Here is a 144,179-nt window from a genome sequence, read left to right as displayed (position 1 = left end):
CCCCCTTAAATGCTAGTACATTCAGTGGTGGTGACGAATGTCTCCTCTAGTAGGGAAAGATAAGTAGAGATGCTCTCCCTGTGGCGGAGCATGAGCTATAAGGGAAAACTCTGCACCTTATTCTCAGTGGTGCTGTGAAAAGAAACAATCCATTAAAAAAAAAAAAAAAAAAATGTCTAAAATGAAAAGAAAAGTCATTGGTCCCGGTGCATGCACACTGAATATATTGTACTGAATATTCAAAATATTCAGTTAAGTCATATAATATAATAAAATGAATATGCTTCTTCTAATTTTCTTATCATTACCTTTAAAGATATGAGAAAATATTATATAACTCCGAAAATGGAGCAGAGAACAAACTGAAGCAAGATGATTCCAAAAAAACCTAGAAAGATACACACACTAAATAGAACAACAACTACACACTCATGTGTTCATTTTCTTCAGAATCACTCATTTTATAACTCAGATCATTCTTTTGATTGTCTAAACATGCATTTAGGGCACCATTTGCAAAGTCTAAGTTTCTTCATCTGAACAAGTTTAACCCATTGTCCTCTGCTGCTCCTGGTCTATGTTCAAAGAAAGCTGTGATGGAATCATCTTCAGACTCCTGGTCTAAAAGATGCAGGCCCCCTACCTGCAGATAGGTGATCACAATGCAAATCATTTTGTGAAAACATGTGGCCCCAGACTTGGGAGGGAGTGAAAAGAGGTAAGGACTTGAGGTATCTTTGCAGAATTCTGAGACCAGAGCCTTCACAAAAACAAGGTCACCAGGTAATTCCCACCAAGCACTCACCTCCCACCTCCCCTCCTCCAAGGGCACGGCACCAGGCCCTGGAGGACTGCACCCATGCAAGAAAGAGCACCCCCCCCAACCCCCAGGGAGTCAGGCTGGCCTGCTGTGTGTCTAGAAGTTCCCACTCGAAAGACTCTTTTCATGTCCCCACCTCAGACCTGCGTATTCATAATCTTTCAGAGTGGGACCGTGACCTGGAGGGCTTTGTATTCACGGAAATGGTTCAGCAAGAATCTTTAACCAAGTGGTTTCCATCTGGTTTCCCAACAAGATCACGTGACCAGTGTTAAGCAGTAACTTCACCAGTGCCCTCCCCACAGAGTTCTTTATGGGTCCTGTGGAGCATCAGTGTGGTTCGTAAGATGTGCTACAAGGGATTCTAAGGGGAGCCCCGGCTTAAGGACGTGGCTCCTGATCTATTTGAGAGAGCTGAGGCCAGGCTTCAGTCTGAGGAGAGGTTGGTCTGGCTGGATTTGGACCAGGGAAGTCAGTCAAGTCACATCGTCTGTGTGAGCAGAGGGTTAGGAGCTCTCTCTGAGGAGAGAACAATCAAGAAATTAGCTCACAGGCTGGTCTCCAGGTCGGAAATGATTGTTCCTGAATCTCTCCTGAGACAGAGGTCAGGAGAGGTCGGTCTTTTCAGGTTTTCAACGTCCTCTGTCTGTAGGTGCATTAGTTGCATGTTAAAGAGCTGTGTTGATGTCTTTGAAGGTATCTTCTCAATACGCAGGTGTGAGTTTGCTCCATAATGTCCCCAGACAAGATGCAGAGCAGGAAGAAGAAGACGAAATGGCAGCTTCTCAGGTAAATATCCTGTCCCAGGCCTGGGGCTGTGTCTGCTTTTCCTCAGGAAATGCCTGAGGTGAGAATCTGCAAACCTTTACTTCTCTACTTCAATTTTTCTGCCCGGGGTCTTTGCTATCAACTTACTTTTTCCTTTTCTTCTTATAATAGTGAAGACCAGCTCTTTAGACTACTGCTCCCTTGTGTCCCAGAGCCTTTTCTCCGTTTTCTGCATCCTGGCTTTCTGTGGAGCAGGATGAATTCTCAGCATGAATTCGTGACTTTCTGCTGGTGAAAATACTCCCTTTGTGAGAGATCAGCATGGGGAGTCACTGGTATCTGAGATTCCCACTGGGATGTAGTTCGATGTTGGGATCTTCAGAGAAGTCAGAGAAATGCCCTGAGGAATTTACGTCTGGATGCAATTCAGCTCATTAAAACAGGACTGAGAAAATGCCCTTATAAATATAGTCGACTCAGTGGTCCAGAATTTTTCAGACAAGTTTCAGAAATAAAAAGATAACTAGGAGACCCTGTCCTCTGTAATGCTAACACTTCCTAGTTAAGTGATAGTAGGATACTAAACAGGGGAACAGTATGATAAGGCAAAATGATAGGATACTGAAAGAGGAAGTCCCCAGGTCGGTAGGTGCCCAATATGGTACTGGAGATCAGAGGAGAAATAACTCCAGAAAGAATGAAGGGATGGAGTCAAAGCAAAAACAATACCCAGTTGTGGATGAGACTGGTGATAGAAGCAAGGTTCAATGTTGTAAAGAGCAATATTGCATAGGAACCTGGAATGTTAGGTCCATGAATCAAGGCAAATTGGAAGAGGTTAAACAGGAGATGGCAAGAGTGAACGTCGACGTTCTAGGAATCAGCGAAATTAAATGGACTGTGATGGGTGAGTTTCTATCAGATGACCATTATATCAACTACTGTGGGCAGGAATCCCTTAGAAGAAATGGAGTAGCCATCATGGTCAACAAGAGTCTGAAATGCAGTACTTGGATGCAATCTCAAAAACGATAGAATGATCTCTGTTCATTTCCAAGGCAAACCATTCAATATCACAGTAATCCAAGTTTGTGCCCCAAACAGTAACGATGAAGAAGCTGAAGTTGAATGTTTCTATGAAGACCTGCAAGACCTTTTAGAACAGCACCCAAGAAAGATGTCCTTTTCATTATAGGGGACTGGAATGCAAAAGAAGGAAGTCAAGAAATACCTGGAGTAACAGGCAAGTTTGAACTTGGGGTAGGGAATGAAACAGGGCAAAGGCTAACAGAGTTTTGCCAAGAGAATGCAGTGGTTATAGCAAACAGCCTCTTCCAACAACACAAGAGAAGATTCTACACATGGACATCATCAGATGATTAACACCAAAATCAGACTGATTATATTCCTTGCAGCCAATGATGGAGAAACTCTATACAGTCAGCAAAAACAAGACCAGGAGCTGACTGTTGCTCAGACCATGAACACCTTATTGCCAAATTCAGACTTAAATTGAAGAAAGTAGGGAAAACCACTAGACCATTCAGGTATGACCTAAATCAAATCCCTTATGATTATACAGTGAAAGTGAGAAATAGATTTAAGGGACTAGATCAGATAGACAGAGTGCCTGTTGAACTATGGGTGGAGGTTCGTGACACTGTACAGAAGACAGGGATCAAGACCATCCCCATGGAAAAGAAATGCAAAAAAGCAAAATGGCTGTCTGAGGAGGTCTTACAAATAGCTGTGAAAAGAAGCGAAGCCAAAAGCAAAGGAGAAAAGAAAATATATAAGCATCTGAATGTAGAGTTCCAAAGAAGAGCAAGGAGAGATAAGAAAGCCTTCCTCAGTAATCAATGCAAAGAAATAGAGGAAGACAACAGAATGGGAAAGACTAGAGATCTCTTCAAGAACATGAGAGATACCAAGGGAACATTTCATGCAAAGATGGGCTCGATAAAGGACAGAAATGGTATGGACCTAACAGAAGCAGAAGATATGAAGAAGAGGTGGCAAGAATACACAGGAGAACTGTACAAAAAAGACCTTCATCACCTAGATAATCACGATGATGTGATCACTTACCTAGAGCCAGATATCCTGGAATGTGATGTCACGTGTGCCTTAGAAAGCATCACTATGAACAAAGCTAGTGGAGCTGATGGCAATCTAGTTGAGCTATTTCAAATCCTGAAAGATGATGCCGTGAAAGTGCTGCACTCAATATGCCAGCAAATTTGGAAAACTCAGCAGTGACCACAGGACTGGAAAAGGTCAGTTATCATTCCAACTCCAAAGAAAAGCAATGCCTAAGAAGGTTCAAACTACCGCACAACTGCACTCATCTCACAGGATAGCAAAGTAATGCTCAAAATTCTCCAAGCCAGGCTTCAGCAATACATGAACGGTGAACTTCCAGATGTTCAATTTTCTTTTAGAAAAGGTAGACGAACCAGAGATCAAATAGCTAACACACGCTGGATCATCGAAAAAGCAAGAGAGTTCCAGAAAAACATGTATTTCTGCTTTAATGACTATGCCAAATCTTTTGACTGTGTGGATCACAATAAACTGTGGATAATTTTGAAAGAGATAGGAATACAAGACCACCTGACCTGCCTCTTGAGAAACTTATATGCAGGTCAGGAAGCAACAGTTAGGGCTGGACATGGAAGAACAGACTACTTCCAACAATCTCATCCTCTGTCCTCCCCTTCTCCTCCTGCCCTCAATCTTTCCAAGCATCAGGGTCTTTTCCAATGAGTCACTTCTTCGCATCAGGTGGCCAAAGTATTGGAGTTTCAGCTTCAACATCAGTCCTACCAATGAACACCCAGGACTGATCTCCGTTAGGATGGACTGCTTGGATATCCTAGCAGTCCAAGGGACTCTCAAGCGTCTTCTCCAACACCACAGTTCAAAAGCATCAATTTTTCTGTGCTCAGCTTTCTTTATAGTCCAACTCTCACATCCATACATGACCACTGGGAAAACCATAGCCTTGACGAGACGGACCTTTTTTGACAAATTAATGTCTCTGCTTTTTAATATGCTATCTAGGTTGATCATAAGTTTCCTTCCAAGTAGTAAGCGTATTTTCATTTCATGGCTGCAATCACCATCTGCACTGATTTGGGAGTCCAGATAAATCAAGTCAGCCACTGTTTCCACTGTTTTCCCATGTATATGCCGTGAAGTAATGGGACCAGAGGCCATGATCTTAGTTTTCTGGGTGTTGAGCTTTAAGCCAACTTTTTCCCTATCCTCTTTCACTTTCATCAAGAGGCTCTTTAGTTCTTCTTAACTTTCTGCCATAAGGATGGTGTACTCTGCATATCTGAGGTTATTGATATTTCATCTGGCAATCTTGACTCCAGCTTGTGCTTCCTCCTGCCCAGCATTTCTCATGATGTACTCTGCATATAAGTTAAATAAGCAGGGTGACGATATACAGCCTTGACGTACTCCTTTTCCTATTTGGAACTGGTCTGTTCCTCCATGTCCAGTTCTAACTGTTGTTTCCTGACCTGCATATAGGTTTCTCAAGAGGCAGGTCAGGTGATCTGGTATTCCAATCTCTTTCAGAATTTTCCATAGTTTATTGTGATCCACATAGTCAAAGGCTTTGCTATAGTCAATAAAGCAGAAATAGATGTTTTTCTGGAACTCTCTTGCTTTTTCAATGATTCAGCAGATGTTGGCAATTTGATAGTTGATTCCTTTGCCTTTTCTAAAGCCATCTTGAACATCTGGAAGTTCATGGTTCACATATTGTTGAAGCCTAGCTTGAAGAATTTTAACCATCAATTTACTAGCGTGTGAGATGAGTGCAATTGTGCAGTAGTTTGAGCATTCTTTGGCATTGCCTCTCTTTGGGATTGGAATGAAAACGCCTTTCCCAGTCCTGTGGCCTCTGATGAGTTTTCCAAATTTGGGTAATATTGAGCGCAGCACTTTCACAGCATCATCTTTTAGGATTTGAAATAGCTCAAGTGGAATTCCATCACCCCCACTAGCTTTGTTTGTAGTGATGCTTGCTAAGGGCCACTTCACATTGCAGGATGTCTGCCTCTAGGTGAGTGATCACACCACCGTGATTATCTGGGTCATGAAATCTATTTTGTACAGTTCTCCTGTGTATTCTTGCCACCTCTTCTTCATATCTTCTGCTTCTGTTAGGTCCATACCATTTCTGTCCTTTATGGAGCCCATCTTTGCTTGAAATGTTCCCTTGGTATCTCTGATTTTCTTGAAGAGATCTTTAGTCTTTCCCATTCTATTGTTTTCCTCAGTTTCTTTGCATTGATTACTGAGAAAGGCTTTCTTATCTCTCCTTGCTATTGCTTGGAACTCTGCATTCACATGGGTCTATCTTTCCTTTTCTCCTTTGCTTTTTGCTAGTTTTCTTTTCAAAGCTACTTGTAAGGCCTCCTCAGGCAGCCATTGTGCTTTTTTGCATTTCTTTTTCTTGGGGATGGTCTTGACTCCTGTCTCCTGTGCAATGTCACAAGCCTCTGTCCATAGTTCATCAGGCACTCTATCAGATCTAGTCCCTTAAATCTATTTCTCACTTCCACTGTATGGTCAGAAGGGATTTGATTTAGGTAATACCTGAATGGTCTTGATGAAAATGAAAGAGGAGAGTGAAAAAGTTGGCTTAAAGGTCAACCTTAAGAAAACTAATATCATTGCATCCAGCCCCATCACATCATGACACACAGATGGGAAAACGGTGGAAACAATGACTGAATTTATTTTTGTCGGCTGCAAAATCACTACAGATGGTGATTGCAGCCATGAAATTAAAAGACGCTTACTCCTTGGAAGGAAATATGACCAACCTAGACAGCACGTTAAAAAGCAGAGACATTACTTTATAAAAAAATGTCCGTCTGGTCAAGGCTATGGTTTTTCCAGTGGTCATGTATGGATGTGAGAGTTGGACTATAAGGAAAGCTGAGCACAGAATTGATGCTTGTGATCTGTGGTGTTGAAGAAGACTCTTGAGACTCCTTTGGATTGCAAGGAGATCCAAGCAGTCCATCCTAAAGGAGATCAGTCCTAGGTATTCATTGGAAGGACTGATGCTGGCTAAAACTCCAATACTCTGGCCACCTGATGTGAAGAGGTGACTCATTGGAAAAGACCCTTATGCTGGGAAAGATTGAGGGCAGGAGGAGAAGGGGAGGACAGAGGATGAGATGATTGGATGGCATCACTGACTCAATGGACATGGATTTGGGTGGACTCCGTGAGTTGTTGATGGACTGGGAGGCCTGGCGTGTTGCGGATTATGGGGTGGCAAAGAGTCGGACACGACTGAGTGACTGAACTGAACTGGACTGAATGGATTAGTGGTTTCCTCTTCTTTCTTGCATTTCAGTGTGAATTTGGAAATAAATAGTTCATGGGTACAGATACCAGGTCTTGGAGGGCCACACCCATCCTAGAAGGAGCCCCTCCCCAATCAATCAGACTGACATTCTTTGTTTCTAGAAGTTCCCGCCCTAAATGCTCCCTTCCTGAGGTCACAGGGGTGCTGAGCTGCAGCTCTTGGCTCTTGGACCTGGGTCTCCCTCTTACATTGTTTCAAAAACCCTCACAGGCTGGGTCAGGTAACCTGGTAGTTCTGTCTGTTATGTCTTGGGAATTGTACTGTGGCCTGCACTCTGTAAGGCAGAAAGAAAGGAGGAGAACTCGCAGGGGTGGTCTGCATAGAGAATGCAGGAAAGGTAAGCACCAAACAAAGGATGTGATTAGCATATCAGGTTAGTCTGGATTATCCGCTGCAGACCGGGAAGGAGAAAGTAACAAAGGAGCTCTGAAAACGGCCAAGGGAAACAAGAAAACTATTTCTTCTCGATCATTGCAGCAGTTGCAGATTCAAGAGTTGTGTGGATGCCTTTAAAGTTATTTACTTAACACCCAGATGTGAGTTTGTGATAAAAATCCCCAGAGGAGACACAGAGCTGGAGGAAGAAGAGGAGGAAATGGCAGCTTCTCAGGTAAATGTCCTGTCCCGGGTCTGGGGCTGTGTCTGCTTTTCCTCCTGAAATGCCTGGTCTGAACATCTGCAAACCTTCAATTCTCGGCTTCTAAGTTTTCTACATAGGGTGTTTGTTGCCAACTGCTTACTTTTTCCAGTTTTTCTTGTATTAGAGAAGACTGGCTCTTTAGACAGTTTCTTCCTTATGTCCCAGAGCCTGTTATCCAATGTATGTATCCTGGCTTTCTATAGAGCATGATGAAGTCTCAACATTGTTCTGTCAGTTTCAATGTTGAGCATATTCCCTTTGTGAAAGACCAACACGGGGAGGCACTGGTATAAGGGATTCCCAGTGGAATGCTGTTCTGTGTCGGGATCCTAGGGAAGTAGGGGAAATGCCATGATGAGTTCATATCTGGATGCAACTTCAGGTCTTTGGAATAGGAGCAAAAGGCAATGCCCTTGGAAATAGAATGGACTCAGTGGTTCAGATTTTTTTCACAAATAAAAAAAAAATGTAGTTGAGACTATCCTCTTCCTCTGTGTCAATAAGAAAGACTTACTAATTAAATGTACTAATTAAATGTGTCAGGTAGCAACTGACACGAGAGGTATATATGAAGTGAAATTTGCTTAAAACTAACATTTTTTAACGATAGATTCAGATCATGGTTTCCATAATATTGCCAAAATACCCATGCAGTGGTAATGCATTCTTCCATGTACTTGTAACCCCATGACTCTGATGGTCACTGGTTTAGGTACTTCTGTGAGATCCCCATGCAATGCAGCTCATGTATTTTCCTTTTGTCTTTAACAAGTGTCTTGGGGGAAAAAAAAGTGAGGGATGTGCCTAAACTATCACAGTTAATGGGGGAATCCCATATGCTCTTAAGTTTCTCTTTGCTTTGGAAGATGACTGTGTTTAGTAGAGATGCTGGGTTTGGGGGATTTTTGTCACGCCAGCCCAGGTCTGGTCATTTCCAGGTACACTCCATGCTCACATCACAGAGTCTCATCACATTTCTGTATTTTCCAAAATATTTATAAGAATCTTATTAGTGCTAATCTATGTTCAACTGTATTAAAATTTGAACTATAGCTCTTTGGAAATGATATAGATTTTCAGGAAATTGAAAAATTCAGAACCAGAGCTTTACTTTATGTTACATCATTCTGTATGTCTGTATTCTAGTTTCTTTAAAGAAATAAAAATAATATCACCCCATTATATTTATGTACATTTTTAATAAGTTAAAAATTTTTATCTTATTGACATGACAACTTTTCCCTATTAACTATTAATAAGTATATAGTCCCATTATAGTATATGTCTGTGTCCACAAACCTGTTAACATGATTTGATCGCTGTTTTTTTGATCTATTTTTTTTTAAGATTTCCGGAAGAAGGGAATAGGTACCTACTCTAGTATCCTTGCCTGGAGAATCCTATGGACAGAGGAGCTATTATTTCTGTTGCACATTCAAGATTCTGTAAAAACTGTCAGAAAGATATACAGTATATACTAAATAGTTAAAATGATTCTTGCTACAAGGTTACTATCCTATAAGACCTGTAAAACCTGTAAAAGACTTAAAGTTTAGATTTAAGTGTGAATTCTTCCCTACTGTTCTCCTTCATTGCTGTTCAGAATGGTCATTTGTGGAGCAGAATTTGCAACATTACTAGTTCAAATAAGCTTGGTGAAAATGTGGCACAATTTCTCCAGTCCAGAACTCTTGGATCAGAATCTGCTTCTTAAAAATGTTTCCTGGTTTTTGGTAGCCAATTTATCCTGGGTCACACGAGTACAACACTCAAAAATAAATATGCCAGTGTTGATCTGATTACATTATAATTTCTCTTCCACATCAGAATAGTTTCTTGTGAATCATATCCTCTTTTCTTGGGGTTAAAAATGTGGTAGAAAATGTTACTGTGTGATACCAGAAACTACACTAAATCAAAATGAGTTCTCTGAAATTACTGCTTTCGTTTAGGGTCAGGTTAGGAAGTCTTCTCTTGCCATATGACAGTCAGTCAGTCAGTCAGTTCAGTCATCAGTCCTGTCTGATTTTGCGATCTCAGTTGTGTCTGACTCTTTGTGACCCCAACGTACATGCATGTGTACTTTGTATTTCAGGGACGGCTGACATTCCAGGATGTGACCATAGACTTCACTCAAGAGGAGTGGGAATGCCTGGACCTTGGTCAGTGGGAATTGTACAGGGATGTGATGTTAGAGACCTACGGGAACCTGGCCTCCTTGGGTGAGGAGAACTGCCTTCCAGAATCCCTTTTCCACCACTGGGTTTGGTTCCTGCATTTCTAGAATGTCTCCTGGAATTTTCTGCTTCCACCAACACCTTCAGATCCCTGCTTTCTAGCAGGAAATGGGTATTTGTGAGTTTAGAAAGAAAGCCTTCATGGTGATTCAGTATGATTCTATCCTTTTTCTTCCGTGATGTAATCTGCCTCCTTCACTCTAGCGTGGTGCTGATTGAATCAGTTCCATGGTATTAAATAGTGACACCGTCCTCTTAAAATCACATTTACACTACTTACTTTAGCCTTGTAGTACTTGACCAGAATCTCAGGATCTGATTTTTATGTATTTGTTAGTATTGTAAGGGTGCTTTCAATAAAGTATTTTGGGAAATCATCCTCTAGGCTGTATTACATTCACCCGTGTGTTCTCTTCTCACCCAAATACATATTGGGTTGGAAACTTATGAATCTCTAGCAAAACAAATATTCCTTTCTCTGATGAACAGGTCTTGTGGTCTCTAAGCCGGACCTGGTCACCTTTCTGGAGCAAATGAAGACTCCCTGGGATGTAAGGAGAATGGACACAACAGCCAGATACCCAGGTAGGTGTGAATGGATGGAGCTGATGACTCGGGTGAGAGGTCCAAGGAGCAGTGAGGAAGTCAGCCTTTGTCCTGTGGCTTGGGAAGACGTGCTCCAGTGGAAATGATTTTGGAGAACTCTGGGTTCATTTCTGTTGCTGTCATAGATGGACATTGCCTGGCTCCTTCTGCCTCTCAATAATTCATGAATTCGGCTCCATGATTACTTTTCCCATTCACAGTGAGAATTCAAATTCTCTTCTTGGCTTGTGACAACTTGCATGAGTTGGCTGCTCTTTCATTTCTTGGTGGTCCTAGGAAAACTGCCATTGATGAATAAATACAAGATGCTCTTTTTAACGTTTGTTTCTACCTCTAGAAAGAGGTGTTTGAGTGGAATTGTAAACAAACTACCAATACTCTAGGAATATTGGAGACAGAATTTATTTTCTGATTTATATTTTCTAACATTGGAAGCTACAAATATGACCTTATACATTTTAAAATCATTTCAATGTATAAAGCAAAACCTCCATAAAATGAGAGAATGCAAATCTCTGAGTTACACCAATGTTTCACATTTCTTTATGTGAAATCATTTTAAATATCTGAAGTGTATTTGTGACAATTCCTCAATGGTAAAATACTTTAATGTATTCAATTAACTCAAAGATTTTTTAAATAAATTGGCAAAATAGTTTAGAACATTTCCCACCATATTTCTAATGGTTGTTTGAAACTATTAACATTTTAGATCATATAAAGTAGTCCTTTTAAGTCCTTTAAATCCTTATTGGATTTAAATATTTATTGTTTTACAATTTGTGCTCTTGTACAGCAAAGAGAATAAAGTATACATATAAATAGCCACTCTTTGTTAGATTTCCTTCCATTTGGGTCTCCGCAGGGAACTGAGTAGAGTTCTCTGTGATCCCAACACATTTTTTAAAATGTCACTTCTTATTTAATTGCTTAAGACTTTACTATCTTGTTTCTTATCAGCTGCCCCAGACTTTATTAATTTATCTCATTTGTTATCAGTTTCCAATAGCCCTTAGTTTCCAATTAGTTGTCTGTTGATATCATTTACGATTTTTAGATACAAACATCTAATAGAATGTGTTCCAATAGAACACAAGTGGTAAGAAGTGGGTTAAAGAATTGGAAGGCACCTAGCACTTCTGAAAATGTTTGGTGTCTCCATTTAAGACGACTTAGGGCAAAAGGTAATCATTAGACTGCGTGTCTCCGCTTCATTTAGTGGTTCTTGTAGCTTATTATTTTGCCCCTTCCTCTGCTCCATACTCCTTGTCCCCTGGTTTTATTACGTTTTCTGTGTGTGGTCTCTGCCCTGAAGGCTGCAGGATCCTAGTTCCTCTTGTTTCTTGTGCCTGCCCTTTAGGGGCTCAGTTTGATCCTGAGGTTTGTGCTCTGATCCCCTTGATGGGCACTTGATTGCTGTAACCGAGCCTGCCCTGGATATTGAGAAGAGCTTCCCCATCGCTCTGTGGCTATCACCGCCCTGTCTGTGGTGGGTCTGCGCCCTGGTTGGTGGAACAGAGCCCCCAGATCTGTTTCTTCACTGTGATCCTGATCTGTGGTGGAGGCAGGTGGGATTGGAGCACACCCCGGGAGAGAAGCCCCTGAGGATTGCTGCTCTGGGGATGTTTCCCTTCGGACGTGCTCTGTGCGTCACTTTCACCCATTGGGTGAGTCTCGTGTGACCCTGGTTGGCACTGATCTTGGCCCCACCTGGGTATGCCGGCACACGGCCCTGGGGTCTCTCGGATGTTGTTCTCCCCGGGTCACCAGCATAGATCCCCTGAACTCAGGGCCTAGGTCCTAGGTGCTGTGGTGCTGTGGGGGCAGCTCAGACTCTGGCCTGGCCCCGTCCCCTCGTATCCGAGCCCACAAAGTCTACAGTTGCTAAAGCCACACCTGCTGTGACCGGCGGAGTCCCCCTTGTCCTTCAGATGCTCTGCAGGGGCTGAGCTGACAAAGCTGGTTGCCTGTGTAAAAGCATGGTTAGTGCAGCTGCGAGCAGAGACCTCAGCTTTGCTTCCTTAACCCTGGGGCTCAGCTGTGCTTTCAGCTCCATCTGACCATGTGACCCACCCACTGGTGTCTGCTCCAGAGGCTGCCCCAGGGCACAGGGGTCTGCTGATGGGGGAGGAGGGGCATGGGGGAGGCCGTGGCTGGGCCTCAGTAGAGCCCACCTGGGTGGTGGTCCTCCCTACTGCCAGGGATGAGGGGCCAGCACGGGGGAGAGAGGCTGCGGTGGGGTTCTTCCCTTTGGGCCTCACTCAACAATGGCGCTCTGCACTTTGGTGGTGTAGGCTTCCTCCACAAGCGTCCCATTTGCAGAGATCCTCCCTCCCTTCCATCCCCTCAGGATGTCTCCTCATGGCCAACCGCAGTCCTCTGCCTGGGTCTGCTCCCCAAAGCCCACGTTCCAGCACCCAGCCCTTGTCTATAGTGGTGGACACCCTTGAGGTTGACACCCTCTCAGGCTGGGTGGGCAGGGCAGGGGTCAGCACCCCATCTGCAGCTCTCACTCCCCTCTGCCACATGCGGGTTGCCATGTTCTCTTCCACAGAGAATGAGGCTCTCCTTCTGTCCTAACTGGGCTCCCCCGGATGTGGACACCTCTTCTCTCTTCAGAACCCCCCAAGGTTACAGGTCCCATCCCAGTTCCTCTCCTCTTCCTTCTCCTCCTTCTTTTTTGGTCCTACCTGGCTCAGCAGGAATCTTTCTTGTCCTTTTAGGTGGTGTAGGTTCTTTGCTAGTGTTCAGAGGGGCCTCTGTGAGAATTCTTTCAATTCTGAGGTATTCTTGATGCATTTGTGGAGAGAGATGAACTCCAATCTGCCTAATCCTCTGGCATCTTGATCCTTGGGTCCCCATTTTCTCTAAATCTTCAAGGATATTCACTGAGGATAGTAGATAAGAAAGCTTCTCTTTGGTATCCTTCAGCTGTGTCTTTTCACAACACCCGTGATTTGATGTCAAAGAATCCAAGGTTTGAAAATTTAATCCGAAAAGCAAACCTAGGCCTGTATGAAAGAGCTCACCTCGGAAATGGATATTTAACCAAAGACTGGGGATATGCAAGGGTATGTGAAAGACTGAGAGGATGTTTATATGGACATAAAGAAATTGAGACCGTTTCACATACTGTGGACATGACTGCCAGAAGAAATGAACACTGGGAGTCAAATTGGGGTAAGCACCCGTTTCAGTCATCACCGTCTGCCGCGCAGTGTATCTTTGTAAGCAATGACTCACATCAGTTTTTGAAACACACACGTTCTCTGAGGGGAAATGTGGAAAATCTGGAAGGTCATCCAGTCTCTACTCCAAATGCTCGTTCAAACCACTCTGAACATAGACTTCGATTACACATACATTCAACCACGTCTGAAAAGGAGACGTTTACAAATAATGGGGAAAACTCACAATATAATCAACTTGAGGGGTCTGTGAGCTGCAGGTCATTATTCTTCCACCAACAGATAGGTTCTCTCCAATCCAAAACGTGTAATGTTGATAATAATGGAAGAGACTTAATTCAGCCATCACTGTTTGATACATATCGTGGTAGGGTTAATATTAAACAACTTTTCATGTGTAATAACACGAGTCAGGCCTTAAGTAGGAGCTCCAAAGCCAATAGTTCCCAGAGTATTTATGATGGAGCAAGAAACTGTTCATGCAATGACAGTGGATATAACATTGGACAAGACTCTGATCTTAGGAAACACCAGGCACCTCAATCTTCAGATAAGGATTCTAAAAGTAATACATGTAGGAATATCTTTTATCGGGCATCAGGTCTTTCACTAAATAAGAGTACACATACTGGAGAGAAGACTTACAATCGTAGTGAATATAATGTTTCTAATCAGTCTTCAGAACTTATTCAACAGGAGAGTATTCAGAATCCACAGAAAAACTACAAGTGTAAGAAATGTGAGAAAGTCTTTACTAATGCACTCAACCTACGTAAACATAGGGAAATTCCTACAGGATGGATCACTTTCAAATGTACAGAATGTGACAAAGCGTTTAATCAGAGTTCAAAACTTAGTCAACATCAACGAATCCATGTTGGCCAGAAGTCTTATAAATGTAAGGAATGTGGCGAAGGCTTTAGCCAGCACTCAAGTCTTACTCACCATCAGAGAGTCCATACCCAGGAGAAGTCTTTTAAATGTAAGGATTGTGGCAAAGCCTTTAAACAGTGCTCATGTCTTCATAAACATCAGGTAATTCATGCTGGAGACAAACCTTATAAATGTCAAGAATGTGGAAAAGCTTTCAGTCAATACGCAACTCGTAATAAACACCAGCGAATTCATAGTGACGAGAAGCCTTATAAATGTAAGGATTGTGGCAAAGGCTTTATTCAACGCAGAGGTCTTACTTGCCATCAGAGAATTCACACTGGAGAGAAACCATATAAATGTCAAGAATGTGGAAAAGCTTTCAGTCAATACGCAACTCGTAATAAACACCAGCGAATTCATACTGGAGAGAAGCCTTATAAATGTAAGGATTGTGGCAAAGACTTTAGCCAGGGCTCAGGCCTTATGTACCATCAGAGAGTTCATACTGGAGAGAAGCCTTATAAATGTAAGGATTGTGGCAAAGGCTTTAGCCGGCACTCAGGTCTTACTTGCCATCAGAGAATTCACACTGGAGAGAAACCTTATAAATGTCAAAAATGTGGAAAAGCTTTCACTCAGTGCTCTACTCTCACTCAACATCAGCGAATTCATACTGGAGAGAAGCCTTATACATGTAAGGATTGTGGCAAAGACTTTAGGCGCCGCGCTGGTCTTACTCGCCATCAGAGAATTCACACTGGAGAGAAAACTTATAAATGTAAAGAAGGTGGGAACGCTCAGTCACTATGCAACTCTTACTTAACAGCGAATTCATACTGAAGAGGAGCCTTATAAATGTAAGGATTGTGACATAGACTTTAATCCATCACATTGGTCTTACTTACCATCAGATGATTCATACTGAAGGAAATCTCATAAATGTAAGGAAGCCTGCAAAGGCTTTAATCAGAGCTCTCATCTCACTGGACATCAGAGAGCATGTCCTGGAGGGAAACCCTAGTAATGAAATAAGTGATGGAAGAGGTTTGTCCTGAACATACAGTTCAGGAAACGCAAGACTGTTTATATAAGAAAGATACAGAATGACGTAAAGAAAATATAAATAAGTATTTACAAAAAATCAAATCTAAATAAATATCAGGAAATGCATACTAGAAAGCATTTCATAAATCCTGTTTTCTGATGTTCCTCTTAGGGAAAAATATTGTAGATAGTGATTCATAGTTAAAATAGACAGAAAATTGATATGTTAGTATGGATCACAAGATGAAGAGGTGATGTTTAGCCATGTACAGTCACTAGCTATGTATGTTTGTTGATATTGACATGATTTGTGATTATTTGAAAACCAAAATGTATGTAACTGAATTCTCAAATTACTCCATGCCACACTTCATTTCTAGTGTGCATACAAAGTTATGTTTTTGATGGTTGCTACCTCAAAGATGAGAGCAGCCCTTCTATCTAGGAAGAAAGCATTTATAATTTTCTCCATTATAAGATTAAGGACACAGGAATGTAACATGTGCAGTGAACATCTAAATGGTGGTGTTTGTCATTCATGTCACACATCCCTGTAAGTCACCATGATGTAAGTGTTCAGGGAATAATTCCACAGATCAAAGTACATTTTCAATGTACATTTTCAATAGTTATGTCACTTGCTTTTGAAGTAAAGTACAAAGACAGTTCACTAAAATTTTGATGTATTTTATAATATCAACAAAAGTCATGAATATCAGTAGCCATGTTTCAGTTAAAGACATCTCTGCTACCCTAGAAATGTACGGAAAACCCTTCCCAGAAAAGTCATGTAATTAGTGTATGTCTTCTTAAATGATTAGCCTCCCTTTTGTAACCATAGAAATCACAGTTCTCAGATCATTGTATCAGAGGTAATATTATCATTGTTCATGCTTATAATCTGTATTTTAACCAAAGTTACATAGTGGAGTGTAAAAGGTTTTATTTTGTGTGTGATAAGCATACATGTTAATCAATAAAACTGAATGGTTTCTTGTGTAAATGTTGGTGTGTAATGAATGAAGTGTTAGCCTAGCAATTTAAGGTTTCAGGAAGGAATACCTAACGAGAAACTCTTCAGTAGCATAGAAGGGTGAAGTCTGTAACAATTAGTTTCCTTCCTGCCCTTAAGTTTCAAATCATTAGATCATGTATTTCCCATCATTTCTCCATTGTACTTTTCCCCCTCTCTGTAACCACAGGGACATTGTGATGGTTCTAATAAGAAGGATCATACAGAGTACTGTTGAGAGCTCCCCTGAACTGCTCCATGCTGTTGCTGCCTCAGCATCTGTCTGGGGAGCAGGCAGCCTGCAGATCCTTGAACTCACATCAGCCAATCCTGTGAGCACTTGCACCAGAAGACCCCCTTCCTTGAGAACAGCAGGCTTGCTGAACCCCAGGGCCTATTCACAGGCTCCCCTTCAGTGACACCCTCAGAGCTCACTAGAATCCTGCTCCTCTTGGTTTGAATGGACCCATCCACACTCAGCCTGGGGAGCCCACAGCACTTCGCCCAGGGCCTCTTATAAAAACCTGAACCCCAATTACTGCCTCTTTCTCTGCTCACTTCTATCCTTGACCTCACTCAGAGCTTGCTGTGAATTCTCTCAGGACCTAGAGTCATGAACTCACCTGCTTCAGTTGTCCTTTGTTCTTCTATTGAGCTAAGTAAGACTTTTCATGGGCTCATTTAAGCAAATGTAAATTTAACATTCATCACAAGAATACTTAAATGTCATGATGGTAAAATTCTGAACTAAGATTTGTAAAATCTAACCCTGTTTCTTAGCATGTTTTTGTAAGGCTTAAAGGGACTGTTTTCTCATGGCTATGACATGCACAATGCAATATATAAATATCTGAAAGTATATATGTTATATAATTTATATAGCATACATTGAACACAATAAATAAATATCTGAAAGTATAAACACTAGCAGTGAGAAATACAAGGAACATGTGAGTGTGTGTGTATTATTACACATTTACTTAAAGAATTGAGGAATGCTAGACCACAACTGCTCATTTCAGAGTTGAAGATGATTCACTAAAAACTGCAAATCTTATAAATTTGTCAACTAATCTATTCTGTCTACAATTCTGGGAATTCATTTCCTTAAATGTCAGGAGGTTACATTTTTTAAGGAACTTCCACACTGTCCTCCCAAGTGACTGCATCAGCTTACATTCCCTCCAGCCATTCAGGAGGTTCCCTGATCTCCAAGCCTCTTCCACGTTTATGACATTATTAGTGGGCTTTTTGCTATTCTGACTGGCATGAGGTGATAGGTCAATGTAGTTTTGTTCTGCATTTCTTACTATTTAGCGATGGTGAGCATCTTTCTTTTGTGTCTTGCCCATGGAAAAGAACAAGTTGCCCCACCCAGCCTCAGCACCTGTGGGGCACAGGCTTAGTCTCCCCACAGCACGTGGAGTATTCCTGGGCCAGGGATGATGCTCGAGGGCCCCACACTGTCAGGGGGATTCTTAAGCACAGGGTTATCAGCCTATTTGTTTATGTTTGAGATGTATATAAATTGGAATGTTTTCCTTTACAATGTTGTGTTAGATTCCGCTGGACAACTTCATCAATCACCATAGGTATATGTTTACCCACTCTCTCTTGAACCTCCCTCCCATGATCTCCGTCTCCCCCCTCTAGCCATCACAGAGCCCCGCGCTGAGCTCTCTGTGCTATGCAGCAGCTTCCCACTTGCTACCTATTTTATACATTGTGGTGAATATATGTTGAGGCTCTTCTCTCAATTGGGTCCCCTCTCATTCTCCCGCTGTGTCCACAGGTCTAATGTCTATATTTGTGAAAATATTGTATTAACATATATATATATATATATATATATATTATATATATATATATGTAATCTAGAAAATATTATTGATGATCCTATATAATGAGCAGGACTAGAGCTGGAGACATAAATATTAAGCATTTTTATATTAAGTTTTCAAGGTATAAAATACATGGACAATAATTCCATGCATTTTATTAAGTGAAAGGAGCCCATCTGAAAATGCTACAAGAAGTCGGATTTTTACAACATGGCATTGTGTTGTAGGTGAATGTTCTCATGTGCTCCATTGTGTCTGAGTCTTTGGGACCCAAAGGACTGTGCCTGCCAGGTTCCTCTGTCCGTGAGATTTCCCAGGAAAGAACACTGAGTGGGTGGCCATTTCTTCTTTCAAGGGATTTTGCAGGGGATCCTTACCCAAGGATTGAACCCACATCACCCGGGTCACCTGCGTTGGCAGGTGGATTCTTTACCACGGAGACACCTGAGAATCTAGTTGGAAATGTAGAAGAGATTAAAATGGTCAGTGGTTGCCAAGGGTTGCAAAGCAGGGGCTATGAATATCGTGAATTCAGGACCATGAAATCATTGTGTGAAATGTTTTAATGGACACAAGTTATTATACACTTTCCCAGACCCTAGAGTGAGCACCCCTAGAAGAGAAACATAAGGTGAAACTACAAACATTATTTCATGTCTTTCTAGATTCATCTCTGGTAACAAATGCAAACACTGGTGGGGAAATAAGTAGGAAGATTGTCCATGTATGGGAAAAATATGTATATGGGAAATCTCTGTACTTTAGTCTCAATTCTGCTGTGAAACTAAATCTTCTAAGATATTGGTACTGGTGCATGTACAGCGATCATTTTTAGAATATATACTATTAGAAAAAAGGATATGCTCCTACCTTAGTTTTTCCATAGGCAATTATCCTTTAAATATGTGAGAAAATAGGACTCTCCATAAAGAGCAGAGAACAAACTGTAGCAGATGATTCATAAAGCCTGGAAATACAAACATGAAGTAGAACAGCAACATTTTTCTGTGTTGAAAGTGAAGGTGAAGTCGCTCAGTCCATGTCTGATTCCTTGGGACTCCATGGACTGTAGCCCGCCAGGCTCCTCTGTCCATGGGATTTTTCCGGCAAGAATACTGGAGAGGGTTGCCGTTTTCTTCTCCAGGGGATCTTTCTGACACAGGGATCAAACTGGGGTCTCCCACATGCAGGCAGACTCTCCTGTCTGAGCCACCACAGAATCTGTTTCATGTGTTAATTTATGGGTAAGTTCACTTATGACTTCTTTCCTTGGTTGGTCACTGTATAGATTTTAGGGCATCATTTTCAAAAGCATAGGTCCCTGCACATACACACTGTTAACCCAACGTCCACTGCTGCCCCTGGTTTATTCTCAAAGAAAGCTGTGATGGAAACACCTCCCGGCTCCTGGTCTTGCTGTATGTAGCAGACCCCGCACCTGCAGAGAGGTGGTCACAGTGCAAATCGTGTAGTGAAATCTGTGTCCCCAGGATACAGAGGGGAGTAAGAAACAAACCAAAACTAAGGACTCAGGCCATCTTTCCTAGAATCCTGAGAGCAAAGCCTTGCAGGAACCCAGGGCCCCCAGGTGATTCCCACCAAACACTCACCCCTCCCCTCCCCTCCCCCAAGGGCACAGGCACAGGCCTTGCAGGGCCACACCCATCCGAGAAAGATCCCCTCCCCAGGGATCAGGCTGAGGTTCTTTGTTTCTAGAAGATTCCGCTCTCAACCCTTGCTCCAGAGCTCTGGGGCAGGCAGAGCTGAGGGCTCAAGCTCAGGGCTCCTGGAAGCAGGTCTTCCTGCTGCATTGTTTCAAAGACCCTCAGAGGCAGAGTCAGGTAGCCCAGAGGCAGAGTCAGGTAGCCCAGAAGTTGGGTCCCTTGTCTCTTGTCAATTGTTCTGTTAGGGAAAGCACACTGATTGAAACCACCAACCCTGGCCAGGCACCATAGTAACCATTTGCATGAGTTGTTTCATGACAAGAGATCCTGATAAGGAATATGGAACTAATAAGCCACTGCCAACCGGAAGAGTTCAGGAAAGGTCAAAAGGAAACACTGCGTGTCTGCCCACTTCCCAGAATCCCTCTAGCTAGCATCCCTCTTGGCTGAGCAATGGGTTCACCATCAGGAAAGACTCTGAATTAGAATGATTGGCCAAAGGCCACCCGGAAACTAATCCCATCAGCATAAAACCCAAGACTGCGAGCCACACGATAGAGCAGTTCTGCTGGGTTCCCTTACCTACTGCTCTCCCCCCGGGTGCCCTTTCCCAATAAAGTCTCTTGCTTTGTCAGCACATGTGTCTCCTCAGACAATTTTTTTCTGAGTGTTAGACAAGAGCCCAGTTTCGGGCCCTGGAAGGGGTCCCCATTCCTGCAACAGTTCTGGGGCTTGGTCTCTCTAATGTGAAAAGAAAGAGAACTCTCCGGGTGGTCTGCAAAGAGAGTGGGGAAAGTGAGCACCAAACCCATGATGTGATTAGCATATCAGCTTAATCTTGATTACCCACTACAGCTCTGGGACCTAGGAAGCCAGAAAAGGGCTCAGAAAAGGGAGAGAGAAAGAAGACGTTCTCTTCTTTTTCATGGCAGCTGTTGAAGGTGAAAGAGCTGTGTGGATGCCTTTAAAGGTATTTTCTCAGCCTGTATGCGAGTTTGGGACATAATATCCCCAAAGAAGACACAGAGCAGGAGGAAGAAGACGAGGAGATGGCAGCTTCTCAGGTGAACGTCCTGTCCCGGGTCGGGGGCTGTGTCTGCGTTTCCTCCTGAAAGGGCTGGGCTGAGAAGCTGCACACCTTTACTCTCTGACTGTAGTGTTTCTCTCTGGCGGTTTGTTGTTGTCAATGTCTTCTTTTTCCTTTATTTCTTATCATGGTGAAGACCGGCTCTTAGGCTGCTTCTCCCTTGTGTCCCACAGCCTTTTCTTCATTCTATCCTTGCTTTCTGTAGAGCATGATGAATTCTCAGGATGAATTAGTGACTTCCCTTTTTGAGAAATGAACACGGGGGGGTCACTGGTATCTGAGATTCCCATTGGAACATGCTCCATGTTGGCATCCTAGGGAAGTAGGGATATGCCGTGATGAGTTTACATGTAGATGCAATTCAGTTCTGTAGAACAGGAGTTTAAAAAAAAAAAAAAAAAATGCCCTTATAAATAGAATGGACTCAGCAGTCCAGAATTTCTCAGAAAATTTTTAAAAATAAAAAAAGTACCAGAGGCCATCCTATGTTTCAATAAGAAAAACTTACTATGACATGTACTATTAGGTTACAGATCATGGGAGGTATATATGCACTGCAAATTGCATGAAACTAATATTTTTCATAATAGATTGAGATCATGGTTTTCATAATATTGCCAAAATGCCTGGCAGGGATAATACATTTTTCCATGTACTTCTTAGCCCATGGCCTTGGATGTTCACTGGTTCAGGTGCTTCTGTGAGAATCCCATGCTATGAAATTCTTTTTTTTTTTCCTGCCTTCACAAAGGGGTATTGGAAACAAAAAGTGAGGGATATGGGCAACTGTCACATTTAGTGGGGAAACTCTGTATCATCTTGGTTTCTCTTTGCTTTGAACGATGAATACTGTTGGCTAAGACAGATACACAACTTGAGAATTGTGAGTTAAATTATATTTGGAGCACAATGAACACAGGAGCCCAGGAGACAGCACCTCAGGTAACTCTGAGAGACTGCTCCAAGAGGCGGTGGGGGAAGGTGGGTGTACAAGATTCAGTGCAGTCAAGCGCTAACTTGACAAAAAGCATTTCTGCCAGTCATGAGCAACTGATGTCACCGTTGAGTGATTTAGTGCTTTTCTAGATATGAAGGGGCTTCCCTGATGACTCAGATGCTAAATGCGGGAGACCTGGGTTTGATCCATAGGTTCAGAAGATCCCCTGGAGGAGGGCATGGCAACCCACTCTGGTATTCTTGCCTGGAGAATCCCCATAAACAGAGGAGCCTGGTGGGCTACAGTCCATGGGGTCACAAAGTGTTGGATACAACTGAGTGACTAAGCCCAGCACACACAGATATGAAGAGATGCAAGGATTGGAATCCTGAAATCAGTTCCTGCAAATAGCTAACTCTCTTCAGACGAGTTCCACCAGATTCCCTGGAGCACAGAGTGCTTGAATCCAACCTGAAGTCCCTCAGGGGAGGTTGAACATCAACAGTTTCAGCACCAGAAGGTTCATTCTTCACAGAGGCAGATGGCAAACGTCCTTGTTGTTGTTGTTCAGTTGCTGGCAATGTTCTTGGCGAGTGCCAGTTTGTCATTGACAATACTCATATGTGTTTACTAGAGATGCTGGGTTTTGGGAGTGGGGGTTTCCATCACTCAAGCCCAGGTCTGATCATTTCCAGTAAATCCATGCTCACATCACAGACAAAGTTTCATCCTCTTTCTGCATTTTCCAAAATGTTTACAAGAACCCTATTAGTGGTAATCTATGTTCAACTGTTCAGTTTTAAAATATAGCTAAATGGAAGCAATACAAACTGTCAGGAAATTCAAATATTCAGAACCAGAGGTCTGCTTTATTTTATATTGTTGTGTATGTCTGCATACTAGTCAATTTTTAATAATTAAAATAATGTCATCCTCAAATATTTATGTACATTTTTAGCCAGTTAAAAATGTTCCTGATTTCATTGACATGACACTTTTTCTCATTACTGAGTATATAGTCCCATTGTAGTATATCTCTAGATGCATAAACATGTTAACAAGATTATATCGATTTTTTTCTTGTTCTTCTTTATTAAGATCCCCTAGAGAAGGGAATGGCTACCCATTCCAGTATTCTTGCCTGGAGAATCCCATGGACAGAGGAGCCTGGCAGGCTACAGTCCTTGGGGTGCAAAGAATAGGACACGACTGAGTGACTAACACTTTTCTTGCTTTTAGTATTATTTAGGAATACAGAAATGTTGGTAAACTTTCCGTACAGTTGTCTCTGTATATTTGTCTGTGTTTTATTAAAGTCTAAAGTCCATAAACTGATGTAAAGTTTCAGCTCTGCCATTTAAAGAATGTTTGTTAAAATACTTTCGAAAGGACGCAACAGCAGCATAATTGATTTTAAATTATTTCTGTTGCACATTCAAGACTCTGAAAAACTGTCAGAAAGATATATAGTAGATGCTAAATAGATAAAATGATTCTTGCCACCAAGGTTTGTATCCTATGAGACCTATAAAATCTGTAGAACACTTAAAGATCAAAGTTAAGTATGAATTCTTTCCTTACTATTCTACTTCATAGCTGTTCAAAATGGTCATTCATGAAGGAGAATTGTCAACATTACTAGTTCGAATAAGCTTGTTAAAAATGTGGCACATTGGGCCCAGTCCAGAACTTTTGGATTGGAATGTGGTTTTTAAAAGTATTTCCGGTTTTCTTTTTTTGATAGTTTATCCTGTGTCACATAAGTACAACACTCAAAAATAAATATGCCAATATTTATTGTATAGTTCCTGATTATTTTATAATTCCTCTTCCAAGTCATAATAGTTCCTGCAGTAGTTCGTGGATCACATCTCATCCTCTTTCCTTGGGGTTAAAAATACAGCGAAAATATTACTGTGTAAAAATTATATTCTGTGTAATAGCAGGCACTCTCCTAAAGGAAAACCAATTCTCTGAACTTGCTGTTTCCATCATGGGTCACATTAGGAAGACTTCCCACGGCCACATGGCATCTATACTTTGTATTTCAGGGACAGTTGACATTCCGGGATGTGGCCATAGACTTCACTCAAGAGGAGTGGGAATGCCTGGGCCTCGGTCAGCGGGCATTTACACAGACGTGATGTTAGGGAACTATGGGAACCTGGCCTCCTTGGGTGAGGATAACTGCCTTCCAGAATCCCTTTTCTGTCCACTGGGTTTTGGTTCCTTTATTTCTAGACTCTCTTCTGAAATTTTCTGCTTCCCACAATAGTTTCAGATCTCTGCTCTCTAGGGGAAAATGGCTATCTGTGAGTTTAGAGAGAAGGGCTTCATGATGATTCATTATGCCTGTAACAGTCTTCTTCCTTGATGTAGTCTGCCTGCTTCATTCTAGGCTAGCGGTAATTGTATAAGTTCTGTGGTATTAAATGGTTGCACCCTCTCTTAATTTCACACTTACACACTTACTTTTGCCTTAGCGGTAGGTGACCAAAATCTCAGGATTTGATTGTCATGTATTTGTTAGTGTTGTAGAGGTGCTTTGAATAAAGTATTTGGGGAAATAATTTTCTAGGCTGTATTAACATTCTCCCATGCATTCTCGTCTCACCGGAATACATATAGGATTGGACACGGATGAATCTCTAAGAACACAAATATTCCTTTCTCTGATGAACAGGACTTGTAGTCTCTGGGCTGAATCTGGTCACCTTTCTGGAGCAACTGAACAATCCCAGGAGTATAAGGAGAGTGGAGACAGCAGCCATATACCAGGTAGGTATGAATGGATGGAGATGATGAGTCAGATGAGAGGTCCAAGGAGCAGTGAGGAAGTCATCCTTCCCCAGGTGGTTTTGGAAGACCTGCTTCAATGGGAATGATTTTGGAAAACCTGGGTTTGTGTCCACTGCTGTCATAGAAATGTATCACTTGCCTATTCTGTCTCTTAAATCATTCATAAATTCCTCTCCAGTGGTTACTTTTCTCCATCATAGTGTGAACTAAAAGTCTCCTCTTGGCTTGTTACAAACTGCATTCATTGGTTGTCCTTCCATTTCTTGGGGATCCTAGGAAAACTGTGTCCATTTCTGAGTAACTGTATGACAGCCCTTTTAAAGTTTCTACCTCTAGACAAAAATGTGTGATTGATGTGGTAGACAAACTGCTGAACTTCTAGGAAAACTGGGGACGGGTTTTGTTTTCTCATTTATGGCTTCCTATCCACTGGGAGCTAGAGATAGGACCTTCTAAATAAATTTCAAATCCAAGTAATTTTTTCACTGCAGGTTTCAAGCAAAACCTGTCAAAAATCAAAGAATGCACATCTCAGGTTTACTTCAAAGTTTCTCTTTTCCTTATATGAATTCATATTAAATATCTTAAGTGTATTTGGCCCCATTTTGAAATGCTAAGCTACTTTAATATATTCAATTACCTCACAGAATTTTAAAATAAATTGGCATAAAAGCTTAGCATATTTTCCACACATATTATTAATGGTTGATTCAAAGTATAAGAATTTCTAGATTATATAAAGGAAAAAAGTTTTAAAGTTCTAATTGGAATACCCCTGTTTTACAATGTTGTACTACTGTACACCGAAAAGAATCAATTATACCCGTCAGTTCATTCAGTCTCTCAGTCGTGTCCCATTCTTTGCAAACCCATTGACTGCAGCACACCAGGCTTCTCTGTCCATCACCAACACCTGGAGCCTGGTCAAACTCATGTCCATCAAGTCCGTGATGCATACAACCACCTCATCCTCTGTCGTCCCCTTCTCCTCGTGCCCTCAGTTTTTCCCAGCATCAGGGTGTTATCCAATGAGTCAGTGCTTTGCATGAGGTGGCCTAATTATTAGAGCCTCAGCATTAAGTCCTTCCAATGAGTGCTCAGGACTGATTTCCTTTAGGATGTAGTGGTGTGATCTCCTTGCAGTCCAAGGGACTCAAGAGTCTTCTCCAACACCTTAGTTCAAAAACATCAGGTTTTCAGGACTTAACTTTCTTTATGGTCCAAGTCACATCCATACATGACTACTGGAAAAACCATAGCTTTGACTAGACTAACATTTGTCAGCAAATTAACGTCTCTGCTTTTTAATATGCTGCCTAGGTTGCTCATAGTTTTCCTTCCAGGGAGCAAACATCTTTTAATTTTATGGCTGCAGTCACAATCTGCAGTGTTTTTGGAACCCCCCAAAATTAAGTCTGTCACTGTTTCCATTGTTTGTGCACCTCTTGGCCATGAAGTGATGGGACTGGATGCCATGATCTTGGTTTTTTCAATCCTGAGTTGAGGCCAGCTTTTCACTTGCCTCTTTCAGTTTCTTCAGGGGACTCTTCAGTTTCTCTTTGCTTTCTGCCCTTTGGATGGTGTCATCTGTATATCTGAGGTATTTGATATTTCTCTCTGCATCTTGATTCCAGCTTGTGCTTCTTCCAGCCCACCATTTAGCATGATGAAATGTCAAAAATGGAAGTGAAAGTTGCTCAGTCATGTCTGACTCTTTGCGGCCCCACAGACTATACCATCTACGGAATTCTCTAGGCCAGAATACTGGAGTGGGGAGCCTTTCCCGTCTCCAGGGAATCTTCCCAACCAAGGGCTCCTGCATGATGTACTCTGCATATGAGTTAAATAAGCAGGGTGATAATATACAATCTTGACATAATGCTTTCCCAATTTGGAACCAGTCCGTTATTCCATGTCTGGTTCTAACTCTCATTTCTTGACCTGCACACAGATTTCTCAGTTGATGGGTAAGGTGGTCTGGTATCCCCATCTCTTTAAGAATTTTAAGAATTTTTGCCAAAGAAACCAAGGATAGAAGATTTGTTTCCAGAAGCAAACCTAGAAATATATGAAAGATTTCATCTCAGAACTTTAATTTAATAAAACACTGGGAATATACAAGGGCATATAAAGACAGAAAATGTTTATAGGGACATAAAGAAATTGAGACAGTTACACATAATGCTAACAATAATGCAAAAAGAAAAGAGCAACATGAGTCAAATTGGGGAAGACACCAATTTCAGTCTTCAACATCTGCTGAGAAGTGTTAGTTTTTAAAAAAAGGTTTACATCAACTTTTGAAACATACGTGTTCTCTGAAAGAAATGTGATATATTTGGAACATGATTTAGTCTCCACTGCAAATACTCATTCAAACAATTCTGAATGTAGACTTCATTTAAGCATACATTCAAGCATGTCTGAATGTCTGAAATTTAAAAATGAGGGGCAAAACTCACAATATACTCAATTTGAGGGATCTGTGAGTCAGAAGTCATTATTTTTGTAGCAAATGATATTTTCTTTCCATTCCATGATGTATAATGTTGACGATAATGGAAGAGATGTAATCCAGCCAGCATTGCTCAATACATATCATGATATGGCTAATATGGAGCAACTTTCTATGTGTAATAAAATGAGTCAAGCCTTAAATAAGAGCTCCAGCCCCAACAATTACAAGAGTATTCATGATGGTGTGAGAAGGTATTCAAGCAATGAACCTGGGTGTGAGGTTGAAGGAGACTCACACTTTATGAAACATCAGGGACCTGAATCTTCACACAGGGATTCTAAAAGTAGTAAACGTAGAAATACCTTTTATCAGATATCAGGTCTTTCTCTGAAGAAGAGTATTCATCCTGGAGAGAAGACTTATAATTGTAGTCAATACTGTAAAGCTTCTAATCAGTCATCGGAACTTGTTCAACAGCGGACTATTCAGAATCCACAGAAAGAATACAAGTGTCAGATACGTGGGAAAGACTTTAGTAACTCGTCCAATCTAAGTAGACATAAGAAAGTTAGTATAGGAAGAAAACCTTTCAAATGTACACAATGTGGCAAAGCATTTATCTGTCACTCACTTCTTTTTTCTTTTTTTCTTTTTTTCTTTATTAGTTGGAGGCTAATTACTTCACAACATTTCAGTGGGTTTTGTCATACATTGACATCAATCAGCCATGGAGTTACATGTATTCCCCATCCCGATCCCCCCTCCCACCTCTCTCTCCACCTGATTCCTCTGGGTCTTCCCAGTGCACCAGGCCTGAGCACTTGTCTCATGCATCCCACCTGGGCTGGTGGTCTGTTTCACTATAGATAATATACATGATGTTCTTTTGAAACATCCCACTCTCACCTTCTCCCACAGAGTTCAAAAGTCTGTTCTGTACTTCTGTGTCTCTTTTTCTGTTTTGCATATAGGGTTATCATTACCATCATTCTAAATTCCATATATATGTGTTAGTATGCTGTACTGTTCTTTATCTTTCTGGCTTACTTCACTCTGTATAATGGGCTCCAGTTTCGTCCATCACATTAGAACTGATTCAAATGAATTCTTTTTAATGGCTGAGTAATATTCCATGGTGTATATGTAACACAGCTTCCTTATCCATTCATCTGCTGATGGACATCTAGGTTGCTTCCATGTCCTGGCTATTATAAACAGTGCTGCGATGAACATTGGGGTGCACGTGTCTCTTTCAGATCTGGTTTCCTCAGTGTGTATGCCCAGAAGTGGGATTGCTGGGTCATATGGCAGTTCTATTTCCAGTTTTTTAAGAAATCTCCACACTGTTTTCCATAGTGGCTGTACTAGTTTGCATTCCTACCAACAGTGTAAGAGGGTTCCCTTTTCTCCACACCCTCTCCAGCATTTATTGCTTGTAGACTTTTGGATAGCAGCCATCCTGACTGGCGTGTAATGGTACCTCATTGTGGTTTTGATTTGCATTTCTCTGATAATGAGTGATGTTGAGCATCTTTTCATGTGTTTGTTAGCCATCTGTATGTCTTCTTTGGAGAAATGTCTGTTTAGTTCTTTGGCCCATTTTTTGATTGGGTTATTTATTTTTCTGGAATTGAGCTGCAGGAGTTGCTTGTATATTTTTGAAATTAATCCTTTGTCTGCTTCTTCATTTGCTATTATTTTCTCCCAATCTGAGGGCTGTCTTTTCACCTTACTTATAGTTTCCTTTGTTGTGCAAAAGCTTTTAAGTTTCATTAGGCCCCATTTGTTTATTTTTGCTTTTATTTCCAATATTCTGGGAGGTGGGTCATAGAGGATCTTGCTGTGATTTATGTCGGAGATTGTTTTGCCTATGTTCTCCTCTAGGAGTTTTATAGTTTTTGGTCTTACATTTAGATCTTTAATCCATTTTGAGTTTATTTTTGTGTATGGTGTTAGAAAGTGTTCTAGTTTCATTCTTTTACAAGTGGTTGACCAGTTTTCCCAGCACCACTTGTTAAAGAGGTTGTCTTTTTTCCATTGTATATCCTTGCCTCCTTTGTCAAAGATAAGGTGTCCATAGGTTCGTGGATTTATCTCTGGGCTTTCTATTCTGTTCCATTGATCTGTATTTCTGTCTTTGTGCCAGTACCATACTGTCTTAATGACTGTGGCTTTGTAGTAGAGTCTGAAGTCAGGCAGGTTGATTCTTCCAGTTCCATCCTTCTTTCTTAAGATTACTTTGGCTATTCGAGGTTTTTTGTATTTCCATACAAATTGTGAAATTATTTGTTCTAGTTCTGTGAAAAATACCGTTGGTAGCTTGATAGGGATTGCATTGAATCTATAGATTGCTTTGGGTAGAATAGCCATTTTGACAATATTGATTCTTCCAATCCATGAACACTGTATGTTTCTCCATCTGTTTGTGTCCTCTTTGATTTCTTTCATCAGTGTTTTATAGTTTTCTATGTATAGGTCTTTTGTTTCTTTAGGTAGATATACTCCTAATTATTTTATTCTTTTTGTTGCAATGGTGAATGGTATTGTTTCCTTAATTTCTCTTTCTGTTTTTTCATTGTTAGTATATAGGAACGCAAGGGATTTCTGTGTGTTAATTTTATATCCTGCAACTTTACTATATTCGTTGATTAGCTCTAGTAATTTTCTGGAAGAGTCTTTAGGGTTTTCTATGTAGAGGATCATGTCATCTGCAAACAGAGAGAGTTTCACTTCTTCTTTTCCTATCTGGATTCCTTTTACTTCTTTTTCTGCTCTGATTGCTGTGGCCAAAACTTCCAACACTATGTTGAATAGTAGTGGTGAGAGTGGGCACCCTTGTCTTGTTCCTGATTTCAGGGGAAACGCTTTCAAGTTTTCACCATTGAGGGTGATGCTTGCTGTGGGTTTGTTATATATAGCTTTTATTATGTTGAGGTATGTTCCTTCTATTCCTGCTTTCTGGAGAGTTTTAATCATGAATGGATGTTGAAGTTTGTCAAAGGCTTTCTCTGCATCTATTGAGATAATCATATGGTTTTTATCTTTCAATTTGTTAATGTGGTGTATTACATTGATTAATTTGTGGATATTAAAGAATCCTTGCATTCCTGGGATAAAGCCCACTTGGTCATGGTGTATGATTTTTTTAATATGTTGTTGGATTCTGTTTGCTAGAATTTTGTTAAGGATTTTTGCATCTATGTTCATCAGTGATATTGGCCTGTAGTTTTCTTTTTTTGTGGCATCTTTGTCTGGTTTTGGAATTAGGGTGATGGTGGCCTCATAGAATGAGTTTGGAAGTTTACCTTCTCCTGCAATTTTCTGGAAGAGTTTGAGTAAGATAGGTGTTAGCTCTTCTCTAAATTTTTGGTAGAATTCAGCTGTGAAGCCATCTGGTCCTGGGCTTTTGTTTGCTGGAAGATTTTTGATTACAGTTTCTATTTCCTTGCTTGTGATGGGTCTGTTAAGATCTTCTATTTCTTCCTGGTTCAGTTTTGGAAAGTTATACTTTTGTAAGAATTTTTCCATTTCATCCAAGTTGTCCATTTTATTGGCATAGAGTTGCTGGTAGTAGTCTCTTATGATCCTTTGTATTTCAGTGTTGTCTGTTGTGATCTCTCCATTTTCATTTCTAATTTTGTTAATTTGGTTCTTCTCTCTTTGTTTCTCAATGAGTCTTGCTAATGGTTTGTCAATTTTGTTTATTTTTTCAAAAAACCAGCTTTTAGCTTTGTTGATTTTTGCTATGGTCTCTTTAGTTTCTTTTGCATTTATTTCTGCCATAATTTTTAAGATTTCTTTCCTTCTGCTAACCCTGGGGTCCTTCATTTCTTCCTTCTCTAATTGCTTTAGGTGTAGAGTTAGGTTATTTATTTGGCTTTTTTCTTATTTCTTGATGTAAGCCTGTAATGCTATGAACCTTCCCCTTAGCACTGCTTTTACAGTGTCCCATAGGTTTGGGGTTGTTGTGTTTTCATTTTCATTCATTTCTATACATATTTTGATTTCTTTTTTGATTTCTTCTATGATTTATTGGTTATTCAGAAGTGTGTTATTTAGCCTCCATATGTTTGAATTTTTAACAATTTTTTTCCTGTAATTGAGATCTAATCTTACTGCACTGTGGTCAGAAAAGATGACTGGAATGATTTCAGTTTTTTTGAATTTTCCAAGAGCAGATTTATGGCCCAGGATGTGATCTATTCTGGAGAAGGTTCCGTGTGCACTTGAGAAAAAGGTGAAGTTGATTGTTTTGGGGTGAAATGTCCTATAGATATCAATTAGGTCTAGCTGGTCCATTGTGTCATTTAAGGTTTGTGTTTCCTTGTTAATTTTCTGTTTAGTTGATCTATCCATAGCTGTGAGTGGGGTATTAAAGTCTCCCACTATTATTGTGTTACTATTAATTTCCTCTTTCATACTCGTTAGCGTTTGCCATACATATTGCGGTGCTCCTATGTTGGGTGCATATATATTTATAATTGTTATATCTTCTTCTTGGATTTGTCCTTTGATCATTATGTAGTGTCCTTCTTTGTCTCTTTTCACATCCCTTATTTGAAAGTCTATTTTATCTGATATGAGTATTGCGACTCCTGCTTTCTTTTGGTCTCCGTTTGCGTGTCACTCACTTCTTACTCAACATCAGATTACTCACACTGGAGAGAAATGTTATAAATGTACAGAATGTGCAAAGCCTTTGTTCCCAGTTCAAATCTTAGTAAACATCACCGAATTCATATGTGGGAGACGCATTATAAATGTATAGAATGTGGCAAGACCTTTATGAACAGTTCTGCTCTTGCTAGACATCAGCGAATTCATACTGGGGAGACCATATTAATGTACAGAATGTGGCAAAGGCTTTAAGCGGAACTCAACTCTTACTCTTCATCAGTGAATTCATAGTGCAGAGAAGCGTCATAAATGTAAAGGATGTGACAAAGCCTTTATCTCTTGCTCACAGCTGACTCGACATCAGCGAATTCATACTGTGGAGAGATCTTAATCATTGTGTGAGTGTGGCCAAGCCTTTATTTGGAGTTCAGCTTTAGCTGCACATCATCAAATCCATACTGCTGCTGCTGCTGCTGCTAAGTCGCTCCAGTCGTGTCTGACTCTGTGCGACCCCATAGACGGCAGCCCACCAGGCTCCCCCGTCCCTGGAATTCTCCAGGCAAGAACACTGCAGTGGGTTGCCATTTCCTTCTCCACTTCATGAAAGTGAAAAGTTAAGTTGCTCAGTCATGTCCGACTCTTAGCGACCCCATGGACTGCAGCCTACCAGGCTCCTCCATCCATGGGATTTTCCAGGCAAGAGTACTGGAGTGGGCTGTCATTGCCTTCTCCGCCAATCCATACTAGGGAGAAACGATACACATGTACAGAATGTGGCAAAGCCTTTAATCAGAAATCAGTTCTCACTACACAGCTGCGAGTTCATACTGGAGAGAAACCTTATAAATGTGCAGAATGTGGCAAAGGCTTTAGTCACAGCGGCTGTCTCTCTAAACAGCTGAGCGCACACACTGGAGAGAAACCCTAGTAATGGAACAAGTGATGGAAGGGGTTTGTCCTAAACATACATCAGAAAACACGAGCGTTTAATACAAGAAACCTATGGAGATGATGTAACAAATATGTAGAAAGGTATTTAATAAAAAATCAAATGTAAATAAACATAAGAGACTGCATATTAGAAAGTATTCCATCAATACTTCTTTTCTGAAGTTTCTCTGAAGGAGAATTACTGTAGGGAGTACTCCATAGTTAAAACTCACAGAAAATGGATATATTAGCATGGATCATGAGATGAAGACTGATGGTTAGAAAGTTAGAATGAATTATTAGCAATGTATGCTTGTTTATAATGACGTGATTTGAGATTATTTGAAATGAATGCAATACAACACTCAGATAATCCATACTATGCTTCGTTTCTAGTGTGTATGCAAACATAGGTTTTTAATGGTCTATGCTTCAAAGATTAACCTTTTTATATTGTGTTGCAACCATTTCTATCTCTACTCCATTAGAAGATGAAGGATACCAGAGTGTAAAATGGACAATGACCATCTAAGTGGAGGTGTTTGTCATTGATCTGAAATATCCCTGGAGGTTGCCATGATGTAAGTGCTCATGGGATCTTTTCATGTCTTAAAGTAAGACAGAAGTTGGTTATAAATTCTCAATAGTTATATCACTTGATTTGTAAGAACACAATCACATTTCACTATACTACTGATGGATCTTTATAATAAAAACACAAGTCATGAATGTTATATAACAATGTTGAAACAAAGACAGCTTCTGTGATCACCAAGAGATGTATTAGAATCCCTTCCTGGAAAAGCCACGTAATTAGTGTATATCATATTTCCTAAGTGTTTCCTAGGCTTTGTTTTGTAAGCCATAAAAATCAGAACCCTCACATCATTAGTTCAGAAAAATGAATATCTCTCTGTGTTTTTGATGTGTATTTATTTAATCATGGATCATACCATAGATTTATTTCAACTGTGTGAAATTAACGCATGACTGTTAATAAAAGTGAATGGTTTGTGGCATTCACACAAGTGAAGTGTTTTGGTTGATGGCAATGAATGAAGTATAACCCAGCAGCAACATTAAGCTCTCCCACCTTATTTAAGGTTGTAGTGAAGAGACCATAACAAACTATTTGGTAGCACAGAGAGATGGCATATGTAGAAATTAGTTTACTTGCTGGTTTTATACCTCTCATAACCTCATATATTTTTCATCATTTCTGTATTGCATATCCTCTCCCATTTTGTAGCTACTCAGACATTGTGATGTTCTCATAACAAGGAGCATACAGAGTACTGTTGAGAGCTGCCCTGAACTGCTCCATGCTGTTGCTGCCTCAGCATCTGTCTGGGGAGCAGACAGCCTGCGGTTCCTTGAACTCACACCAGCCAGTCCTGTGAGCACCTGCACTAGAAGGCCACCTTCCTCGAGATCAGCAGTCTTACTGAACCCCAGGTTCAACTTCACAGGCCCTCCATTCAGTGACACCCTCACAAAGCTCACCAGAATCCTGCTTGTCTCGGTTTGAATGGAGAAATCCAACTCAGCCTAGGGAGCCCATAGCACTTCACCCACGGTCAGGTATAAAGGCTGAACCCCAAGTACGGGTGCTTCTTCTGCCTGATTCTGGCTTTGACCTCTCTCAGAAATTCCTGACCTAAATCCTCCCCTACAGAGTGGTCTCAGGTGTGGTGTGTGTGAGGAGTCGACCTCAAGGCTCCTGGATGTTGGATTGCAGGGAGAAACATCAGAACAAGCAGGGGATTTGCTGATGACTCCTTTCATGGCCCCACTGTAGACCTGCAGATTCATAACTTCTTAGAGTGGGGACCTGAACTCCAAGGGTTTGTATTCACTGAAATGATTCAGAAAGACTCTAGCCAAGTGGTTTCCATCTGGTTTCCCATCAGGATCACGTGACCAGTGTTAGGAGATGACCTCCCCACAGAGTTATCTGTTGGTCCTGTGGAGCATCAGTGTGGTGTGTAGGAGGGGAGGCTTGGTTTAAGGACGTGGCTTCTGACCCACCTGTGAGCACTGAGGCCTGGCTTCAGTCTGAGGAGAGGCCACAGGGTTGGTCTTACTGGATTTGGACAGGGGAAGTCAGTCACCTCACATTGTCAGTGTGAGCAGGGTGTTAGGGGCTCTCTGTGGGGAGAGAATAATCAAGAACTAAGTTCACAGGCCGGTCTCCAGGCAGGAAGTGATTGTTCCTGAATCTCTTCTGACACAGGTCAGGATAGGTCAGTCTTCTCAGCTTTTCAAGGTCCTTCTGTCTGTAGGAGCGGTGGTTGCAGGTTAAAGAGCTATGTGGATGCCCTCAAAGGTATTTTCTCAAAACTCAGAAATGCGTTTGCAGCATAACATCCCCAGAGAAGACAGAACAAGAGGAAGAAGAGGAAATGGCAGCTTCTCAGGTCAATATCCTGTCCTGGGTCTGGGGCTGCATCTGCTTTTCCTCCTGAAATGCCTGGAATGAGAATCTGCAAGCGTTTAGCTCTCTGCTCCTAATTTGTCTTCCTGGGCATTTCTATCATCTTAATTTTCTCCATTTCCTCTTGTAATAGTGAAGACCAGCCCTTTAGACTACTTCCTTCTGTCCCAGAGCCTTTTCTCCATTGTCTGCATCCTCACTTTCTATGGAGCATGATGAATTCTCAACGTGAATCCGCGACTTTCAACTGTTGAAAATATTCTTTTTGCGAGAGATCAGCATGGGGAGTCTCTCTTATCCTCCCTCCCACTGGGATGTGGTTTGGTGTTGGGATTTTAGGGACATTGGGAAATGCAGTGATGACTTAGCACCTGGATGCAATATAGATATTTAAAACAGAGTCTGAAAGTGCCATGATACATAGAACCAACTCTCTTCTGCCCATGGGATTTTCCAGGCAATTCTGCAGTGGGTTGCCATTTCCTTCTCCAGGGGTTCTCTCATCCCCGACATCGGACCTGCGTCTCCAGCATTGGCAGGCAGATTCTTTACCACGGAACCAGCTGGGAAGCCCAGTGACTCAACTCAGTGGTCCAGAGTTTTTCAGAAAATGTTCAGAAATAAAAAGAAAACTAGGAGATGCTGTCGTTTGCATTACTAAGACTTCCTAGTTCAAATGCATTATTAGGATACTAAACAGGGGTGTATAGGTGAAATGAAATTTGCATAAAATTGACATTTTTAAATGTTAGATTCAAGTTATAATTTCCTTGTTAATTCCAAAATGCCCAGGCAGTGATAATGCATCTTTCATGTGATCCATTTACACCATGACATCTGATGCCCACTGGTTCTGGAGATTTCTCTCTGACACCATGAGGCTATGAAGTTCATACTTCTTTCCTCTCTCTTTAAATGAGGTTGTGGAAAAAAGGAATAAGGAATGTGTGGAAACACTCATAGTTAATGGAAAAACTCGCCATCTTCTTGATTTCTCTTTGCTTTAGAGAATGAACACTCACCTGTGTTGACTACAGATACCAGGTTTTGGGAGTGGCGGTTTTCATTATTCAAGCCCAGGTGTGATGTTTCCAGTACACGCCACGTGCATATCATAGACACAGTCTTCTGACCACATTTTTGTATTTTTTCAAAATATTTGGTTCTGGTGGTTTAGTCATTAGTCATGTCTGCCTGTTGCGATTCCATGGACTGCAGCCCACCGGCTCCTCTGTCCATGGAATTTGCCAGGCAAGAATACAGGAGTGAATTGACATTTCCTTCTCCATCAAAATATTTACAACAATCATATTGGTGCTAATCTATTTTCAACTGTGGCAAAACATACAGCTCAACAGAAATGATAGGTTTTCAATAAAGAAAAGTGTCAGAACCAAAAGCTCTAACTTACCTTATACTGCTGTGTATGTTTGCATGCTAAAGGTATTTAAAATATACAAAGAATATCCTTCACAAGTAAATGTGTATATTTTAATCCATTAAAAATAATCTTCATTTCTTTAATTGACATGAATAGATTTACTTTAATACTCTTAGTAAGTATATTTGAATGTATGTCTGTGTGCATGAAATGTTGAAATTATTTTTTCTTGTTTTAGTATTCTCCCCAGTGATATAGTTCTTTTTAAAAACTACACTTATTTATTTCTTTGGCTTGGTTGTGTCTTGCTTGTAGCATGGAGGATCTTGGAGCCATGTGGGAGATTTTGCTGCAGCAGCAAATTTTAGTTGTGGAATGTGGGATCTAATTCTCTAACCAGGGATTGAACCCAGCCCCCTGCATTGGTGATTCTGAAAGCTGGTATTTAAGGATTGTGGAGCAATCCAAGGGAGAGGACTTAGTTCCTGGACCACCAGGGAAGACACTATGGTTTGGACAGTTGCCTGGCATCACCGACTCAGTGGGAAAAGTTTGAGCAAGCTCTGGGAGATGATGAAGGACAGGGAACTCTGGCGTGCTGCAATCCATAGGGTTGCAAAAGGTTAGACACTACTGAGCGACTGAACAACAACAAGTCACATCTGTACATGACTACTGGAAAAACCATAGCTATATTTGCTGAAAATAAAATGTCATATGGTAAACATCATAATTTCTGTAGCATTTTCAGATGGGCTTCTTTCACCTAGTGATATGCATAGAATGACTGCATATGTGTTTTATGACTTGAAAGTTTAATATCAAAGAAACAAACAACCCACTCAATAAATGGACAGAAGTCCTAATCCTCCAAAAGGAACATTTACATGGGGAAAGGCTACATGCAATATGCTCAACATCACTAACAACTAGAGAAATGCAAATCAAAACTACAATGAAGGAGAACAAGATATCGAAGGAGTAGGTGGACGTGGAATACATCTCTCTCCACGGATACATCAGGAATACACCTTCAGACACAGAAGTGCATGGACAACTCCAGCTGAGAGCGGACAGGAGTACCTGACCAGTGGAAAGGAATATACAGAACCACGCAAAACTCAACAGGATCAAGGAACTAGGGGGAAAACAGGAGTGTTAGTAGGACTGGACCTGCCCTTGGTGGGTGGGGGAACTGAAGCAGGGGTCTGCTCCCCACAATGGGGCAGTTGTCTGAGTCAGAGAAGAAACAGTTAAGGCTGAGAGTGAAACAGGTGATCTGTGGCAGCCTAAAGGGAATGAGAATCAGACAGTCCTTGCTGCAGCCATGCGTGCCTCAGACAGGGATGCAGGTGCCCTGGAAGGTGCAGCGGCTGGGAGCTGGAGTTTAGGGATTGTAGAGTAATCCCAGGGTGAGGACTGCTGTTGACTGCGGAGAGAGGGATCCAGGAAATGTGAGAGGGGAGACTGTGGTGGGAAATTCCTATAGAGGAAAGTCAGGCAGCCATGGAAGCAAGGCGGTAACTGCTGAGTTAGTCACACATAAGAGGTGGAGCCATCACCATAGTCTCTCTCTCCCCACACACCGGCATCCGCAGCTGAACAATAGAGAATCTGGCCCATCAATCGCGCCTGACCTCTGAACTACAGAGTAAGACCCCACCCACGGGGCACCTTTCAGTGCCTGACACGATGATCTACAGAGTAAGACCCCAGCCAGGGCGGCCCCCAGTAACACCCTGTGCAGGACACCTCATCCAAGCAACAAACAAAACACAAATACAAACCCAATCATCAGCAGACAGGATTGCCACCTCATTCCCCTTGCCTATCAGAGGAAAAACAATGAACAAAAAAAAAACTCAGCACAACTCTCACCCTATAAGAAGCTTACACAAACGACTGGACCAACATTAGGAGGGCAGAAACCAAAAGGAAGAAAGAATTCAACCTTGAACCCTGAGAAAAGAAGACCTCAAAATACAGTAAGTTAAAATAAAAAATAATGAAAAGACAGAGAAATAAGACACAAAAGAAGGAACGAACTAGAAACACAGAAGTCCAAATAAATGAGGAGGAAATAGGCAAACTACCTGAAAAAGAATTTAGAATAATGACAGTAAAGATGATGAAAAACCTTGAAAAAAAAAATGGAGAAAACGCTGGAATCAATTAACAAAGACCTAGAAGAATTAAAATGCTGGGTTGGAAGAAGCACAAGCTGGAATCAAGATTGCCGTGAGAAATATCAATAACCTCAGAGATGCAGATGACACCACCCTTATGGCAGAAAGTGAAGAGGATCTAAAAAGCCTCTTGATGAAAGTGAAAGAGCAGAGTGAAAAAGTTGGCTTAAAGCTCAACATTCAGAAAACTAAGATCATGGCATCTGCTCCCATCACCTCATGGGAAATAGATGGGGAGACAGTGGAAACAGGGTCAGACTCTATTTTGGGGGGGGCTCCAAAATCAGTGCAGATGGTGACTGCAGCCATGGAATTAAGACGCTTACTCCTTGGAAGGAAAGTTATGACCAAACTAGATAGCGTATTAAAAAGCAGAGACATTACTTTGCCAACAAAGTTCCATCTCGCCAAAGCTATGGTTTTTCCAGTGGTCATGAATGGATGTGAGAGTTGGACTGTGAAGAAAGCTGAGCGCCCAAAAATTGATGCTTTTGAACTGTGGTGTTGGAGAAGACGCTTGAAGGTCCCTTGGACTGCAAGGAGATCCAACCAGTCCATCCTAAAGGAGATCAGTCCTGGGTGTTCATTGGAAGGACTGATGCTGAAGCTGAAACTCCAGTACTTTGGCTACCTCATGCGAAGAGCTGACTCATTGGAAAAGACCCTGAGGCTGGGAGGGATCGGGGGCAGGAGGAGAAGGGAAAGACAGAGGATGAGATGGCTGGATGGCATCACCAACTCGATGGGCATTAGTTTGAGTAAAGTCCGGCAGTTGGTGTTGAACAGGGAGGCCTGGCGTGCTGCGATTCATGAGGTCGCAAAAAGGTGGACACAACTGAGCGACTGAACTGAACTGAGAAGAATTAAAGAATAAACACATAGAGACAACACAATTACTGAAATTAAAAATTGATTTCTAGAAGAAATCAATAGCAGAATATGCGACGCAGAAGAACAAATCAGTGAGCTGGAAGATAAAATGGTTCTATTTTATCTTCAGAAATAGCTTCTGAAGAGCAGAATAAAGTAAAAAGAATGAAAAGAACTGAGGATAGTCTCAGAGACCTCTGGGAGAATGTCAAACACACCGATATTTGAATTATAGGGGTTGTAGAAGAAGAAGAGAAAAGGAAAGGGTATGAGAAATTTTTTGAAGAGATTATAGTTGAAAATTACTCCTACATAGAAAAGAAATAGTCAACCAAGTCCAAGTGACACAAAGAGTCCCACACAGGAGAAACCCAAGGAGAAACACACCAACACATACTAATCAAACTAACAAAGACTAAACACAGAGAAGGAATATTAAAAGCAGCAAGGGAAAAGCAATAAGTAACATACAAGGGAAAACCCCACACATGTAACAGCTGATCTTTCCGCAGAAACTCTGCGGGGTAGAAGGGAATGGCAGGATATACTTAAATCACTGAAATGGAAAAATATACAACCAAGATTACTGTACCCAGAAGGATCTCATTCAAAATTGGTGGAGAAATAAAAAGGTTTTCAGACAAGCAAAAGTTAAGAGAATCCAGTACCAGCAAACCAGCTTTTCAACAAATGTTAAAGGGACTTGTATAGTCAAGAATACAAGGGAAGAAAAGAGACCTACAAAATCAGCCCAAACAATTAAGAAAATGGCAATAGGAACATATATATCAATAGTTACTTTAAATGTAAATGGATTAAATGCTCCATCTGAAAGACACAGACTGGCCGAATGGATGCACACTCAAGACCCATGTATATGCTGTCTACAAGAAACCCACTTCAAAGCTAAAGACACATATGGACCGAAATTGAGAGAATGGAAAAATATATTCCATGCAAATGGGACGCAAAGAAAGCTTAGTAGCCATCTTCATATCAGACAAAATAGACCTTAAAATAAAGAATATTGCGAGAGATAAGGAAGGACACTACATAATGATCAAGGGATCATTCCAAGAGGAAGACATAAAAGTTGTAAATATCTATGTACACAACACAGGAACACCTCAATACATAAGACAAACACTAACAGACATAAAAGGAGAATTTGGCAGTAACACAATAAAAATAGGAGACATTAACACTCCACTCACACCAATGGACAGATCATCAAAACAGAAAATAAGAAAATACAAGTCTTAAATGATACATTAGATGAGATGAATATCATGGGTATCTTCAGGACATTCCATGCAAATACAGAGGAAGACACCTTCTTCTCAAGTGCACATGGAACATGCTCCAGGACAGACCACATCTTGGGTAAACAAATCAAACCTCAGCAAATTGAAGAAAATTGAAATTGTATTAAGCATCTTCTCCAACCACAACACTATGAGACTAGATATCAATTTCAAGAAAAAAAAAAAAAAACTGTAAGAAACACAAACACAAGGAGATTAAACAACATGTTTCTAAATAACCAACAGGTCGCTGAAGAAATCAAAAGGGAAATCAAGAAATTTCTAGAAACAAACGACAATGAAAACAGGACAACTCGAAACCTATCAGACACAGCAAAAGGATTTGTAAGAGGGAAGCTTATAGCAATACAATCCTACCTCAAGAAACAAGAAAAACATCGAATAGACAACCTAACCTGACACCTAGAACAACTGGAAAATGAAGAACAAAAAAACCCCTAAAATTAGTAGAAGGAAATAAATCATAAACATCCGAGCAGGAATAAATGAAAAAGAAATGAAAGAAACAATAGTACAGATTAATAAAACTAAAAGCAAGTTGGAGAAGATAAACAAAATTGACAAACCTTTAGCCAGATTCATCAAGAAAAAGAGAAAGTGAAAGTGAAGTAGCTTAGTGGTGTCCGACTCTTTGTGACCCCATGGACTGTAGCCTACCACACTCCTCCGTCCATGGGAGTTTCCAGGCAAGAGTACTGGAGGAAGAGAGAGAGGAATCAAATCAACAAAATTAGAAATGAAAAAGGTGAGGTTGCAATAGATAATGCAGAAATACAAAGGTGTATAAGAGATTATTATGAACTTAGAAAAGTTCAGTCTTCCAAGACACAAACAGGAAGAAATAGAAATTATGAACAACCTAATTACCAGCTCTGAAATGGAATCTGTGATCAAAAATTTCCCAAATAACAAAAGCCCAAGACCAGGTGGCTTTACAGGAGAATTCTATCAAACATTTAGAGAAGAGCTAATGCCTGTCCTTCTAAAATTCTTTCAAAAAATTGCAGAGGAAGGAATACTTCCAAACTCTTATCGACGAGGCCACCATCACCCTCATACCAGAACCAAAGACAACACAAAAAAAGAAAACTACAAGCCAATATCAGTGATTAACATAGACGCAAAAATCCTCAACAAAGTTTTAGCAAACAGAATTCAGCAACACGTCAAGAAGCTCATACACCATGATCACGTTGGGTTTATTTCAGGGATGCAAAGATTCTTCAATATCCGCAAATCAATCAATGTGGTATACCATATTAACAAATTGAAAGACAAAAATCATATGATCCTCTCAATAGATGCAGAAAAAGACTCTGACAAAAATCTAGGACCCATTTATGATTAAAACTATGCAAAAAAAGAGCATAGAAGGAATCTACATCAATGTATAGGATAAGCCTACAGCAAACACTATTCTCAATGGTGAAAAACTGAAAGCACTGCCCCTAAGATCAGGAACAAGACAAGGGGGTCCACTTTCGTCACTATTATTCAACACAGTTCTGGAAGTCCTAGCGACAGCAATCAGAGAAGAAACAGAAATAAAAAGAGTCCAGATCGGAAAAGAAGTAAAGCTCTCACTGTTTGCAGATGACATGATACTGTATATAGAAAACCCTGAAGATAGTATCAGAAAACTGCTATAGCTAATTTATGAATTTAGCAAAGTCCAGGATACAAAATCAATACAAATGAAATCACTTTCATTTCTATATACTAACAATGAAAAATCAGAACAAGGAATCAATCCCATTCCCCATTGCAACAAAAAAAATTAAATATCTAGGAATAAACCTACCTGAGGAGACAAAAGAACTGTGCACAGAAAATTATGACACTGATGAACAAAATCAAAGATGACATACACAGATGAAGAGATATTCCATGTTCCTGGGCAGGAAGAATCAATATTGTGGAAATGACTATACAACCAAACACAATCTACAGATTCAATGAGATCCCAATCAAATTACCTATGTCATTTTTCACAGAACTAGAACAAAATATTTTACAATTCATATGGAAACACAAAACACCCCAAATAGCCAAAAGCAGTCTTGAGAAAGAAGAATGGAGTAGGAGGAATCACCCTTCTTGACTTCAGATTATACTACAGAGCTACAGTCATCAGGACAGTATGTTACTGGCACAAAAACAGAAATATCCACCAATGGAACAAGATAAAAAGCCCAGAAATAAACATATGCACCTATGGGAACCTTGTTTTTGACAAAAGAGGCAAGAATACACCATGGGGCAAAGGCAGCTTCTTCAGTAAATGGTACTGGGAAAACTGGACAGCTACATGTAAAAGAATGAAATTAGAACACTTCCTAACACCATACAAAAAGATAAACTCAAAATGGATTCACGACCTAAATATGAGACCACAAACTAAAAAAAACTCTTAGAGGAAAACAGAGGCAGAACACTTAATGATATAAATCAAAGCAAGATCCTCTATAACCCACCTCCTAGAGTAATGGAAATAAAAACAAAAGTAAACAAGTGGAACCTGATTAAACATAAAAGCTTTTGCACAGCAAAGGAAACTTTCAGTTCAGTTCAGTTCAGTCGCTCAGTCGTGTCTGACTCTTTGTGACCCCATGAATCACAGCATGCCAGGCCTTCCTGTCCATCACCAACTCCCGGAGTCCACTCAAAGTCATGTCCATAGACTCGGTGATGCCATCCAGCCATCTCATCCTCTGTCGTCCCCTTGTCCTCCTGCCCCCAATCCCTCCCAGCATCAGGGTCTTTTCCAATGAGTCAACTCTTCGCATCAGGTAGCCAAAGTATTGGAATTTCAGCTTCAGCATCAGTCCTTCCAATGAACACCCAGGACTGATCTCCTTTAGGACGGACTGGTCGGATCTCCTTGCAGTCCAAGGGACTCTCAAGAGTCTTCTCCAACACCACACTTCAAAAGCATCAATTTTTTGGCACTTAGCTTTCTTCACAGTCCAATTCTCACACCCATACATGCCCACTGGAAAAACCACAGCCTTCACTAGACGGACTTCTGTTGGCAAAGGAAACTATAAGCAAGGGGAAAGACAATCCTCAGAGTAGTAGAAAAAAATAGCAACTGAAGCAACGGACAAAATATACAAGTAGCTCATACAACTCAATAACAGAAAAACATACAACCCAATCAAAAAGTGGGAAAAGACCTAAGCAGACATTTTTCCAAAGAAGACTTACAGATGGCTAACAAACACAGGAAAAGTTGCTCAACCTCACTCATGACTAGAGAAATGCAAATCAAAACTACAAGCAGATATCACCTCACACGGGTCAGAATGGCCAGTGGGGGTGGAGCCTCGCCTCCTCTCACCCCACCCCTTTCGGTTTGGGGCTCTGTTGGTCCTTCTGCCCAACTGTGCTTCCTTTCTCTGCTTTTCGCTGCCTTTAAATCTCTTTGATTTCCTCTGGAGCAGAGCTGCTTCCTGCCTGTTCTAAGTCAGTGTTTCTAACAACTTAAGGCAAAAGAGCAAGAATTTTGAGAGCCACCTCGATGGGAAGCCAAGATGTTTTCAGCAAGTTGAAGAAAGGCAAAATTCAACAGCTCTTTGTGCAAGTGTGGGAAGATGGGTGTCTCGTAAGTGCTGAAAAGTTGAATATAATCCCTCAGATGATCCGTTGGGAGGAAGCCTCAGTAATCGTAACCAGAGACCTGCTTACAACGAGGCAGCTGGCTTTTTCTTTAGGAAGTGATTCCAGAAAGAAAGAGGGAGACCAGAATCCAGTGTCATCTATAACATAACCACAGAAATGATATGCCGTTACTCCTGCCACATTTTGCTGATACCAAGACTATTCTGGTAATTGTTGTCGCTGCTGGTGCTGCTGCTGCTGAAGAAACCGATTGCCCTCCTTCTAACAGAACTGAACAAGTTTCCAAGAAGCAGGACTTTTTATGCTAAACTGGGCAGGAAACTAGCCCAGAGGGGTGCGTCGAACACCTCAACTGCTCTGCCGTTCCCTTCCCAAGCACCTTCCCCTCTGCTGGCTTTCTTTCCTAACCTCCTTCTCCTCACCCAGTCCCTGAAAGGATATTCTGGAGAAGAGCAAACAAGACAGGAAAAAGAGAGTGCAACAGACAATCAGATCCCAAGAGAGTACACCTTTCTTCTTAAATGTGAGATTAGCAACTTCCCTGGTAGTCCAGTGGTTAAGATGCTGTGCTTCTTTCCACTGCAGATTATGTGCGTTCAATCCCTGGTGGGGGACTTAAGATCTCAGAGTTGAAATTCAATCATTTCTTACAGAGAAAGCATTAATCAGTACAATATAACGGTAAATGTATGTCAAGTTAATAAATTACTTATTAAAGAAAACGTGCTTAGGAACTTCCCCAGTGGTCCAATGGTTAAGACCCCACCATTCAATGCAGTGATTGCGGTTCCTTCCCTAGCAGGGGAATTAGGATCCCAAATGCTTTGGGCTGTGAACAAAAAAGAAAACATGTTTTTGAAGTATCTGTGAGTGGGGACAAATTCTAAGTAGGGCATATTGATACTGATTTTCATGATTAAAGCATCAATAGCTCAAATCTCACGGTTCCCTGCTGGAACCTCTGGTTCTGAATATGACTTTGGTCACTAAGAACTAGGAGAACATTCTCTAGGGAGTTGGCACTAAGGTGTACCTGCTCTTGCAGACTACAGTGGAAATCATGCGGGAATTTCTGTCTAACAGACATTGAGTCGTAACAGTATACACAGGGAGTATTTGCCTCAAGATACTTCTTGAGAAGTTCTATGACATTTCAGGCAATGCGGTATGAAAATTTCACCTCCATAAAATGACAAATGGAGAAATTCCCTCTCATTTTGAAAATCCCTCAAATTGAAAATCCTTCTCAGGTACTTTGGCTCCATGTCACTACTCATAATCTAAAGGGAGGCACAGTTCAGTGGTCAACTAATTTTTGGTAGAAAGACGTCTCATGGAGACAAACTACACAAGCAAACACATGAAACTCCCTTCCTTTCTTAGACCTCAGTATTTCCTACTGCTTCCATGTGAATCCCTGTCTGTCTCCAGGGACCAAGGGGGATAGAACCTTCCTCAAGCATTTCAATAGTCTCTTTGGAGATGATCGGCATAAACTTTTAAATGTTGTTTTATCACTAGCAACTGAGCAATAAAGGTTTTCACATACAATCTCAGTTCCCCAAGCCTGTGTCACATCGAAGCTACAGGTGAAAAGATAATTGCAGTTCTGAGGGGATGTGAATCGCAGGATGACAAGCCCTTACCTGGGGGTCTGACTGCCTCCCTCCCTGTCACAGGGGCAGCTTGCCATGACCAGAACCATGAACCCACTATCCGGGCAATGGGAGGATGTCGAGTGAGTAGTTTCTGTTTCAGCCTGAGGGCAAGAATCTGCAAGAAACAGGTGCTTCGGGGAGTCTGGGTTCCTGACCATACAAGAAAAAGAAAGTGTTCTGACTCAAAGTAATCCAGGGCCAAAGCAACACGGGAAGGAGGAATACTTTTAAAAATTCAATGGAGCTATTAAAGAGAGATTAGGTGCTACACCAGATGTCAGTTCCCAACACCTCCTAATGTATCTTAGTGTAATTCTTTTTGAAAAATATTTATTTGGCTGTGCCGGATCTTACTTGTGGAATATGGGATCTAATTCCTTGATGAGGGATCAAACCTAGGCCTTCAACCCCAACCTCCCCCACCCGCCACCCACATTGGGAAGGAGGAATCTTAGTCACTGGGCCACCAAGGAAGTCACAGTGTAATTTTTGTGACAGTGATTTTTACTGTTGAATCCAAGCCATATGAAACCTGATGTTTAATGTAACTAGTGACTGGAATTGCATAGATAGATCTGAAATCATGGAGTACCTTACAGAAAACATGCATTTTTAGGGTTACTATACGTGTGCCAATAGCAGCTCCATGATTAATAAAAAGAAATTAAAACTATGGGTTTGATCTGTCTTTAATAGAAACAGTGGATACAGTTCACAATTTTCTGCTTAGTCGATCAGTCGTGTCGGGCTCTTTGCAACGCCACGTATTGTAGCTCGCCAGGCTCCTCTGTCCATGGAAGTCTCCAGGCAAGAATACTGTCTCATTCTTCATTCAGTTCAGTTCAGACACTCAGTCATGTCCGACTCATTACAACCCCATGGACTGCAGCACGCCAGGCCTCTCTGTCCATCACCAACTCCCAAAGTCTATTTAAACTCATGTCCATTGAGTTGTGATGCCATCCAACCATTTCATCCTCTGTTGTCCCATCTCCTCCCACCCTCAATCTTTCCCAGCATCTGGGTCTTCTCAAATAAATCAGTTCTTTCCATCATGGGGTCAAAGTATTGGAGTTTCAACTTCAACATCAGTCCTTCCAATATTTAGGGCTGATTTCCTTCAGGATGGACTGGTTGAATCTCTTTGTAGTACAATGGACTCTCAAGAGTCCTCCAACACCACAGTTCAAAAACATCAATTCTTCAGGGCTCAGCTTTCTTCATAGTCCAGCTCGCACATCCATACATGATTACTGGATAAACCATAGTCGTGACTAGACATAGCTTTGTTGGCAAAGTAATGTCTCTGTTTTTTAATATACTGTCTAGGTTGGTCATAACTATTCTTCCCAGGAGTAAGCATCTTTTAATTTCATGGCTGCAGTCACCATCTGCACTGATTTTGCAGCCCCCCCAAATAAATCCTGCCACTGTTCCCACTCTTTTCCCATCTATTTGCCATGAAGTGATGGGACCAGATGCCATGATCTTAGTTTTCTGAAGGCTGGGCTTTAAGCCAAATTTTTGACTCTCTTCTTTCACTTTCATCAAGAAGCTCTTTATTTCTTCTTCGTTTTTTGCCATAAGGGTGGTGTCGTCTGCATAGCTGAGGTTATTTTATTTCTCCCATCAATGTTGATTCCAGCTTGTACTTCTCCCAGCCCAGCATTTCTCAGTATGTACTCTGCATATAAGTTCAATAAGCAGGGTGACACTATACAGCCCTGACGTACTCCTTCCCCTATTTGGAACCAGTCTGTTGTTCCCTGTGGAGCTCTAACTGTTGCTTCCTGACCTCCAAACAGATTTGTCCAGAGGCAGGTCAGGTGATCTGGTATTCCCATCTTTCTAAGAATTTTCCACAGTTTCTTGTGAAGGTTACTGTTGGTTGTGGGTTAACACTTCATTCATTACAACCAACTGAAACACTAAAAACCATTCACTTCTACTAATAGCCTTGTATGAATTTCACACATAGCTGATATAAAACCTTTAATAATCCATGATATGATCCATGATTAAATACATATCAAAAGTACAGAGAAAGATATTCTTTTTTCTGATTTTTATGGTGTACAAACAAAGCCTAGGAAACAATTAGTAAACATGATACACACTAATTGTCTGCCTTTTCCAGGAAGGGTTTCCAATACATTTCTAGGTTATCCCAGAAGCTGTCTTTATTGCAACACTGTCAAGTAATATTCATGACTTGTGCTGAAATTATAAAGGTACATCAGTATTGTAGTGAACTGTGATGGTGTTCCTCTTTCAAATCAATTGGTAGACCTATTGAAAATTTATAACCAACTTCTGTCTTCCTTTAATACTTGAAGACATTCCATGATCACTTACATCATGGCAACCTCCCGATATTTCACATCAACACCAAACACCTCCATTTAGATGTTCATTGTCCACTTTACATTGTGGTATCCTTCATCTTCTAATGGAGAATAGATAGAAATGGTTGCGACACAATATGAAAAGGCTAATCTTTCAAGCATAAACCATCCAAAACCCATGTTTGCATACACACTATAGAAGCGAAGCATAGTATGGATTATTTGAGCGTTGAATTACATTCACTTCTAATAATCTCAAATCACGTCATTATAAACAAGCATACATTGCTAAGAATTCTAACTTTCGTACCATCAATCCACATCTATGATTCATGCTGATATATCCATTTTCTCTGAGTTTTCACCATGGAGTACTCCCTACAGTAGTTCTTCTTCAGAGAAACTTCGGAAAAGAGGATTGATGAAATACTTTCTAATAAGCAGTCTCTTATGTTTCTTTACATTTCAATTTTGATTAAATATTTTCTACATATTTGTTACATCATTTTCATAGGTTTCTTGTATAAACTCCCAAGTTTTCTGATGCATGCTTATGACAAACCTTTCATCACTTCTTCCATTACTAGTGTTCTTCCCCGGTGTGTGTTCTCAGCTGTTTAGTGAGATGACCCCTATGACTAAAGCCTTTGCCACAATCTTCATGCTTTTAAGGATTCTCTCCAGTATGCACTCGCAGATGTGCAATAAGATTGACGTTCTGATGAAAGGCTTTGCCATTTTATACGTTTATAAGGTTTCTCTCCACTATGAACTCGTAGATGATTAGTCAGAACTGACTTGTGATTAAAGGCTTTGCCACATTCTATACACTTATACGGTCTCTCTCCAGTATGAACTCACAGAAGTGTTGTAAGATTGAATTTCTGATTAAAGGCTTTGCCACATTCTGTACATTTATAAGGTTTCTCTCCAGTATGAACTCGCAGATGTTTAGTGTGTTTTGATTTGTCATTAAAGCCTTTGCCACATTCTATACACTTATACGGTCTCTCCCCAGTATGAATTCGCTGATGTCCAGTAAGAGCAGAACTGTTTATGAAGGTCTTCCCACATTCTGTACACTTATAACGCTTCTCCCCCATATAAATTCGGTGATGTTTACTAAGATTTGAACTCGCAATAAAGGCTTTCCCACATTCTGAACATTTACAACATTTCTCTCCAGTGTGAGTAAGCTGATGTTTAGTAAGAAGTGAGCGATGGACAAATGTTTTGTCACATTCTGTACATTTGAAAGATGTCTTTCCTGCATGAATTTTCCTACGTCTACTTAGATTGGATGAGGTACTAAAGAATTTCCTATGTATCTTACATTGGTGTCCTTTCTGTGAATTTTGAATAGTTTGCTCCTGTACAAGTTCTGAAGACTGATTAGAAGCTTTACCATATTCACTACAATTATAAGTCTTCTCTCTGGTGTGAATACTCTTTAGAGAAAGAACTGACATCTGATAAGAGATATTTCTGCATTCATTACTTTTAGAATCCCTGTGTGAAGATTCAGATCCCTGATGTTTCATAAGGTATGAGTCTCCGTCAACCTTATACCCAGTTTGATTGCTTGAATACCTTCTCAATCCACCATAAATACCCTTATAATTACTGGGGCTGGAACCCTTACTTAAGGCCTGACTAATTTTATTACACGTAGAAAGCTGTTCCGTATTAGTTATATCATGACATACATTGAACAATGGCGGTTGGACTACATCTCTTCCATTATCATCAACTCTATACATTGTGGAATGGAGAGGAAATATCTTTTGATGGAAGAATAATGACTTCCTGCTCACAGATCCCTCAAATTGAGTATATGGTGAGTTTTGTCCCTCATTTTTAAATTTCAGGTGTTCAGACATGCTTGAACCTATGTTTAAATGAAGGCTACGTTCAGAATTGTTTGAATGAGTATTTGCAGTAGAGACTAAATCACCTTCCAAATATACCACGTTTCCTTTCAGAGAACATGTATGTTTCTCAAGGTGAGGTGAATCTTCTCTTAAAAACTTACATTTCTCAGCAGATATTGAAGACTGAAATTGGTTTTTTCCACACTTTGACTCATGTTGCTCATTTCTTTTTGCACTAATGTTTGCCTTATGCGTCACTGTTTCAATTTCTTTATGTCCATAAAAACATGTTTGTCTTTCATATGCCCTCGTATATTCCCAGTGTTTTATTAAATTGAAATTTCTGAGGTGAAATCTTTCATATATTCCTAGGTTTGCTTTTGGATACAAATCTTTTATCCTTGGCTTCTGTGGCATCAAATCACAGGTGTCTTGTGGAGACATAGCTGAAAGATAGCAAATAATAAGTAATTTTACCTGCTCTTCCCAGGGAATATCCTTAAAGATTTAGAGAAAACTGATGAAACTTTCATTAGTTAAAAAATGAAATAGAGAAGGGAGGATAAACATGCCAGAGGATTAGGAGGACATGGACTTCTTCTCTCTCCACAAAGGCATCAAGAATACATCAGAAATGGAACACTTCTCACAGAGCCCAGCTGGACACTAGCAGAGGCCCTTGGAAATCTACAAGGACAGATACATTCCTGCTGAGCCACGTAGGACAAGAGAAAGAAGAAGGAAAAGGAAGAGGAGAGGACATGGGATGGGGCCTGTAGCCCTGGGGGGACATGAAAGTGAGGAGCGGTCTGCACATCCGGGGAAGCCTCTCGTGGGGAGCTCAGTTTGGACAGGAGGAGAGCCTCATTCTCTGTCGGAGAGAACATGGAAACCTGCGTGTGGCAGCAGGACAGAGTTAGACCTGCACACGGGGGCCTGACCCCTGCCCTGCCCACCCAGCCTGAGAGGCATGCCCACCACTGCAGACAAGGGCTGGGCGCTGGAATGTGGGGTTCGGACAGCAGACCCAGGCAGAGGACTGTGGTTGGCAGTGAGGAGACATCCTGAGGGGACGGGAGTGAGGGAGGGGCTCTATAAACGGGATGCTTGTGGAGGAAGCCTGAACCATCACAGAGCAGAGCACAAATCTCTGGACCAATCTCAAGCACCAAGGTGTAGGCACCAGAAGGATGACTAACGAGGTGCCCGTAGCCTTCAAAACAGAGACTACAAGCAGAAAACTGGACAAAATGAGATGGCAAAGGAATGTGTGACAGAGGGAGAAGCAGGCTAAGAACCTACAGGAACCACTAAATGAAGAGGAGACAGGCAACCTAAGGATTACTTCTCGCTTTTAGTCATCTGAAGTGGAGACACCAAGCATTTTCACAAATCCTAGCTGCCTAATAATTGTTTCATCCACTTCTTGTCCAACATGTTTCCAAGAATGTTCTATTAGATGCTTCAATCTAAAAATAATAAACGATATTGACAGAGAACTATTCATAAAGTGAAGGACACTTTATGGAATAAAGGACACTTTATTATAAGAAAATATCTGAAGAAGCTCATTACACATAAGAGAAACTTAATAATTTCTTGAGAACTTAAATGAGAGACTTTGAAAATATGCTTGAAACACTGGGAATTCTACTCATTGCTCTGTGGAGACCTAAATGGGAAGGAAATCAATAGAATGGGAAAGACTAGAGATCTCTTTGAGAAAATTAAAGATACCAGCGTAATATTTCATGCAGAGATGGGCACAATAAAGGATAGAAATGGTATGGGCATTACAGAAGCAGAAGATGTTAACAAAAGGTGTCAGGAATATGTGGAAGACCGACACAAAATATCTTAATAACCATGATAACCAGGATGGCATGATCACTCACCTAGACACAGACATCCTGGAGTCTGAAATCAAGTGGGTCTAAAGAAGCATCACTACCAGCAGAGCTAGTGGACGTGATGGAATTCCAGCTGAGCTATTTGAATCATAAAGATGATGCTGTGAAAGTGCTGCACTCAATATGCCAGCAAATTTGTAAAACTCAGTAGTGGCCACAGGACTGGGAAACATTAGTTTTCATCCTAATCTTAAAGAAAGGCAATGTCAAAAAATGTTAAAAAGACCGCACAATTGCACTGATGTCACACACTAGCAAAGGCAGGCTCAAAATTCTCCAAGTAAGGCTTCAACAGAATGTGAACTAAGAAATGCCAGATGGTCAAGCTGTATTTAGGAAAGGTAGAGGAACTGGTGATCAAATAGCCAATATCCCTTGCATCATTGAAAAAGCAATAGAATTCCAGAAAAACATCTGCTTTGGTTTTATTGACTATGCCAGTGCCTTTTACTGTGTGGATCACAACAAACTGGAAAATTCTGAAAGAGATGGCGATGCCAGACCACCTTACCTGCCTCCTAACAAATCGCTATGGAGGTCAAGAAATGACAGTTAGAACCAGACATGGAACAACGGACTGGTTCCAAATTGGGAAAGGAGTATGGCACGACTGTATATAGTCACTCTGCTTATTTAACTTATAGGCAGAGCACATGATGCATGAGCCCTGGGTAGATCCCTGGATTGGGACAATTCCCTGGAGAAGGGAAAAGCTACCCACTCCAGGATTCTGGCCTAGAGAATTCCATGGACGGCATAGTCTGTGGGGTCGCAAAGAGTTGGACACGACTGAGCAGCATTCAGTTTCACTTTTCATCATGCTAAATAGTGGGCTGGAAGAAGCACAAGCTGGAATCAAGATACAGGGAAAATATCAACAACGTCAGATATACAGATGACACCATGCTCATGGCAGAAACCAACGAGAAACTAAGGAGTCTCCTGATGAAACTGAAAGAGGAGAGTGAAAAGCTGCCTTCAAACTCAACATTCAGAAAACCAAGATCATGGCATCCATCCCCATCACTTCTTGGAAAATAGTTGGGGAAAAAATGGAAACACTGACAGACTTTATTTTTCGGGGCTCCAAAATAACTGCAGATGTTGACTTCAGCCATGAAATTAAAAGATACTTGCTCCTTGTGAGAGAGTCATTTCCTAGGTAGGTTGATAAGTCTAGGGATCCCCAAGGAGAGAGAGGTCTGGAATACTCAAGGAGGAAGAAAGGACAAACTTTTTCCTTTCTTTCCTCTATATTCCTTAGGATTATGTAACAATAATATATTCTGCCTGAGCACAGTCTCTGCATTAAACCTTCTGGCTAATTCTGATCTTAAAATTTAAATTTTGGAATAGGTCTGGTGAGGCCTTTACAAGCTCCAGACATTCTTTGGATTCATTGGAGAGTATGTAACTCCATTGCTAACACTAGCAACGGGGTATTCTCTCTGCCCCCTTCTGATGTCTATGTCAGAAGCTTTCTCTATCTCCTTTATACTTTAATAAAACTTTATTACACAAAAGCTCTGAGCGATCCAGCCTCATCTCTGGCCCCGGATTGAATTTTTCTTCTCCAGAGGCCAAGAACCCTGGCGTCTTTGCATGATTCAGCAACAGCCTTTCACTTGGGAGTAAAAGTATGAGCAACCTAGACAGCATATTAAAAAGCAGAGACGTTACTTTGCTGAAAAATGTCTGTCTAGTCAAAGCTATGGTTTTTCCACTAGTCATATATGGATGTGAGAGTTGGACCATAAAGAGAGCTGAGTCCCAAAAACCTCATGCTTTTGAACTGAGGTGTTGGAAAAGACTCTGAGTCCCTTGGAGTGCAAGGAGATCACATCACTACATCCCAAAGGAAGTCAGTCCTGAATATTCATTGGAAAGACTGATGCTGGAGCTGAGGCTCCAATAATTTGGCCACCTCAGGCAAAGAACTGACTCATCAGAAAAGACCCTGATGCTGGGGGAAATTGAGAGTAGGAGGAGAAGGGAACAACAGAGGATGAGATTGTTGTATGCATCACGGACTTGATGGACATGAGTTTGACCAGGCTGCAGGTATTGGCGATGGAGAGAGAAGCCTGGTGTGCTGCATCAATGGGGTTGCAAAGAATGGGACACAACTGAGAGACTGAATGAACTGGCTGATCGGTATAATTGATTCTTCCTGGTGTACAGTAGTACAAAATTATAAAGCAGCTGTATTCCAATTAGAACTTTTTAAAAAGATTTCTTTATATAATCTAGAAATTCTTATAATTGGAATCAACCGTTAAGAATACGGGTGGAAAATGTGATAAGCTTTTATGCCAATTTATTTTAAAATTCGATGAGGTAATTGAGTATATTAACATACTTAGTATTTTAGAATGGGGCCAAATGCACTTAAGATATTTTATATGAAATCATACAAGGAAAAGAGAAACTTTGAAGTAAACCTTTGATTTTCAGCAGGTTTTGCTTTCTGCAGTGAAAAAATTACTTGAATTTGAAATTTATTTAGAAGGTCCTATATCTAGCTCACAGTGGATAGGAAGTTATAAATCAGAAAACAAAAACCTGTCCCTAGTATTCCTAGGAGTTTAGCAGTTTGTTTACGACTTCACTCACACATTTTTGTCTAGAGGTAGAAACTTTAAAAGGACCATCATACAGTCACTCATAAATGGCACAGTTTTCCTATGATCCCCAAGAAATGGAAGAGCAACCAATGAATGCAATTGTGACAAGCCAAGAGGAGCCTTTTAATTCACACTGTGATGGAAGAAAGGAATCACTGGAGATCAATTCATGAATGATTTCAGAGACAAAATGGGGCAGGTGATCAATTTCTTTGACAGTAGCAGAAATAAACCCAGGTTTTCCAAAATCATTTCCACTGAGGCACATCTTCCAAAACCACCTGACACATGATGACTTCCTCACTGCTCCTTGGACTTCTCATCTGAGTCCATTCACATCTACCTGGGTATATGGCTGTTGTCTCTATTCTCCTTATACTCCTGGGATCGTTCAATTGCTCCAGAAAAGTGACCAGATTCAGCCTAGAGACTACAAGTCCTGTTCATCAGAGAAAGGAATATTTGTGTTTTTAGAGATTCATCCGTGCCCAATCCTATATGTATTCAGGTGAGACGAGAATGTTAATACAGCCGGGAAAATGATTTCCCCAAATACTTTATTCAAAGCACCTCTAGAATACTAACAAATACATAACAATCAAATCCTGAGATTTTGGTCACATACTGCTAATCAAAAGTAAGTGTGTAAATGTGAAATTAACAGAGCATGCAACTATTTAATACCACAGAACGTATACAATTACCACTCACCTAGAATGAAGCAGGCAGAGTACATCAGGGAAGAAAAAGCTTACCAGCATAGCAAATCATCATGAAGCCTTCCTGTCTAAATTCACAGACACTCACTTCGCCCTAGAGAGCAGAGATCCGAAACCACTGTGGGAAGCAGACAATTTCAGAAGACATTCTAGAAATGAAGGAACCAAAACCTCATGGGTAGGTAAGCGATTCTGGAAGGCAGTTGTCCTCACCCAAGGAGGCCAGGTTCCTGTAGTTCTCTAACATCACATCCCTGTACAAGTCCCGCTGACCGAGGTCCAGGCATTCCCACTCCTCTGGAGTGAAGTCTATGGCCACATCCCGGAACATCAGCCGTCCCTGGAATACAAAGTACAGATGCCATGGGGCCATGGGAAGACTTCCTTATGTGACCCAAGATGGAAACAGCAAGTTCAGAGACCTGGTTTTCCTTTACGAGAGTGTCTGCTGTTACACAAGAATATAATTTTTACACAGTAGTATCTTCACCATATTTTTAACCCCAGGAAGAGGATGACATATGACCCATAAACTACTACAGAAAATATTATGACTAAGAAGAAGAATTATAAAATAATCAAGAACTATAAAACAAATATTGGCATACTTATTTTTGACTGTTGTACCCATGTGACACAGTATAAATTGTCTATCCCCCCCCAAAAAAAAAAAAAAAAAAAAATGGAAATATTTTTTAAAAACACATTCCAATCCAAACATTCTGGAGTGGGACCAATGTGCCACATTTTTAACAAGCTTATTTCAACTACTAATGCTGAAAATTCTGCTCCATGAATGATCATTTTGAAGAGCTCTTAGGTAGAATAGTAAGGAAAGCATTCATAATTAACTTTGAACTTTAAGTGTTCTACAGATTTTACAGGTCTCTTGGTAGTAACCTTGGTGGCAAGAATCATTTTAACTATTTAGCATTTACTATATATGCAGGTCAGGAAGCAACAGTTGGAACTGGACATGGAACAACAGACTGGTTCCAAATAGGAAAAGGACTACAATATATAGTCAAGGCTGTATATTGTCACCCTGTTTATTTAACTTATATGCAGAATACATCATGAGAAATGCTGGGCTGGGAGAAGCACAAGTTGGAATCAAGATTGCCAGGAGAAATAAAACAACCTCAGATATTCAGATGACACCACCCTTATGGCAGAAAGTGAAGAGGATCTAAAAAGCCTCTTGATGAAAGTGAAAGAGCAGAGTGAAAAAGTTGGCTTAAAGCTCACCATTCAGAAAACTAACATCATGGCATCTGGTCCCATTATTTCATGGGAAATAGATAGGGAGACAGTGGAAACAGTGTCAGACTTTATTTTTTTCGGCTCCAAAATCACTGCAGATGGTGATTGAAGTCACGAAATTAAAAGATGCTTACTCCTTGAAAGGAAAGTTATGACCAACCTAGATAGCATATTAAAAAGCAGAGACATTACTTTGCCAACAAAGGTCTGTCTGGTCAAGGCTATGGTTTTTCCAGTGGTCATTTATGGATGTGACAGTTGGACTGTGAAGAAAGCTGAGCACTGAAAAATTAATGCTTTTGAACTGTGGTGTTGGAGAAGACGTGTGAGAGTCCCTTGGACTGCAAGGAGATCCAACCAGTCCATCCTAAAGGAGATCAGTCCTGGGTGTTCATTGGAAGCACTGATGCTGAAGCTGAAACTCCAATACTTTGGCCACCTCATTCGAAGAGTTTACTCATTGGAAAAGACCCTGATGCTGGGAGGGATTGGAGGCAGGAGGAGAAGGGGACGACAGAGGATGAGAAGGCTGGATGGCATCACCGACTCCTGATGGACTTGAGTTTGAATAAACTCCGGGAGTTGGTGATGGACAGGGAGGCCTGGGGTGCTGGGATTCAAGGGGTTGCAAAGAGTCAGACTCCACTGAGCGACTGAACTGAACTATCTTTCTGACAGTTTTTCAGAGTCTTCAGTGTGCAAGAAAAATAATTTAAAATCAATAATGTTGCTCTTGCATCCTTTAGAAGATATTTTAACAACAATTTTTAAAATGGCAGAGCTGAAATTTTACATCAATTTATGGACTCTAGACTGTCATAAAACACAGACAAATATACAGAGAAAACTCTACTGAAAGTTTACAGAAATTTCTGTATTCCTACATAATACTAAAAGCAAGAAAAGTGTTAGTCACTCAGTCATGCCCTATTCTTTTGCAACCTCAGGGACTGCAGCTTGCCAGGCTCCTCAGTCCAAGGGAATCCCCAGGCAAGAATACTGGACTGGGTAGCCATTCCCTTCTCCAGGCAACCTTTCAGAAGACAGGAAAAAAAAAAAAAAAAAAAAAAAGAACTTCATAGCATGGGAATCTCACAGAAGCACAGGAGCCAATGAACACCTGAGGTCATGGTGTAAGAAGTACATGGGAAAATGTATTATCACTGCCAGGTATTTTGGCAACATTATGAAAAGCATGATCTCAATCTACTATGAAAAATAATCATTTAATGCTATTCCACTGCATATATTGCTACCAAGATCTGTAACCTAAAAGTACATGTCATAGTAAGTTTTTCTTCTTGAAGCAGGAGAATCTCTGGTACGTTTTTGATTTCTGAAAATTTTCTGAGAAATTCTGCACCGCTGAGTTCATTCTATTTATAAGGGCATTTTTTTTTACTCCTGTTCTACAGAACTGAATTGCATCTCCACCTAAACTCATCAGGGCATTTCCCTACTTCCCTGGGATCCCAACACGAACCACATTCCAATGGGAATCTCAGATACCAGTGAATTCCCGTGTTCATTTCTCACAAAAGGAAGTCATTAATTCTTCTTGAAATTCATCATGCTCTACAGAAAGCCAGAATAGAATGAGGAAAAGGCTGTGGGACACAAGGGAGAAGCAGCCTAAGAGCCGGTCTTCACCATTATAAGAAATAAAGGAAAAGAAGACGTTGACAACAACAAACCCCCCAAGGGAGAAAAATTAGAATCAGAGAGTAAAGGTGTGCCGCTTCTCAGCCCAGCCCTTTCAGGAGGAAACGCAGACACAGCCCCCGACCCGGGACAGGACATTTACCTGAGAAGCTGCCATCTCCTCCTCTTCTGCCTCCTGCTCTGTGTCTTCTTTGGGGATGTTATGTCCCAAAATCGCATACAGGCTGAGAAAATACCTTTAAAGGCATCCACACAGCTCTTTCACCTTCAGCTGCTGCCGTGAAAAAGAAGAGAATGTCTTCTTTCTCTCTCCCTTTTCTGAGCTCTTTTCTGGCTTCCTCGGTCCCAGAGCTGTAGTGGGTAATCAAGATTAAGCTGATATGCTAATCACAACGTGGGTTTGGTGCTCACTTTCCCCAGAATCTTTGCAGACCACCCCGAGAGTTCTCTTTCTTTTCGCATTAGAGACCAAGCCCCAGAACAATTCACAAGAGGCAAGGGACCCAACTTCTGGGCTAGCGAGAGGGATTCTGGGAAATGGACAGACCCGCAGTGTCTCCTTTTGACCTTTCCTGAACTCTTCCGGTTGGCAGTGGCTTATTAGTTCCATATTCCTTATCAGGATCTTTTGTCATAAAACAACTCATGCAAATGGTTACTATGGTGCCTGGCCAGGGTGGGCGGTTTCAGTCAGTGGGCTTCCCCTAACAGAACAGTTGACAAGAGACAAGTGACCCAACCTCTGGGCTACCTGACTCTGCCTCTGAGGGTCTTTGAAACAAGGCAGCAGAAGACCCGCTTCCAGGAGCCCTGAGCTTGAGCCCTCAGCTCTGCCTGCCCCAGAGCTCTGGAGCAAGGGTTGAGAGCGGGATCTTCTAGAAACAAAGAACCTCAGCCTGATTCCGGGGGAGGGGCTCTTTCTCGGATGGGTGTGGCCTGTGCCTGTGCCCTTGGGGGAGGGGAGGGGAGGGGTGAGTGTTTGGTGGGAATCACCTGGGGACCCTGGGTTCCTGCAAGGCTTTGCTCTCAGGATTCTAGGAAAGATGGCCTGAGTCCTTAGTTTTGATTTGTGTCTTACTCCCCTCTGTAACATGGGGACACAGGTTTGCACAAAATGATTTGCACTCTGACCACCTCTCTTCAGGTGGCAGGTCTGCTACAGCAAGACCAGGAGCCGGGAGGTGTTTCCATTACAATTTCTTTGAGAATAAACCAGGGGCAGCAGTGGCCGTTGGGTTAACAGTGTGTATGTGCAGGGACAGGTGCATTTGAAAATGATGCCCTAAAGTCTATCCGGTGACCAACCAAGGAAACAATGATGGGTATTAAGTCATAAGTGAACTTACCCATAAATTAACACATGAAACAGATTCTCTGGTGGCTCAGAGAGTAAAGAGTCTGCCTGCATGTGGGAGACCCGAGTTTGATCCCTGGGTCTGGAAGATCCCCTGGAGAAGAAAATGGCCACCCTCTCCAGGATTCTTGCCTGGAAAACCCCATGTAGCCTGGCGGGCTACAGTCCATGGGGTTGCAAGGAATCAGACATGGGCTCAGCGACTTCACCTTCACTTTCTTCACCAACAGAAAAATGTTGCTGCTCTACTTCATGTTTGTATTTCCAGGTTTTATGAATCATTCGCTACAGTTTCTTCTCTGTTCTTTATGGAGAGTTCTCTTTTCTGACATCTTTAAAGGATAATTGACTAACGAAAAATTAAAGATAGGAGCATATCCATTTTTCTAGTAGTATATATTCTAAAAAATAATCACTGTGCATGCACCAGTACGACTATCTTAGATGATTTAGTTTCACAGCAGAATTGAGACTAAGGTACAGAGATGTCCTTTATACCTTTTCTTCCCTCACGAGGACAATCTCCCTACTTATGTCCCCACCAGTGTGTACATTTGTTACCGCTGATGAATATACATAGACATAAAATGAAGTTTCTAGTTTCACCCTATGTTTCTCTTCTAGGGGTGTTCACTCTAGGATCTGGGCAAATGTATGTGTCCATTACAAAACCTGTGTCCATTACAACAGTTTAACACAATCATTTCATGATCCTGAACTCAGGGTATTCATAGCCCCTCCTTTGCCACAAAGAGCAACCACTGACCATTTTAATCTCTACAAAATTTCCGAATGAATTCTCTGGTGGCTCCAGGTAAAGAATCCACCTGCCAATGCAGGTGACTTGAGTGATGGGTTCAATCCTTGGATAAGGATCCCCTGAAAGATCCCCTGAAAGAAGAAATGGCCTCCCACTCCAGTGTTCTTTCCTGGGAAATGTCACGAACAGAGAAACCTGGCAGGCTACAGTACATTGGGTCCCACTCAGACACAGTGGAACACATAAGAACATTTACCTACACCAAAATGCCATGTTGTAAAAATCCTACTTCTTGTGGCATTTTCAGATGGACTTCCTTCACTTAGTAAAATGCATGGAATTATTGTCTATGCGTTTTATACCTTGAAAGCTTAATATAAAAAAGCTTAATATCTATGTCTGCAGCTCTAGTCCTGTTCATTAAAGAGTATCATCAATAACATTTTCTAGATTCCATATGTACATATGTCAAAACTTTTTTTCACAAATATAGAGAATAGACCTGTGGACACAGCGGGAGAATGAGAGGGGGCCCAATAGAGAGAAGAGCCTTGACATTTATTCACCACAATGTGTAAAACAGGTAGCAGGTGGGAAGCTGCTCCATAGCACAGAGAGCTCAGCGCGGGGCTCCGTGATGGCTAGAGGGGTGAGACGGAGATCGTGGGAGGGAAGTTCGAGAGAGTAAAGTTTGTTCTGGATAAGGAAGATGAAAATGTTCCTGTGTATTTCCTCTTATTTAATTTTTTGTGTGCAGTTACAGTGTATAATGTGTTTGTTTAATTATGTCTTGTGTTTGTGGATTATAAGGAATGTTTGTAATCTGTTTAATAGAGAATGAATGTAAAAATTGTTTGAACTACTTAGAAATATAGGCAGAGCCATTGACTGCTTTTATAGAACTAGGTGTTCTCATTATCGCGAAGTAAGTTGATAGGTGGGTTATAACATGTTGTGTAGTTTTACCTTAGAGAGGTGTTGCCCCTAGAAAAGAAGAATTTGTATTGATCGAGACATGTAAGAAGGGAGAGGTAGAAAGTTCAGGACATTGAGTTACATTTATTTGCCATAAAATTTTCTTTCATTTGTCATAAACCTTTTTACTATTTTTGTATTCATCATTTTATTTGCCATTTCTTATACCTTTCTATTAAAAGCATATATTTTACTTTTCTTTAGCAACTATGAAGTGTCTTGTATGTTAGTATTTTATAGATTGTTAAATATGTTTATTAAATCATATTATATTATATACATAAATATATATTTATATTTATATTTATTAATAGCTTAAAATCTTTTTAGTTTTTCTCTAAGAAAAACTTTTTGTAAGAGTAAGTTAATGTTCAGTAATTAATGTTTTAAAATCTTACTTCATTTGGAAATGACCTAGTTGTTTAATAAACTTTTATTATTTAGTTTAGCATAACTCTAGAAACTTAAGTTACTCCAATCTTAAGAGATTGTTTTAGATTATAATAATAGATTATTCTATTAAAAATATAATTATTTTTAATAAAGCTTATCTAAAAGTTTTCATCTCATTTATATATTTGTATATATATATATATAAAGACTTACCTTTTTGTTGACAAATTTAGCTTACCTTAAACCAAGGCATAATAAAAGTATTATATAATGTTATTGACTTAAGACATGTCTTAATTAGATTAACAAATAATTATATTTAAATAAACATATTTAATATTGAATATTTTTCAGTTCATGTGAAGTTGAATTTAAATAGAGCTTATTAACTTCATATTATCCAAAAACAAAGACATATATTGAAACATAGATAATTTTAGGTAGATAGGCATAGTTCTCCATTTGAAATTTAAAATATCTTTCTTTTTTTATTTATTTATTTTGAGTTCCACCAATTTGTTAATGGCTGGAGTCCTAGATAGGGACTCCTTGGGCTGTGTATCCCAAGGACATGATAAGAGTTAACTTAAGGCTTTTTCTTAGGCCTATTTTTGTTTCTCAGGCAGAACTGGAGCTCCAAAAAAGTATTTTAACAAGTTAACCTTTTCCTAACTGCACGTGCAAGAAGAACCGGTTTTGCAATTTCAAAAAAGATTTTATTTTAGTCAGCTTTCTCCAGACTCTAAAGAACATCATGGCCATTCAGTGTCAAAAATATTATTTCTCCTTTTTGTAGCTATAGTATATTATTAATGATATGTACATGAGGGAATTGCTGTCACATAGGAAGTAAAGCCTTGGCTACAAAATTTTGACAAATACTAGGACTGTTATGGAGAAGGCAATGGCACCCTATTTCAGTACTCTTGCCTGGAGAATCCCAAGGATGGGGGAGCCTGGTGGGCTGACATCTATGGGGTCGCATAGAGTCTGACACACCCGAAGTGACTTAGCAGCAGCAGTAGCAGGACTGTTAAGCATACCTTGAGGTAACAGAGTCTACTGAAATCTTTTATGAGGCCCGATATGATTAGGATAAGGGAGAGAGAAAGTGAATCTCTCCCGGTCTAAAGGGTGTAAAGGTATATTAAAAAAGCAATCTTGTGAATCAGTAATAATAATGTGCCAATTTTGAGGAATAGTAATAGGTGATGGGATCTCTGGTTGTAATGCACACATAGGTTTCATAAAAGAATTAACTTTTCTAAAGTCTGTTAAGAGACACCATTTGTTAGATTTCCTTTTTATAACAAAAATAGGAGAGTTCCAAGAAGGGCAAGATTCCTCAATATGTTTCAATTTTAATTGTGTGTTTATAAGTTCTTTAGTAGCTTGTAATTTTTCTTTCACAAGGGGCCATTGCTTTGTCCAAATAGGCTCATAATTTTTCTCAGTTGTTTTAATAATTGTTTTGTTTGTTAAATGAGCAGTGGCCTCTAGGAAAAATGTGGAATGTATATCTGAGTTTGCCATTGCATAAGTAAGTCCTTTCCTATTAGATTAAGGGGTGCATCTATCACATAAGGTCTTAATGTTGTAGGTTGGCCTTTTGGCCTATCATATGGGTAGATTTGAATATTTTGATAAATTTCTTGAACTTTGGTTTGAGAAATTCCTGCAATTTGCAAGAGACCTTTTGTATAGGTCAGGATTTGGGCCATAAGTGTTTGGAAATAATAGTAATATTAGATTCAGTGCCAAGGAGACCAGAAAATCTTTTACCATTAATTTTGATATTTATATTTGGTAGGGCATATTCAAATACCAATGATGTCCATAAGGATTGTTTTTGACCTGTATTGCCAAATCTGCCTGTCCATACAATATTAGAGGAGTTAATAGAAATGTAAGGCAAAAGAAGTAATCGAGCAATTTTGTCCCCCCTTTGGAATTGCCATAGAATCTGAGCTGACATCATAATTTGAATCTCTCCTTTATAATTTGAATCAATTATTCCAGGGTGAACAGTAATTCCTTTAGAAGCCAAATTAGATCAGCCAAGTAAAAGACTGAAGGTTTGTGGGGGCAGGGGTCCAAAAAGTCCAGTAGGTACTCTAGAAGGGACTGCTTAAGGGTAAAGGAAAAAATCATTTAGGGCTGGTATATTAATGGCAGCACTGCTGGACGTTGAGGGTTTGAGGGAAAAGATAGAATTTGACCCTGGTTTTTCTTGTAGGGGACCTGGGGGGGTCCCCTGTTTGGAGTCCACTATTCCAGGAATGGAATAGGTTTTCCTTCAATATCAAATTTAAATTTACAATCTTTGGCCCAATGCATTCCTCTATGGTAGCAAGGGCGAATTTTTAGAGGTTTTTATTAGCCTTCTTAGGGCAGTCCCTTTTTAAATGGTTTTTATCTCCATATGTAAAGCATCCTTCATTTCCCTTTTTAAAAGGTAGTAGCCATTGTTTCAGCTAGTAGTTACGTCTTTTGAGTTTTTGATCCTAGATTGTGACAAGCCTTCAAATAATCAGTAATAGTCCTAGTCTCACAAATTGCAGCTATAGCTCTTTGACATTTCTGATTTGCATTCTCTCTCTCTCTCTTTTTTTTTTTTTTTTGATTTGCATTCTCTTAAACAAGTAATTTCTCTAGCTGTTTCTTGGTTTCTTCTCCGATTATAGCATGGGAAATAGCAGCTTCTAATCTAGCTAAAAAATTAGCATAACTTTCATTAGATTCCAACGAAGGAGAGACTTTTGGAGTTGCAACCGTTGGCAGAGGAGGAGCATTTGGAGCAGCCGGGGCAGGACTAGTAAGAAAACTTTGAGATATTTTGTATTATTGGGCCTTTTGTAAAGTTTTATCATTTAATTTATACTTATGTAATAAGTGTTCTGTCTGTTGCTGAATATTGGAAGGGCTAGAATGTACCTTGAAATGGCAGAATTACAGCTTTAATGAGAGCCCATAGGGGGCTAGATATCAGCTGGAATATTTTTTCCTTGTTTGGCAGCTCATTTAACATTTTCTTTAACGCGGAGCCAAATTTCTAAATCAAAACTGCATTTATCAGGGAACTAAGGATTATGTTCAACTACTGTTTGAAGGCAAGCCTCTATTCATTGGCGTGAAACCAGAAGTCCCTGAACTTTAAACAAATGGTGAAGTAAAGTATAAAAATGATGGGGCTTTCCAGCTGTTTGACCCATGTATTAGTACTTACCGACCTCAATAGGTCCCTGAGTCACTCCGCCCCATATGCCACGTATACCAGTGTCCCTGTTTCTTGGCGCCATTTGTTGTGGTCCTTTAATGGACCAGAAACTGGTGGTATGGAGTCGATGATAAGAAAGTAAAAGAGAGAAAGAGGCTGATATTCCCTGGTTTTCGCAGAGGACCAATAAAGCCCTTGACGCAGGACTTGCATCACTCATGAAGGTACCAGGCGCCCTCTCGAGGGGGTCTTAGAAGCCCGGGCAGAAAAGTGAGCACGATGGGTCTCCACGCTCCAGAGAGTCAGCCAGAAAAAGAGAGAGAGAGAGAGAGAAAGAGAGAGAGAGAGAGAGAGAGAGACAGAAAGAAAAAAGACCCGGGAACCTAAGCTCTGATGGAGCAAAGGTGCTTTAATGGTTTTTCTATGAATATATATAGGCTGTGGTACAAGAAACTTCTTTCGGGAATGATAGACATCAGAAAAGCAAACGTACAGCAACCGTTACCAAGGGAACAAGGGGTAATGTTAGTCACAAGGTCAGGAGACAATCCATATCTCAAGAAAGGGGAGCAAGACTAAGCAGTTTTGTCCTAAAGAGAATGTTTACTAAAGGAGACCCAAGCCTGCCTCACACAATGACCTCAGTCCCTGGGAGCAGCGTGCTGTTCCGCTTGAAGAGGGACAAAGGACTCATGAGAGACAGCAAGTAGGAATCCTCCCGTCAAACATTCCCTGACACCGGGAAAAATATCAATAACCTCAGATAAACAGATGACACCACCCTTATGGCAGAAAGTGAACAGGAACTTAAAAGCCTCTTGATGAAAGTGAAAGAGGAGAGTGAAAAGTTTGGCTTAAAACTCAACTTTCAGAAAACTAAGATCATGGCATCTGGTCACATCACTTCATGGGAAATAGATGGGGAAACAGTGGAAACAGTGTCAGACTTTATTTTTGGGGGCTCCCAAATCACTGCAGATGGTGATTGCAGCCATGAAATTAAAAGACGGTTACTCCTTGGAAGGAAAGTTATGACCACCCTAGATAGCATATTAAAAAGCAGACACATTACTTTGCCAACAAAGGTTCATCTAGTCAAGGCTATGGTTTTACCAGTGGTCATGTATGGATGTGACAGTTGGACTGTGAAGAAAGCTAAGCACCAAAGAATTAATGCTTTTGAACTGTGTGTTGGAGAAGACTCTTGAGAGTCCCTTGGACTGCAAGGAGATCCAACCAGTCCATCCTAAAGAAGATCAGTCCTGGGTGTTCATTGGAAGGACTGACGCTGAAGCTGAAACTCCAAAACTTTGGCCACCTCATGTGAAGAGCTGACTAATTGGAAAAGACCCTGATGCTGGGAGGGATTGGGGCAGGAGGCGAAGGGGACGAGAGAGGATGAGATGGCTGGATGGCATCACCGACTAGATGGACACGAGTTTGGGTGGACTCTGGGAGTTAGTGATGGACAGGCAGGCCTGGTGTGGTGCGATTCATGGGATTGCAATGAGTCGGACTTGACTGAGCGACTGAACTGATGACTTATTATCAGATAGATAATCCAAAAGGACCTACTAAATAGCACAGGGAAGTCTACTGAACAAAGTGAAAGATCCTACATGGGAAAAACCCTGAAAAGGAATAGATATAGGTCTATGTATAACTGAATCAAGTTCCTGTAAACCTAAAACAAACACAACAATGGAAATCAACCCTACTTCAATAGAAAATAAAAATTGAGTTAGCCAAAACAAACAGACAAAACAGGAAGCGGGAAAAAATGCTACTAACCTGTGGCCACTTTTGGTTACTGAAAACACAGTCAATACTGAATACTCCAGGCTAGGGGTAAAGAAGGAAAAAAATCTGTCCTCAACAAATATCCTCAGGTAGGCCCTGGAAAAAGAATCAAAACAGAGCAGGCCACCAAGAGGCTACTCTTGAGAGGTCAGTTTTACATTTCTTAAAAAAATATATATATATATCGAAAAAGTTTCAACCTCCTGAAATCTTAGAAAAATGCAAATCAAAATTACAATGAGGTATCACTTCTCACTGATCAGAATGGCCTTTGTTAAAAAGTCTACAAACAGTAAAGTTTGGGGAGGCTGTGGAGAAAAGGGAACCCTCCTACACTGATGCTGGTAATGTAAACTGGGAACAGCCACCAAGGAGTATGAGGCGCACGTTCCTTAAACAAAGGAAAAGAGAATGAAATTATGACAACTGCCTAACCCCATACAAAAAAAGGAACTTGAAGTCAATTAAATATCTAAATGATGGGATGAGTACTCTAAATCTCCTGAGGAAAATAAATGCTTTGATATAAATCACAGCAAGTTCTTTTTGGAACTACCACTTAGAGAAATGAAAAATAAAACAAAAGTCAACAAAATGGATCTCATTGACCTTTAGGAAACCCTAAAGGAAAGAAAAAGTCAACCCTCAGAATGGGAAAAAAATGTAACAAACAAAGACCTACATGGACTTCATCTCCAAAACATGTAAACTGCTCATACAGCTCAAACTCATATGGAACAGCTAAACAAGAGAAATTTTTTTGCCCAAAAGTCTGAATACAACTTATATGTTCTTTTAAAAAAGAATCCTTCTAAATTATATTTTTTAATTGTGTCTGTGCACATGTAGAAAGCAACTATTTTAGACCCTGGCATGGGTTCCAAGCCAGGAGATAAACACAGAAAATGGAAAAAATCATTCCTAAAAAGCTCTAATGAAAAATTAAAATGAATAAGCATTTTTATTCCAGTTGAGAAATTTAGCATGTATTAACAAATTGCTTATATATATAGACAAGATAGCAAGGCTGTAACCCTTTCTTTAAAACAAAAGTAATCTTACTTTATAAGTAAAGAAAAAAAATTAAAAGTTGTAAAATATGCAAAGACTCACTGACATATCAACTAAACCTTTGTGATTAAATTATACCATGGTTCAAACACCCCTTGAAGGAAGTAGACAAAAAACCTAGCGATTACTTTTTCTAGAAGTAATGTGAAATATATGAACAAAGCAGTTTCATAGATCTGGGATACATGCTAATTATCTCCTTCTTACCAAATATATGTTCATTCAAGCATGTTATATTATATCTTTTAGACAAAGTCATAGATGATTTTGATATAAAACTGATCAGAATGTAAAAATATAGGAGACCAAGGATTTTGGCTCCTATGGAGTTGAAGGAGCCAAATCAAGCTGAATTCTAACTATATATCTGGTTCATAAATGGCCATTGTGAATGGCACAGAGGTGAAACAGCCATGTAAGAAATCATAGTTAAGATTGAACTTAAAGCATTATACAGATTTTACAGGTTTAATAGATTACAGATTTTACAGGTTTAGTAGATTTGTAAACCTAGAAAAAAACAATCCTTTAGACTATTTATATACTATATATCTAACAGTTTTTTTTTACTTTTCAATCTTGAATGAGCCATATAAATAATTTTAGATCAATAATAATGCTATCCAAAATTGTTTTGAATATTTGGTCAAATATTCAGGAAATGGTAGAGCTTGGGACTTACTTCAGTGGATCTGAGCTTGAGTTTCTCTAAAAAGAACAAAGGCAGCACACAGACAATTCTAATGGATGTTTTACCCAAATGAGGTAACTGGCAAAAATATCAGAAACAGAAAAAATGAATCATTTAATGTTAACATTTTCATGCACACATACATACACTACTTAGGAACTATATACATATTAAAAGTGATAGAGAAAACCTATTCATGTCAATAAAATCAAGAGTAGATTTCCCTGTTTGAATCTTATAATTTATTTCTGGTTGATTCTGTCTTTTTTAAACATGCTAGGGCAAAAACACATGATGGTATGATATAAATTAGAGCTCTTGCTTCTGAACGTTTTATTCTTTAGAAAATCTCTATCACTAGTGTTGAGTGCTATTTTAGATTTAACAGAGTTGAACGTATATTAGTAATAAGATTCTTGTAAATATTATAGAAAATACAAAGATGTGAAAAGAATTCTATTTTTGGAATATGTTGTTCAGTTGCTCAGTCGCGTCCGACTTTTTGCGACTCCATGGACTGCAGCAAGCCAGGATTCAGTCTGTCACTGTTTCCATTGTTTCCCCATCTATTTGCCATGAAGTGATGGAACCGGATGCCATGATCTTCATTTTTTGAATGCTGAGTTTTAAGTCAGCTTTTTCACTCTCCTCTTTCACCTTCATCAAGAGTCTCTTCAATTCCTCTTTGCTTTCTATCATAAGGGTGGTGATACCTGCATATCTGAGTTTACTGATATTTCTCCCTGCAATTGCGATTCCAGCTTGTACTTCATCCAGCCCGGAATTTCGCGTGATGTACTCTGCATATAAGTTAAATAAACAAGGTGACAATATACAGTCTTGATATACTCCTTCCCCAATTTTGAACCAGTCCATTGTTCCATGTCTGGTTCTAATTGTTGCTTCTTGACCTCCATAAAGGTTTAGAAGGGGGCAGGTAAGGTGATCTGATACTTCTGTCTCTTTAAGAATATTCCACAGTTTATTGTGACCTACACAGTCAAAGGCTTCAGCGTAGTCAGTGAAGCAGAAGTAGATGTTTTTCTGAAATTCTCTAGCTTTTCCTATGATCCAGTTGGTGTTGGCAGTTTGATCCGTGGTTCCACTGCCTTTTTTAAACCAGGTTGTGCACCTGGAAGTTCACATACTGTTGAAGCCTAACTTGAAGGATTTTGAGCATTACTTTGCTGGCTTGTGAAATGAGTGCAATTGTGCAGTAGTTTGAATATGAGTGCTGAGTATATTAAAAATGGAAATAATCAGACCTGAGCTTAAGTAATGAAAACTCACAAAACTCAAGAACCCTACTAAACACAGGTGAGTGTTCATTTTTCCAAAGCAAACAGAGGAAAACACGGATTTCTCATTAACTGTGGCAGCTTATTCACACTCCTCACTAAATCGTTCAAAGATTTTTATTAAAGATAAAGAGAAAAAGTATGAACATTTAGTGCTGGAATCTCAGAGAACCACCTGAACCAATGGAACATGAGGTGTAATGGGATAAATGTTAGCAGTGATCTGAATCTCTCCTGAAAAAATATCAGTTTTATGCAAATTCCACTTCATATATAACTTCCAATGTTCTGTATATTAAAAGTACAGTTAAGCATGAGTCCTTCCTGCCAATATAGAGAAGAGTGTCTCACATTTTTCTTCTCCATTTTCTCCCGCAAACTTTCTGTAGAATTCTGAACCACTGAGGCAATTCTATTTATAAGGACATTTTCTTAATCCTTTTTTAAATGTCTGAAGTTGCACCTACATGTAAATTCATCACTAATTTCCCCCTACTTCTCTAAGATCCCAAGACTGAAGCACATCCCAATAGGATTCTCAGAACCTATGCCTCCCTGGGTTGATCTCACACAAAGGAAATGTTTTCACCAGTTGAGAGTCAATTCATGTTGAGAATCTGTCATACTCCATAGAAAGCCGGGATACAGACAATGCAGAAAAGACTCTAGGACCAAGGGAGACGTAGTCTAAAGAGCCGGTCTTCACTACTATAAGAAAAAAAGGAAAAAATAAGTTGATAACGAATGCCCTGGGCAGAAATATTAGAAGCAGAGAAGTAAAGGTTTGCAGATTCTCAGTCCAGGAATTTCAGGAGGAAAAGCAGACACAGCCCCAGACCTGGGACAGGACATGTACCCGAGAAGCTGCCATTTCCTCTTCTTCCTCCTGCTCTGTCTTCTCTGGGGATGTTATGTTGCAAATTCACACCTGTGTCTTGAGATACGTTCAAAGGCATCCGGACAGCTCTTTAACCTGCAACCACCTCACCTAGACAGAAGGACCTTGAAAAGCTGAAAAGACCCACCTCTCCTGTTCTGTCTCAGGAAATATTCAGGAACAATCACTTCCTACCTGGAGACCAGCCTGCGAATTTACTTGTTGAACACTCCCCACAGAGAGCTCCTAATCCTCTGCTCACACAGACCATGTGAGCTGACTGACTTCCCCGGTCCAAATCCAGCTAGACCAATGCTGCTGCCTCTCCTCGGACTGAAGCCGGGCCTCAGCTCTCACAAATGGACCAGGAGCCACGTTCTTAAGCCGGGATCTCCCTCAGAATCCCCTGGAGCACTTCCTACACACCACACTGATGCCCCCACAGGACCAAGAGAACTCTGTGGGGAGGTCGCTTACTGACACTGGTCACGTGACCCTGATGGGAAACAGATGGAAACCACTTGGCTAAGGATTCTTTCTGAATCATTTCAGTGAATACAAATCACTCAAGGCCAGGGCCCCACTCTAAGAAGCTATGAATCAGCAGGTCTGAGGTGCAGAAATGAGTCTTTACCAGGCTTCCCATGTTTTCTGATGTGTCTTCCCCAAGCCCACATTCAGACACCCAGAGCGCAAGCCCTCACACTCAGCACACCTGAGACCTCTCTGTAGCGAGGATTTAGAATGGGAACTTCTGAGGGAGGTCAAGGCTAGAATCAGGCAGAGAAAGTTCCAGTACTTAGGGTTCAGGCCTTTCTAAGTGACCCTGGGTGAAGCGCTGTGGGCTCCTCAGGCTGAGTGTGGATGGGTCCATTCAAACCAGAGGAGCAGGATTCTGGTGAGCTCTGAGGGTGTCACTGAAGGGGGGCCTGTGCAGTAGACACTGGGGTTCAGCAAGACTGCTGGTCTCAAAGAAGGGGGTGATCTAGGGCAGGTGCTCACAGGACTGGCTGGTGTGAGTTCAAGGACCTGCAGGCTGCCTGCTCCCCAGACAGATGCTGAGTACAAAGGATGAGAACAAAGATGCTGAGAACAAAGGACAACTGAAGCAGGTGAGTTCATGACTCTGGGTCCTGAGAGAATTCACAGCAAGCTCTGAGTGACGTCATGGATAGAAGTGAGCAGAGAAAGAGGCAGTAATTGGGGCTGAGGTTTTTATAAGAGGCCCTGGGTGAAGTGCTGTGGGCTCCCCAGGCTGAGTGTGGATGGGTCCATTCAGACCAAAAGGACTAGGATTTTGGTGGCTCTGTGAGGGTGGCATTGAAGGGGAGCTTGTGAAGTAGCCCTGGGGTTCAACAAGCCTGCTAGTCTTAAGGAAGGGGGTCTTCTGGTGCAAGTGCTCACAGCATTGGTTGGTGTGAGTTCAAGGACCTGCAGGCTGCCTGCTCCCCAGACAGATGCTGAGGCAGCAACAGCATGGAGCAGTTCAGGGGAGCTCTCAACAGTACTGTGTATGATCCTTCTTATTAGAACCATCACAATGTCCCTGCAGTTTCAGAGAGAGGGAAAAGTACAAAGGAGAAATGATGGGAAATACATGATCAAATGATTTGAGGCTTAAGGGCAGTAAGGAAACTAACTGTTACAGATGCCATCCCACTGTGCTACCAAAGATTTCACTGTTATGTGCTCTTCCTTGCAACCTTAAATAAGATGGGAGAGGTTAATGGTGGAGGTAGGTTAACACTTTATTCATTCACACCAACTTTACCACAAGAAGCCATTCAGTTTTATTGATTAACATGTATGAACATCACACACAGTCAGAATAAAGCCTTTTATACTCCATTGTGTAACTTTGATTAAAAGACAGATTGCAAGCATAAACAATATTCATTCCTCTGATATAATGATCTGACAACTGTGATTTCTATGGTTACAAAATGGAGACTAATCATTTAAGAAAGAAGACTTACAATAATTACAGGAATTTTCTGGGAAGGGTTTCCCATACATTTTAGGGTATCAGAGGTTATTTGAAATATGTTAAACATTCATAATTTCTGCTGATATTATAAAACACATCAAGATTTCAGTGAACTGTCATTATATTAACCTTTAAAAGCATAACTTAATAACTTACATCTTTAGTATGTGGAATTATTCCCTGAACACTTACATCATGGTGACCTACAGGGATGTGTGACATGGATGACAAACACCACCATTTAGATGTTTACTGTACATGTTACATTACTGTGTCCTTAATCTTCTAATGGAGAATACATATAAATGATTTCTCCCTAGATAGAAAGGCTTCTCTCATCTTTGAGGTACCAACTATCAAAAACATAAGTTTGCATGCACACTAGAAATGAATCATACCTTGGAGTAAGTAGAGAGTTGAACTACATTCATTTTCAAATAATCACAAATCATGTCAGTATAAACAAGGATACATTGCTAATAATTGTACCTTTATAAACATCAACCTTTCATCTTGTGATCCACACTAACATATCAATTTTCTATCTGTTTTAACTGTTGATTACTATCTATAGTACTTCTCTGTAAGAGGAACTTCGGAAAACAGGATTGATGTAAAGTTTTCTAGTATGGATTTTCTGGTATTTATTTAGATTTCATTTTTCATTAAACCATTTTCTACATTTTTTTCTTTTACATTTCTACATCATTCCATGTCCTTCTTATATAAATGGTCTCGTGTTTTCCAACGTGTATGTTTAGGACAAACTTCTTCCATCACTTATTTCATTATGAGGGTTTCTCTCCAGTATGTGCACTGAGATGCCTAGTGAGATGACTGCTATGCCTAAAGGCTTTTCCACATTCTTTACATTTATAAGGTTTCTCTCCAGTATGAATTCGCTGGTGTTTAGTAAGAGTTGAGGATTGACTAAAGGCTTTTCCACATTCTTTACATTTATAAGGTTTCTCTCCTGTATGAATTAACTGATGTTGAGTAAAGCCATAGCACCGGCTAAAGGCTTTGCCACAATCCTTACATTTATAAGGTTTCACTCCAGTATGAATTCGCTGGTGTTTAGTAAGAGTTGAGGATTGACTAAAGGCTTTTCCACATTCTTTACATTTAAAAGGTTTCTCTCCAGTATGAATTAACTGATGCTGAGTAAAGCCATAGCGCTGGCTAAAGGCTTTGCCACAATCCTTACATTTATAAGGTTTCTCTCCAGTATGAATTCGCTGGTGTTTAGTAAGAGTTGAGGATAGACTAAAGGCTCTTCCACATTCTTTACATTTAAAAGGTTTTTCTCCAGTATGAATTAACTGATGTTGAGTAAAACCATTGCTCTGGCTAAAGGCTTTGCCACAATCATTGCATTTATAAGGCTTCTCTCCAGTATGAATTCGCTGGTGTCTGGTAAGAGTTGTGTTTTTATTAAATGCTTTTCCACATTCTTTACATTTATAAGGTTTCTCTCCAGTATGAATTCGCTGGTGTTTAGTAAGAGTTGAGGATTGACTAAAGGCTTTTCCACATTCTTTACATTTAAAAGGTTTCTCTCCAGTATGAATTAACTGATGTTGAGTAAAACCATAGCTCTGGCTAAAGGCTTTGCCACAAACCTTACATTTATAAGGCTTCTCTCCAGTATGAATTCGCTGGTGTTTAGTAAGAGTTGAGTTTTTATTAAATGCTTTTCCACATTCTTTACATTTATAAGGTTTCTCTCCAGTATGAATTCGCCGGTGTTTAGAAAGAGTTGAGGATTGACTAAAGGCTTTTCCACATTCTTTACATTTATAAGGTTTCTCTCCAGTATGAATTAACTGATGTTGAGTAAAGCCATAGCACTGGCTAAAAGCTTTGCCACAATCCTTACATTTATAAGGTTTCACTCCCGTATGAATTCGCTGGTGTTGAGTAAGATGTGAGTTTGTATTGAAGGCTTTCCCACATTCTTTACATTTATAAGGTCTCTCTCCAGTATGAATTCGCTGGTGTTGAGTAAGACCATAGCGCCGGCTAAAGGCTTTGCCACAATCCTTACATTTATAAGGTTTCTCTCCAGTATGAATTCGCTGGTGTCGAGTAAGATTTGAGTTCTGATTAAAGGCTTTGCCACACTTTGCACATTAATAAGGTTTCTCCCCAATGTGAATTTGCTGATGTTGACTAAGAGTTGAGAAATAGATAAACACTTTGCCACATTTGCTACATTTATAAGGTTTCCTGCCAGTATGAATTTGCTGATGTTGACTAAGATTTGAACTCTGATTAAAGGCTTTGGCACATCCTGTACACTTGAAAGGTTTGCTTCCTGAACGTGTCTTCCTGTGTTTACTTATATTAGATGAGTTACTGAAGACTTTCCCACATTTATTACACTTGTAATGTTTCTGTGGATTCTGAATTCTCTGCTGCTTAATCAGATTTGAAGACTGATTAGAAACTTTACCATATTCACTACAATTGTAAGTTTTCTCTCCACTATGAATACTCTTATTTAGAGAAAGATCTGATGCTTGATAAAAGATATTCTTACATTTACTACTTTTAGAATCCTTGTGTGAAGACTGAGCTCCCTGATGTTCCATAAAGTTTGAGTCTTGTTCAAAGTTATGCCCAGTTTCATTGCATGAAGAGACCTTCACTCCATCATGAATAATTGTGTAATTATTGGAGCTGGAGGTCTTAATTAAGGTCTGACTCATTTTCTTACACATGGAAAGTTCTTCCCTATTAACCATATCATGGGATGTATTGAACAATGCTGGTTGGATTACATCTCTTCCATTATCATCAACATTATACAATTTGGAACGGGGAGAAAATATCTGTTTCTGGAAAAATAATGACTTCCTAATCAGAGATCCTTCAAATTGATTATATTGTGAGTTTTCCCCATCATTTTTAGATTTCTGGTTTTCAGACATGTTGAAATATATGTTGAATCGAAGCCTATGCTCAGAGTGGTTTGAAGGAGTATGTACAGTAGAGACTGGAGGACCTTCCAGATTTTCCACATTTCCTTTCAGAGAACAAGTATGTTTCAAAAAACGACGTAAATTTTTTCTGAAAAACGTACACTTCTCAGCAGATGTTGAAGACTGAAATGAGTGTTTCCCCCAGTTTGACTCAAGTAGCTCATTTCTTTCTACAGTAATGTCTGCATTATGTGTAACTGTCTCAATTTCTTTATGTCTATGTAAACATCCTCTCTGTCTTTCACTTGCCCTTGTATGTTCTGAGTCTTTCATTAATTGCAAGTTTCTGAGGTGAAATCTTTCATATATTCCTAGGTTTGCTTTTGGGAACAAATCTTCTACCCTTGGTTTCTTTGGCATCAAATCCTGGGTGTCTTGAGGAGATATAGCTGAAAGATAGCAAAGAAGTTTTTTTTTTACCTACTATTCTCAGTGAATCCCCTTAGAGATTTAGAGAAAATTGATGAACCCTTTGCTAGCGTAAAAATAAAATAGAGATGGGAGGATCAAGATGCCAGAGGATTAGGCAGACATGGACTTCATCTCTCTCCACAAATGCATCAAGCATACATCAGAAATGGAACACTTCTCACAGAGCCCAGCTGAACACTAGCAGAGGACCTTGGAAATCTAGAAGGACAAGAAAGATTCCTGCTGAGCTAGGTAGGGCAAAAGAAAGAAGAAAGAAAAAGAACAGGAAAGGAAATGGGATGGGACCTGCAACCCTGGGGGGATCTGAAGAAAGGAGAGGTCTCCACCTCCGGGGAAGGCCCTCACTCGGGGAGCCCAGCTGGGACAGAAGGGGAGCCTCATCCTCTGTGGGAGGAGAACACGGCAGCAGTCAGAGGCAGCAGGACAGAGGAGACCTGCACACGGGGTACTGCCCCAGCCCTGCCCACCCAGCCTGAGAGGGTGTCCACCACTGCAGACAAGGGCTGGGTGCTGGAATGGGGGGTCTGGAGAGCAGACCCAGGCAGAGGACTGCTGTGGGCTGTGAGGAGACGTCCTGTGGGAATGGCAGGGAGGGAGGAGCTCTGCAAACAGGAATGCTTGGGGAGGAAGCCTGAACCACCATAGAGCAGAGCGCCATTGCTGAGTCATGCCCCAAGCGAAGACCCACCATTGTTTGTAGCCTCTCTCCCCCTGTGCTGGCCCCTCCTCAGCAGGCATGAGGAAGGGCTCCATTAGGGTGGGTGCTCTCATGAACCCAGCTGTTGCCTCTTTCTCTGCGCCCCTCACTACCAGGGTAGACTGGTGGACTCTGGGAAACCTCGGGAGCAGCGGCCCTGTAGTTTATCCACATGCCCAGAGTGGGCTGAAGCACTGCTGAGCCCCAGGGTCTGGCAATTTAAGGAAGTAAAGCTGATATCTCCAGTGGAATTTGCACAAACTCGTTTCTTTCTTTCTTTCTTTCTTTTTTTTTTTTAAAGTTTTATTCTGAAGTTTTATTGTACCAGGTCCACAAACTCGTTTCTGTATGATCACAGCTGTGTTTGTAAACTCAGCACCTTTAGAACGTCTGAGTGGACAAGGACGGCTCCCCCAGTCACAGCAGGTGTAGCTGTAGCAGCTGTAGACTTCGTGGGCTCCCACACTGGGGGGCAGGGCCAGGCCGGAGTCTGAGCTGCCCCCACAGCACCACAGCAGGTCCAGCTCCATGATGAATGCAATCCTGGGCCCTGACTTCAAGGATCTATGCTGGTGACCTGGTGAAAACAACATCTGAGAGGCACCAAGGCCATGTGCCAGGGTACCCATGGTTGACGTGCGGCCAAGATCAGGGCCAACCAGGGTCACCCGAGACTCACCCAATGGGTGAAAGTGACACACAGAGCACATCCCAAGGGGAACATCCCTACAGCAGCAATCCTCAGGGGCTTCTCTCCCGGGGGTGTGCTCCAATCCCACCTGCCTCCACACAGATCAGGATTACAGTGAAGAAACAGATTTGGGGGCTCTGCTCCACAAACCAGGGCACAAACCCACCACAGACAGGGCGGTGACAGCCACAGAGCGAAGGGGAAGCTCCCCTCAATATCCAGGGCAGGCTCGGGTCACAGAAACAGCAGTCAAAAGTCCATCAAGGGGGTTAGGGCACAAACCTCTGGACCAACCTCACCCACCAGGGGACAGACACCAGGAGCAAGAGGAACTAGGGTCCTGCAGCCTGCAGAACGGAGACCACAAACACAGAAGATGTGACAAAATGAGAGGACAGAAAAGTATGTTGTAGAGGAAGGAGCAAGATCAAAACCTGCTTAGATAAAAATTAAGTGAAGATGAGAGAGGCAATCAAATGATTACTTTTTGCTTAAACTCCTCTTAAACTGAGACACCAAACATTTTCACAAGGGCTAGGTGCCTACTAATCCTTTCATTTACTTCTTATCACCTGTGTTTTTATTTGAGAATGTTCTATTAGATGTTTGAATCTAAAAATCATAAATGGTATGACATAGAACTACTGTCCTAGCAAGTGAGCAGGTATAAGACAGAGTCCAGGGAAGCTCATGACGAACAAGATAAATTAACAAATTAGTAGTTCTTAAGAAATTAAATAAGAAGTGAGACTTTAAAAATATGATGGATCTGAAAATAAAAATAAATATGATGGAAACACATGGAACTCGACTCAGTACTCTTTGGAGACCTAACTGGGGAGGAAATCTAAAACAGAGTGGCTATATGTATGTATAATTGATAATGTTTTCTGTACAGCAGCAGAACTTTGTAAAACAGCTACACTCCACTGTAGCTGAATTTAATAAAAAGATTTCTATATTTTATCGAAAAATCTTAACAGTTTGAAACAACCATTACAAATATGGAAAATGTTCTAAGTTCTATATGCCAATTTATTTTAAAATTCTATGAGGTAATTGAATACATTAGAGTGTTTTACCATTCAGGAATTAGGACAACTACACTTAGGTATTTAACATGAGTTCGTATAAAGAGAAGAGAAACTTTAAAGCAACCATGAGACTTTCATTTTCCCATTTTAGGGAGGTTTTGCTTTATGCAGTGAAGACATTACATAAGTTTGAAATGAATAAGGTCATATCTGCAGTTTCCAGTGGATTGGAAACTATAAATCAGAAAAACAAAACAAAACAAAAAAACCTGTCCCAACTATTCCTAGGACTTTGGCAGTATGTCTATGATTCCACTTACACAGTTCTGTTTAAAAGTAGCAACAAACTTTAAAAGGAGTATCATATAGTCACTCAGAAGTGTGCAGTTTTCCTAGGATCCCAAAGAAATGAAAGAGTAGCCAACTCATGCAGGTTGCCACAGGCCAAGAGGAGAATTTTAGTTCTCACTGTGAGTGAGAAAAGCAATCACTGGAGATGAATTCATGAATGATTCAAGAGACAGAATGGGGCAGGTGATAGCCATCTATGACAGCAACAGAAATAAACCCAGGCTTCTCCAAAATCATTTCCACTGAAGCAGATCTTCCCAAACCACATGATACAGGATGACTTCCTCACTGATCCTCACAGAATCAACCATACGTATATAGAGCCACTCTGTTTTAGATTTCCTTCCCAGGCAGGTCTCTCACTGTACCTCTCACCTGAGTCATCGGCTCCATCCATTCACACCTACCTGGGTATATGACTGTTGTCTGCATTCTCCTTATATTCCTGAGATCCTTCATTTGCTCCAGAAAGGTGACCAAGTCTAGCTTAGAGACCACAAGACCTGTTCATCAGAGAAAGGAATATTTGTTGTGCTAGAGATTCATCAGTTTCCAATCCAATATGTATTCAGGTGAGAAGAGAACGCAAGGGTGAATGTGAAAACAGCCCAGAGAATGATTCCCCAGATGCTCCCCCCCCCCCCCAAATACTTTATTGAAAGTACCTATATAATGCTAACTAATACAAAATGTTAGGTCCTGAGATTCTGGTCAAGTGCCACTAAGGAAAAAGTAAGTAGTGGAAATGTGAAATTAAGAGAAGGTACAACTATTTGATACCACAGAACTTACACAATTACCACTAACCTAGAAGGAGGCAGATTACATAAAGGAAGACAAAGGTTACAAGCATCATGAATCATCATAACGAAGCCTTTCTTTCTAAACTCACAGATACTCATTTCCACCTACAAAGCAGACATCTCAAACAAATGTGCAGAGCAGAAAATTTCAGAAGACATTCTAGAAATGAAGGAACCAAAACCCTGAGGTTTAGATAAGCAATTCTGGAAGGCATTCGTCCTCACCCAAGGAAGCCAGGTTCCTATAGTTCTCTACCATCACGTCCGTGTACAAGTCCCGCTGACCGAGGTCCAGGCATTCCCACTCCTCTTGAGTGAAGTCTATGGCCACATCCCGGAAGGTCAGCCGTCCCTGAAATAGAAAGTACAGATGCCATGTGGCCCTGTGAAGACTTCCTAATGTGACCCATGATGGAAACAGCAAGTTCAGAGACCTGGTTTTCCTTTAGGCGAGTGGCTGCTATTACACAAGAATATAACTTTTACACAGTAGTATTTTCGTTTTTTGGGTGTTAATTCTAGAAAATCTTGCCCGTCGTCATAGAACTATTTAACTTCAGCTTCTTCAGCATTACTGGTCGGGGCATAGACTTGGATTACCGTGATATAGAATGGTTTGCCTTGGAAATGAACAGTGATCATCCTGTCGTTTTTGAGATTGCATCCAAGTACTGCATTTCAGACTCTCTTGTTGACTATGATGGCTACTCCATTTCTTCTAAGGGATTCCTGCCCACAGTAGTAGATATAATGGTCATCTGAGTTAAATTCACCCATTCCAGTCCATTTTAGTTTGCTGATTTCTAAAATGTCGATGTTCACTCTTGCCATCTCCTGTTTGATTGCTTCCAATTTACCTTGATTCATGGACCTAACATTCCAGGTTCCTATGCAATATTGCTCTTGACAGCATCGGACCTTGCTTCCATCACCAGTCACATCCACAACTGGATGTTGTTTTTGCTTTGTCTCCGGCTCTTCATTCTTTCTGGAGTTATTTCTCCACTGACCTCCAGTAGCATATAGGGCACCTACCAACCTGGGGAGTTCATCTTTCTGCCATTTCATACTGTTCATGGGGTTCTCAAGGCAGGAATACTGAAGGGTTTGGCCATTCCCTTCTCCAGTGGACTACATTTTGTCAGAACTCTCCACCGGATTTGGGTGGCCCTGCACAGCATGGCTCATAGTTTCACTAAGTTGGACAAGGCTGTGATCCATGTGAATAAATTGGTTAGTTTTCCATGGTTGTGGTGTTCAACCTGTCTACCCTCTGATGGAGAAGGATAAGAGGCCTATGGGAGCTTCCTGATGGGATAGACAGACTGAGGGGGAAACTGGGTCTTGTTCTGGTGGGCAGGGCCATGCTCAGTTACTCTTGAATCCAATTTTCTCTTGATGGGTGGAGCTGTGTTCCCTCCCTGCTATTTACCTGGGGTCAAGCTATGGTTGGTTTCCCTGGTGTCTCAGATGGTGAAGCATCTGCCTGCAATGTGGGAGACCTGGGTTTGATCCCTGGGTTGGGCAGATCCCCTGGAGAAGGAAATGGCAACCTACTCCAGTACTCTTGCCTGGAAAACTCCATGGACAGAGGAACCTAGTAGGCTATAGTCCATGGGGTCACAAAGAGTAAGACACGCTGAGTGACTTCACTCACTAAACTATGGTTGAGGGAATGAAGATAACGGTGACCTTCCTCAAAAGATCCCATGCATGCACTGCTAGTCTGTGCCCCCAACCCTGCAGCAGGCCACCACCAACCCTTCTAGAATTAACACCCCCAAAAATGTACTTTTCATTATAGGGGACTGTAATGCAAAAGTGAGAAGTCAAGAAACACCTGGAGTAACAGGCAAATTTGGCCTTGGAGTACAGAATGAAGCAGGGCAAAGGCTAATAGAGTTCTGCCAAGAGAATGCACTGGTCATAGCAAACACCCTCTTCCAACTACACAAGAGAAGACTCTACACATGGACATCACCAGATGGCCAAAACTAAAATCAGATTGATTACATTCTTTGCAGCCAAAGATGGAGAAGCTCTATACAATCAGCAAAAATAAGACTGGGAGCTGACTGTGGTTCTGATCATGAACTCCTTATTGCCAAATTCAGACTTAAATTGAAGAAAGCAGGGAAAACCACTGGACCATTCAAGTATGACCTAAATCAAATCCCTAACGATTATACAGTGGAATGGGAAGTAGATTTAATGGACTAGATCTGATAGATAGAGTGCCTGATGAACTATGGGCGGAGGTTTGTGACATTGTACAGGATGATCAAGACCATCCCCAAGAAAAATAAATGCAAAAAAAGCAAAATGGCTGTCTGAGGAGGCCTTACAAATAGCTGTAAGAAGAAGAGAAACCAAAAGCAAAGGAGAAAAGGAAAGATATACCCATTTGAATGCAGAGTTCCAAAGAATAGCAAGGAGAGATAAGAAAGCCTTCCTCAGCGATCAATGCAAAGAAATAGAGGAAAACGACAGAATGGGAAAGACTAGAGATCTCTTCAGGAAATGAGAACAGAAATGGTATGGACCTAACAGAAGTAGAAGATATGAAGAAGAGGTGGCAAGAATACACAGGAGAACTGTACAAAAAAGATCTTCATGACCCAGATAATCACGATGGTGTGATCACTCACCTAGAGCCAGATATCCTGGAATGTGAAGTCAAGTGGGCCTTAGAAAGCATCACTTCGAACAAAGCTAGTGGAGGTGATGGAATTCCATTTAAGCTATTTCAAATCCTAAAAGATGATGCTGTGAAAGTGCTGCACTCAATATGCCAGCACATTTGGAAAACTCAGCAGTGGCCACAGGACTGGAAAAACTCAGCTTTCATCCCAATCCCTAAGAAAATCAAAGTACTGCACAACTGCACTCATCTCACATGCTAGCAAAGCAATGCCCCAAATTCTACAAGGCAAGTTTCAACAACATTAACCATGAACTTCCAGATGTTCAAACTGGTATTAGAAAAGGCAGAGGAACCAGAGATCAAATTGCCAACATCAACTGGATCATCGAAAAAGCAAGAGAGTTCTAGAAAAACATCTATTTCTGCTTTGTTGACTATGCCAAAGCCTTTGACTGTGTGGATCACAATAAACTGTGGAAAATTCTGAGATGGGAATACCAGACCATCTGACTTCTCTCTTGAGAAACCTGTATGCAGGATAGGAAGCAACAGTTAGAACTGGACATGGAAGAAGAGACTGGCTCCAAATAGGAAAAGGAGTACGTCAAGGCTGTATATTGTCACCCTGCTTATTTAACTTATATGCAGAGTATATCATGAGAAACACTGGGCTGGAAGAAGCACAAGCTGGAATCAAGATTGCCGGGAGAAATATCAACAACCTCAGATATGCAGATGACAGCACCCTTATGGCAAAAATGAAGAGGAACTGAAAAGCCTCTTGATGAAAGTGAAAGAGAGGAGAGTGAAAAAGTTGGTTTAAAGCTCAATATTCAGAAAACTAAGATCATGGCATCTGGTCCCATCACTTCATGGGAAATAGATGGGGAAACAGTGGAAACAGTGTCAGACTTTATTTTTGGGGTCTCCCAAATCACTGCAGATGGTGATTGCAGCCATGAAATTAAAAGACGCTTGCTCCTTGGAAGGAAAGTTATGGCCAACCTGGATAGCACATTTAAAAGCAGAGACATTACTTTGCTAACAAAAGTCCCGCTAGTCAAGGCTATCGTTTTTCCAATAGTCATGCATGGATGTTAGAGTTGGACGGTGAAGAAAACTGAGTGCCAAACAACTGCTGCTTTTGAACTGTGGTGTTGGAGAAGACTCTTGAGAGTCCCTTGGACTGCACGGAGATCCAACCAGTCCATCCTTAAGGAGATCAATCCTGGGTGTTCATTGGAAGGACTGATGCTGAAGCTGAAACTCCAATGTTTTGGCCACCTCATGCAAAGAGTTGACTCATTGGAAAAGACCCCAATGCTGGGAAGGATTGGGGGCAGGAGGAGAAGGGAAAGACAGAGGATGAGATGGCTGGATTGCATCAGCGACTCGATGGACATGGGTTTGGTTAGACTCTGGGAGCTGGTGATGGACAGGGAGGCCTGGCGTGCTGTGATTCATGGGTTCACTAAGAGTCAGACATGACTGAGCGACTGAACTGAACTGAACTGAATATATCTTTCTGACAGTTTTTCAGAGTCTTCAATGTGCAACAGAAATAATTGAAAATGAATAATGTTGCTATTGTGTCGTTTGACAAATATTTTAACAGACATTCTTTAAAGGGCAGAGCCGAAATTTTATTTCACTTGATGGACTCTAGACTCTGGACACAGACAAATATATAGAGACAACTCTAATGAAAGTTAATAGAAACATCTGTATTTGTAAATCATACTAAAAACGAGAAAAATGTTAGTTACTCCGTTGTGTCCTACTCTTTGGGACCCCAGGGACTATAGCCTGGCAGGCTTCTCTGTCCATGGGAGTCTCCAGGCTAGAATACTGGAATGGGTAGCCATTCCCTTCTCCAGGTGATCTTAGGGGAAAAAAAAAGAAACAATTCGATATAATCATGCTAATATGTTTATACACAGAGACGTATACTACAATGAGACTACATACTCAGTAATAGTAATAGAGAAAAACTGTCATGTCAACAATATCAGGATAATTTCTAACTGATTAAAAATATACATAAATATTTGAGGATGATATTATTTTAATTTTTAAAAATAGACTAGGGTACAGACATATACAATGATATAAAATAAAGTGGAGCTCTGGTTCTGAATTTTTAAATTTCCTGGAAGCCTGTATCATTTGCACTGAACTATATTTTAAAACTTGACACAGGGGAAGAAAAGAAAAACAAAAAACAACCAACCACTTAACACTGTTGAACTTAGATTAGCACTAATATGATTCTTGTAAACATTTTGGAAAATACAGAAATAGGATGAAACTATGTCTGTGATGTGAGCGTGGAGTGGACTGGAAATGATAAGACCGAGGCTTGAGTGATGAAAACCCCCACTCCCCAAACCCAGCATCTCTCCTAAACACATGCGAGTGTTGTCAACTACAAACTGGCACTTGCCAAGAGTATTGCCAGCAACCGAACGGCAACAAGGGCGTTTGTCATCCGCCTCTGTGGAAAATGAACCCTATGGTGCTTCAAGTGCTGACTGCAACCGCCCCCGAGGGGGTTCAGGCTGCACTGAGGCACTCTGCTCCAGGGAATCTGGGGGAACAGGGCTTTAGAGAGTTAGATAATTTCAGGAGCTGATTTCATGATCCCAATCCTTGCATCTCTTCATATCTGTGTGGGCTGGGCTTAGTCACTTAGTTGTACTCTGTCTGTGGGCATTCTCCAGGCAAGAATACCAGAGTGGGTTGCCACGCCCTCCTCAAGGGGATCTTCCCAACCCATGGATCAAACCAAGGTCTCCCGCACTGCAGGAAGATTCTTTAGCATCTGAGCCATCAGGGAAGCCCCTTCACATCTAGAAAAGCACCAAATCACTGAACGGCGACATCAGCTCCTCACGACTGGCAGAAAAGCTTTTCTAAAGTAAATGCTTGACTGCACTGAACTCCCCCTTCACTAAAATCTTATCTATTGACCTTCCCCGCTGCCTCTTTAGTGCAGTCTCTGAGAGTTATCTGAGGTGCTGTCTCCTGGGTTGCTGTCCTTATTTTGCTCTAAATAAAACTTAACTCACAATTCTCAAGTTGTGTGTCTGTTTTAGCCAACAGTGTTCATTGTTCAAAGGGAAGAGAAACCAAGATGATAAAGAGTTTCCCCACTAACTGTGATAGTTGCGCATATCCCTCAGTTTTTTTTTCGAAGACCCTTTTTGAAGACAGAAAAAAAAAAAAAAAAAAAGAAATGCACTGGAATCTCACAGAAGCACCTGAACCAGTGAACATCTGTGGTCATGGGGGTAAGAAGTACATGGAAAAATGCGTTATCACTGCCAGGTATTTTAGCAATATTATGAAAACCATGATCTCAATCTACTATGAAAAATATCCGTTTTATGCAAATTCCACTGCATATATACCTCGCATGATCTGGAAACTGATAGTACATTTAATAGTAAGTTTTTCTTATCGATATAGAGGCTAGTCATTGTACTTTTTTCATTTCTGAAAATTTTCTGAAAAGTTCTAAACTGCTGAGTTCACGCTACTTTAAGGGCATTTTAAACTCCTGTTCTAAAGAACTGAATTGCATCCACATGTAAACTCATCATGGCATTTCCCCGACTTCCCTAGGATCCCAACACCGAACCACATTCCAACGGGAGTCTCAGACACCTGTGTTCATCTCTCACAAAGGGAATATATTCACCAGTTGAAAGTCACTAATTCATGTCGAGGATTCATCAGGACAGAAAGAAGAAAAGGCTGTGGGACACAAGCGAGAAGCAGGCTAAAGAGCCGGTCTTCACGATTATGAGAAAAAAAGACAAAAGAGGAAGTTGACAGCAAATCCCCAGGGAGAAAAACTGGAATCAGAGAAGTAAAAGTTTGCGGATTCTCAGTCCAGGCATTTCAGGAGGAAAAGCAGACACAGCCCCAGACCCGGGACAGGACGTTTACCTGAGAAGCTGCCATTCCCTCCTCTTCTTCCTCCTGCTGTGTCTCTTCTGGGGATATTATGCAGCAAAAACACGTCTACGTATTGAGAAAACAGCATCCACACAGCTCTTTCACCTGCAACTGCTGCAGTGAAAAAGAAGAAAGAGTTTTCTTGGTTCTCTCTCCCTTTCCCGAGCTCTTTGGTCACTTTCTCTGTTCCTGAGCTGTAGTGGGTAATCAAGATGAAGCTGCTATGCTAATCACATCCTGGGTTTGGTGCTCAGTTTCGTCACTCTCTTTGCAGACTACCCCTGCTATTTCTTCTCATTTTTCACATTAGAGAGAGCAGGCCACAGAACAATTCACAAGAGAACATGGACCCAACTTCCGAGCAACCTGACTCTGACTCTGAGGACTTTTAAAACTATGCAGGAGGCAGACCTTCCAGGAGCCCTGAGCTTGAGCCCTCAGCTCTGCCAGCCCCAGAGCTCTGGAGGGAGGATTTAGGGCGGGAACTTCTAGAAACAAAGAACCTCAGCCTGATTCCCTGGGGAGGGGCTCTTTCTCGGATGGGTGTGGCCCTGCCAGGCCTCTGCCCTTGGAGGAGGGGAGGGGAGGGGTGAGTGTTTGGTGGGAATCACCTGGGGGCCCTGGGTTCCTGCAAGGCTTTGCTCTCAGGATTCTAGGAAAGATGGCCTGAGTCCTTAGGTTTGTTGTTGTTGTTTTTACTCCCTTCTGTAACCTGGGGACACTGGTTTTCACAAAATGATTTGCACTGTGAACACCTCTGTGCAGGTGGGGGGCCTCCTACTTCAGAGACAAGGGGCCTGGAGGTGTTTCCATCATAGCTTTCTTTAAAAATAAACCAGAGGCAGCAGTGGACCTTGGGTTAACAGTCTATGGGCAGGGACAGATGCCTTTCAAAATGATGCCCTAAAAGCTATCTGATGACCAACCAAAGAAATAATGATCAGTGTTATGTCATTAGTGAACTTACCCATAAATTAATACATGAAAGGGATTCTCTGGTGGTTCAGATGATCAAGAGTCTGCCTGCAAAGTGGCAGACCCAAGTTTGATCCCTGGGTCAGGAAGATCCCCTGGAGAAGAAAATGACAACCTTCTCCAGTATTCTTGCCTGGAGAATCGATGGATGGAGGAGCCTGGAGGGCTACAGTCCATAGGGTTACAAAGAGTCAGACACGACAGAACAACTTCACTTTCACTTTCAACACAGAAAAATGTTGCTGCTCTACCTCATGTTGGTATTTCTAGGTTTTATGAATCATCTGCTACAGTTTGTTCTCTGATCTTTTTAAATAGCTCTATTCTCTGACATCTTTAAGGGGTAACTGAGTAAGGAAAAATTAAATAGAGGAGCATATCCATTTTTCTAATAGTGTCTATTCTAAAAAATATTCAGTGTGCATGCACCAGTACCAATATCTTAGATGATTCAGTTTCACAGCAGAAATGAGAGTAAGGTACAGAGATTTTCCATATACATCCTGTTCCCACACATAGACAATCTCCCGACTTTTCTTTCCCCACCTGAAGATACCTTTGTGGCACTGATGAATCTACGCAGACATTACATAAAGTTTCTAGTTTCACCTCATGTTTGTCTTTTAGGGATGTGTACAGACATCCTGGAATGTGAAGTCAAGTGGGCCTGAGGAAGCATCACTCCAAGCAAAGCTAGTGGACGTGATGGAATTCAAGTGGAACTATTTCAAATTTTAAAAGATGATGCTGTGACAGTGTTGCACTCGATATGCCAGCAAATTTGGAAAACTCAGCAATGGCCACAGGACTGGAAGAGGTCAGTTTTCATTCCAATTCCAAAGAGAGGCAATGCCAAAGCATGCTGAAACTACCACACAATTGAACTCATCTCACAGGCTACAAAGTAGTGTTCAAAATTCTCCAAGCCAGGCTTCAACAATACGTGAGCCACGAGCTTTCAGATGTTCAAGCTCGTTTTAGAAAAGGCAGAGGAATCATCTCTCAAACTGACAACATCTGCTGGATCATCGAAAAAGCAAGAGATTTCTGAAAAAACATCTATTTCTGCTTTTTTGACTATGCCAAAGCCTTTGACTATGTGGATCACAATCATTGTCACTTTCATTTAACTTCTATGCAGAGTACATCATGAGAAACGCTGGGCTGGAAGAATCACAAGCTGGAATCAAGACTGCCGGGAGAAATATCAATAACCTCAGATATGCAGATGACACCACCCTTATGGCAGAAAGTGAAGAACTAAAGATCCTCTTGACAGTGAAAGAGGAGAGTGAAAAAGATGCCTTAAAGCTCAACATTTAAAAAACGAAGATCACTGAACCTGGTCCCATCACTTTATGGCAAATAGATGGGGAAACAGTGGAAACAGTGACAGACTTTATTTTGGGGGACTTCAAAATCACTGCAGTCATGAAATTAAAAGATGCTTACCCTTTGGAAAGAAAGTTATGACCAACCTAGACATCATATTAAAAAGGAGAGACATTACATTGCCAACAAAGATCTGACTAGTTAAGGCTATGGTTTTTCCAGTGGTCATATATGGATGTGACAGTTGGACTATAAAGAAAGCTGAGCACCCAATAATTGATGCTTTTGAGCTGTGGTGTTCGAGAACACTCCTGAGAGTCCCTTGGACTGCAAGGATATCCAACCAGTCAATCCTCAAGGAGATCAGTCCTGGGTTTTCATTGGAAGGACTGATGTTGAAGCTGAAACTCCAATACTTTGTCCACCTGATGTGAAGAACTGACTCATTGGAAAAGACGCTGAGGCTGGGAAAGATTGAAGGTGGGAGGAGAAGGGGACAACAGAGGATGAGATGGTTGGATGGTATCAGCAACTCATTGGATATGAGTTTGAGTTAACTCTGGGAGTTGGTGATGGACAAGGAGGCCTGGCGTGCTGTGGTCCATGGGGTCACAAAGAGTCAGACATGACTGAACAACTGAACTGACTGACTCTACGAATTTATAACTTGTGTTATAAAGTTGGGCGAATTTATAACTTGTGTCCATTACAACAGTTTAACACAATGATTTCATGGTCCTGAACTCAGGATATTCATAGCCCCTCCTTTGAAACCCATGGCAACCCCTGACCATTTTAATCTCTTCTACATTCCCAACTAGATTCTCAAGTGGCTCTGTAGTAAAAAATCCACCTGCCATTGCAGGTGACCCAAGTGATGTAAGTTCAATTCTTGGGTAAGGAATTCCCTGGAAAAAGAAATTACCACTGACTCCAGTGTTCTTTCCTGGAAATCTCATAGACAGGGTTACTTGGCAGGCTACAGCCCATTGGGCCCCAAAGACTCAGACACAATGGAGCACATAAGAACATTTAGCTACACCAAAATACCATATTGTAAAAATCATACTTTTTGTAGCAATTTCTGATGGGCTTCCTTCACATAGTAAAATGCATGGAATGATCGTCCATGTATTTTACACCTTGAAAGTTTAATATAAAAAAGCTTAATATCTGCCCTTCTAGCCTGCTTATTAAATAGGCTCACCAATAACATTTTCTAGATTCATATACATATATATATATATATATACATTAATACCATATTTTCATGAATATAGAGATTAGACCTGTGGACACAGCAGGAGAATGAGAGGGGGCCCAATTGAGAGAATAGCCTTGACATTTATTCACCACAATGTGTAAAACAGGTAGCAGGTGGGAAGCTCCTCCATAGCACAGAGAGCTCAGCGCGGGGCTCTGTGATGGCTAGAGGGGTGAGACGGAGATCGCGGGAGGGAGGTTCAAGAGAGAGTGGGTGTACATATACCTATGGTGATTGGTGAAGTTGTCCAGCAGAATCTAACACAACATTGTAAAGCAATTATATTCCAAAAAATATATATTCATCTCAAAAGAAAAAAGAAAAACCAGACATAATGCAGTGCTAAGAAGCCCCCTGAAAGTGCGGGGCCCTCGGGCCTCATCCCTAGTCCAGAATACCCCACGCGCTCTGGGAAGAGGAAGCCTGTGCGCCTCAGCTGGTGAGGCTGGGTGGGAGGGCGACTTGGTCCTTTAGATGGGCACGAGGCAAAAGAGAGATGCTCAGCATCGCTAAATGATAAGAAATGCAGAGCAAACCGACAGTGATACATCACCTCCTGACAGTCAGAATAACAACTATCAGAAAGCCCACTAATAATGTCATAAACGCGGAAGAGGCTTGGAGATCAGGGAACCTCCTGAATGGCTGGAGGGAATGTAAGCGGGTGCAGTCACTTGGGAGGACAGTGTGGAAGTTCCTTAAAAAACATAACCTTCTGACATTAAAGGAAATGAATTCCCAGAATAGTAGACAAAATAGATTAATTGACAAATTTATAAGATTTGCAGTTTTAGTAAACCATCTGCACTTCTGACATGAGCAGTTGTGGTCTAGCATTTTTAAATCCTTTCAGTAAATGTGTATGAATACACACACACTCACATGTTCCTTCTGTTTCTCACTGCTAGCATTTATACCTTCAGATATTTATTTATTCTATTCAATGTATGTTATATAAATTATATAACATATATATTTTCAGATATTTATATATTGCCTTCAATGTATGTCAAAGCCATGAGAAAACTGTTCCTTTAAGCCAAGGCAAGAAACATGTGGTAAGAATTAAACAGGGTCAAATATTATAAATCTTCATTCAGAATTTTACCATCATGGCTTTTAAGTATTCTTGTGACAAATGTTAAATTCACATTTGCTTAAATGAGCCCATGAAAAGTCTTACTTAGCTCAACAGAAGAACAAAGGACAACTGAAGCAGGTGAGGTGATGACTCTAGGTCCTGAGAGAATTCACAGCAAGCTCTGAGTGAGATCAAGGATAGAAGTGAGCAGAGAAAGAGGCAGTAATTGGGGTTCAGGTTTTTATAAGAGGCCCTGGGTGAAGTGCTGTGGGCTCCCCAGGCTGAGTGCGGATGGGTCCATTCCGACCAAAAGGACTAGGATTTTGGTGGCTCTGTGAGGGTGGCATTGAAGGGGAGCTTGTGAAGTAGCCCTGGGGTTCAACAAGCCTGCTGGTCTCAAGGAAGGGGGTCTTCTGGTGCAAGTGCTCACAGGACTGGCTGGTGTGAGTTCAAGGACCTGCAGGCTGCCTGCTCCCCAGACAGATGCTGAGGCAGCAGCAGCATGGAGCAGTTCAGGGGAGCTCTCAACAGTACTCTGTATGATCCTTCTTATTAGAACCACCACGATGTTCCTGCGGTTACAGAGAGGGAGATAAGTACAATGGAGAAATGACGGGAAATACATGATCTAATGATTTGAAACTTAAGGGCAGGAAGGAAACTAATTATTACAAACATCACCCTTCTATGCTACCGAAGAGTTTCTCGTTAGGTATTCTTTCCTGCAAGCTTCAATTGCTAGGCTAACACTTCATTCATTACACACCAACATTTACACAAGAAACCATTCAGTTTTATTGATTAACATGTATGCTTATCACACACAGAATAAAACCTTTTACACTCCGCTATGTCACTTTGGTTAAAATACAGATTATAAGCATAAACGATGATGATCTTTCCTCTGATACAATGATCTGAGAACTGTGATTTCTACGGTTACAAAAGGGAGGCTAATCATTTAAGAAGACGTACACTAATTACATGACTTTTCTTGAAAGTGTTTTCTGTACATGTCTAGGGTAGCAGAGATGTCTTTAATTGAAATATGTCAGCTGATATTCATGACTTCTGTTCATATTATAAAATATATCAAGATTTTAGTGAACTGTCATTATATTTTACTTTAAAAGCAAGTGATGCAACTATTGAAAATGGACATCTTAATCTGTAGAATTATTCCCTGAACACTTACATCATGGTGACTTACAGGGATGTGTGACATGAATGACAAACACCACCATTTAGATGTTTACTGTACATGTTACATTCCTGTGTCTTTAATCTTATAATGGAGAAAAATTATACCTCTCTCATCTTTGAGGTAGCAACCATCAAAAACATAACTTTGCATGCACACTAGAAATGAAGTATAGCATGGAGTAATTTGAGAATTCAGTTACATTCATTTTGGTTTTCAAATAATCACAAATCATGTCAATATCAACAAGCATACATAGCTAGTAACTGTGCATGACTAAACATCACCTCTTCATCTTGTGATCCATACTAACATATCAATTTTCTATCTATTTTAACTGTGAATCACTATCTACAATATTTCTCCCTAAGAGGAACGTCAGAAAACAGGATTTATGAAATACTTTCCAGTATGCATTTCCTGATATTTATTTAGATTTGATTTTTTATAAATACTTTCCTACATTTTCTTTACATCATTCCATATCTTTCTTATATAAATAAGTCTTTTGTCTCCTGAATCATATGTTCAGGACAAACCTCTTCCATGTCTTACTTCATTACTAGGGTTTCCCTCCAGAACATGCTCTCTGATGTCCAGTGAGGTGAGACAGCTGATTAAAGCCTTTGCAGGTTTCCTTACATTTATGAGATTTCCTTCAGTATGAATTATCTGATGGTAAGTAAGATCAATGTGCTGGGTTAAAGTCTTTGTCACAAATCTTACATTTATAAGCCTTCTCTTGTTTCGTAAGAGTTGCATAGTGACTGAAAGCTTTTCCACATTCTTTATATTGTTAAGGTTTCTCTCCAGTGTGAATTCTCTGATGGCGAGTAAGACCTCTGCGGTGCCTAAAGCCTTTGCCACAATCTTTACATTTATAAGGCTTCTCTCCAGTATGAATTCGCTGATGTTGAGTAAGAGTAGAGTGTTGACTAAAGTCTTTTCCACATTTTTGACATTTATAAGGTTTCTCTCCAGTGTGAATTCTCTGATGGCAAGTAACACCTGAGTGCCAGCTAAAGCCTTTGCCACAATCCTTACACTTATAAGGCTTCTCTCCAGTATGAGCTCTCTGATGGGCTATAAGGCCAGAGTGCCGGCTAAAGCCTCTGCCACAATCCTTACATTTAAAAGGCTTCTCACCAGTATGAACTCTCTGATGGTGCATAAGGCCTGAGTGCCGGCTAAAGTCTTTGCCACAATCCTTACATTTAAAAGGCTTCTCTCCAGTATGAATTCTCTGATGGTACATAAGGCCTGAGTGCCGGCTAAAGTCTTTGCCACAATCCTTACATTTATAAGGCTTCTCTCCAGTATGAGCTCTCTGATGGGATATAAGGCCTGAGTGCCGGCTAAAGCCTTTGCCACAATCCTGACATTTAAAAGGCTTCTCTCCAGTATGAACTCTCTGATGGTACATAAGGCCTGAGTGCCGGCTAAAGTCTTTGCCACAATTCTTACATTTAAAAGGCTTCTCTCCAGTATGAACTCTCTGATGGTACATAAGGCCTGAGTCCCGGCTAAAGCTTTTGCCACAATCCTTACATTTATAAGGCTTCTCTCCAGTATGAACTCTCTGATGGTACATAAGGCCTGAGACCCGGCTAAAGTCTTTGCCACAATCCTTACATTTATAAGGCTTCTCTTCAGTATGAATTCGCTGGTGTTTACTAAGAGTTGCGTATTGACTGAAAGCTTTTCTACATTCTTGACATTTATAAGGTTTCTCTCCAGTGTGAATTCTCTGATGGCAAGTAAGATCTCTGCGTTGAATAAAGCCTTTGCCACAATCCTTACATTTATAAGGCTCCTGGCCAATATGGATTCGCTGATGTTGACTAAGTTTTGAACTCTGATTAAACGCTTTGTCACATTCTGTACATTTGAAAGTGTTCCATCCTGTAGGAATTTCCCTATGTTTACATAGGTTGAGTGCGTTAGTAAAGACTTTCTCACGTTTCTTACACTTGTACTTTTTCTGTGGATTCTGAATACTCTGCTGTTGAATAAGTTCTGAAGACTGATTAGACACATCATATTCACTACAATTGTAAGTCTTCTCTCCAGTATGTGTACTCTTATTTAGTGAAAGACCTGATGCTTGATAAAAGATATTCCTACATGTATTACTTTTAGAATCCTTATCTGAAGATTGAGGTGCCTGATGTTTCCTAAGATCAGAGTCTTGTTCAATGTTATATCCACTGTCAGTGCATGAACAGTTTCTTGCTCCATCATAAATACTCTGGAAACTATTGGGGTTGGAGCTCCTACTTAAGGCCTGACTGGTGTTATTACACATGAAAAGTTGTTTTATATTAACCCTACCATTATATGTATCAAACAGTGATGGCTGAATTAAGTCTCCTCCATTATTATCAACATTACACATTTTGGATTGGAGAGAACCTGTCTGTTGGTGGAAGAATAATGACCTGCAGCTCACAGACCCCTCAAGTTGATTATATTGTGAGTTTTCTCCATCATTTGTAAACTTCTCCTTTTCAGACGTGGTTGAATGTATGTGTAATCGAAGTCTATGTTCAGAGTGGTCTGAACGAGCATTTGAAGTAGAGACTGGATGACCTTCCAGATTTTCCACATTTCCCCTCAGGGAACGTGTGTGTTTCAAAAACTGATGTGAGTCATTGCTTACAAAGATACACTGCGTGGCAGACGGTGATGACTGAAACGGGTGCTTTCCCCAATTTGACTCCCAGAGCTCATTTCTTCTGAGAGTCATGTCCACAGTACGTGAAACAGTCTCAATGTCTTTATGTCCATGTAAACATCCTCTCAGTCTGTCACATACCCTTGTATGTCCCCAGTCTTTGGTTAAATGTTCATTTCCGAGGGGAGCTCTTTCATATAGGTTTGCTTTTTGGATTGAATTTTCAAACCTTGGATTCTCTGACATCAAACCATGGGTGTTGTGAGAAGACACAGCTGAAAGATACCAAGTGAAAGCTTTCTTATCTACTATTCTCAGTGAATATCCCTGAAGATTTAGAGAAAATGGGGACCCATGGATCAAGATGCCAGAGGATTAGGCAGATTGGAGTTCATCTCTCTCCACAAATGCATCAAGAATACATCAGAATTGGAAGAATCCTCACAGAGCCCCCTCTGAAATCTAGCAAAGAACCTACACCACCTAAAACGACCAGAAAGATTCCTGCTGAGCCAGGTAGGACCAAAAAAGAAGAAGGAGAAGGAAGAGGAGAGCAACTGGGATGGGACCTGTAAGCTTGGGGGGATCTGAAGAGAGAAGAGGTGTCCACATCTGGGCGAGCCCCTCACTAGGAGAGCCCAGTTTGGACAGAAGGAGAGCCTCATTCTCTGTGGAAGAGAACATGGCGACCCGCGTGTGGCAGAGGGGAGTGAGAGCTGCAGATGGGGTGCTGACCCTGCCCTGCCCACCCAGCCTGAGAGGGTGTCCACCTCAAGGGTGTCCACCACTGCAGACAAGGGCTGGGTGCTGGAACGTGGGCTTTGGGGAGCAGACCCAGGCAGAGGACTGCGGTTGGCCATGAGGAGACATCCTGAGGGGACAGGAGGGAGGAAGGAGCTCTGCAAATGGGACGCTTGTGGAGGAAGCCTGCGCCACCAAAGCGCAGAGCGCCATTGTTGAGTGAGGCCCAAAGGGAAGAACCCCACCACAGCCTCTCTCCCCCGTGCTGGCCCCTCATCCCTGGCAGTAGGGAGGACCACCACCCGGGTGGGCTCTATTGAGGCCCAGCCACGGCCTCCCCCATGCCCCTCCTCCACCGTCAGCAGACCCCTGTGCCCTAGGGCAGCCTCTGGAGCAGACACCTGTGGGTGGGTCACATGCTCAGATGGAGCTGAAAGCACAACTAAGCCCCAGGGTTGAGGAAGAAAAGCTGAGGTCTCTGCTCGCAGCTGCACTAACCACGCTTTTACACAGGCAACCGGCTTTGTCAGCTCAGCCCCTGCAGAGCATCTGAAGGACAAGGGGGACGCCCCCGGTCACAGCAGGTGTGGCTTTAGCAACTGCAGACTTTGTGGGCTCGGACACGACGGGACGCGGCCAGGCCGGGGTCTGAGCTGCCCCCACAGCACCCAGCACCTGGGACCTAGGCCCTGAGTTCAGGGGATCTATGCTGGTGACCCGGGGAGAACAACATCTGAGAGACCCCAGGGCCGTGTGCCGGCATACACATGCGTGAGGTGGGGCCAAGATCAGGGCCAACCAGGGTCACATGAGACTCACCCAATGGGTGAAAGTGACGCACAGAGCACGTCCCAAGGGAACATCCCCAGAGCAGCAATCCTCAGGGGCTTCTCTCCTGGGGGTGTGCTCCAATCCCACCTGCCTCCACGCAGATCAGAATCACAGCGAAGAAACAGATCTGGGGGCTCTGTTCCGCCAAACAGGGCGCAGACCCACCACAGACAGGGCAGTGACAGCCACAGAGCGATGGGGAAGCTCCCCTCAATATCCAGGGCAGGCTCGGTTACAGCAATCAAGTGCCCATCAAGGGGATCAGGGCACAAACCTCAGGACCAAACTGAGCCCCTAAAGGGCAGGCACAGGAAACAAGAGGAACTAGGATCCTGCAGCCTTCAGGGCAGAGACCACACACACAGAAAACGTAATAAAACCAGGGGACAAAGAGTGTGGAGCAGAGGAAGGGGCAAAATAATAAGCTACAAGAACCACTAAATGAAGCGGAGACACGCAGTCTAATGATTACCTTTTGCCCTAAGTTGTCTTAAATGGAGACACCAAACATTTTCAGAAATACTAGGTGCCTTCAATTTCTTTAATGCACTTCTTACCACTTGTGTTCTATTAGAACACATTCTATTAGATGTTTGTATCTAAAAATCATAAATGATATTGACATACAACTAATTAGAAACTGAGGGCCATTGGAAACTGATAACAAATGAGATAATAAAGTCTTAAGCAATTAAATAAGAAGTGAGATTTTAAAAAATATGTTGGGATCACAGAGAACTCTACTCAGTTCCCTGTGGAGACCCAAAGGGAAGGAACTCTAACAAAGAGTGGCTATTTATACGTATACTTCATTCTCTTTGCTGTACAAGAGCACAACATTGTAAAACAATAAGGATTTAAAGGACTTAAAAGGACTTTATATGATCTAAAATGTTAATAGTTTGAAACAACCATTTGAAACATGGTGGAAAATGTTCTAACTATTTGCCAAGTTATTTAAGAAATCTTTGAGTTAATTGAATACATTAGAGTATTTTACCATTGAGGAATTGTGGCAAATGCACTTCAGATATTTAAAATGAGTTCACATAAAGAAATGTGAAACATTGGTGTAACTCAGAGATTTGCATTCTCTCATTTTATGGAAGTTTTGCTTTATACACTGAAATGAGTTTAAAATTTATAAGGTCATATTTGTAGCTTCCAGTGTTTTAAAAAATATAAATCAGAAAAAAAATACTGTCTCCAATATTCTTAGAGTATTGGTAGTTTGTTTACAATTCCACTCATATACTTCTTTCTAGAGGTAGAAACAAACTTTAAAAAGAGCATCTTATATTTATTCATCAATGGGCAGTTTTCCTAGGACCCCCAAGAAATGAAAGAGCAGCCAACTCATGCAAGTTGTCACAAGCCAAGAAGAGAATTTGAATTCTCACTGTGGATGAGAAAAGTAATCATGGAGCTGAATTCATGAACGATTGAGAGGCAGAAGGAGCCAGGCAATGTCCGTCTATGACAGCAACAGAAATGAACCCAGAGTTCTCCAAAATCATTTCCACTGGAGCACGTCTTCCCAAGCCACAGGACAAAGGCTGACTTCCTCACTGCTCCTGGGACCTCTCACCTGAGCCATCAGCTCCATCCATTCACACCTACCTGAGTATGTGGCTGTTGTGTCCGTTCTCCTTACATCCCAGGGAGTCTTCATTTGCTCCAGAAAGGTCACCAGGTCCGGCTTTGAGACCACAAGACCTGTTCATCAGAGAAAGGAATATTTGTTTTGCTAGAGATTCATAAGTTTCCAACCCAATATGTATTTCGGTGAGAAGAGAACACACGGGTGAATGTTAATATAGCCTAGAGGATGATTTCCCCAAATACTTTATTGAAAGCACCCTTACAATACTAACAAATACATAAAAATCAGATCCTGAGATTCTGGTCAAGTACTACAAGGCGAAAGTAAATAGTGTAAATGTGGTTTTAAGAGGAAGGTGTCACTATTTAATACCATGGAACTGATTCAATCACCACCATGCTAGAGTGAAGGAGACAGATTACATCAAGGAAGAAAAAGGTTAGAATCATACTGAATCACCATGAAGGCTTTCTTTCTAAACTCACAAATACCCATTTCCTGCTAGAAAGCAGGGATCTGAAGGTGTTGGTGGAAGCAGAAAATTCCAGGAGACATTCTAGAAATGCAGGAACCAAAGCCAGTGGTGGAAAAGGGATTCTGGAAGGCAGTTCTCCTCACCCAAGGAGGCCAGGTTCCCGTAGGTCTCTAACATCACATCCCTGTACAAGTCCCGCTGACCGAGGTCCAGGCATTCCCACTCCTCTTGAGTGAAGTCTATGGTCACATCCTGGAATGTCAGCCGCCCCTGAAATACAAATTAGACATGCATGTACTTTGGGGTCACAAAGAGTCAGACACAACTGAGATCGCAAAGAGTCAGACAGGAATGATGACTGAATGACTGAACTGACTGACTGACTGACTGTGATATGGCCAAGAGAAGACTTCCTAACCTGACCCTAAACGAAAGCAGTAATTTCAGAGAACTCATTTTGATTTAGTGTAGTTTCTGGTATCACACAGTAACATTTTCTACCACATTATTAACCCCAAGAAAAGAGGATATGATTCACAAGAAACTATTCTGATGTGGAAGAGAAATTATAATGTATTCAGATCAACACTGGCATATTTATTTTTGAGTGTTGTATTGGTGTGACCCAGGATAAATTGTCTACCAAAAACCAGGAAACATTTTAAAAAGCAGATTCTGATCCAAGAGTTCTGGAGTGGAGAAATTGTGCCACATTTTTACCAAGCTTATTTGAACTAGTAATATTGCAAATTCTGCTCCACAAATGACCATTCTGAACAGCAATGAAGGAGAATAGTAGAGAAGAATGCATACTTAAGTCTGAACTTTAATTCTTTTACAGATTTTACAGGTCTAGGATAGTAATCTTGCAGCAAGAATCATTTTAACTATTTAGTATATACTGTATACCTTTCTGACAGTTTTTACAGAATCTTGAATGTGCAAGAGAAATAATAGCTCCTCTGTCCAGAGGATTCTCCAGGAAAGAATACTAGAGTAGGTACCTATTCCCTTCTTCCGAAAATCTTAAAAAAATAAAAATAAAGCGATCAAATCATGTTAACAGGTTTGTGGACAGAGACATAAACTAAAATGGGACTATATATTAATAGTTAATAGGGAAAAGTCCTCATGTCAATCAAATAATTTTTTTTAACTTATTAAAAATGTTCATAAATATATGAGGATGATATTATTTTATTTCTTTAAATAAACTAGAATACAGACATACAAAATGATGTAACATAAAGTAAAGCTCTGGTTCTGAATTTTTTAATTTCCTGAAAATCTATATCATTTCCAAAGAGCTATAGTTCAAATTTTAATAAAGTTGAACATAGATTAACACTAATAAGATTCTTATAGACATTTTGGAAAATACAAAAATGTGATGTGACTCTGTGATGTGAGTGTGGAGTGTACCTGGAAATGATCAGACCTGGGCTTGAGTGAGAAAAATCTCCCAAACCCAGCATCTCTACTAAACACAGTCATCTTCCAAAGCAAAGAGAAACTTAAGAGCATATGGGATTCCCCCATTAACTGTGATAGTTTAGGCACATCCCTCACTTTTTTCCCCAAGACACTTGTTAAAGACAAAAGGAAAATACATGAGCTGCATTGCATGGGAATCTCACAGAAGTACCTAAACCAGTGACCATCAGAGTCATGGGGTTAGAAGTACATGGAAGAATGCATTACCACTGCATGGGTATTTTGGCAATATTATGGAAACCATGATCTGAATCTATAATTAAAAAATGTTAGTTTTAAGGAAATTTCACTTCATATATACCTCTTGTGACATGTAGCCTAATACCACATTTAATTAGTAACTCTTTCTTATCGACACAGAGGAAGAGGATAGTCTCAACTGCATTTTTTTATTTTTGAAAATATTCTGAAAAAAAATCTGGACCACCGAGTCCATTCTATTTCCAAGGGCATTGCCTTTTACTCCTGTTCTAAAGACCTGAAGTTGCATCCAGATATAAACTCATCACGGCACTTCCCCTTCTTCCCTAGGATCAACACAGAACAACATTCCACTGGGAATCCCTTATACCAGTCCCTCCCCGTGTTGGTCTTTCACAAAGGGAATATGTTCAACATTGAAACTGATGGAACAATGTGGAGAATTCATCATGCTCTATAGAAAGCCAGGATACACACATTGGATAACAGGCTCTGGGACATAAGGAAGAAACTGTCTAAAGAGCCAGTCTAGCCATCAGCTCATTTTAACCAGTTTTCTCCAGAGTCTAAAGAATGTCAGGGTCATTTTGTGTCAAAAAGCCATTATTTATTTCTGTAGTCTTAGTTTTACAGCTAAAATATAGACCAAATAATGTTCAAATTGACTCTGATATCAGGGGCATTTCAGCTGATAAAAATTTTGGACTGTCCCTCTGGTGGGAAGTGAGGTCTTTGTCCAATGAGGAGAATCTGAAGGATTAAGGGAATTTGCAGGAGTGGGGGAAGCTTGGTCCTTCCCAGCCCTGAGAAACAGGGGTAGTCAGAAGGGAATTCTTTAGGATGTTCAGCAGTGGGGGAAGCTTGCTTCCCTCTCCACCTGAGAGATAAGCTTCCTTAGAAGGGGATTCTTTAGAATGATAGGACAGTTTTTGATCCTTCAGGCTTTTGAATATATGAGAAAGACCTGGACCAAAGGGAACCTCAGAATCCTTTCTTAGAGACCATGTGGATATGAAGGATTGAGTAGGGGTCATCTAGGAAATCTGATGGAGAGAGACAGAGGGGCACAGGAGACAGGGAGGCAACAGAACACAAGGAAATTCTGAGTCTTTTCCCTTCCTTTGGCAAAACCTGGTATGCCATTCAGAGGCCATTTCTGGGGGGTCCCCCATTTGTATAGGAGCCAGGCCTTTTGGAGGGTCAACATTTCCCAGTTTCTGAGAATGGAGCCAAGGGTTGAGTATGAGAGAGCCTCCTGGGATGAGAGAGAACCCACTCTTAGCCCACCTACCACAGAATGGGTGAACTGAGAGTCACTGGCTGACAGAAAGGCGGCCCTTTCCCCCCAGTGGTCTCTCTGTGCGACTGACGCACAAAGTGGCCGAGCGGCCCAGCAGTCACGACCAACAGTGAGACGAGACCTGTGAGAGCCCTGCAGCGAAGCCACCAGGTGACACGGGCAGAGAAAGACAGATTCCTGGGAGCAACCAGGTGACTCACCGTTTGGTGATTCCCTGAAACATGGAAGGCACTCTTGGGATGGCTCAGAGGCAACACCCAGGCTCCTGTAAATCAATCCAGACCAGAAGGGAAAGAAGTGAAAGTGACAGGGAAGAAGGCTGAGGAATCCGCCTTACAATACATCTAGGAGGCGGTGGCCCAGAGACAATGGTCTCTGTTTTGCTTCAACCACTAGGTGCCTGACATGGTGGAAGGAAGTTGTCTTCCTGGGGGCCTGATCCATTCTGTGTCCCCCCTATCCTCACATGGGAGTCTTTCTGGGGCAGGCGCCCTAATGGCTTTTATGTGTCTGACCTGCGCCCACACAATATTGGTTCGCATAGTCCTCACTTGCAAAAAAGACAAAGGAGAGACCCTCACCCATTCAAGCGGCAGCCACTTTGGGTGCAGTGGGCAGTGAGGCCCTTACAACACACCAGAGGGTAACCCTGGCCAGAGTTCCTCAGTTGCTGCCACAGCACTTGCTGTTGGCAGAGGGTCCCTATGAGGAAGGAGAAGCGAGGAGGCGGGGAAGAGACTCTAAGTCCCCAAACAAGCCACCAAAAATGTCATGGTCTGGGTGCGAGTTGGAAAAGAATTTCTAGACATGAGACAATAAGGGTCTGGTTTTTTAGTTTCTGCATTCTAAGACCCTCCTTGGTTTTATCTGCTCTCCACTCGTTGGGTAACCACAACCTTGGCAGAAAGAATCATTTTAACTATTTAGTATATACTCTATATCTTTCTGATGGTTTTTATCAAGAGTCTTGAAAGGACAAGAGAAATAATTAAAAATCAGGAAAGTTGCTCTTGTACCTTTTGGCACATATTTTAACAAACAGCCATTAAACGGCAGAGCTTAAACTTTACTTCAGTTTATGTACTTTAGACTTTAGCTAATAAAACACAGGCAGATTCACAGAGACAACGCTAAGAAAAGTTGATAGAAGCTTCTGTAACTGTAAAGAATACTGAAGACAGAAAAGGTTTAGTCACTCAGTCATGTCTCATTCTCTGTGACCCCATGGACTCTAACTGGCCAGATTCCTCTGTCCAAGAAATCCCTAAGCAGGAATACTGGAATGGGTAGTCATTCCCTTCCCCAGAAGTTCTTCAAAAAACAAAGCAAAAAGAAAAGAAGAAGAAAAAATTGATCAAGTCATGTTAATGTTTTCATACATACAGTCCAGTTCAGTTGCTCAGTCGTATCCGACTCTTCGAGATCCTGTGGCCCACAGCACGCCAGGCCTCCCTGTCCATCACCCACTCTAGGAGCCTACTCAAACTCATCTCCACTGAGTACAGACATACACTCAAATGGGGCTATATGCTCATTAGGAGGAAGAGAGAAAATTTTTCATGTCACTAAACTCAGGTAATTTTGAATGGATTAAAATGTACATAATGTGAGAGGATGATCTTTATTTGCACTGAACTGTATTTTAATTTTAATACAGTTGAGCATAGATTAGGACTAATTAGATTCTTGTAAACATTTTGGAAAATACAAAACTGTGATGACACTCTCTGATGTGAGCATGGAGTGTACTGGAAAAGATCAGACCTGGGCTTGGGATGAAAACCCCCACTCCCAAAACCCATCTCTGCTCAACACACCTGAGTGTTCATCTTCCAAAGCAGAAAGAAAGTAAGAAGACATGGAGTTACTCCATTAATTGTGAGAGTTTAGGCATATCCCTCACTTTTTCTTTTCAAGACAGTTGTTCAAGTCAAGTAAAAAAAAACAAATTCATAGCATGGGAATCTCACAGAAACATCTAAACCAGTGAACATGAGTCATGGGGTAAGAAGTACATGGAGGAATGCATTATCACTGCATAGGTATTTTGGCACTATATGGAAACTACGACCTGAATCTATCATTAAAAAATGTTAGTTCAGGAACTCTGTGATGATCCAGTGACTAAGACCCTGAGCTCCCAATGCACAGAGCTCTGGTTCTTTCTCTGATCAGCAAACTAGATCCCACATGCTGTAGCTAAGAGTTTACATGTCACAACCAAAGAACCTGAAAATTACAAGGATGACTGAAGATCCTACCTGCCACAAGAAGACCCAGTGCAGCCAAATAAATAAATATTTTAAAAATGTGTTGTAAGCAAATTTCACTTCATATATGACTTCCCTGATCTGCAGCCCAACGTTGCAGTCCTTTAATGGCCCAGAACCTGGTGGTCCGGAGTCGACAATAAGAAAGCAAATGACAGAAAGAGGCTGATATTCCCTGGTTTACGCAGAGAACCTATAAAGCCCTTGACACAGGGCTTGTACCCCTCATGAAGGCACAGGGCATCCTCTCGAGGAACTCTTGAAAGCCCAGGTGAGAAAGTGAGCTCGGCCGGTTTCCATGCTCCAGAGAATTAGCCTGAGAGGGAGAGTGAGAGAGAGAGAGAGAGCGAGAGAAAGAAAGAAAGACACAGGGACCCAAGCTCTCATGGAACAAGGGTGCTTTAATGATCGTTGTGTGAGCATATACAGGCTGTTAAGGAATTTCTTTGACAATAATAAAGATCAGAAAACCAAACGTATAGTAACCATTACCAAGGAAAGAAGGAATTAACAATGGTCATAAGGTCAGAAGAAAACCTGTATCTCAAGAGGGATGGTCGTGACTAGACAGATTTACTGAAGGGAAAGAATTTACTGAAAGAAATCCATGCAGGCGATTCATCTCATTTATCTCAGTCCTGGGAGCAGAACTGAACTGGTGTTAGAGTATAATATGACTTTTACACAGCAATATTTTCTATTACAATCCTAAGCCAAAAAAAGATGAGAAATGAACCACAAACCATTTCAGAAACTATTCTGATCTGGAAAAGAAATGATAAAATAATAAGCACAACATTGGCATATTTATTTTTGAGTGTTGTATTTGTATGACACAGGATGAATTTTCTATCAAGGAAACAGGGAATATTTTTAAAAAGCATACTCTGACCCAAGAGTTCTTGAGTGGGACAAATGTGCCATTTCTTTTAGCAAGCTTAACTTTTTTCCTTAGTATTGTTAACAAGCTTCTTTTAACTAGTGGTATTCAAAATTCTGCTCCATGAATGGCCATGTTGAATAGTAATGAAATGCAATAATAAGGTAAGCATTCATGCTTACTTTTGAACTTCAGGTGTTTTACACATTTTACAGTTCAAATATGATAGCATCCTCAGTAGCAACAATCATTTTAACTATTTAGGATATACTATATATCTTTCTGAGAGTTTTGACAGAGTCTTCCAATTATGTTGCTGTTCCACCTTTTTGCAAATATGTAGCAAACATTCCTTAAACAGCTTAAATTTACTTCACTTTATGTACTCTAAACTTTAACTAATAATACACACACAAATACATAGGGACAACTCTAAAGAAAGTTCATAGAAGTTTCTCTAACTGTAAAGAATACAATAACTGATCAAATCATATGAACATTTCCATGCATACATATATTAAAATGGAACTATATATTCATTTCACTAAAATGAAACAATCGAAGGCCATGGAAAATATCTAAGAACAGTTTTCAAAGGTTAGAATCAATACAAATCTTCATGAAATGATGATGGCTTTTAAATAAGCCCTAGGTTTCTGCCTGCACACACAGATGCACACATAAACACACTTCAGGTAAAAGCAACCTTCCATAAGTAACAGATCTTTTGGAAGAAACATTTTTAATCCACCTTAAAAAAAAAAAAAAACAAACTCGTGTATTTTAGCATTTATGGTAAAACAAACATTTACAAATTGTGCATGAATGTGTGCTAAGTCACATGAATCACGTCTAACACTTTGCGACCCCATGGACTGTAGCCATCCAGACTCCTCTGTCCATGGGGTTTCCCACGCAAGAATACTGGAGGGGGTTGCCATTTCCTCCTCCAGGGGACCTTCCTAACCCGGGGATCAAACCCAGTTCTCCTGCATTGGCAGGCAGATTCTTTACCACTGAGTCACTTGGGTTCACTGAAAACAAATGTTTCTCTTTAGTAACAATGACCAAAAACACAATATGAGAAACAGTCTACATTTTATTAGCAAATATACCATGACACCTATTTAGAACACATTTCCAGACCTATGTGAAGAAACTGTAAACCTTTACTGAAGCACATCAAGTCTGAAAACCACAACTTTTACTTGGAAGATGTGGTGACATAAAGACTTCAGTGACTCCAAATTCAGAACAATTCAAACTTAAAACAAACATGGATATTTCAAGTATAAGTCTCAGCTGTACCTAGGAGAGCCAACATAATTTTGAATTTAAAAATGAAAAAAAAACATAAATAGAGGGAAATTACAGATTTCTGTAATTACAATCTGTAAATCTGTAATTCTGCCAAATTACGGATGAAGTTATAACTGTATAGACTAGTAAAACTTCAAAATAGATGAAGCAAAATAGTTACAAGGTAGTGAAAGAAGCTCACCTAAAGAGAGACTTAGACATTATTTTGAAAAATACAAGGTAAACACAACAAAATATTTTTTCATATTGAAACAGGTGAGGTATTCCAAAGTAACAAAAATCAGAGGGGAAAAAAAAGTCAAAGGGCATAAAGGAAAGATTTAGGTTTCAGCATTGTGTAATAAAGAATTTAGGGGAAAAAAGAAAAGAATTTAGGGGCTTGCCTGATGGTCCACTGGTGAGAAATTGGCCTGTCAATGCAGAGCACACGGGTTCCATCCCTGGTCAGGGTAGATCCCACAAGCCTCAGAGCAACTAAGCTAGTGTGCCACAACTGCTGAAGCCCACATCCTCCAGAGCCTGCCAGGTATTAGTACAACGACTGAACCCGTGCCTTAGAGCCAGAGCTCCACAAAAAGATAGTGGCCCCTCCTAATCACAACAGAGAAAGCCCAAGACCATCAGCAAAATCCCAGTACAGCCAAAACCAAATAAATACCAAAACAAAACAACAACAAAAAAAAGAATTTGGCAGGCTTTGGTCCCCAGGTTCTGGAAGTTTGTTAACTACTCTTGGAATTTAAGTTTTGTTTTGTTTTGTTTTGTTTTTCTCTTCGAATGTCCTTAGTGAGTGCAGTGGCTTTACACTCCCCGTGGGCCCTGATAATTTATGCTAGCAACATGACCTACGGTTGGCCCCTACTTTAATAATGAGATGACTCAGGTTGTGAGGCTGGGTATTTCACAAAGACCAACGAAGTGACTAGAGGTTTGGGGCTTTGAGCCAGGTGGGCTTATTAGTCCAACCTCTAAGGAGGGGAGAATGCTGGAGATGTTATCAACCACGGCTATGTGGCTAAACCCCAATAAAAACTCGGGACTTAAAAGCTTGAGTGAGCTTCTCTGCCTGGCAATACTGTTTTCTGTCACACATGCCAGGAGGGCAATGGGTCCCTTGGGATGATGACTATGGTTAAGTCCAAACAAACCCATCCAGAAGTTAAGAAGCTTATCAAGTCCAAAGAAACAGCATTTCAGGAGAGACAGAACAAACACGGACTGTGCCTCTTACCTGGGAACGAGTCATTTCTGACTCCTTGCTTTCCTCCTCCTCTGGTCTTCCTTCTCAGGTAAGATCAGTCTTGGGAAGTGACCCGAGTGTTGAAAATAGGCTGTTCAATACTTAGAAAACCACAGCGAGCTCCCTGTAACACAGCCCCACACAGAGGGAGGATCTCAACAGGTACAAATCACAATCCTCCACGGCCACTGACACAGCAGGGATTCTGGAATACAGAATCAAACGAGGTGGTTTTAGTTTTATTCTTTTCTTCAGAACTCGCGGCCCTTCCTATGAAAACCACGCGTTCTAGGCTGACCCTCCCCTTCAAACCATAGGCGAGACCCTGACCAAACTCCATACAGAATAGAGCCTCCTTCACCTCTTCGTGGATCAGGGACCTAGGGGTTTGGTAATGCAGGACTTTTAAGCAGCGGTCTCTACACGTTAGAAGGCAGAACTGCCAGAGAAGGACTTAGACCCTAGAACGATGCTAACAGGAAGCGGACGTGGGCCCCAGGGTCCCGGCAGCTAAGCTAACTGACCTCTGAACTTCTCACGGCGATGCGAAGACACACTGGGGACGGGAAATGGGGGCGGTACCTTGAACGTCCACAGAGACCCCCGAAACCCACGTATGAAGGACAACAGGCCGTGGGACTACCACATCCGGGTTTTAAAGGAACAAACAAACTCACCAGAACTCTCTGTCGCTCATTAAAACGCAACTCCGGGTCTGCAGGCTACTGCGCACGCGCGGGTAGAAAATCCGGTACAGAGGAGGGTGAGTGCGCTACGCCGCGGCCAACAAGAGGCGACGTAAGGGGGGAGGGAGGGACGAGGCCGGAAGCGAAGGTAGGTAGGGGCGGGGCCAGTGGGGGCGGAGCCTTACCTCCCTTTACCCCTCCCCAGTCCGTTTTGGGTCTGTTGGTCCTTCTGTCCAGCTGTGCTTCCTTTCTCTGCCTTTTGATGTCTTTAAATCTCTTTGACTTCCTCTGGAGCAGAGCTGCTTCCTGCCTGTTCTAAGTTAGTGTTTCACACAACTTAAGGCAAAAGAGAAGAATTTTGAGAGCTGCTTCTATGGGAAGCTGAGATGTATTCAGCAAGTTGAAAAACCGGGAGAATTCAAAAGCCCTTTGTGTGAGTGTGTGAAGATGGGTGTCTCCTCAGTGACGAAAAGTAGAATGTAACCACTCAGATGATCCGTTCGGAGTGTCATGTGAGTGGATGCTCCTCGGCTGTGTCTCCAGACAACAAAGATTTGGAGTGTCACAGCTCTCGGGTCTTGGACAGACAGGGTTATAGCTGTTAGACAAGGATGACTTCCCCTCTGCTCCTTGGATCTCTCATCTGAGTTCATTCCTACCTACCTGGGTATATGTCTGTTGTCTCCATTATCGTTATACTCCTGGGATCGTTCAATTGCTCCAGAAAGGTGACCAGGTCAGGCTTAGAGGCCACAAGACCTGTTCATCAGAGAAAGGAAGGTATTGGAGTTTCAGCTTCAACATCAGTCCTTCCAATGAACATCCAGGACTAATCTCCTTTAGGATGGACTGGTTGGATGTTCTAGCAGTCCAAGGGACTCTCAGGAGTCTTCTCCAACACCATAGTTTAAAAGCATCAATTTTTCGGTGCTCAGCTCTCGTCACAGTCAACTCACATCCATACATGACCACTGGAAAAACCATAGCCTTGACCAGACGGACCTTTGTTTGGCAACGTGATATCTCTGCTTTTTACCATGCTATCTAGCTTGTTCATAACTTTCCTTCAAGGAGTAATCGTCTTTTCATATCATAGCTACAGTCACCATGTGCAGTGATTTTGGAGCCCCAAGAAAGTAATTCTGACACTGTTTCCACTGTCTCCGCATCTTAGTTTTCTGAATGTTGAGCTTTAAGCCAACTTTTTCACCCTCCTCTTTCACTTTCATCAAGAGTTCATCAAGTTTAGTTCATCTTCACTTCCTGCCATAAGGGTGGTGTCATCTGCATATCTGAGGTTATTGATATTTCTCAGGCAGATTTCTCCCAACAGAAGGATCAACAGATCCCAAAACGGACAGGGGCAGGGCCAGGGGAGATAAGACTCCGCCCCCTCTGGTCCCGCCCCTACGCAATTGCGCTTCAGGCCTCGTCCCACCCACTGCCCTTATTTCGCGGCTCCTTGGCCCTGGCGTAGTCCAGTCACCTCCGTCTGTACTGCTTCCTCCGCCTGCGCGGGCGCAGTAGCCTGCAGACCCGGAAGTGAATGTAGACTAGCGACGGAGGACTTCCAGTGAATTTGCTATGTTTGTTTGTTTAAAACCCGGATTTAGTAGTCGCTCAGCCTGTTGTCCTCCACACGTGTTTCTGGGGTGTCTTTGGACGTTAAAAAAGACTCTTGAGATTACCTTGGACTACAAGGAGTTACAGCCAGTCAATCCTAAGAGAAATCAGTCGTCAATATTCATTGGAAGGACTGATGCTGAAGCAGAAACTTCAATACTTTGGCCACCTTACGCAGAAAACTGATTCATTTGAAGAGCCCCTGATGCTGGGGAAGATTGAAGGCAGGAGGAGGAGGGAACGACAGAGGAAGAGATGGTTGGATGGTATCACGGACTGGATTGACATGAATTTGAGTTAGCTCCTGGAGTTGGTGATGGACAGGGAAGCCTTACCTGCTGTGGTCCATGGGTCGCAAAGTGTCAGACACGACTGAGTGATTGAACTGGTGGAGGTTAAAACTACTGTCCCCACCTTCCCGCCCCCGGTGTGTCCCAGCATCGCTCTGAGAGAAGTTCTGAAATCCTTTATCTTAACTGCCGAATCCCTGGGGCCCACATCACATTTCTGGTAGTATCGTTCTAGGATCCATATCCTTCTCTGGCTGTCCTACCTTCTAACGTGTAGGCGCCGCTGCTTCAAGTCCTGCATTGCTCAACCCCTCCGTCTCTGATCCATGAAGAGTTGAACGAGGCTCTATTCTGTATGCAGGTTGGTCAGGGCTTAGCCTATAGTGTGAAGGGGAGGGTCAGCGTAGATTATGTGGTTTTCACATAAGGGGCCGCGAGTTCAGAAGAAAAGAATGAAACTGAAAACCACCTCGTTTGGTTCTGTGTTCCAGAATCCTGGCTGTGTCCGTGGCCGTAGAGGATTGTGATTTGTACCTGCTGAGATCCTCCCTCTGTGTGGGGCTGTGTTACAGGGAGCTCGCTATGTTTTTCTAAGCATTGAACGGCCTGTTTTCTGGGGTCACTTCACCAGACTGATCTTACCTTAGAAGGAAGTCCAGAGGAAGAGGAAAGTAAGGAGTCAGAAATGACTCGTTCCCAGGTAAGAGGCCTATATTTGTTTCTTTTGTCTCTCTTTCCTGACATGCTGTTTCTTTGGACTTGATAAACTTCTTAACTTCTGAATGGGTTTGTTTGGACTTAACCATAGTCATCATGCCAAGGGACCCATTGCCCTCCTGGCACATCAGTGTGACAGAAAACACTATTGTCAGCCAAAGAAGCTCACTCAAGCTTTTAAGTCCCGAGTTTTTATTGGGGTTTAGCCACATAGCCGTGGTCGATAACATCTCCAGCATTCTGCCCTCCTTAGAGCTTGGACTAATAAGCCCACCTGGCTCAAAGCCCCAAACCTCTAGTCACTTCGTTGGTCTTTGTGAAATGCCAGCCTCACAACCTGAGTCATCCCATTATTAAACTAGGAACCCACCATAAGTCATCTTGTTAGCATAATTTATCAGGGCCTACGGAGAGTAATAAAGCCACTTCAGACACTAAGGAATTTACAAGAGTGAGAAAACTTAAATTCCAAGAGTAGTTTAAAACCTTCCAGACCGTGGGGACCAAAGCCTGCGAAATTCTTTTTAACTTTTAGTATTTATTTAGTTTTGGCTATACTGGGATTTTGCTGAGGCACTTGGGCTTTCTCTGTTGTGATTAGGAGGGGCCACTATCTTGTTGTGGAGCTCTGGCTCTAAGGCCCGGGTTCAGTCGTTGTATTAATACCTGGCAGGGTTGAAGGATGTGGGCTTCAGCAGTTGTGGCACACTAGCTTGGTTGCTCCGAGGCTTGTGGGATCTTCCCTGACCAGGGATGGAACCCGTGTCCCCTGCACTGACAGGCAGATTCCTACCCACTGGAGCATCAGGCAAGTCCTTAAATTCTTTATTACACAACGTTGAAACCTTAATGTTTCCTTTCTGGCTTTGATTTTTTTTTTTCCCCTGTTATTTTTGATGTTACCTTGGAATACCTCACCTGTTGCATGATTACAAAATATTATGTTGTGTTTAAGACTTCTATTTTATTGTTCAAAATAATGTCTAAGTCTCTCTTTAGGTGGGCTTCTTTGACTACCTTGTAAGCTATTTTGCTTCATTTCTTTTGAAATTTCAACTAGTTTATACAGTGATAGCTTCATCTGTAATTTGACAGTTCCCTTTATTTAGGTGTTTTTGTTTTTTAAATTCAAAATTATGTTGGCTCCCCTAGATACAGCTGAGACTTATATTTGAAATATCCATGTTTGCTTTGAGTTTGATTGTTTTGAATTTGCAGTCACTGAAGTCTTTCTATCACTACATCTTCCAAGTAAAGCTTGTGATTTTCAGACTTTATGTGCTTCAGTAAAGATTTACAGTTTCTTCACATAGGTCTGGAAATGTGTTCTAAATAGGTGTCATGGTATATTTGCTAATAAACTGTAGACTGTTTCTCATATTGTGTTTTTAATTCCTGTTACTAAAGAGGAAGAATTGTTTTCAGTGAACCCAGGTGGCTCAGTGGTAAAGAATCCGCCTACTGATGCAGGAGACCTGGGTGTGATCCCTGGGTTTCGAAGGTCCCCTGGAGAAAGAAATGTCAACACACTCCAGTATTCTTGCCTGGGAAATCCCATGGACAGAGAAAACTGCATGGCTACAGCCCATGGGGTCAAAAAGAGTTGGACATGATTGATGTGACTTAGCACGCAGTCATGCACAATTTAGAATTTTTTTTTTTTATCATAAATGCAAAAATACACATGAGTTTTTAAAAAGGTAGATTAAAAATGTTTCTTCCAAAAGATCTGTTAGTTATGGAAGATTGCTTTTCCCTTAAGTGTCTTTTTTTTTTTTTTTTTTTTTCCCCTTAAGTGTCTTTATGTGTGCATCTGTGTTTTCAGGCAGAAACCTAGGGTATATATAAAAGACATCATCATTTCATGAATATTTTTATTTATTCCAACCTTTGAAAATTGTTCTTACATATTTTCCATGTCCTTAGATTGTTTCCTTTTAGTGAAATGAATAAATAGTTCCATTTTAGTATATGTATACATGAAAATGTTCAAATGATTTGATCAATTCTTTTTCTTGTTTTTTATATTCTTCACAATTAGAAAAACTTCTGTGAACTTTCTTCAGAGTTCTCCCTTTGTATTTGTCTGTGTATTATTAGCTAAAATTTAGAGTACATGAAGTGAAAGAAACTTAAGTTGTTTAAGGAATGTTCACTATATATTTGCAGAAAGGTGGAACAACAACATTATTGATTTTAAATTGTTTCCATTGCACATCCAAGACTCTGTAAAAACTATCAGAAAGATATATAGTATATAGTACATAGTTAAAATGATTGTTGCTACTGAGCATGCTATCTTATTAGAACTGTAAAATTTGTAAAACACTTGAAATTCAAAAGTCAGTATGAATGTGTACATTACTTATTATTATAAGTACTTATTGTACTTCATTACTGTTCAAAACGGTCATTCATGGAGCAGAATTTTCAACATTACTAGTTAAAAGAAGCTTGTTAAAAATACTAAGAAAAAAATAAGCTTGTTAAAATAAACGGCACATTTGTCCCACTCAAGAACTCTTGGATCAGAGTGTGCTTTTTAAAAATATTGTCTGTTTCCTTGATAGACAATTCATCCTGTGTCATACAAATACAACACTCAAAAATAAATATGCTGGGAATTCCTAGGATGCCTAGTGGTTAGGACTCGGTGCTTTCACGGCGGGGTCCCAGGTTCATTCCCTGGTCAGGGAACTAGGATCCCACAAGACAGGTGGTGTGTCCAAAAAAAAAAAAAAAAAAAGAGCCAATGTTTTTCTGATTATTTTATCATTTCTCTTCCAGTTCAGAATAGTTTCTGAAATGGTTTGTGGGTCACATCTCATCATTTCTTGGGTTAGGAACTCGGTAGAAAATATTTCTGTGTAAAAAGTATACACCAAACACTCTCCTATATCGAAACCAGTTCTGTGACCTTCTTTTGTGATCTTGGGGCACGTTAGGAAGTCTTCTCACGGACACATGTCATCTGTACTCTGTATTTCCAGGACAGCTGGTGTTCCAGGATGTGACCATAGATTTCACTCAAGAGGAGTGGGTTGCCTGGACCTCAGTCAATGGGAAGTGTACGGGGACATGATGTTAGAGAACTATAGGAACGTGGCCACTTTGGTTGAGGATAGCTTCCTTCCAGAATCTCTTATCTGCTCTCAGGGTTTTGGTTCCTGCATTTCTAGAATGTCTCTTGGAGTCTTCTGCTTCTTTTAACACCATTTCAGATCCCTGCTTTGTATGGGAAAATGGGAAGTTGTGAATTTAAAAAGAAGACTTCATGATGATTTAAATTTTTTTCTTCCTTTATGTAAACTGCCACTTCTAGGTTAGTGCTAATTCTATAAGTTCTGTGATATAAAATGGTGTCACCCCCTCTTCAAATCAAATTTCCACTACTTACTTTTGCCTTGTAGTATGTGACCAGAATGTCAGGATCAGATTTTTATGTATTAGTTAGTGTTGTATAGGTGCTTTCAATAAAGTATTTGGGGAAATCTTTTTCTAGGCTGTCTTAACATTCTACCATGCATTCTCTTCTCACCTGGATACATATTAGATTGGAAAGTGATGACTCTCTAGCAAAACAAATATTCCATTCTCTGATGAACAGGTCTTGTGGTCTCTAAGGTGGACCTGGTCACTTTTCTGGAGCAAATGAAGGATCTCAGGAGTATAAGGAGAATGGAGACATGGCCATGTACCCAGGTGTGTATCAATGGATGGAGCCAATGGCTCAGGTGAGAGGTCCAAGCATCAGCGAGGAAGTCATTCTTCATCCTGTGTTTTCGGAAGATCTGCTTCATTGGAAACGATTTTGGAGAAGTCTGGATTCATTTCTGTTTCTGTCATAGACGGCTATCACCTGCTGCCTTCTTCCTGTTAAACCATGATGAAATGTTGTCTGGTGATTACCTTTCTCTTTCACAGTGAGGACTAAAATGCTCTTCTTGGCTTGTGACAACCTGCATGAATCTGGTTGCTGTTTCATTTCTTGAGAGTCCTAATAAAACTGCACATTTCTGAGTAACTATGGTGTTCCATTTGTCAAATATCAGGTCTTTCTATAAAGATACTCCTATTGGAGAGAAGACTTATAATTGTGGTAAATATGGTAAAGATTCTAATCAGTCTTCAGAACTTATTCAACAGCAGACTATTCAGAATCCACAAAAAGAAAATGGGAGCAAGTGTCTTTCCATGTCATGGCTACAATAACCATCCAGAGTGATTCTGGAGCCAGACGAAAGTAATACTGTCACTGTTTCAACTTTTCCCCCATCTATTTGCCATGATGCGATGGGACTGGAGGCCAAGATCTTAGTTTTTCTGAATGTTGAGTTTTAAGCCAACTTTTTCACTTTCTTCTTGCACCCCTGTCAAGAGCTTCTTTACTTCCTCTTTGCTTTCTGCCATTAAAGTGGTATTATCTGCGTATCTGAGATTGTTGATGTTTGACAAGGAAATCTTGACTCCACCACTAAAGAAAGTGAAGGTTGGTTGCACAGTCCTGTCCCACTCTTTGCAACCCCATGGACTGTAGCCCACTAGGCTCCTCTGTCCATGGGATTCTCCAGGCAAGAATACTGGAGCAGGGTGTCATTCCCTTCTCCAAGGGATCTTCCTGACCCAGGAATTGAACCCCAGTCCTCTGCATTGCAGGCAGATTCTTTACCAGGGGAGCCACTAGGAAAGCCCTACTACTAAAAAGCCTTTTGTAAATGCAAGTCTCTGGGCCCAGGTGAAACAAAGCCAGCTCTTCAGAAGCCATGGGCTATTTCCTACTCCCTAACTGCTGGTGGGGGTGGGGTGGGGGCCGAGGGGCAATGTGAGAGGAGTCCAGCTGCCTCATCTGCCATCTCTTATAGTATACAAGAAATTAGGATGTGAACAATCGAGGAAGTAGGATTACTTCCAGATAGCTAGATGCATATGAAAGAAATTATTTCAATACGCCTGGACACTTGTATCTTACCATACAGAGAAGATCACTAAATCTCTTCATGTGAGGGATCTTTTTTTTTAATTATTGTAACCTTTAATAATCAGATTACCTGCCCCTTGCTGCAAACTTGTATAGTCTCTCTCCTGCCCTGCCTCCTGAGAGTCAGCTGTCTCAAAATCACTTAACATGCTGTCTCCTGGGGTCAAGACCGAGCATTCCTACCAAATACAGCCTTATTCTCAACTTTGAGCTTGCATGTCTTTTTTTCTCAGCCGAGACTTGTGTCACTTATTACTTAACACAGGTCATCATTTCCTTTGTTGGTCATCAGATATGCAATTAGGGCATCATTTTCGCAGACATTTCTCCATTCCCATACACACTTTTGGGCTTCCCAGGTGGCACTACTACTAAAGAACCCGCTGGTCAGTGCAGGAGGCCCAAAGACATGGGCTTGATCCCTGGGTCGGGAAGATCCCCTGGAGGAGGAAATGGCATCCCACTTCAGTATTCTTGCCTGGGAATTCGCATGGATAGAGAGGCCCGGTGGACTCCAGTACAAGGGGTCACAAAGAGTCAGACATGACTAAGCGTCTAGGCACACACATTTTTAATCCAGTGTTCACTGCTGCCCCTAGCTTATTTTCAAAGAAAGTTGTGATGGAAATACCTTCAGGCTTCTGGTCTCTGAAGCTGGAGGTCCCTCACCTGCAGGCAGGTGGTCACAATGCAAATCATTATATGAAAAGCTGTGTCTCTCAGGCTGCAGAGGGGAGTGAAAAAAACTAAGTACTCAAGGTATCATGGGGCCTCCAGGTGGCGCTAGTGGTAAAGAACCCACCTGCCAATGGGGAGATGTCAGAGATGCAGGTTTATCCGTGGGTTAGGAATATCCACTGGAGAAGGGCATGGCAACCCACTCCAGTATTCTTTCCTGGAGACTCCCCATGGGCAGAGAAGCCAGGGAGGGCCACACTCCATGGATTCCCAAAGAGCTGGACACTACTGGACAACTTAGCATGCAGCAGGCAGGGTATCTTTGGGAAGAATTCTGAGAGCAAATCCTTCCAGCAACCCAAGGCCCCAGGTGATTCCCACCAAGCAGTCACTCCCCATCAGTTCAGTTCAGGTCGGTTCAGTCTCTCAGTCGTGTCTGACTCTTTGCGACCCCATAAACTGCAACACGCCAGGCCTCCCAGTCCATCAACAACTCCCAGAGTCCACCCAAATGCATGTCCATTGAGTCGGTGATGCCGTCCAACCATCTCATCCTCTGTCGTCCCCTTCTCTTCCCACTTTCAATCTTTCCCAGCCTCAGGGTCTTTTCCAATGAGTCAGCTCTTCACATCAGGTGGCCAAAGTATTTGAGTTTCAGCTTCAACATCAGTCCTACCAATGAACACCCAGGACTGATCTCCGTTAGGATGGACTGCTTGGATCTCCTTGCAGTCCAAAGGACTCTCAAGAGTCTTCTCCAACACCACAGTTCAAAAACAGCAATTCTTCTGTGCTCAGCTTTCTTTATAGGCCAACTCTCACATCCATACATGACCACTGAAAAAAACATAGCCTTGACGAGACAGACCTTTGTTGACAAAGTAATTCTGCTTTTTAATATGCTATCTAGGTTGGTCATAAGTTTCCTTCAAAGGAGTAAGCGTCTTTTTGTTTCATGGCTGCAATCACTATCTGCAGTGATTTGGGAGCCCAGATGAATCAAGTCAGCCACTGTTTCCAGTGTTTCCCCATCTATTTGCCATGAAGTGATGGGACCGGAGGCCATGATCTTGGTTTTCTGAATGTTGAGCTTTAAGCCAACTTTTTCACTCTCCTCTTTCACTTTCATCAAGAGGCTCTTTAGTTCTTCTTCACTTTCTGCCATAAGGGTGGTGTCATCTGCATACCTGAGGTTATTGATATTTCTCCTGGCAGCTTGTGCTTCCTCCCACCCAGCATTTCTCATGATGTACACTGCATATAAGTTGAATAAACCCAGTGACAATATACACCCTTGACATACTCCTTTTCCTATTTGGAACCAGTCTGTTCTTCCATGTCCAATTTTAACTGTTGCTTCCTGACCTACATACAGGTTTCTCAAGAGGCAGGTCAGGTGGTCTGTTATTCCCATCTCTTTCAGAATTTTCCACAGTTTATTGTGATCCACAAAGTCAAAGTCTTTGGTACAGTCAATAAAGCAGAAATAGATGTTTTTCTGGAACTCTCTTGCTTTTTTGATGATTCAGCAGATGTTGGCAATTTGATTGGTGATCCTTTGCCTTTTCTAAAGCCATCTTGAACATGTGGAAGTTCATGGTTCACATATTGCTGAAGCCTAGCTTGGAGAATTTTAAGCACCAGTTTACTAGCGTGTGAGATGAGTGCAATTGTGCAGTAGTTTGATCATTCTTTGGCATGGCCTCTCTTTGGAATTGGAATGAAAACACCTTTTCCAGTCCTGTGGCCTCCTCTGAGTTTTCCACATTTGGGGCCATATTGAGTGCAGCACTTTCATAGCATCATCTTTTAGGATTTGAGATAGCTCAAGTGGAATTCCATCACCCCCACTAGCTTTGTTTGTAGTGATGCTTGCTAAGGGCCACTTCACATTGCAGGATGTCTGCCTCTAGGTGAGTGATCACACCACCGTGAGTATCTGGGTCATGAGGATCTTTTTTGTACAGTTCTCCTGTGTATTCTTGCCACCTCTTCTTCATATCTTCTGCTTCTGTTAGGTCCATACCATTTCTGTCCTTTATTGAGCCCATCTTTGCTTGAAATGTTCCCCTGGTATCTCTAATTTTCTTCAAGAGATCTCTAGTCTTTTCCATTCTATTGTTTTCCTAAGTTTCTTTGCATTGATTACTGAGGAAGCCTTTCTTATCTCTCCTTGCTATTGCTTGGAACTCTGCATTCAAATAGGTCTATCTTTCCTTTTCTCCTTTGCTTTTTGCTTGTTTTCTTTTCACAGCTATTTGTAAGGCCTCCTCAGACAGCCATTGTGGATTTTTGCATTTCTTTTTCTTGGGGATGGTCTTGACTCCTGTCTCCTGTGCAATGTCACAAACCTCTGTCCATAGTTCATCAGGCAATCTGTTTCTATTTCTTAAGAAATAGAAACTTAAATCTATTTCTCACTCCCACTGTATAGTCATAAGGGATTTGATTTAGGTAATACTTGAATGGTCTTGATGAAAATGAAAGAGGAGAGTGAAAAAGTTGTCTTAAAGCTCAACAATCAGAAAACTCAGATCATTGCATCCAGTCTCATCACATCATGCCACATAGATGGGGAAATGGTGGAAACAGTGGCTGACTTTATTATTCTGGGCTCCAAAATCACTGCAGATGGTGATTGCAGCCATGAAATTAAAAGATGCTTACTCCTTGGAAGGAAAGTTATGACCAACCTAGACAGCATATTAAAAAGCAGAGACATTACTTTGCCAACAAAGGTCCATCTGGTCAAGGCTATGGTTTTTCCAGTGGTCATGTATGGATGTGAGAGTTGGACTATAAAGAAAGCTGAGCACCGAAGAATTTGTTATAGCCATGCTTTCCAGGAAACAAACTCACTCAGAAGGACAATACAGATAGTGGATTGCAGTTTATTACACCAGTGGGCCCAAGGCAGAGTCTCCTCTTAGTCCAAACCCACCACCCCAATCCCTTGATGCTTACAAAGGAAGGGTAAATACAATCACAATAACCCCTTCATTCATGTGTTATGTATTCAAACAGTTAATAATCAATAAGCCCGCGGTTACATTCCAACCAGTTAATAACCAATTTAAGCCTGTGCTTACATTCTGATAGATACTCTGGAGGCAGGGGTGATTAGTGTCTGTTTTCTCTTAGGTGATCAGTAACCTGGATATGATCTTCAAGGTTCCCCTGTCCGGAGCGGGTCTTATCCTTCCATTGTCGTTCCCACAGGCACTAAGCAGAGAGTTCAGAGCCCACTGGAGAGGTGGCCGAGCATGATCAGCACAGACAGGCCTGAGATGGAGTCCAGGCCCTATGAATTCCTTCTTCATTCCCACCTCTTGGTGCTCTTAACTCATATTATGAGCATTCTTCATAGGGATATATTGCACCCTGGCTCTCCAACTGCCAATTAGGGAGAATGACATCAACCTTCGGGTTACAAAGTTCATAATACATTGTAAAATTCAGGGTCCACACAGCAGAATTATCAAGGCAATTTTAACGGTGGTAAATACAGTTTTCCACCAATCGCTCCTCACCCAAGATAGGACCGAAGTCCAGAAAGGAATGTTCTCATTTGACATTGCTTTTACCTGGTTTTTCATGTCATCTAAAGTAGTTGATACATTGTCATATAAGTCAGGAATGTGTACACAACATTCAGCCTTAATTATAGCACAGGTCCCTCCTTGAGCTGCTGTGAGTATGTCCAAAGCCATTTTATTATGAATTACTGCTTTTCTCATTTAGACTTGCTCTTCATTTAAGGCTTGGATGGCTTCTGTTCTATCTAGGAGGGCCTGTTTGTGAAATTAGTCAAGGCCTCTACTTTAATCATAATATATTCGTTGTCCCTATAGAGGGTACGAAAAAGGCAGCAATATACTCATACCATTGAAACACAGATCTTGTCCACCTAGCATGTAAATAAGGTCAGTTTACTGGGGCTTGTTGTAGGTTAGGCTTTTGTTACACTGGCATTTATATCAAATGTAACCCCATGACCGGAGTTTATTGACTGTAGGTCTTACACCAAGAGAGCAAGGAGAGGTTATGATTGACAAGAGAGAGGAAAGTCTCTTTGTCATCCCAGAAAAGAGCAGAGTGGTTTAAAATCTGCTTGGCATAGTGGTGACACCCACCAAGGAAGTCCATCCTTCACAGAGAGAGGCATAGTCCTACATATCCAGAAGTTGTAGGTGTTCTGGAACTCTGCATAGGAACGTGCCCATGAGGTGATAACATTGTCCTGAGATGAGACAGAAGTTAAATTCAAAATCACGTTGATGAAGCCAAGCAGCAGGAGTTGATTGTGCGGCTTCATCCTGAAGGGGCTCGTCCGGAATCTTCTTTTCCTTCTTCTTAAGGATGGTCTTAGTCTCTTGAGGATCAATGTGGTCCCTCTGTGCAGTCCACTCAGCGTTTTCTGAGTCTGCCTGGTATGCTCTCTTCACCCTCGTATGATGGATCAAGGGACAATACCTGCAACTTTAACTGCAGTAGGGGTAGTTAGAATAACATAAGGGCCCTTTCACCAAGGGGCTAGCAAATCATGTTTCCAATCTTTGACCCATACTTGGTCACCAAGTGTAATCTCATGAATCTGTTCCCCAAGGGGGAACAGCACCCTTTCTTGTACAAACTTAGTTACCCGATTTATTACTTTACCCAGTTCCATCTGCTGTGAAATCCTATCACCCCTTTCCTGAGGCAAATTTGTTGACACCTGTTTTATTTTGGGAGGAGACCTCCCATACACAATTTCGTATGGAGAATAGCCTTGGGACTGTGGGGTCATCCTTAGTCTGAGCAGAGCCGTCGGAAGCAAGTCCACCCAGGAGCAGTCAGTCTCTATGATCCACCTGGAGAGTCTCTAAGTGTCCGGTTGACTCATTCTACCATCTCAGAACTCTGGGCCTATATGCAGTGTGCAGTTTCCACCTGATGTTTAAAGTTTTGCTTATTTGTTGTACTAACTCAGTTACAAAAGCCGGGCCATTGCCTGATCCAATGCTGGTAGGAAATCCAAATCTGGGAATTATTTCCCTAAGCAGGCACCGGGCTACTTCTGATGTTCTTTCAGTCCAAGTAGGAAAAATTTTTACCCATCTCGGGAACGTACATACCATGACCAGCAGATAATGGTAGTGTCAGTGAGGTTTCATTTCAGTGAAGTCCACTCCCAGGTGGTCAAGGGGCAGCGTGCCTTTCAGCTGAATACCGGAGGATTTTGTCTGCATCCCCGAGAGGCAGCATTCACCTGTGAGCAGGCAGCATGGCCTAGGTGGGTCGCTTGGTGTGTCTGGCTTACCAGAGTGTGTGCCAGCTCCTCCAGTACCAATAATTTGCCACTTGGCAATTCCCACCATCTCTTTTAAGTGTTGATGGCCCCTTCCGCTTTGGCTAACCTGACAGCCATTGTCCTTGTTTTATCAGGCTAGCGCCATCAGTATATAGGACCCAATTAGGGTCTGGAACCTTGAGCCCTTCTTTAAAACAAAACCCAGATACCTTACCTCCTCTTTGTAAATCTGTGCCTTCTTCTTTGACACCCGGTAACCTGCTTCCATCAACAGCTGGAGCAGTGCATTTGTCCCTTTCCAGCATTTTCCCTTGGTCTCAGGCAGCCAGCAGCAGGTCATCCCCGTATTGTAGGAGCCGACATCCATCCTCTTCCAGATGGAATGAGTCCAGGTCAGAAGCCAAGGCTTCCCTAAGGATGGCTGGGAAGTTTTTAAACCCTTGTTGGGGAGTCCAGATGAGCTGTTGTTTGTTGCTCCCAACTGGATCTTCCCATTCAAAGGCAAAGATGAGCTGTGACACTGGTTGAGGCGTATGCAGAAGAAGGCATCCTTGAGATCTAGGCCAGTGTAAACTTTAGTCCTTGGTGGGAGGAGGCTAAGTAAGGTATAGGGGTTTGGAACAGTGAGGTGTAAAGTCACAGTAGCCTGGTTGACTAGCCTGAGATCTTGTACAGGCCTATGGTCCTGTCCTCCTTCCCTTTTGACTGGCAGGATTGGCGTCTTCCAAGCCGACTGGCACTCTACTAGAATGCCTGCTTGTTTCAATCTATTGATGTGGGGCAGTATGCCAGCTCAGGCCTCTATCCATAGCGGGTACTGGCACTTTCTAACTGGGATGGTGCCTGGTTTGAGTTCTATTATCACTGAGGCGTGATGTTTAGCCAGCCTGGGGGGAGGGGGGTTGTCTTCCGCCCAGACCTCAGGGAATAATTGAGTTAACTCTCTCTCATGCTCTTCAGCCTAGCCGGTTCTTCCTTCAGAGGCTCATGCAACCTCCACTCATCTTGGGGTGGTACTGAGAGAGAGGGCAAATAAGTCATAGAGTCCATCCAGAAGGTAGGCCTCTCCTCAGGGGAGAAAGTCACTTGTGCTCCTAGTTTGGAGAGCAAGTCTCTTCCCAACAGGGGTACTGGGCACTCAGGAATGTAGAGGAATTCATGAATCACTTGGTGCCCACCCCCCCCCCCCCCCCATCTGACATTTTCTGGGCTGGTAAAACGATTTAATCATCTCTTCTCCCGATACCCCAGTTACAGCGGTAGTCTTTTTGGACAGAGGTGCCACAGGTTTTGTTACTACCGACAGTTCTGCTCCTGTATCCACTATGAAGTCAGTGTTTTGGTCCCCCACTTTTAAGGTTACCATGGGCTCTGAGGGGCCTGATATCTCTAAGCCCTTGCAGCCCTAGTTAATTTCCAAGTCAGTAAGCCCCACAACTGCAGGACCTTCCTCTTCCTTCCTTGCCTTAGGGCATTCATTCTTCCAGTGGCCAAAAGCTTGCACCTGGCACACTGGTTTGGCTGTAACGGGGACCAGGGCCTCCCTTGGGACCGGCTGAAGGACTGTCCTGTCCCTGGGGCAGATGAGGTTTTCCGGAGGGCCCGAGATAAGACTTTCCCAGACCAGCAGCTAGCACTGTAAGTCTCTTGTCTGTTCTCTTTGGTTCCCTCCGGCTCTCTGGCAGAGCGCGGTCTCTGCTTAATTCCAACGTCTCCCTCCCCTTCTTGTTAGTACTCACCGGGAGAGGCGGGTATAGCTTGGGCGGTTTGGTTGGAGCCGGATCCTGGAAGTGTTGGCCAGAGGCTTCTGTCACCGGGATCGGAGCCTGCCAAAACGGCGGCTCTAGGACCTCCGGGAGAGCTGGGGGCAGAGCAGCGGCTGCTGCAGGAACTTCATTCGGCCCTGGATCGGGCATTAAGGCGGCCTCTGGTCCCGGTGAAGCAGGCGCGTCATTATCCAGCATGGGGGAGGGGGCAGGTCATCCCCGTCCAAATCCTGTAGAATTTCCTTTTTTATCATCAGTCAATTCTTGTGCCATTAATCATTTTCCCTTTCCCTTCTGGATACAGAACCTTGCCCAAGTAGGAGGGTCTCAAGCTAACCCTAGCCATGGAGATTGATCCAATAGATGGAGATTGATCCAGGTGTCCTGGCTCTTCGGTCACTACTGTATAGATTGCTTCCACTATTTTTGAGTTCATGGTGTTCTCTGGTGACCATCCTACTCCCAGAGAGGGCCATTCGACCACAGAGTATGTGGAGGTGGTTAGGCTTCATCTTCACCCCATAGTCTCCTCCTAATCCCTTTAAATTTTTAATCATGCACTCCAATACAGTTGCCTTAGATTCACTTCCCTCCATCTTGCTTACCTTCTCGGACCTTCTTCTACTTTTCCTTTTCGTTCTGTCTACGAAGTTCTCAGTACCCTATGTACTTCTGATATTTCCACTCAGTGACACTTAAATTGCCATTCTGCCTCCTTCCTAATTGGTGTGAGAAGAGCCTTACCTGCCAGATCCCAGAGGGAGAAGGGGGATCGGTGTGTCTTCACCCGCCGGGCAGCACAGCCGAACCAGAACATCACATGGTCCAAGACAGTTTCTCCCTTAAAGTCCGTCTGCCTTGGTGGGCTTGATCAGGTGTGGATGAAAACATAGATGGGTTAAATATCCCATGTCCCAGGCTATCTCCGGAAAAGCCAATTCATACTCACTTCTGTATCCCCCTCCTTCTTGCCTAACAATTCCGAGGGGGTCAAGAATTTCACAGCAGACAGGACACCTCCTGGGGGAGGGCAGAATATGAGCATACAAGGACCAGTTTCCTATCCTAAAAATCCCCTGGCGATCACTTGGTAATAACTTTCCCCGAGACAGTGTGGACACACCTCCTAAATGACCTTCACAAATTACCTTTCTAAACCCTAGCACGCTCGCCGACCTGTGTAGCAAGCAGTCGCCGCCTGCCTATTCCAGGCTCCTGTGGGTCCCCGCTCCTTCTAGTCCCTCCCAGGAGGGTGATCAGACCCCTCTTCCACCCTGCCGGGTGGGTTCCTCCTCACCTGAGGGCTGAGTTCCCCTGCTGCCATCCACTACCTGCTAACGTGAAAGGTCCGGGCGTTGAGAAGCAGAATCCTTCCAGAGGGGCGAGGCGCCTTCCCCTTTCTAGGAGATTCAAGTTACAAAGCCTCGGGGTGGCCTCAAATGAGACCTGTCTCCTCAAAGTGAGGCGTTTCCTGGCCCATGCACCAAATGTTATAGCCTCGTTTTCCGGGAAACAAACTCACTCAGAAGGACAATACAGATAGTGGAGCGCAGTTTATTACACCAGCGGGCCCAAGGCAGAGTCTCCTCTTAGCCAAGGACCCCGATCAGCATTTGTGAAAATCTTTTATACCCCATGTTTATGTGTCCAAACCCACCACCCCAATCCCTTGATGCTTACAATTGAAGGGTAAATACAGTCACAATAACCCCATCATTCATGTGTTATGTGTTCAAACAGTTAATAATCAATAAGCCTGCGGTTACATTCCAACCAGTTAATAACCAAGAAGTCTGTGCTTACATTCTGATAGATACTGTCTGGAGGGAGGGGTGATTAGTGTCTGTTTTCTCTTAGGTGGTGAGTAACCTGGATATGATCTTCAAGGTTCCCCTGTCCGGAGGGCGTCTTATCCTTCCATTGGCGTTCCCACAGGCACTAAGCAGAGAGTTCCGAGTCCACTGGAGAGGTGGCCGAGCACGATCAGCCCGGACAGGCCCGAGATGGAGTCCAGGCCCTATGAATTCCTACTTCAAATTGATGCTTTTGAACTGTGGTGTTGGAGAAGACTCTTGAGAGTCCCTTGGACTTCAAGAATATCCATCCAGTCTATCGTAAAGGATATCAGTCCTGGGTGTTCATTGGAAGGACTGATGTTGAAGCTGAAACTCCAATACTCTGGCCACCTGATGTGAAGAGCTGACTCGTTGGAAAAAAGCCCTTATACTGGGAAAGATTGAGGGCAGGAGGAGAAGGGGAGGACAGAGGATGAGATGGTTGGATGGCATCACTGACTCAATGGACATGGATTTTGGTGGACTCCGAGAGTTGTTGATTGACTGGGAAGCCTGGTGTGTTGCGGTTTATGGGGTGGCAAAGAGTCGGACATGACTAAGTGACTGAACTGAACTGAACTGAATGGATTAGTGGTTTCCTGTTTCTTGCATTTCAGTGTGAATTTGACAATAAATAGTTCATGGGCACAGATACCAGCTCTTGGAGGTCCACACCCATCCTAGAAGGAGCCCCTCCCCAATCAATCAGACTGACATTCTTTGTTTCTAGAAGTTCCCGCCCTAAATGCTCCCTTCCTGAGGTCACAGGGGTGCTGAGTGTGAGGCTGCAGCTCTTGGCTCTTGGACCTGGGTCTCCCTCTTACATTGTTTCAAAAACCCTCACAGGCTGGGTCAGGGAACCTGGTAGTTCTGTCTGTTATGTCTTGGAAACTGTACTGTGGTCTGCACTCTGTAAGGCAGAAAGAAAGGAGAACTAGCAGGGGTGGTCTGCATAGAGAAGGCAGGAAAGGTGAACACCAAACACAGGATGTGATTAACATATCAGGTTAGTCTGGATTATCCGCTGCAGACCAGGAAGGAGAAGGTAACAAAGGAGCTCTGAAAACGGCAAAGGGAAACAAGAAAACTATTTCTTCTCGATCATTGCAGCAGTTGCAGATTCAAGAGTTGTGTGGATGCCTTTAAAGTTATCTACTTAACGCCCAGATGTGAGTTTGTGATAAAAATCCCCAGAGGAGATGCAGAGCTGGAGGAAGAAGAGGAGGAAATGGCAGCTTCTCAGGTAAATGTCCTGTCCCGGGTCTGGGGCTGTGTCTGCTTTTCCTCCTGAAATGCCTGGTCTGAACATCTGCAAACCTTCAACTCTCTGCTTCTAATTTTTCTACCCAGGGTGTTTGTTGCCAACTGCTTATTTTTTTCCAGTTTTTCTTGTGTTAGAGGAGACTGGCTCTTTAGACAGTTTCTTCCTTATGTCCCAGAGCCTGTTATCCAATGTATGTATCCTGGCTTTCTATAGAGCATGATGAATTCTCAACATAGTTCCGTCAGTTTCAATGTTGAACATATTCCCTTTGTGAAAGACCAACACGGGGAGGCACTGGCATAAGGGATTCCCAGTGGAATGCTGTTCTGTGTTGGGATCCTAGGGAAGTAGGGGAAATGCCATGATGAGTTTATATCTGGATGCAACTTCAGGTCTTTAGAACAGGAGCAAAAGGCAATGCCCTTGGAAACAGAATGCACTCAGTGGTCCAGATTTTTTTTTTTCAGAATATTTTCAAAACTAAAAAAAATGTAGTTGAGACTATCCTCTTCCTCTGTGTCGATAAGAAAGACTTACTAATTAAATGTGGTATTAGGCTACATGTCACAAGAGGTATATATGAAGTGAAATTTGCTTAAAACTAACATTTTTTAACGATAGATTCAGATCACAGTTTCCATAATATTGCCAAAATACCCATGCAGTGGTAATGCATTCTTCCATGTACTTCTAACCCCATGACTCTGATGGTCACTGGTTTAGGTACTTCTGTGAGATCCCCATACAACGCAGCTCATGTATTTTCCTTTTGTTTTAACAAGTGTCTTGGGGAAAAAAAGTGAGGGATGTGCCTAAACTGTTACAGTTAATGGGGGAATCCCATATGCTCTTAAGTTTCTCTTTGCTTTGGAAGATGACTGTGTTTAGTAGAGATGCTGGGTTTGGGGGATTTTTATCACTCCAGCCCAGGTCTGATCATTTCCAGGTACACTCCACACTCACATCACAGAGTCTCATCACATTTTTGTATTTTCCAAAATGTTTATAAGAATCTTATTAGTGTTAATCTATGTTCAACTTTATCAAAATTTGAACTATAGCTCTTTGGAAATGATATAGATTTTCAGGAAATTAAAAAATTCAGAACCAGAGCTTTACTTTATGTTACATCATTCTGTATGTCTGTATTCTAGTTTATTTAAAGAAATAAAAATAATATCATCCTCATATATTTATGTACATTTTTAATAACTTAAAAGTTTTTATTTGATTGACATGAGGACTTTTCCCTATTAACTATTAATAAGCATATAGCCCCATTTTAGTTTATGTCTCTGTCCACAAACCTGTTAACCTGATTTGATGGCTTTTTTCTATTTTTTTAAGATTTTCGGAAGAAGGGAATAGGTACCTACTCTAGTATTCTTTCCTGGAGAATCCTATGGACAGAGGAGCTATTATTTCTCTTGCACATTCAAGATTCTGTAAAAATTGTCAGAAAGATATACAGTATATACTAAATAGTTAAAATGATTCTTGCTCCTAGGTTACTATCCTATAAGACCTGTAAAATCTGTAAAAGAGTTAAAGTTCAGACTTAAGTATGAATTCTTCCCTACTATTCTCCTTCATTGCTGTTCAGAATGGTCATTTGTGGAGCAGAATTTGCAATATTACTCATTCAAATAAGCTTGGTAAAAATGTGGCACAATTTCTCCACTCCAGAACTCTTGGATCAGAATCTGCTTTTTAAAAATGTTTCCTGGTTTTTGGTAGAAAATTTATCCTGGGTCACACGAGTACAACACTCAAAAATAAATATGCCAGTGTTGATCTGATTACATTATAGTTTATTTTCCACATCAGAATAGTTTCTTGTGAATCATATCCTCTTTTCTTGGGGTTAAAAATGTGGTAGAAAATGTTACTGTGTGATACCAGAAACTACACTAAATCAAAATCAGTTCTCTGAAATTACTGCTTTTGTTTAGGGTCAGGTTAGGAAGTCTTCTCTTGCCATATGACAGTCAGTCAGTCAGTCAGTTCAGTCATTCAGTAATCAGTCCTGTCTGACTCTTTGTGATCTCAGTTGTGTCTGACTCTTTGTGACCCCAAAGTACATTGCATGTGTACTTTGTATTTCAGGGGCGGCTGATGTTCCAGGATGTGACCATAGACTTCACTCAAGAGGAGTGGGAATGCCTGGACCTCGGTCAGCGGGACTTGTACAGGGATGTGATGTTAGAGACCTATGGGAACGTGGCCCCCTTGGGTGAGGAGAAGTGCCTTCCAGAATCCCTTTTCCACCACTGGCTTTGGTTCCTGCATTTCTAGAATGTCTCCTGGAATTTTCTGCTTCCACCAACACCTTCAGATCCCTGCTTTCTAGCAGGAAATGGGTATTTGTGAGTTTAGAAAGAAAGCCTTCATGGTGATTCAGTATGATTCTAACCTTTTTCTTCCTTGATGTAATCTGCCTCCTTAACTCTAGCATGGTGCTGATTGAATCAGTTCCATGGTATTAAATAGTGACACCGTCCTCTTAAAATCACATTTACACTACTTACTTTCGCCTTGTAGTACTTGACCAGAATCTCAGGATCTGATTTTTATGTATTTGTTAGTATTGTAAGGGTGCTTTCAATAAAGTATTTGGGGAAATCATCCTCTAGGCTGTATTAACATTCACCCGTGTGTTCTCTTCTCACCCAAATACATATTGGGTTGGAAACTTATGAATCTCTAGCAAAACAAATATTCCTTTCTCTGATGAATAGGTCTTGTGGTCTCAAAGCTGGACATGGTGGCCTTTCTGGAGCAAATGAAGACTCCCTGGGATGTAAGGAGAACGGACACAACAGCCACATACCCAGGTAGATGTGAATGGATGGAGCTGATGACTCAGGTGAGAGGTCCCAGGAGCAGTGAGGAAGTCAGCCTTTGTCCTGTGGATTGGGAAGACGTGCTCCAATGGAAATGACTTTGGAGAACTCTGGGTTCATTTCTGTTGCTGTCATAGACAGACATTGCCTGGCTCCTTCTGCCTCTCAATCGTTCATGAATTCAGCTCCATGATTACTTTTCTCATTCACAGTGAGAATTCAAATTCTCTTCTTGGCTTGTGACAACTTGCATGAGTTGGCTGCTCTTTCATTTCTTGAGGGTCCTAGGAAAACTGCCCATTGACCACTAAATATAAGATGCTCCTTTTAAAGTTTGTTTCTACCTGTAGAAAGAAGTGTGTGAGTGGAATTGTAAACAAACTACCAATACTCTAGGAATATTGGGGACAGAATTTATTTTCTGATTTATATTTTCTAAAACACTAGAAGCTACAAATATGACCTTATAAATTTTAAACTCATTTCAGTGTATAAAGCAAAACTTCCATAAAATGAGAGAATGCAAATCTCTGAGTTACACCAATGCTTCACATTTCTTTATGTGAAATCATTTTAAATATCTGAAGTGTATTTGCCACAATTCCTCAATGGTAAAATACTTTAATGTATTCAATTAACTGAAAGATTTCTTAAATAAATTAGCAAAATAGTTTAGAACATTTTCCACCATATTTCTAATGGTTGTTTCAAACTATTAACATTTTAGATCATATAAAGTCCTTTTAAGTCCTTTAAATACTTCTTGGATTTAAATCCTTATTGTTTTACAATGTTGTGCTCTTGTACAGCAAAGAGGATAAAGTATACGTATAAATAGCCACTCTTTGTTAGATTTCCTTCCATTTGGGTCTCCACAGGTAACTGAGTAGAGTTCTCTGTGATCCCAACATATTTTTTAAAATCTCACTTCTTATTTAATTGCTTAAGACTTTATTATCTCATTTGTTATCAGTTTCCGATGGCCCTCAGTTTCTAATTAGTTGTATGTCTATATCATTTATGATTTTTAGATACAAATATCTAATAGAATGTGTTCCAGTAGAACACAAGTGGTAAGAAGTGGGTTAAAGTATTTGAAGGCACCTAGTATTTCTGAAAATGTTTGGTGTCTCCATTTAAGACGACTTAGGGCAAAAGGTAAACATTGGACTGCATGTCTCCGCTTCATTTAGTGGTTCTTGTAGCTTATTATCTTGCCCCTTCCTCTGCTCCATACTCCTTGTCCCCTGGTTTTATTACGTTTTCTGTGTGTGTGGTCTCTGCCCTGAAGGCTGCAGGATCCTAGTTCCTCTGGTTTCCTGTGCCTGCCCTTTAGGGGCTCAGTTTGGTCCTGAGGTTTGTGCCCTGATCCCCTTGATGGGCACTTGATTGCTGTAACCGAGCCTGCCCTGGATATTGAGGGGTGCTTCCCCATCCCTCTGTGGCTGTCACTGCACTGTCTGTGGTGGGTCTGCACCCTGGTTGGCGGAACAGAGCCCCCAGATCTGTTTCTTCGCTGTGATCCTGATCTGTGTGGAGGCAGGTGGGATTGGAGCACACCCCTGGGAGAGAAGCCCCTGAGGATTGCTGCTCTGGGGATGTTCCCCTTGGGACGTGCTCTGTGCGTCACTTTCACCCATTGGGTGAGTCTCGTGTGACCCTGGTTGGCCCTGATCTTGGCCCCACCTCACGCATGGGTATGCCGGCACACGGCCCTGGGGTCTCTCGGATGTTGTTCTCCCCGGGTCACCAGCATAGATCCTCTGACTTCAGGGCCTAGGTCCCAGGTGCTGTGGTGCTATGGGGGCAGCTCAGACTCTGGCCTGGCCGCGTCCCCTCGTGTCCGAGCCCACAAAGTCTACAGTTGCTAAAGCCACACCTGCTGTGACTGGAGGCGTCCCCCTTGTCCTTCAGATGCTCTGCAGGGGCTGAGCTGACAAAGCCGGTTGCCTGCGTAAAAGCTTGGTTAGTGCAGCTGCGAGCAGAGACCTCAGCTTTTCTTCCTTAACCCTGGGGCTCAGCTGTGCTTTCAGCTCCATCTGAGCATGTGACCCACCCACTGGTGTCTGCTCCAGAGGCTGCCCCAGGGCCCAGGGGTCTGCTGACGGGGAAGGAGGGGCATGGGGGAGGCCGTGGCTGGGCCTCAATAGAGCCCACCCGGGTGGCGGTCCTCCCTACTGCCAGGGATGAGGGATCAGCACGGGGGAGAGAGGCTGCGGTGGGGTTCTTCCCTTTGGGCCTCACTCAACAATGGCGCTCTCTGCTTTGGTGGTGCAGGCTTCCTCCACAAGCGTCCCATTTGCAGAACTCCTCCCTCCCTCCCGTCCCCTCAGGATGTCTCCTCATGGCCAACCGCAGTCCTCTGCCTGGGTCTGCTCCCCAAAGCCCGCGTTCCAGCACCCAGCCCTCGTCTGCAGTGGTGGACACCCTTGAGGTGGACGCCCTCTCAGGCTGGGTGGGCAGGGCAGGGTCAGCACCCCATCTGCAGCTCTCACTCCCCTCTGCCACACGCGGGTTGAAATGTTCTCTTCCACAGAGAATGAGGCTCTCCTTCTGTCCACACTGGGCTCCCCCGGTTAGGGGATCCCCCGGATGTGGACACCTCTTCTCTCTTCAGAACCCCCCAAGGTTACAGGTCCCATCCCAGTTCCTCTCCTCTTCCTCCTCCTTCTTCTTTTTTGGTCCTACCTAGCTCAGCAGGAATCTTTCTTGTCCTTTTAGGTGGTGTAGGTTCTTTGCTAGTGTTCAGAGGGGGCCCTGTGAGGATTCTTCCAATTCTGATGTATTCTTGATGCATTTGTGGAGAGAGATGCACTCCAATCTGCCTAATCCTCTGGTACTTTGATCCTTGGGTCCCCATTTTCTCTAAATCTTCAGGGATATTCACTGAGAATAGTAGATAAGAAAGCTTCTATTTGGTATCTTTCAGCTGTGTCTTCTCACAACACCCATGGTTTGATGTCAAAGAATCCAAGGTAAGAAAATTCAATCCAAAAAGCAAACCTATATGAAAGAGCTCACCTCGGAAATGAACATTTAACCAAAGACTGGGAACATACAAGGGTATGTGACAGATTGAGAGGATGTTTATATGGACATAAAGAAATTGAGACCGTTTCACATACTGTGGACATGACTGCCAGAAGAAATGAGCACTGGGAGTCAAATTGGGGAAAACACCCGTTTCAGTCATCACCGTCTGCCACGCAGTGTATCTTTGTAAGCAATGACTCACATCAGTTTTTGAAACACACACGTTCTCTGAGGGGAAATGTGGAAAATCTGGAAGGTCATCCAGTCTCTACTTCAAATGCTCGTTCAGACCACTCTGAACATAGACTTCGATCACACATACATTCAACAACGTCTAAAAAGGAGAAGTTTACAAATGATGGGGAAAACTCACAATATAATCAACTTGAGGGGTCTGTGAGCAGCGGGTCATTCTTCCACCAACAGACAGGTTCTCTCCAATCCAAAATGTGTAATGTTGATAATAATGGAGGAGACTTAATTCAGCCATCACTGTTTGATACATACCATGATAGGGTTAATATAGAACAACTTTTCATGTGTAATAACATGAGTCAGGCCTTAAGTAGGAGCTCCAACCCCAATAGTTTCCAGAGTATTTATGATGGAGCAAGAAACTGTTCATGCAATGACAATGGATATAACATTGGACAAGACTCTGATCTTAGGAAACACCAGGCACCTCAATCTTCAGATAAGGATTCTAAAAGTAATACAGGTAGGAATATCTTTTATCGAGCATCAGGTCTTTCACTAAATAAGAGTACACATACTGGAGAGAAGACTTACAATTGTAGTGAATATGATGTGTCTAATCAGTCTTCAGAACTTACTGCACAGCAGAGTATTCAAAATCCACAGAAAAACTGCAAGAGTAAGAAATGTGAGAAAGTCTTTACTAATGCACTCAATCTATGTAAACATAGGGAAATTCATACAGGATGGAATACTTTCAAATGTACAGAATGTGACAAAGCGTTTAATCAGAGTTCAAAACTTAGTCAACATCAGTGAATCCATGTTGTCCAGAAGCCTTATAAATGTAAGGATTGTGGCAAAGGCTTTAGCTGGCACTCAGGTCTTACTTGCCATCAGAGAATTCACACTGGAGAGAAACCTTATAAATGGCACAAATGTGCTAAAGCTTTCAGTCAATACGCAACTCTTATTAAACACCAGGAAATTCATAGTGATGAGAAGCCTTATAAATGTAAGGATTGTGGCAAAGGCTTTATTCAATGAGGAGGTCTTACTTGCCATCAGAGAACTCACACTGGAGAGAAACCTTGTAAATGTCAAGAATGTGGAAAAGCTTTCAGTCAGTACGCAACTCTTACTCAACACCAGCGAATTCATACTGGAGAGAAGCCTTATAAATGTAAGGATTGTGGCAAAGACTTTAGCCGGGGCTCAGGCCTTATGTACCATCAGAGAGTTCATACTGCAGAGAAGCCTTATAAATGTAAGGATTGTGACAAAGACTTTAGATGGCACTCAGGCCTTATGTCCCATCAGAGAATTCACACTGGAGAGAAACCTTATAAATGTCAAAAATGTGCAAAAGACTTTAGTCAACACTCTACTCTTACTCAACACCAGCGAATTCATACTGGAGAGAAGCCTTATAAATGTAAGGATTGTGGCAAAGGCTTTAGGCACTGCACAGCTCTTACTCGCCATCAGAGAATTCACACTGGAGAGAAACCTTAATAATATAAAGAATGTGGAAAAGTTTTCATTCACTATGCAACTCTTACTAAACACGAGCGAATACATACTGAAGAGAAGCCTTATAAATGTAAGGGTTTTGGCAAAGGCTATAGGCACCGCACAGGTCTCACTCGCCATCAGAGAATTCACACTGGAGAGAAACCTTAATAATATAAAGAATGTGGAAAAGCTTTCAGTCACTATGCAACTCTTACTAAACACGAGCAAATTCATACTGAAGAGAAGCCTTATAAATGTAAGGATTGTGACAAAGACTTTAACCCAGCACATTGGTCTTACTTACCATCGGATAATTCATACTGAAGGAAATCTCATAAATGTAAGGAAACCTGCAGAGTCTTTAATCAGCTCTCTCACCTCACTGGACATCAGAGAGCATGTCCTGGAAGGAAACCCTAGTAATGAAGTAAGACATGGAAGAGGTTGGTCCTGAACATACAATTCAGGAGACAAAAGACTTATTTATATAAGAAAGACATGGAATGACGTAAAGAAAATGTAGCAAAGTATTTATAAAAAATCAAATCTAAATAAATATCAGGAAATGCATACTGGAAAGTATTTCATAAATCCTGTTTTCTGAAGTTCCTCTTAGGGAGAAATATTGTAGATAGTGATTCATAGTTAAAATAGATAGAAAATTGATATGTTAGTATGGATCACAAGATGAAGAGGTGATGTTTAGCCATGTACAGTTACTAGCTATGTATGTTTGTTTATATTGGCATGATTTGTGATTATTTGAAAACCAAAATGAATGTAACTGAATTCTCAAATTACTCCATGCTACACTTCATTTCTAGTGTGCATGCAAAGTTATGTTTTTGATGGTTGCTACCTCAAAGATGAGAGAAGCCCTTCTATCTAGGAAGAAAACATTTACATTTTTCTCCATTATAAGATTAAGGACACAGGAATGTAACATGTACAGTGAACATCTAAATGGTGGTGTTTGTCATTCATGTCACACATCCCTGTAAGTCACCATGATGTAAGTGTTCAGGGAATAATTCCACAGATTAAAGTAAGATGTCCATTTTCAATAGTTACATCACTTGCTTTGAAAGTAAAATAAAATGTCAGTTCACTAAAATCTTGATATATTTTATAATATCAACAGAAGTCATGAATATCAGCTGACATGTTTCACTTAAAGACATCTCTGCTACCCTAGAAATGTACGGAAAACACTTCCCAGAAAAGTCATGTAATTATTGTATGTCTTCTTAAATGATTAGCCTCCCTTTTGTAAGCATAGAAATCGTAGTTCTCAGATCATTGTATCAGAGGAAAGATTATCATTATTTATGTTTATAATCTGTTTTAACCAGTTACATAGCAGAGTGTAAAAGGTTTTATTCTGTGTGATAAGCATACATGTTCATCAATAAAACTGAATGGTTTCTTATGTAAATGTTGGTGTGTAATGAATGAATTGTTAGCCTAGCAATTGAAGGTTGCAGGAAAGAATATCTAACGAGAAAGTCTTCAGTAGCATAGACGGGTGATATTTGTAACAATTAGTTTCCTTATTGCCCTTAAGTTTCAAATCATTTGATTATGTATTTCCCATCATTTCTCCATTGTACTTTTCCCCCTCTCTGTAGCTGCAGGGACATTGTGACGGTTCTAATAAGAAGGATCATACAGAGTACTGTTGAGAGCTCCCCTGAACTGCTCCATGCTGTTGCTGCCTCAGCGTCTGTCTGGGGAGCAGGCAGCCTGCAGGCCCTTGAACTCACACCAGCCAGTCGTGTGAGCACTTGCACCAGAAGACCCCCTTCCTTGAGACCAGCAGGCTTGTTGAACCCCAGGGCTACTTCACAAGCTCCCCTTCAATGCCACCCTCACAGAGCCACCAAAATCCTAGTCCTTTTGGTCTGAATGGACCCATCCACACTCAGCCTGGGGAGCCCACAGCACTTCGCCCAGGGCCTCTTATAAAAACCTGAACCCCAATTACTGCCTCTTTCTCTGCTCACTTCTATCCTTGACTTCACTCAGAGCTTGCTGTGAATTCTCTCAGGACCTAGAGTCATGAACTCACCTGCTTCAGTTGTCCTTTGTTCTTCTGTTGAGCTAAGTAAGACTTTTCATGGGCTCATTTAAGCAAATGTAAATTTAACATTCATCACAAGAATACTTAAAAGTCATGATGGTAAAATTCTGAACTAAGATTTGTAAAATCTAACCCTGTTTCTTAGCATATGTTTTTGTAAGGCTTAAAGGGACTGTTTTCTCATGGCTATGACATACGCAATGCAATATATAAATATCTGAAAGTATATATGTTATATAATTTATATAGCATACATTAAACACAATAAATAAATATCTGAAGGTATAAACACTAGCAGTGAGAAATACAAGGAACATGTGAGTGTGTGCGTATTAGTACACATTTACTTAAAGAATTGAATGCTAGACCACAACTGCTCATTTCAGATTGCAGATGATTTACTAAAAACTGCAAATCTTATAAATTTGTCAACTAATCTATTCTGTCTACTATTCTGGGAATTCATTTCCTTAAACGTCAGGAGGTTACATTTTTTAAGGAACTTCCACACTGTCCTCCCAAGTGACTGCATCAGCTTACATTTCCTCCAGCCATTCAGGAGGTTCCCTGATCTCCAAGCCTCTTCCGTGTTTATGACATTATTAGTGTGCTTTCTGCTATTCTGACTGGCATGAGGCGATACGTCACTGTAGTTTTGTTCTGCATTTCTTACTATTTAGCGATGGTGAGCAACTTTCTTTTGTGTCTTCCCCATCGAAAAGAGCAAGTTGTCCCACCCAGCCTCAGCAGCTGTGGGGCATAGGCTTAGTCTCCCCACAGAACGTGGAGTATTCCTGGGCCAGGGATGATGCCCGAGGGCCCCACACTGTCAGGGGGATTCTTAAGCACAGGGTTATCAGTCTGTTTGTTTATGTTTGAGATGTATATAAATTGGAATGTTTTCCTTTACAATGTTGTGTTAGATTCCGCTGGACGACTTCATCAATCACCATAGGTATATGTTTACCCACTCTCTCTTGAACCTCCCTCCCACGATCTCCGTCTCCCCCCTCTAGCCATCACAGAGCCCCGCGCTGAGCTCTCTGTGCTATAGAGCAGGCTCCCACTTGCTACCTATTTTACACATTGCGGTGAATATATGTTGAGGCTCTTGTCTCAATTGGGCCCCCTCTCATTCTCCCGCTGTGTCCACAGGTCTAATGTCTATATTTGTGAAAATATTGTATTAACATATATGTATATATATATATATTTTGAATCTAGGAAATGTTATTGATGATCCTATATAATGAGCAGGACTAAAGCTGCAGACATAGATATTAAGCATTTTTTTTTTTTTTTTGAGTTGGAAATTGTAATTTATTGATGAAAGTGAAGTTGATCAGTTCTGACTCTTTGAGATACCCCATGGACACCAGGCTCCTCCATCCATGGGATTTTCTAGGCAAGGGTAGTGGAGTGGGTTGCCGTTTCCTTCTCCTTAAGCATTTTTATATTAAGCTTTCAAGGTATAAAGTACATGGACAATCATTCCATGCATTTTATTAAGTGAAAGGAGCCCATCTGAAAGTGCCACAAGAAGTCGGATTTTTACAACCTGGCATTGTGGTGTAGGTGAATGTTCTCATGTGCTCCATTGTGTCTGAGGCTTTGGGACCCAACGGACTGTGCCTGCCAGGTTCCTCTGTCCGTGAGATTTCCCAGGAAAGAACACTGAGTGGGTGGCCATTTCTTCTTTCAAGGGATCTTGCAGGGGATCCTTACCCAAGGATTGAACCCATATCACCCAGGTCACCTGCATTGGCAGGTGGATTCTTTACCACAGAGCCACCTGAGAATCTAGTCGGAAATGTAGAAGAGATTAAAATGGTCAGTGGTTGCCATGGGTTGCAAAGCAGGGGCTATGAATATCGTGAGTTCAGGACCATGAAATCATTGTGTGAAACGTTTTAATGGACACAAGTTATTATACATTTGCCCAGACCCTAGAGTGAGCACCCCTAGAAGAGAAACATAAGGTGAAACTACAAACATTATTTCATGTCTTTCTAGATTCATCTCTGGTAACAAATGTAAACACTGGTGGGGAAATAAGTAGGAAGATTGTCCATGTATGGGAAAAATATGTATATGGGAAATCTCTGTACCTTACTCTCAATTCTGCTGTGAACCTAAATCTTCTAAGATATTGGTACTGGTGCATGTACAGCGATCACTTTTAGAATATATACTATTAGAAAACAGGATATGCTCCTACCTTAGTTTTTCCATAGGCAATTATCCTTTAAAGATGTGAGAATATAGGACTCTCCATAAAGAGCAGAGAACAAACTGTAGCAGATGATTCATAAAGCCTGGAAATACAAACATGAAGTAGAACCGCAACATTTTTCTGTGTTGAAAGTGAAGGTGAAGACACTCAGTCCATGTCTGATTCCTTGGGACTCCATGGACTGTAGCCCGCCAGGCTCCTCTGTCCATGGGATTTTTCTGGCAAGAATACTGGGGAGGGTTGCCATTTTCTTCTCCAGGGGATGATCTTTCTGACCCAGGGATCAAACCGGGGTCTCCCACATGCAGGCAGACTCTCCTGTCTGAGCCACCAGAGAATCTGTTTCATGTGTTAATTTATGGGTAAGTTCACTTATGACTTCTTTCCTTGGTTGGTCACCAGATAGATTTTAGGGCATCATTTTCAAATGCATCTGTCCCTGCACATACACACTGTTAACCCAACGTCCACTGCTGCCCCTGCTTTATTCTCAAAGAAAGTTGTGATGGAAACACCTCCCAGCTCCTGGTCTTGCTGTAGCAGACCGCCCACTGCAGAGAGGTGGTAAGATTGCAAATCGTGTTGTGAAATCTGTGTCCCTAGGTTACAGAGGGAAGTAAGAAACAAACCAAAACTAAGGACTCAGGCCAGTTTTCCTAGAATTCTGAGCACAAAGCCTTGCAGGAACCCAGGGCCCCCAGGTGATTTCCACTAAACACTCACCCCTCCCCTCCCCTCCCCCAAGGGCACAGGCACAGGCCTTTCAGGGCCACACCCATCCGAGAAAAAGGCCGTCCCCAGGAATCAGGCTGAGGTTCTTTGTTTCTAGACGATCCCACTCTCAACCCTTGCTCCAGAGCTCTGGGGCAGGCAGAGCTGAGGGCTCAAGCTCAGGGCTCCTGGAAGCGGGTCTTCCTGCTGCATTGTTTCAAAGACCCTCAGAGGCAGAGTCAGGTAGCCCAGAAGTTGGGTCCCTGGTCTCTTGTCAATTGTTCTGTTAGGGGAAGCACACTGATTGAAACCGCCCACCCTGGCCAGGCACCATAGTAACCATTTGCATGAGTTGTTTCATGACAAGAGATCCTGATAAGGAATATGGAACTAATAAGCCACTGCCAACCAGAAGAGTTCAGGAAAGGTCAAAAGGAAACACTGCATGTCTGCCCACTTCCCAGAATCCCTCTAGCTAGCATCCATCTTGGCTGAGCGATGCGTGCACCACCAGGAAAGGCTCTGAATTAGAATGATTTGCCAAAGACCACCTGGAAACTAATCCCATCACCATAAAACCCAGGACAGAGAGCCACACAACAGAGCAGTTCTGCTGGGTTCCCTTACCTACTGCTCTCCCCCCGGGTGCCCTTTCCCAATAAAGTCTCTTACTTTGTCAGCACATGTGTCTCCTCAGACAATTCCTTTCCGAATGTTAGACAAGAGCCCAGTTTCGGGCCCTGGAAGGGGTCCCCATTCCTGCAACAGTTCTGGGGCTTGGTCTCTCTAATGTGAAAAGAAAGAGAACTCTCCGGGTGGTCTGCAAAGAGAGTGGGGAAAGTGAGCACCAAACCCACGATGTGATTAGCATATCAGCTTAATCTTGGTTACCCACTACAGCTGAGGGACAGAGGAAGCCAGAAAAGAGCTCAGAAAAGGGAGAGAGAAAGAAGACGTTCTCTTCATTTTCACGGCAGCAGCTGAAGGTGAAAGAGCTGTGTGGATGCCTTTAAAGGTATTTTCTCAGCCTGTATGCGAGTTTGGGACATAATATGCCCAAAGAAGATGCAGAGTGAAATGTCGGGGCATGCCCCAGAAAAAGTGCGGCAGATGAGTTCCGGAGGCTGGCTAAACTTCCGGGGAACGACCCCCTGCAGCCTGGTCCAATCAGGTACCGACCCGGAGCCCTTGGACATCAACTGCCACTGTAGCCTTCGCTTTCTTCCTTATATGAAAAGACCTGGCCTGGACGCCAGCCCTGGCTATAAAACCCCTCCCCACCCCTCATACCTCGCAGACTCCCTTTGTCTGCTCGCTCACCCACCCCCGGGAGTTCTGCCCGAGAGTGACCGCCCAATAAAGGCCTTAATAAACCGTCCTTAGAGGTGGTTTTTTCTTCCCGCAGCATTTTCTAACATCTGGCGCCCAGCGTGGGGCTCGAGGTGAGGGCCCCCGGCACTCGCTGTTGAGGCCCCCTCGAGCTCCACCGCTGCGGTAGCCCCGGACCCAGGCAGCTGACCAACCCCCCGGACGGCAGGATACGGGGTAAGTCCCTTCGGCTTTGGGGCCTGCAGGGAGCCGGCCTGAATGTACAGGCCCCTTACGGCTCTAAGAGAGATCAAAATGTCTCTCTTTGTCCTGCCACCCCTTCTTGTTAAAGTATAGACTGGCATTTGTCTCCTTCAGGGAAAAAACACTCGGGTGACCTTTTTGCCTGTTTTTCTGGTGCTGATAAGCTCATCATGCCTGAAACCTGTTTTCCATCTAATGTTCTATTGATGAAGCCTGTTTTCTATCTAATGTTCTAATGATCTTAATCATGTTGGGTGCTAGGGTAATTAATGCTTTACTGATCTTGAGTGTGGGAATTTAAAACATCTGTAGCTCTGCACGTATGCAAACCCTCGATCTATTCTTAGTAACTCCTGTTAGCGTATATATAGGCATGGTATTCTTCAATAAAGTTGGCGGAGTCAGACGCAAGCGGACTCCGTCCCTCTCAACCCCATCTTTCTCTTTCTGAGTCTTCTTTCTGAGTCTTCTTTTTCCTAGGTACTCTGGTGATTGCGTTCTTGACCAGTTCGTTTGCCGGCAGGCTCCGGCATAGTGGCGCCCGAACAGGGACGGGAACGGATTCCAGCGTACAGCCACCTGAAGAGAAAAAGTTGTCCCGCGGGAAGTAGAAAGGTATATATGAGGTAAAAAAGTATCTACGAGTACAGGTGTTGTGGATGATTGCGGGTGGAGAGGGTATAGTTGAGAGTAAAACTCATGGGGCAAAATAATAGTAGACAGTTCTTTGTTTCTATGTTAAAAGCTAGAGGAGTTTCGGTGTCTAAACGGAAATTGGAGAGATTTCTTGCTTTCGTAGAGGAAACTTGTCCTTGGTTCCCGGAGGAAGGAACTGTTAACTTGGAAACTTGGGCAAAGGTGGGAGAGCAAATTCAAGCTGCTTATACTCTCCATGGGCCAGATAGAGTTCCTCCTGATGCCTATTCCCTATGGACTTTAATAAGAGATTGTTTGGACCCAGAACACGAAAGTGAGAAACTTGAAACAGCTTTGAAATTTATAACACCCAAATGTTTGAGTACTCCTCAGAGGGTAGCAGAGCACATATATGATTCCCCAATAATCCCAGGTCCTAACAAAAATGATGATGAGACTATTGTTCTTGAGCAAGATTTTGATTCAGAACTTTTCCCTGAAGACCAGGACGACTTAGAAGAGCAGGCTTTTGAGTATAATAAGGAGAGTAGGGATGCCTTTATAGTAACTAAACACAAAGATAAAGATAAAGGCTCCCCTTTTTCTGAACTTAAAGATATGTTAACATCTATATCGCAGAGAATAGAACAGCTAGACTTATTATCTTTGGATACAGCAAAACCATTGCATTCTAAAACGCCATCTGTTGTAGCAGGTTTAGATCCTGACCCGCTTCCGCCACCCATCCCGCTCCTTCCCCCTCCCCTCGCAGAAACGCCTTTGATTCCAACAGCACCTGTATACGTCTCATCTAGCTTAAAAAAGCCAGTCCTTTCACCACTTCAAATGGCTATGAAAGCAGCCCGAGATCAGGGTGAGAATCTTGAGGGATATTCTATGATCTTCCCTGTTTTTGAAGATGCCAATCGTCGTAGGTATCATGAGCCTCTGCCTTTTAAACAGCTGAAGGAGCTTAAACAGGCTTGCACTCAATATGGGCCTACTGCGCCGTTTACTTTAGCTATAATTGACAGTCTATCATCTCAATGTTTGCCCCCAAATGACTGGAGGGCTGTTGCACGGGCCTGTCTCTCAGGAGGTGAATATCTTTTGTGGCGCTCGGAATATGGCGAGATCTGCAGCAGCATTGAAACTCGTAATCACCGTAATGGGCTGCAGGTTAGCTTTGACATGTTAATGGGGGAAGGAGCATTTAGAGATCTTAATCAGCAGTTAAACTATCCTGAACAAGCCTACCCACAGATTAATGAAGCAGCGCTAAAAGCGTGGAAAAAACTCCCTGCCTCAAATAGAAAGACTGAAGATTTATCAAAAATTAGGCAAGGACCTGACGAACCTTATCAGGATTTCGTCGCTCGGTTACTTGATGCTGTGTCTAAAATTATTGGAGATGAAGAAGCTGGCACTCTTGTAACTAAACAGATGGCATATGAAAACGCAAATGCTGCTTGCCAGGCTGCTTTGAGACCTTATAGAAGAAAGGGGGGGTTAACAGATTATATAAGAATTTGTGCTGACATTGGCCCTTCCTATCTTCAGGGATTATCTATGGCTGCTGCTATCCAGGGAAAAACTATCAAGGAAATTTTATATCAACAGATTAAGAACAAGGGTGGTGTGAAAAAGGGAGGGCCTCCCTGTAGTTGCTTTTCATGTGGACAACTGGGACATCGTATGGCCCAATGTCCTAAGAAAAATAATTTAGATAGTACAAAGAATCCTGATGTATGTCCCAGATGCAAAAAAGGAAGACATTGGGCCAGGGACTGTAGATCAAAAATGAATATAGAAGGCAAACCTCTTCCTCCACAGTCGGGAAACTGGGTGAGGGGCCGGCCCCAGGCCCCAAAACAATGTTATGGGGCACTTCAGACCGAGCCTCAGTCAAATCTAATCAACCCGGCATTAAAAGCCTTTTCCGAGCCACCCCAGGCAGCGCAGGATTGGACTTGTGTGCCACCACCCACACAGTATTAACACCTGATATGGGAATGCAAGCCATTCCAACTGGAGTTTTTGGGCCGTTACCAAAAGGAACTGTAGGACTAATTATTGGTAGAAGTAGTTGGACTATGAAAGAGTTGTCAGTGTCCCCAGGGGTGATTGATGCAGACTACATGGGGGAACTTAAAATTATGGCCCATGCACCTTCAAATATAATTAGCATTCCCACCAACCAACGAATAGCACAATTGGTTTTGCTACCTCTTCATTTAGAGGGGAAAACTGCTTCTAAACGAGAACGAAAGACTGATGGTTTTGGCTCTTCTGACGTATATTGGGTACAGTCCATTTCTGCTGAGCGTCCCAAACTAGATCTTTTTATTGAAAATAAAAAATTTACAGGGATCTTAGATACTGGTGCAGATGTTTCAGTTATAGCTGAAGAGCATTGGCCTCAGCATTGGCCCAAACAGGAGGCCTTTTCCATGTTACGGGGAATAGGACAATCTCAAAATCCACAGCAGAGCAGCAGTATCCTACATTGGAGAGACTCTGAAGGACATGAGGGAGATTT

General features: G+C 41.8%; 3 protein-coding genes and 1 long non-coding RNA gene across 4 annotated transcripts; 3 read left to right on the top strand and 1 right to left on the bottom strand.

The window, feature by feature from the left end:
- Window positions 1-1,553: 1,553 nt before the first annotated feature.
- Window positions 1,554-32,383, top strand: LOC122692864 (zinc finger protein 568-like). The gene is made up of 7 exons (XM_043900678.1): window positions 1,554-1,609; window positions 7,464-7,596; window positions 9,722-9,848; window positions 10,353-10,448; window positions 24,170-24,295; window positions 24,802-24,896; window positions 32,342-32,383. The coding sequence occupies exons 1-7, from the start codon at window positions 1,554-1,556 to the stop codon at window positions 32,381-32,383; spliced, it is 675 nt and encodes a 224-aa protein (XP_043756613.1).
- Window positions 32,384-72,993: 40,610 nt separating this feature from the next.
- Window positions 72,994-108,390, bottom strand: LOC122690336 (zinc finger protein 850-like). Its single transcript, XM_043897386.1, is given in 6 exon segments — window positions 72,994-75,741; window positions 93,366-95,612; window positions 98,530-98,625; window positions 99,131-99,257; window positions 107,684-107,897; window positions 108,370-108,390. Coding segments are annotated over 5 exon segments (4,224 nt in total). The 5' UTR covers window positions 107,699-107,897; window positions 108,370-108,390; the 3' UTR covers window positions 72,994-74,002.
- A 1,940-nt stretch (window positions 108,391-110,330) lies between these two features.
- LOC122690420 lies at window positions 110,331-114,895 on the top strand. Its single transcript, XR_006340049.1, has 3 exons — window positions 110,331-110,652; window positions 110,783-110,991; window positions 114,616-114,895. It is a non-coding gene; the product is annotated as an uncharacterized LOC122690420 (long non-coding RNA).
- A 7,847-nt stretch (window positions 114,896-122,742) lies between these two features.
- Window positions 122,743-135,843, top strand: LOC122692863 (zinc finger protein 461-like). The gene is made up of 5 exons (XM_043900676.1): window positions 122,743-122,771; window positions 126,726-126,801; window positions 128,929-129,055; window positions 131,999-132,115; window positions 133,942-135,843. The coding sequence occupies exons 1-5, from the start codon at window positions 122,743-122,745 to the stop codon at window positions 134,406-134,408; spliced, it is 816 nt and encodes a 271-aa protein (XP_043756611.1). The 3' UTR covers window positions 134,409-135,843.
- The last annotated feature ends 8,336 nt before the right edge of the window (window positions 135,844-144,179 follow it).

Source organism: Cervus elaphus, chromosome 4 (genome assembly GCF_910594005.1).
Source record: "Cervus elaphus chromosome 4, mCerEla1.1, whole genome shotgun sequence".
NCBI lineage: Eukaryota > Metazoa > Chordata > Mammalia > Artiodactyla > Cervidae > Cervus > Cervus elaphus.
The sequence above is the reverse complement of the archived record's forward strand: the minus strand, read 5'-3'. Positions and strand labels throughout refer to the sequence as shown.

What these genes read in the sequence shown, in the direction of transcription:
- LOC122692863 (XM_043900676.1), top strand. Translation starts at nt 122,743, where the DNA reads ATGCCAGCTCAGGCCTCTATCCATAGCGG. An exon ending in CAGGCCTCTATCCATAGCGG is followed by an intron (nt 122,772 to 126,725) that starts GTACTGGCACTT and finishes CTTAACGCCCAG; the next exon opens with ATGTGAGTTTGTGATAAAAA. An exon ending in AGGAAATGGCAGCTTCTCAG is followed by an intron (nt 126,802 to 128,928) that starts GTAAATGTCCTG and finishes TTTGTATTTCAG; the next exon opens with GGGCGGCTGATGTTCCAGGA.
- LOC122692864 (XM_043900678.1), top strand. Translation starts at nt 1,554, where the DNA reads ATGTCCCCAGACAAGATGCAGAGCAGGAAGAAGAAGACGAAATGGCAG. An exon ending in AGGAAATGGCAGCTTCTCAG is followed by an intron (nt 7,597 to 9,721) that starts GTAAATGTCCTG and finishes TTTGTATTTCAG; the next exon opens with GGACGGCTGACATTCCAGGA. An exon ending in AGACAGCAGCCATATACCAG is followed by an intron (nt 24,897 to 32,341) that starts GTAGGTATGAAT and finishes TCTTGCTCACAG; the next exon opens with CTGACTCGACATCAGCGAAT.